This window comes from Boleophthalmus pectinirostris, unplaced genomic scaffold (assembly GCF_026225935.1).
Source record: "Boleophthalmus pectinirostris isolate CB_2022bp ecotype Guang Dong unplaced genomic scaffold, ASM2622593v1 HiC_scaffold_18, whole genome shotgun sequence".
NCBI classification, from domain to species: Eukaryota; Metazoa; Chordata; class Actinopteri; order Gobiiformes; family Gobiidae; genus Boleophthalmus; species Boleophthalmus pectinirostris.
Genome location: NW_026571133.1, coordinates 21,246,390 through 21,368,285, shown reverse-complemented (window position 1 = coordinate 21,368,285; position 121,896 = coordinate 21,246,390). Strand labels below are relative to the sequence as shown.

The 121,896-nt window shown below is 37.9% G+C and overlaps 12 protein-coding genes and 1 long non-coding RNA gene across 18 annotated transcripts; 6 read left to right on the top strand and 7 right to left on the bottom strand.

The window, feature by feature from the left end:
• The first annotated feature begins 10,559 nt into the window (after nucleotides 1–10,559).
• On the top strand, nucleotides 10,560–18,917 carry cpm (carboxypeptidase M). The gene is made up of 10 exons (XM_020926756.2): nucleotides 10,560–10,638; nucleotides 11,166–11,339; nucleotides 12,926–13,023; nucleotides 16,097–16,269; nucleotides 17,349–17,436; nucleotides 17,516–17,621; nucleotides 17,942–18,112; nucleotides 18,192–18,344; nucleotides 18,433–18,581; nucleotides 18,657–18,917. Exons 2-10 carry the CDS (start codon nucleotides 11,171–11,173, stop codon nucleotides 18,906–18,908), a joined length of 1,359 nt encoding a protein of 452 aa, XP_020782415.1. The 5' UTR covers nucleotides 10,560–10,638; nucleotides 11,166–11,170; the 3' UTR covers nucleotides 18,909–18,917.
• Nucleotides 18,918–21,843: 2,926 nt separating this feature from the next.
• Nucleotides 21,844–27,532, bottom strand: mdm2 (MDM2 proto-oncogene). The gene is given in 13 exon segments (XM_020926517.2): nucleotides 21,844–22,846; nucleotides 22,848–22,933; nucleotides 23,011–23,182; nucleotides 23,853–23,924; nucleotides 24,013–24,144; nucleotides 24,233–24,420; nucleotides 24,497–24,584; nucleotides 24,722–24,774; nucleotides 24,912–24,961; nucleotides 25,047–25,180; nucleotides 25,373–25,447; nucleotides 25,533–25,594; nucleotides 27,186–27,532. Coding segments are annotated over 12 exon segments (1,503 nt in total). The 5' UTR covers nucleotides 25,581–25,594; nucleotides 27,186–27,532; the 3' UTR covers nucleotides 21,844–22,441.
• A 1,144-nt stretch (nucleotides 27,533–28,676) lies between these two features.
• nup107 (nucleoporin 107) lies at nucleotides 28,677–34,389 on the bottom strand. Its single transcript, XM_055153247.1, has 27 exons — nucleotides 34,265–34,389; nucleotides 33,946–34,028; nucleotides 33,696–33,785; nucleotides 33,532–33,626; nucleotides 33,324–33,459; nucleotides 33,151–33,254; nucleotides 32,963–33,078; nucleotides 32,827–32,875; nucleotides 32,616–32,687; nucleotides 32,409–32,497; nucleotides 32,254–32,329; nucleotides 32,071–32,184; nucleotides 31,702–31,792; nucleotides 31,507–31,586; nucleotides 31,277–31,336; nucleotides 31,052–31,197; nucleotides 30,926–30,974; nucleotides 30,777–30,846; nucleotides 30,592–30,707; nucleotides 30,280–30,469; nucleotides 30,106–30,212; nucleotides 29,827–29,929; nucleotides 29,594–29,751; nucleotides 29,388–29,513; nucleotides 29,190–29,303; nucleotides 28,928–29,095; nucleotides 28,677–28,855 (listed from the first exon to the last, which is right to left on the bottom strand). Exons 1-27 carry the CDS (start codon nucleotides 34,270–34,272, stop codon nucleotides 28,748–28,750), a joined length of 2,718 nt encoding a protein of 905 aa, XP_055009222.1. The 5' UTR covers nucleotides 34,273–34,389; the 3' UTR covers nucleotides 28,677–28,747.
• A 29-nt stretch (nucleotides 34,390–34,418) lies between these two features.
• On the top strand, nucleotides 34,419–37,365 carry slc35e3 (solute carrier family 35 member E3). Its single transcript, XM_055153249.1, has 8 exons — nucleotides 34,419–34,828; nucleotides 35,109–35,555; nucleotides 35,641–35,751; nucleotides 35,819–35,878; nucleotides 36,598–36,696; nucleotides 36,774–36,856; nucleotides 36,937–37,021; nucleotides 37,130–37,365. Exons 2-8 carry the CDS (start codon nucleotides 35,154–35,156, stop codon nucleotides 37,229–37,231), a joined length of 942 nt encoding a protein of 313 aa, XP_055009224.1. The 5' UTR covers nucleotides 34,419–34,828; nucleotides 35,109–35,153; the 3' UTR covers nucleotides 37,232–37,365.
• Nucleotides 37,366–37,801: 436 nt separating this feature from the next.
• upf2 (UPF2 regulator of nonsense mediated mRNA decay) lies at nucleotides 37,802–48,700 on the top strand. Of its 5 annotated transcripts, none has more exons than XM_020926708.2 (21): nucleotides 37,802–37,866; nucleotides 38,427–38,777; nucleotides 38,900–39,679; nucleotides 39,754–39,914; nucleotides 40,012–40,203; nucleotides 40,275–40,421; nucleotides 40,823–40,926; nucleotides 41,000–41,085; nucleotides 41,157–41,265; nucleotides 41,369–41,482; nucleotides 41,561–41,677; nucleotides 41,788–42,177; nucleotides 42,247–42,522; nucleotides 42,700–42,883; nucleotides 43,887–44,035; nucleotides 44,215–44,319; nucleotides 44,431–44,529; nucleotides 44,596–44,769; nucleotides 46,841–46,982; nucleotides 47,243–47,363; nucleotides 47,923–48,700. In XM_020926708.2, exons 2-21 carry the CDS (start codon nucleotides 38,428–38,430, stop codon nucleotides 47,930–47,932), a joined length of 3,810 nt encoding a protein of 1,269 aa, XP_020782367.1. In that variant the 5' UTR covers nucleotides 37,802–37,866; nucleotide 38,427; the 3' UTR covers nucleotides 47,933–48,700. The 5 variants fall into 5 exon arrangements, with proteins under 5 accessions (XP_020782367.1, XP_020782369.1, XP_055009952.1 ...); XM_020926710.2 differs by having other exon boundaries at nucleotides 37,848–37,976; XM_055153977.1 differs by lacking the exon at nucleotides 37,802–37,866 and adding an exon at nucleotides 38,052–38,337 and having other exon boundaries at nucleotides 44,599–44,769.
• A 974-nt stretch (nucleotides 48,701–49,674) lies between these two features.
• On the bottom strand, nucleotides 49,675–54,893 carry LOC110161507 (proline and serine-rich protein 2). 2 transcript variants are annotated; one of them, XM_055153980.1, is made up of 5 exons: nucleotides 54,676–54,725; nucleotides 54,343–54,445; nucleotides 54,133–54,243; nucleotides 52,495–52,759; nucleotides 49,675–52,424 (listed from the first exon to the last, which is right to left on the bottom strand). In XM_055153980.1, the coding sequence occupies exons 4-5, from the start codon at nucleotides 52,601–52,603 to the stop codon at nucleotides 50,884–50,886; spliced, it is 1,650 nt and encodes a 549-aa protein (XP_055009955.1). In that variant the 5' UTR covers nucleotides 52,604–52,759; nucleotides 54,133–54,243; nucleotides 54,343–54,445; nucleotides 54,676–54,725; the 3' UTR covers nucleotides 49,675–50,883. The 2 variants fall into 2 exon arrangements, with proteins under 2 accessions (XP_055009955.1, XP_055009954.1); XM_055153979.1 differs by lacking the exon at nucleotides 54,133–54,243 and having other exon boundaries at nucleotides 54,676–54,893.
• A 159-nt stretch (nucleotides 54,894–55,052) lies between these two features.
• Nucleotides 55,053–64,214, top strand: rab3ip (RAB3A interacting protein (rabin3)). Its single transcript, XM_020926467.2, has 13 exons — nucleotides 55,053–55,568; nucleotides 57,666–57,762; nucleotides 57,968–58,084; nucleotides 58,169–58,335; nucleotides 58,405–58,561; nucleotides 58,909–59,004; nucleotides 59,323–59,400; nucleotides 59,499–59,702; nucleotides 59,786–59,914; nucleotides 63,113–63,225; nucleotides 63,550–63,649; nucleotides 63,751–63,820; nucleotides 64,009–64,214. The coding sequence occupies exons 3-13, from the start codon at nucleotides 57,995–57,997 to the stop codon at nucleotides 64,089–64,091; spliced, it is 1,287 nt and encodes a 428-aa protein (XP_020782126.1). The 5' UTR covers nucleotides 55,053–55,568; nucleotides 57,666–57,762; nucleotides 57,968–57,994; the 3' UTR covers nucleotides 64,092–64,214.
• Nucleotides 64,215–67,405: 3,191 nt separating this feature from the next.
• Nucleotides 67,406–70,477, bottom strand: tmem19 (transmembrane protein 19). Its single transcript, XM_020926550.2, has 8 exons — nucleotides 70,248–70,477; nucleotides 69,667–69,820; nucleotides 69,254–69,367; nucleotides 68,780–68,917; nucleotides 68,629–68,705; nucleotides 68,367–68,544; nucleotides 67,678–67,887; nucleotides 67,406–67,598 (listed from the first exon to the last, which is right to left on the bottom strand). The coding sequence occupies exons 2-8, from the start codon at nucleotides 69,794–69,796 to the stop codon at nucleotides 67,438–67,440; spliced, it is 1,008 nt and encodes a 335-aa protein (XP_020782209.1). The 5' UTR covers nucleotides 69,797–69,820; nucleotides 70,248–70,477; the 3' UTR covers nucleotides 67,406–67,437.
• Nucleotides 70,478–71,445: 968 nt separating this feature from the next.
• LOC129408941 (uncharacterized) lies at nucleotides 71,446–83,375 on the top strand. The gene is made up of 4 exons (XR_008632188.1): nucleotides 71,446–71,617; nucleotides 71,969–72,085; nucleotides 82,650–82,774; nucleotides 83,240–83,375. It is a non-coding gene; the product is annotated as an uncharacterized LOC129408941 (long non-coding RNA).
• On the top strand, nucleotides 75,568–77,759 carry kics2 (KICSTOR subunit 2). The gene is made up of 3 exons (XM_020926595.2): nucleotides 75,568–76,067; nucleotides 76,342–76,630; nucleotides 76,732–77,759. Exons 1-3 carry the CDS (start codon nucleotides 75,833–75,835, stop codon nucleotides 77,549–77,551), a joined length of 1,344 nt encoding a protein of 447 aa, XP_020782254.1. The 5' UTR covers nucleotides 75,568–75,832; the 3' UTR covers nucleotides 77,552–77,759.
• Nucleotides 79,306–98,363, bottom strand: LOC110161675 (SLIT-ROBO Rho GTPase-activating protein 1-like). Its single transcript, XM_055153785.1, is given in 24 exon segments — nucleotides 79,306–80,481; nucleotides 80,626–80,968; nucleotides 81,315–81,446; nucleotides 82,216–82,396; nucleotides 82,620–82,699; nucleotides 83,237–83,461; nucleotides 83,799–83,904; nucleotides 85,321–85,395; nucleotides 85,398–85,454; nucleotides 85,548–85,625; nucleotides 85,988–86,048; nucleotides 86,155–86,188; nucleotides 86,282–86,309; nucleotides 86,389–86,473; nucleotides 86,563–86,760; nucleotides 87,103–87,204; nucleotides 87,277–87,498; nucleotides 87,579–87,707; nucleotides 87,786–87,983; nucleotides 88,482–88,544; nucleotides 91,902–92,009; nucleotides 92,083–92,137; nucleotides 92,266–92,461; nucleotides 97,969–98,363. Coding segments are annotated over 24 exon segments (3,279 nt in total). The 5' UTR covers nucleotides 98,039–98,363; the 3' UTR covers nucleotides 79,306–80,028.
• Nucleotides 98,364–100,225: 1,862 nt separating this feature from the next.
• LOC110161506 (bile acid-CoA:amino acid N-acyltransferase-like) lies at nucleotides 100,226–108,489 on the bottom strand. Its single transcript, XM_020926252.2, has 11 exons — nucleotides 108,362–108,489; nucleotides 102,845–103,046; nucleotides 102,663–102,762; nucleotides 102,326–102,516; nucleotides 102,092–102,255; nucleotides 101,901–102,020; nucleotides 101,743–101,825; nucleotides 101,584–101,662; nucleotides 101,409–101,489; nucleotides 101,141–101,279; nucleotides 100,226–101,064 (listed from the first exon to the last, which is right to left on the bottom strand). Exons 2-11 carry the CDS (start codon nucleotides 103,035–103,037, stop codon nucleotides 100,940–100,942), a joined length of 1,275 nt encoding a protein of 424 aa, XP_020781911.1. The 5' UTR covers nucleotides 103,038–103,046; nucleotides 108,362–108,489; the 3' UTR covers nucleotides 100,226–100,939.
• A 6,845-nt stretch (nucleotides 108,490–115,334) lies between these two features.
• Nucleotides 115,335–117,274, bottom strand: LOC110161505 (arg8-vasotocin receptor-like). The gene is made up of 2 exons (XM_020926251.1): nucleotides 116,329–117,274; nucleotides 115,335–115,618 (listed from the first exon to the last, which is right to left on the bottom strand). The coding sequence occupies exons 1-2, from the start codon at nucleotides 117,272–117,274 to the stop codon at nucleotides 115,335–115,337; spliced, it is 1,230 nt and encodes a 409-aa protein (XP_020781910.1).
• Between the last annotated feature and the right edge of the window lie 4,622 nt (nucleotides 117,275–121,896).

Genomic DNA, 121,896 nt, shown 5'->3' with positions numbered 1-121,896 from the left:
ACAGGAGATACAATATACAGTAGATGTCAATAACTGTCTGTTTTGTGGTTCAGTTCAGATGACTTGGGCAAGCTTCAAAATACCTACAAAAAATCTAAAATCCACAAGAACCATATTACTTAAATTATTGACTAAAATTATTGCTTACTCATACTTAATTACATTGTATTAGCGCAGTTCAGCTTTTACCTACAAAAAAAAAAAAAACTGCAGCTACAAGAAGGGTCCATTTATAAACAATAAATAAGAAAAATCTGCCACTAGCCACTGTAAAATGCCACTATGAAGAGAAGCGGTTTCTCAGTTCAGTCATTTTGAACCATTTAGAATTAACAAAATGCAAATCTATGTTATAGTTTATAAAATGTAAACTGTAATCTGAAAGTAATTTCAATCCTAGCAACTGCAATTGTATCTTTTGTCTTGTCTCATGTAGTCACTGTGTCTGGAAATGTCTGAGTATTTCATCAAATACATGGTATAGGTGCCAATCAGATACTACTGACCAAGATCCCTTTATCCCTAATAAAATATATGGAGAGCCCGAAGACCTGTTGCAGTGTTCTTTAGGTGGATTGTCTTTATAGTGGTCATTAAAATTGGGCCAAAGACAGACCCTAAATTGATCATTTGAAAGCTGAGACTATGAGCTTACTAAGAGATGATAGTTCTAGTCTAGTGATTCACTGATCCAGAAGCACAGTGTAACGGTAATGTGGAGAGTTGAATATCCATGAGGAGCTCAAAGATGTGAACACATGTGGAATAGACAGGATTAACAATGAATAGAATAAGAATATAAAAGGAAATTGTGTTGGATAATGGGATCTGGGGTAATACAAAACCACATTTCAGATACATTCAAAGAATATTGTGGTAGTAGAAGTGTAGCGCCTCCCTGTGGTAGCTGATTGAGTCATGTCCTGCCCACCTCTTTGGTATTGGTAAAGATCTTTAGAACTTCAAAGCTTCCCATAATGGACTTAATTCACTCTTTCGTGTTTGTTTTAGTCTCTGATGAGGAGTGTCTCGCTCTAAATAAAAAAGCTAATGGATTATGGAAAGACTGATGGTTCTTCTCACTGCTCAGACCCAAATCTGTGAGTGAACAAACTGTCATTGATTTGGCCTTTCATATACATTTCTTTTATATATAAAAACCCTTGCCTACTTCTCTCCCCTCTTACAAGTTCCTCATTTTATTTATTGCTATTGCTATGCTGTGAATACCTATATATAAAAATATATATGTGAAAAACAAAACAGGCAAAGTATAGTAAAATACTATACATTGGTCCACATGTAAAATTATTATCATGCTGTGAAGTGTTCCACTGTATGGCTTTAAAATGATTTATTATGTATTTATTGAACTGCAGCTGTTTTTGTTGCAAAAATATCTTGTAAAACATGTATTCTTATTGTAAGTAATCGCATCTCCACAGATCTGACATGTAATTTGGCCTGGTAGTGTTACCTGCTTGTCTCCATGGAAAGAGGACATGTTTTATGACAATGGAAGCAATATCAAGCAGTGTCAACTCAATTGAGAAAAGCAGAATGATTGTCCTCTAGAAAAGTTACATAGCACACTTTTTAGAAACAGAAAAAAACAATTGCACAGTTGACGTACTTTTTACGTACTTTTTAACATTAAATACACGTCCTTAAACCTGAAAAAGCAGTGTGCATCTTGCCACAATGGTTTAAGTGTGAAAGATGATCTGAAACTACAGTGAAAATATGAGTGAAACCAACCAACGAGAAGGAGCCACCCCCCTGGCGGTATTCATTACCCTGACAGATCCGCTTTGTGATTGGCCATGACACTTTAATGTGAGAGAGGTCTAAATGGGTCAAAGCATCTGTTTGGTTAAAAGGGACAGATAGAAAAATGAAAGTACACTTGATGAATGAGGACAAATACACTGCACTTTGGTTTAATCGTCTGACAATAACAACATGGCTCCCTATTTACCACAGTTGAACTAAGAGTATATTTAATAATATTCAGTTGATGCATCTCCCCTCACCTGTGTCCCCACTGTGCCATGTTGGCTGTGAACAATCATGCTGATCGGTGCTAGGAAAAGAAACACTGGCTTATTGGTGCTGTTCGCATATTTTTTGCAAAGTTGTGTTTTTCCCCCAAACTGTGGAATTCCGGCAGGAGCCAATTATTTTCAATCACACATCATCACATACAAGCCACGGAGGCACATTCACACTACATATATTTTTGGGGGTTGATAAGGTGCAGTGGGTGACACAAACAACCTTGTGACTAAATATAGAGAAAAGAGTCAACTGCGTAACTAGATCAACTGTGTGTTATCTTGCAAGTGCAAGTGAAATCATAGTCAAGATGGTAAACAAAATAACTCATGCTAAAATTTAAAAAATCTGTATAATTATTAGAAATCTAAATTTGTGCTAAAAATGAATTTTGAATCATTCTCCAGTGATGTAGTTCGTAACTCCAAACCAGCAATCTCACAAACTCATATCCTCTCCTATCATTTATAAAGTATTTATTACACCATTATTCACAAAAGGAAAAATAACAAAAACAACAGAGGACAAAGTACAACATCAAAAGATAATACAAAACACATTCAGACATCTAAACACCTGCAGACAAAAACAAACAAAAATGGCCTGTTGGTAAAAATGTAGGGGCCCAGCACAAGAAGCCTTAGACGGGCCACCCTCTAATATAAATTAATAAAACCCTGGAGCCTGTGACAACAGACACCCCGCCCTAGTCCCACTGCTCACTCACTCTCGCTTTATGCCCGCCATTCAACATCCTCATCTTTTTCTCTTTATTCATCATCTTCTCCTTTTCAGTGCAAGAGTAGGTTTCTTGCACATATTAAAAATTAGCTGGACGCATGTCACAAGTATAATACTGATCACTCTGAGCACAGGTTACAAATAATAACCTTGTCTTTTTCCCACAAACGACTTTGTTTACAAGGTAACCAGCCCTGCATATTGAAAAAAGGGCAGACTGATAAAGCATGATTCATCTTATTACTGTTAATAGTGAGGTATCTACAACTGATACATAACTCCTGCTTCAGTAGGTAAATCTTCTTCACTCACATGTGTGCCTGTTTTTGTTTTGTTTCTTAGTGAGTGGCACAATTTATTTTTCACTTTCATGTTTCTCGAGGCAAATACTGGACGTGACAATACATAAACACAGACTGACCTTTATGTTGGCCTGAAGTTATTTAAACTTTAAATAATTGATTTTTTTGTTTTGTTTTTCACGGTCTGTGGATCCAAGCTTCTGCTATATATTTACTGTTTAAATATTAAAGTTAGTGCAAAGTTATTTAAAACCACATGACTGCATTCACACAAAGAAGAACTGCACAAAGAAGTAAGCAGTGGTCCGTTTTAAGCCACTTCAAAACAAGCTGTGATTTTGTACTTAATACGCCTAATAGTAAAGTGTCACACAATATAATTGTCAATATAATGTAAATGGATTTGTGTGCATCAGTGTTTAAAAGGTCCCCTAATTTTTAAATGTTTTCTATTGCACTTTTTCTGCCAGTCACTACTGAAAAAAAAAACAACCATCTTTTGCACTGATTTTCTTTATTTTTAAATTTATTGTGTTAATAATAGCTACACTTTAAACATGTAGAAATGGCTGAAGTGTATTTTTGTGGTCTTTTTCTGAATCCTGATCTAAATGTTCGCTGAAGCGGTTCATTGTGCCACCTCACCTCTGATGCATCTCCTCTGTGCAGGGAGTTGTGATTATCGGCCGCAATTACATCCCACAAAAAGGACGAAGAAGGGAGTGCGGACGCTATCAGCACCTAACTACTGATATGCTAATGTTATACACACACATACCACCACTCAGTGAAGAAAAGAAAGTTTACTCCAATTTGACAAACCCTTTAAATACTTAAACTTCTCATTAAAGACCGTACATTTTACTTATTTGTTCTCAACAGCAAAATTTTAACTGTCAAGTTTGGAAAGGTTAGCTCCAGATCATAAATTTGTATTTCAAAGACAGTCACTAATGTTTGAAAAAAAAAAATAAAGGAAGAAATTGTTATCTAATTTTATCATTAATTTTTTGGAACTCCACATTATTCATTGCACTGTCAAAATATATACATTTGAATTCATACTAACAAACATGCATTTATTGATATTTCTATGCAGTCACAGGATACAAGATGGTCATGTGTTTCACCCAAGGCCAGAATGACAATGTGATATGGTAGGAACTGCCAACCATCAGCTCAGTGAATAATTAAAAACAAAGATCAAATTTCTCATAAAAATAAAGTTTGCGTCCAAGATGAGTCATTTGTTACGTGTTACGGCTCTAGGGCTGCAGTTGTAATTTGTTTTGTGTGTTTTAAAATATTTTGCTGGCACGCCTTGATTCCTTCTGCTTGAGCCCTGACTCATGATTGGTGGGGCATATCTATGCACACCTCACCTGCAGCCACCACCCCCTATTTAAGAAGATTACCTGCACCTGATCGGGGTGTAGTTTGGTTCTGTTTTGTGTCTTCTTTAATTTGGTCACTTGATTCTGTTTGTGGGCTTATGTGGTTTTATTTGGGGAAATTGTGTGGTTTAGTTTTGTGTGTGTCCCTTAGTTTTACCACTCGTTTTGTGTAAGCCTGCGTGACCCCTTTTGTGGCACAAAACTGTAATTCTGTTGTTTTGTTTCTTAGTTAATATTCTGTATATATTTTAGTCTGTTTTGCTAATTTACCTTTACATTCCTGTTAATTAAACATTATTTAATTTATTCCATTTTACATCTTGGTTTTTTATTACTTCCCTGTCCCTAGCAGAGCTGGGTCGTAGCAATCATCTAAAACAGAATCACAAATCCAGTTCATTTAAGAAGAGGTTTTTTTTTTTTCATGCCCAGGGCTGCTCACCAAATTTTAACTACCATGATAGTTTAAAAACATGTTTATAAAAGCATGGTTGACAATATAAGGATTTCAGAGGTGTAAATAGTCAAGTACTCACTGCCCTCAGGAAGTCCTAAGTCATTATGTTAAAGTTGAGTCACAAGCCCCAAAGTGGTTTATTTTATTTTAGTGCTAAATAAATATGCATATATACAGTAAGTTACAGGCTATAGTACAGAAAAAATAAAATAATTTCAAGCTGTATAAACTTGAATTCTTATTGAATTTAAGCATATCAAGTCATGCACATTTGTCTAACAAGGGAGGGTGTGGCTAAGGAGATGAACACCCTCATACCAAGGTGTGCAGAATTATTAGGTAGCTTCTTTTCCTAACTCTAACCTAAGCAAAAAAGGGACAAAAAAGAGATTTAACTGACTCTGAAAAGTCAAAAATTTTTTAAAAAGTCTTTCAGAGTAATGCAACATTCTTGAAATTGCAAAAATATTGGGGCGTGATCACAGAATCATCAGATGTTTTATTGCAAATAGTCAACAGTATCTCAAGAAATATGTTGAGAAAAAAAGAAACACAAATTAACTCCAAGAGATTTGAGAAGGATCAAATATGAAGCTACCAGGAACCCATTATCATTATCCACTGTCATATTTCAGAACTGCGAACTACCTTCCCAAAAGTATAAGGTGTCCAGTGTCTGAGATATGACCAAGGTAAGGAGGACTGAAACCCAGCCACCACTGAACAAGAAACATAAGCCTGGGCCGAAGAAATACCTGACAGATTTTTCAAAGGTTTTATGGACTGATGAGATGAGGGTGACACTGGACGGATGAGATGGATGGGCCCATGGCTGGATCAGTAATGCGTACAGACCCCCACTTCGACTCCTGCAAAGTGGAGGTGGGGTACTGGTACAGGCTGAAATTATTAAAGATGAGTTTGTTGGACCTTTTCAGGTTGAATATGAACTCCAAATGAACTCCAAAACCTAGCCAGTGTTTAGAAGACACCTTCAAACAGAACAGGAAAAAAATGATCTTTCAAGAGAACCATGATTTCTACACAGGACATTGCTCCATTGCATGAATCGAAGTACTCCACTAGCCAGTAAAGGCCTTAAAGATTAAAAAAATTATCACATGCCCCCCTTCCTCACCTGACCTAAACCCTATGGAGAACTTGTGGTCCCTTCTTAAACGGGAGATTTATGGTGAAGGAAAACAGTCCACCTCTCTGAACAGTGTCTGGGAGGCTGTGATTGCTGCTGCACAAAAAGTTTATCGTCAACAGATCAAAAAACTGACAGACTCCATGAATGGCAGGCTTATGACCATTACTGAGAAGAAGGATGCTGTATTGGTCACTGATTTATAGTAGCCCAACCCCTTTTTTTAGCACATGTTCACTTTTTTTTTTATTTTATTTTTTTTCAGATTTTCTTCAAAAACTTCACTTGTACTTTCTTAAATATTCATGTTTGAGGTTTATAACATTTTGGATTGACCAAGATCACTGTAATTGTTCGATTATAAAATTAATCTTCATAAATACAACTTTCCTAATAATTATGCACACATTGTAGGGTCTTATGATATATTAAAGGTTAACAGCTGTACGTCTCCATCATTCAGTTGTTTATGTTGCATCATTTGTCCCTTTTTCACAAGAGCCATGAACCTCTGTCTAGATATATGCACACATCTGTTTTGTGATGCTGTGCTTGGCCCAAGGACACAAAAGCTAGCTGATGTACAGTAATGAAGACAAACACGTTTCCATGGAGACAAGATGAGTGTCATTCATGTGGTCCATAACGTGACACAGGACTGACAATGACATAAAAATAGAAGAACTGAGGAGCCAACAACAAAACAAAAGAAAAAGGTCTTAAAATACTGCCGCTTTTTAATAGTCCACAATTCAACTCATAGCTAAAGCTCCCAGCCGTCATCTGTATTGTGAATGCCTAAGCAGGTTTCGAGTAAATCAATCACCAAGTCCAGACACCACCTAATAAAGTATTTGCAAAATTGATTAAAGGTTTATTTGTGCGGTCAAATAATCCCATTGCTCAAGCAGAATTAGTGTGAAAGTCTGCCCTTAGGGAAGAGGCTTGGCTTACCCTTGTGTTTTTCAGCCTCTCTCTCTCTCTCTCTCTCTCTCTCTCTCTCTCTCTCTCTCTCTCTCTCTCTCTCTCTCTCTCTCTCTCTCTCTCTCTCTCTCTCTCTCTCTCTCTCTCTATATATATATATATATATATATAGTCTGTGGTTTGATATTTGTCTCCAATAATACATTGCTAGTGTTAATTAATAATTACTTCTAATATTGTGTTCTTCTGTTTTTTATATTTGTATATAAACTGTATACTGTGCAAATATTTGACCGTGGCAAAATAATACACCACTTTAACAATATTAGTGAACACCTGTTTATACTATATTTCATAGGATTCCATTGAACAATTGTAATCTCATCATTTATTTCAAACGACAAATGACATTTCAAATGTCATTTGTATTCATAAGCTTTCCTATCATTGGTCAGGTGACCTGGTCAGGTGACTACCTGGGCTTGTGTATAAAAGGTGTGAAACTGAATCCTTCATGTCTGAAGAAAGGCCTGACCCTGAAATGTCTCATTGTGGTTCAATAATAATAATAATAATAATAATAATAATAATAAAATGGGGCCTCCAAAGCACTGCAGTGTAGAATTTATTTATCTTTTCTACAATATTTGTCTTTAGACCCAGCATGCAGATGCAATTTTTATTGAATGTGCCAGTATTATTTCTTCGATTACAACATAACATTTACACATTTCAAGTTATATTAACTAATCACATCTTGTATTTCTTAGTCTTAGTCATATGTTTGCATATTTATAATAGAGACATACAGTGATCACAGTGGTGTTGTCAGATTAATGGGCACCAGATAACCATCTATCATTGCAATGACTGCTGATATAATTATTACACATCTCTAAGTGTCATTTTCCACTATGTTCTCATCTACTCTTGAGGAAGGCAATTTGCGCCAAGCAACTAGAAGAAAATCTGGGGAGTGATAAAAGGAAAAAAAGAAGCACCAGGGACTGTTTTACCATGAGGCAAATGTAAAAAACAGTCTAGGGCCCTCAGCAAGTGGGTCCTCCTTCTGAAGAAATGCTCGTCTGCTTTTATACATGAGTGAGCTAATAAGGTATGAAGGTATGACAAACACACATCCATATTTATTAAGTGCTTAATTATTTGTCATTCATCATCCAAGTTCAGTGACAAAGTGAAAAGTGAATATGGGAATATGTTTTTTAATCAATTTAAATTATCACACTTCTTTCACAAACAATGTATGCTTTGTGGACAGCAGTAAAGCAAAAACAGCAATCAGTATATTAAATGTGCCAGTCTATAGCTCTTACTTAAATCAGATTTTCAGTTTTAAGTAAAAAAAAAAAAAAACTTTTAAAAACCATTGGTTGATTATGAATTATCTAAGCATATACTTTGGTGGCAGTGATCTAAATCCAATATCATCTTTATTCCACTTAATAAAAATAAAATAACACATAGCTTTTTGGTGGCAGCACTAGACCTGCATGACTGCATCAAAATAAAATAGTTCTGAAGTTTGGAATATTCTTACAGAGATACAATTTTTGCCATACTGTGAAACATTTGATTCAAAGTAATTAAATTTCCATGATGAGAAGCTGGTAAAGGCCACTCCTCCCACCCACTGTAGTCAGGTTTGTACAGATGCGAGCACATTCAAAGTGAGAATTTATGTTTTTCAAGGATTTTGAGTGCAATAAATATGTCCATAATGAAAATAAATGAGTGTTTGGCTTAGTTACGCTTAGTTGGCTTTGAATAAAAATGTTTTTCTATAACATTCTTTTTTGCCTCGCCTGTTAAGAGTATTCATCCCTGCTGAAATATTCTACTACTTTATAAACATGTATTGCACTGTGTTAAGAGTGAAATCTGCTGCCTGCTTTCCTCCTCTGACGTACAAGCAGTGAATAAATTGTATATTCACTTTTGTAACTAAGTCAGGAGGTGGGACCTGACAATATTAATGGATCTTGTCTTTTATAATTCTCTTAGGCTATATTTCAGGCTGATTATGCAATCATTTCCTGTAGTGATAATTGATATTTTTTTCAGATTTTAGAGATGCCATTGTGAAACAGCTGAAATTCTTAATTCTTCTAAAATGAATTTAACACTTCACACACATTAAAACTAACTAAAAACTGAATGAAAGTGACTTGTATGATGGCTATAGAAATAATATTTTGTTTACTACCTCTAACTTTGCCAGGACTCCCTTAAACAGAGTTTTGTTTCTATTAAGTCAACTCAGCTGAACTTTCATTCTCTGGATTTAGACAAATTGCAGTAGGCTATTTCTCAACATCATTTAGTTACACAGTAATTCAGCATGTTTCACTAAATGAGCTTTTGTTTACCTAGAAAGAGAAGAGTCTATTGCAGATGCACCTGCCACTCAAGTGTCTTGCTTCATTAATTTCCCCTTTTCTAAAGCACAACTCTCATCTCACTGACCATGTCTGTTTAAATAAGCTGTCAATCACACAGCCAGCCCCTGAGCTACAATTACTCCCACATTTTTACATCAACATACAAGATGAGGGGAATTAAAAATACTTTGGAAGATGTGGATTCAGTTTGGTGCAAGCATCACAAACTGTCAGTAACATAAAGCGGAAAATTCAATTATTACAGCACAATTGAATGGGTCTGAATTAAACTTGTCTTTACTATCTATCTACTTAAGTTATTTGTTGAGGATCACTGGAACTTCTCAAGGAATATTAACACCCTAATTACTACATGGATTGATATAAATTTCACTGTGTGTTTATATGAGCCATTTGTCTCAATATGCCCTATAGGTTTGTATACATACAAAGAGTAAATGTTTCAGATATGATGACCCTATAATGACTTCTGCTTTAGTCCAGCAGATTAGCAATTTCAGAATTGAGAAAGCTCCTTTTTAAAGATTCAGTTCATAAAAAAGGCCACTAGATGGGGCCCAATTCAAATGAAAAAGTTTTAGGCCTAATTTAACTCTAAAATACCTTACACTAAATAGTACATGTTGAGAATTGGACAGTTTAACTTACACAGAAATCTTGGTCTAGCTCTATACACCCGCTAGCCTGATGCACATACAGAAGAGTTTTTGGAGTGCTGCCAAAATGCAAGACATCCATCAGTTTGCAATATTGGCGAGTGGACTCAATGTCTGTTACTCATGTACTACTAGGCCTTGGAATTTAGCCAACATAAAATACGTTTTGTGAATATGTGTTTTAATGGCATGATTATAGTATAGGATTTCATTATTTTGAAGACAATAATGATGAACTTATCCTAAATGATTATTTCGTTTAAACCTGTCCAACCCACTGGTAGGCCTTTAAATTAGGCTGAATCCGGAGTGCACTTTGGCGCTTTGTTCACATTAGGGCGCATGGAGACAGTGCACGGCACGTTCCTTGAGTCCCCGGTCATTAGCACCGCCCCGCATGCCTGAGCGAGCTGATCCTCGCCGGGTTAAAGTCGGGTTAAAGTCAGGTTAAAGCTCACATACACTCAGGTCGGCAGTGCGGTGTCTGTCCCGGGTCAGCCGGTGCTCGTCGGTGCAGATTGAGGCTCGGCAGCGGACAGGTACGTCCTCTGATCGTCATGCAAGTGAGGAGCTGCCACATTAGATGGTGCTGTTAGAAATCATTTGTATGGTATCCAACAAGATGTGATTTTGTAAATGTAACTTGGTTATGTATATTATTTATATATTTATATTGTTTATTTAGGCCTATAGCCTTATTATTTAGATTTACATTCAACTGTGCTATTAGTCATTATAAACTGGGCTACGTTGTTTTACACCAGTCTATTTACATGATAACGTGTAAAATAAGATACTTTTGTACTATGTACAACAAAGCCCATGTAAAGAAACTGACATAATAAAGTATAGCTCTTCATCCATCAACCATTTTGAGCGAAAAATCATAAATTAGTCCTTAGGGAGACAGACACAACGCAATTTGGACACCTAATAGTAATCATGAACTTTTTTTTTTTTTTCCATATGCCCGTTCTTCCACACTAGACAGGCCAAATGAAGGATTTTTATTTGTTAGATAAAGCATTAAATCAAGCTGTTTCTCTGATGTTGATATTTTAAACAGAAGTGATGATGATTCTCCTGCCTCTCCTCTTTATCGTCATCCTCTACCACACCCCTGTTTCTCTGCTGGAGTTTCGCTATCATAACAACCAGCAGATTAAAGAGTACCTGTATGAAGTCAACACAGCCAACCCCCACATCACACATCTGTACAGCATTGGCCAGTCCGTCAGAGGTAGTACTTTTGCTTAGTATTTGAATATGGGTCTGGCTTTCATGAACTTAGACTTTTAACTCAACAAAAACCCTGTATAATTTTTCAGAGAGTCTTATTTAGGCTCATCACAACTAATGATTAATGTTATCAGTTTCAGTTTAAATTTCATGAGAACACAAAACTCAGTAGGCCTTTATTTTTAAGTTTAGACTATCGTGTCCTTTGTGGCACAAAATCAAACCATTCAATATAATTCAACATCAGTAACATTATTTTTAGGGCCGGGCACGTTAACGCGTTAACTTTGCGTTAACTAATTAAGTCATTAACGCCGACAATTATTTTAACGCCGTTAACGCAGTTTTTATTATTTATTTATTTATTTTATTGTAAATGTCTGTTTCTCACTGGCTTTTATTTTGAAAAAAATCCACCGCGAGCGTTTCTTTAAGTTTGACGTCTTTTCTTTACACTTTTTTCTGACCACGTGAGATGCAACGTGCCCGAGCCTCCGCAAGCCGCGGAGTTCGGCCGCGGGCTCCGGCTCCGGCCGCGGACTCAGCCGCGGATTCAACCGCGGGCACCGGCTCTGAGCAGAGTTCAGTGTTGGAGTAACTGATTTACCCAGATACCACTGGAAGAAAAAATGTGATTGGTCCATTTCCTTTCCATTATATTAACCCTTTGTTTCCTAAGAAATATCAGTCCAAGTTTATAACACTGATCTAGAAATTATTACTAGTGTAGTGTTCATTACTCACAGCATAAAAAATATTCAATAAATATATTAGTAGTACAAACGTCCATTCAATATTTTTTCTTGAGCCTTCGCTGAATACCTTGAAGGCTCTGAGGATTCCCCTGTGAAAGAAATGCTGTTTGCACAACAAATGTATGGCTCTTTCATTTACATTTCCAATAAAAGAGCGCTATACTCTACTTTTTAATTCATTAATTGGTTTTGCGTATAACATGGGAACTCATGCGATTAATCACGATTAAATTTTTTAAATTTTTGCCCAGCCCTAATTATTTTCTTGATTGTATTTGATTCAGTGATTTTTTTCACAGACGTGCTCATAGGCCCTCCATAAGTACGGCTGACAAACCATCGGACCCAGTATCACATTTGACTGAAGTGTCAGGTGCTTATCACCATAGTAACACTGTCTCTGACAGTGTGATCATATAACGAGACTCTAGGCCAGGGTTAATTTAGTCTGGAACAACCTAATCCAACTAATCACTTATACATACAGACACACACTGCTAATCTGAGCTAATCTAGGGCACCAGATGGCCACTGTCCAAATTTGAATATATGTGAATGCGTCTTGTCGAGTCATTTTTCATGACTTACCTCATAGATTTTCATACCCCACCAAACAACCTGTTCACACCTCCCGTAGTTTACTCAACTGTTGTGTGTGCAAGCTCCAACATGTTTTTATCTATGTGCACCACTTTAATGCACATACTATCTGCAGTTTGTATAATAGTGAAAATGTCCCAGGAAACCACCACTTATTGAAACTGTAGTAAATAATATAGTATGACTTTCATATTTGTTCTGCTAATAAACAAATGTCTTATGTTTTCCTCAGGCCAAGAGTTGTGGGTGTTAGCATTGGGTGTCAGCCCTGGCCAGCACACCGTTGGAGTCCCAGAGTTCAAATATGTGGGGAACATACATGGCAACGAGGTGAGCAGACACACACACATACACACACCAATGCACCGGCCCCTCCCTGCTCACAGGAAGTGGGGCTAAAAGGGGACTAAAGAGATCAACAAAAGCCATTCAAACAGTCCACTCTATACATACTTTTGTGGTCAGAGAAAGACCCAGCCTGTTTGTGGGAGAAGGGCGACCATTAAAAATACACATGATAATGTGGTTTGATATAAGTAGTAGACTAAATAAAAATGAGTTTTAAACTCTGTATGCATTATACTGTTTGAGTTCGTCCCTAAACACAAATATTGTCTCTGTTAAAGGGGCACTAATTCTGTTCACCACTACAGTTAGTTGTAATGACTATAATTACAGATGTTTGTGACCATGCTGCAGTGATGTGAACCAAACACACAAGAGCCACTAATGCACATCTTTGCAGAGAACAAGGTATAGACTCCCCTGTTCCAACACAGCTTATTATATATTAAAAATGATGTTGCAAGTGTGTCTAAGAAAAAGTGAAAAAAAAAACCCACAAAAGTTGGGTGATCACTGTCTATGAAAGTCAGACGAAAATATCCTTAAATAGACACGTTATGGCTGGACACACACTAGTACACACAGAGTCAGTGGAGTGTGTCGTCACTCTGAGAAAACTCTCAGAGAAAAAGCTCCATTCACTTAGCCCCCCCTCCACACACACATACACACACACATACACACACACATACACACACACATGTTGGGTTTCTATACTTTTTTGGCACATTGTATTGACTTGCATTCATTTCCTGGAGACTTATCCTATCCTTAACCGCAGTTACTAGTTGCCTAATCTAAACCTTATCCTTCACCTTCACCTATTTTAATCCATATTATATCTTTTAACCACATTGTTGATCTAATATAGGATATATGCCATGGGGATTTTTTGTGCCCATAAGGGAGGCAAACCCAGTTGTTTGTACAGTTGTTTGTAATAATCAAGAATAATAATTCTTTGTTCAGCAGAGATTGTAGCCCTGAGAGAGTACAATCCAAATGTTTTTGGAGGGGGAGGAACCCTGGGCCTCCCTGGCCCTGCACAGAAAATCATGACAAAAAAGTATGCTATAAATACAGTACAGATAGAAAGAGATAATTTAGCATTTATGACCTCAAGATAAAATAGCTTTGTGCCCTTCTACTGTGTTTCTCACTGCATGAGTCACAACTCTTGGACTCTAATGATAAAACTGACAAAATTGACAAGAAACATATTACACTACATTTTAAGTAACACATTGCATATTAGATTTTCCAGTTAAAAAGACATTATGTGCTGCTCTACATATTTTACATAGTGAACATATGTGAGTTATACTTAATGAGAGAAATAACTGAACACATACTACAGTAAGATGTACCTTTTGTAACAGGTATAACAGGAATAGGTTGAATTTTTTGTGTGAAATAAGAAATGTACACAGACTCACCTACATGATCCTAACAAGACTCATCTTTTTGTAAAAAATGTGCTAATGTAATGGCTTCCAAATTTCAAGCCAGGACCACCAAAATTAAACACCTGGGAACCCCACAATCAAACGTCTATTGGCACTGGTAACTATTTTGAATGTAAACATGTAAAATCAGGTTTAATATGATGAGTTTTTTATTGTGTTCTTCATCCACATGATTTAACCCCTGGGCGGGTCCCAGGGCTAGTACTCAGAAATATACACGCAGGTTGTGGGTGTACCTATGTCATTCTGGTGAATACATATGTGACAGATCTTGTTTAGGAAGTTGGTTATTTCAGCTTCAGTTGACAGTTCCTGACATACTGTAAAGCTTGAATGTTTAGCTGCTCTTGTTTTTGTACTTGGCCAAACTGACTCTTAACACCATTTCTTTGTTTAACAGTATAATGCATATCAACTGTTTATAACATATATTAGTCCAAATGGAAAAGGAGTACAATAGAATTCATCAGTCAGTTGAGTTTGAACAAAGCTCTCCTGCATTACAAAAGAAAAGATACAAGAGGTTTAGATTTTAAAGAGCTGTATCCATTGATTCAGTTATATCCTTTATGTTCTGAAATAAAGAAGAGAAGGGTGTGCACTTTAGACCACAGCAGGATTCTGGAGGAGTGGAAAGAGGATAGAGGAACACACGGATGGCCAGAGGCAAAGCTAGTCCTGACGTGTGTGAGTAGTGCTCTTTGCACACGTACCTCTTCACCTTTCCCACCCTTCTCTTTTTCTCTGTCCTGAGTTTCCCATTCATGCACCAAGTGTCCGTACTCTCCCTCAACATGTCAGAAGAGCAACCAAAGGTCCATGTCCAGATTGTGTTTCCAGTCACAAAGCCTCGCAGCTTCACTTCCTCCCACACACTTTCCCCATGGAACAAGCAAACACACAGCAGCTGCTCATCAAGCTGCCATGTTGTGTTTGATTTATGATCTAGAAGAGGAAATGTGGATTTGAACATGATAGAAAAGTGTGTAATGGAGCCCTGATGATTATACTGTATTTTTTTAAGTTACATTCAAATAGGTAAGGCAAGGCAAGTTTATTTGTATAACACAATTCATACGCAAAGTAATTCAAAGTTCGTTCACATCACAATAGGAAATAAATATTAATATAGAAGAACATAGATAACCATTGTAAAAATTTTAAAAAGAGAAGAGTGCAGAATAAAATAATGTAATTCATAATCCCCTAAAACAAACTGTTTTGAGATTTGACCATTGTCAGGGAAGAGGCCTGTCTCACATAACAGGAAGACTGTTCCAGATTTTAACTGCATAAAACTGACTCCCCATGCTTTGTCCTGACTCTGGACACCAGCAGGAGGCCTGTCCCTGAGGTCCTCAGAGTGCGTGATGGATAATACGGCACTAACTTGTCAGAGATGTACTTTGGTACAAGGTCATGGAGAAACTTGTTTACAAGCAGAGCTGCCTTAAAGTCTATTCTCTGAGCAACAGTAGCCAGTGTAGAGATCTGAGCACAGGACCTTTGTGCTCATACTCCCTGGTTCTAGTCAGGACCTGAGCAGCAGTGTTCTAATGCAGCGAATAAAAAAGTTCAATATCTTTCTACAGGTTCTGGGCAGAGTGCTCCTGTTACATCTCATAGACGACTTGGTGGAGGGATATCGTAAAAATGAACCTTGGTCTTTGCAGTTACTGAACAGCACCCGAATCCACATCATGCCAACGATGAATCCAGATGGTTTTGACTCATCAGACACAGACTGCATGTACAGCCAGGGCAGGTACAGGCACACTGAACATTACAGCATAACACAGATGTTGCTCAGGGTGCTAAAAATATAAATGCTCAAAAACATGACATGAGCAAATGACTAAAACTTATACATAACACCACTATGGTTGACACATAAATCATTATTCTGCAATAATAATATATAACATGTTAACCATCAGGATTACCTTGTAAATCATATACTGGATGACTAACAAGTAACACACAGGAAAATATCTTCTTGGTTTGGTGTGTCACTCAGTGTGTCTCATGAACTGCATTTTTTTCATTCAGTTATACTCTATTTATTTTATTTATTGAATAGAGACAAATTAAGTAAATATTCCAGATTATAGCAAATGTACTAATTTCAATCCACCAATTTCCACAGGTAATACATAGTAGTTATTTATTTTACCATGCAGTTTTAGTGGTAGCCTACTTTTGATTTTGACTTTTTGCACAATCACTATTATACTATTAACGCCCAAAACATGTAGATTAACAGGAAAGCAGACTTCCACACATTGCTGATTCCTATCTGTCATACAGTTAAACACTGTAACTGAGCTAATTACACATTTGTTTTGACTTCATTTGTCTGGTCTGATTTTGGAAAAAACAGTAAACTACAGGCTCTGTACTTGCCAAATAAACTTGGTGGATATTATGTTCATGTTTATGTTTTTGTAGGTGCATACAAAGGGCTGCATTTGAGTTAAACTAGCACTACACAGGAAAAATAAACTGGGCGTTGATTTTTCACCTCCTCTCTGCAGCTTGTTGTAATACCAGACACTGAATATGATGTGCACTTCTTTAAGACACTGGCTCGTGGGAATTTATATATTTTTTATTATCTATTTTACTCTGCTGCTAATTTGCTAGATACTGTGGAAGATGGGGTACCTATGGACAATGGTTGCATAATCATAAGTCTAACAATTAATAGTTAAAATGATGATAAACTCTGAATATTTTTAAAATAATCTGATCTAATCTAAATGGTTTTGTTTGCTTGTTTGTTTGTTTGTTTGTTTGATTGTTTGTTTTGTAAATGGTTCACCATAGTAACAAAGAGTTTTTTAGGTTCAATCACAATGGAATTGACTTGAATAGGAACTTCCCTGATGCCTTCGCTGCTCAGGCGAGTGATGAAGACAAGAGAGAAGCAGAGGTTAGAAAACATCCTGAACTTTTGCCTTCTTCTTAAATTTGATAATTCCACATTAAGGCCTGATTTGACCCTTGTGTAGGTCCAAGCTGTGATAGGGTGGCTGCAGACTGAGACTTTTGTTCTCTCTGCGAATCTTCATGGAGGAGCTCTGGTGGCCAGTTATCCCTATGACAACAGTAATGGAGGTATACTTCACATGCCTACTGAAACCGCATGCAGAAGATACCTAATAACTGATATTCAAATATGAATACATGAATGGAAATCTGAAATCATTGTTATAAAAGACATAAATTATTTTATTTTTACAACTCAATCAGATAGTAAGATTGACAAGTCTAAAGGACATGTTGAGTTACAGAAATCAGATATTATGATTTTCTATTATTATTGTTTTTAATGCTGATGTTAGGACAGTTTGTAATAATGTAGTAATTCTGTAATGTTTATCACCATTTTCAGAGTCAGATTAGAATAAATTGCATTTTGTGTGTGTCCTTTTAAGGCAGTGAGTTAATAAACGGAGCAAGCGTCAGTCCTGATGATGATGTCTTTGTTCACCTTGCTAAGGTGTACTCCTACAACCATGCCTCAATGTACAAAGGGAATCGCTGTACGGAGAGTAGACCCTTCTTCAATGGTATCACTAATGGATACAAGTGGTATGCTCTTGCAGGTACATGAATTACTATAAAATAACTCAACTGAACAAAAAGTGTTGAATAAGATTTGATTCTTATTGTATATTGTTGCAGGTGGGATGCAGGATTATAATTATGTGTGGGCTCAGTGTTTAGAGGTAACTCTGGAAATATCCTGCTGCAAGTTTCCTCCTGTCAGTGAACTTCCTGCCATGTGGACAGACAACAGAAAAGCACTTCTTTCTTACATTCAGCAAGTCCATTTGGGTCAGTGAGAGTTTGAACATAATGGATGAATTTTTCTCTCACATTCTATCCTATTCATCACTTGTTCTCACTATTCTGAAACTTTCAGGGGTCAAAGGTCGTGTATTTGACAGCACTGGTGCACCAGTTCAAAATGCAGTCGTGGAAGTTGTTGGTCGCAGAAATATGTGTCCTTTTAAGACTAACCAACATGGGGAGTACTACAGGCTGCTCCTTCCTGGAAACTACACCTTTATGGTAGGTGCATTTGATCATACACTGACCCCCAGTGGCTATGGTTAATATTAACTATTGTCACTTTCTTGTGGTTAGGTGACTTACCCAGAGCATGAGGTGTTGACTGAAACATTGACAGTTCCGTATGGTCCAGATAACTACTCAGCGTTAAAACATGACTTCCTTTTAAAAAAAACTAAAACAACTCAACAACCTTCTTCTACAACAAGATACAATGTGACATGTAACACTGACCTAAATGCAGGTGCTGTCAGTGTGAGACTGCAGCGGACAGGCTTGGCTGTGGGAATATGCCTGGTCATGGTGACCTCATATATGGGCAAATGAAAACTGCTGATGAAGGAGCTGGGCACTCAGGCTTTAAGGTCACACTGCTGGGGTGTGTCCAACCAACATGAAACCCTCACAAAGACTTTTACACATGCATGGAGTTATACGAGGAATGAATGCTATAAATGTTCTTGTGTAACTTATGGTTTATTGTCAGTCTGAATAAACAAATTGTTCTTGAAATTTTGGCAAAAATTATGTATAGTCAAAGCAGCTTTATGTCTGTCGTGAGGGAGCACTGCTATATAATACCTCAGCGTACTAACTATGCCTAAACTAGAAGCCTTAAATCATTACAAATGTGTACAATTTTTAATGCTAACATGTTTGTATTTTTAAACTATATTTAAAGGCCATACTTTGAGACAAATATATGAAGTGCCCTAGAAATTATACTGTATATTTTGCTGTATGCATAGATTCAACATGTTTTTGCCAAATAAGGATATCAGCACTAAACTGCAATGCTAGTACTAGTTTACATGGTCTATGAGCATACATTTTACTCAGATGTATATATTTGACATCTTTTATTATATTTATTTACAGCTGCGTCATTAATACAATATTCTAATGTCCATGCACTGTCTGCTGTAGGCACCATTTAAAAACAACACAGTAGTCTTAAACATGTAATGCACTTCACAGAACAATAGTGCACAGAAGTGCATATGAAGTTGTCATTGTTTTGAATGTGACCACCTTAACTTGAATTTGAATTGTACTGCTCTGTATGCCAAACTGCAATAAAGATTTGCTTTGATTTTGTAATCTTCAGAACCAACCTTGCTTCATGCTGCTAGTCATAGATGTCATTCAAGTATGGTGTCTGGAATGCTTGTAAAAACAAAACAAACAAACAAAAATCTGTTAAATAATAAATGTACCACTGCTCAGTACACAAACTGATGAATTTGGATCTTTGATACAGTCAGGTTTCACAATATATTTAGCGTATAAGTGCTGGAACAATTGATTAGAATAATAAGGACTAAAATTGTTGTTTTGTTTTCATTGACAATATACCTTATTGGTAAATATTATTAATATTAAAAAGATCTGTCTCCATATTTCACCCTTTATTATAAAATGTACTAAAAAAAATTCTCTAGTCGGTTCATCTAAACAACAGCATTTAAACTGAACAAATCTCTCTGTCTCCAATGCCAATATCTACGTCATGAAGTCGATTTTTAAATTTTAATTCTAGAATCAGTCCGAGTTAACAAGTTACTTATGTTTTATTCATGACCATAACTTTAGTTTTGCTCAGGAGGAGTTCACTAATGCTATAATTCCCAAGTTTGATTCAAATCTGATAATGTTGACGCTTTATGGTAGGGGGCGCTATAGTGTTCACTTTTCATATACTTTATAGTGTATTACAATCAGGCCGTCATCAGGCATTAGTGATTAAAATCTTAGCACAATTGACTAAGCATGTCCGTGTAATCATTTTTAAACTTTTTGTGGGCGAAGTCTTTGCGCCTCTGCTGGTCAACGATGAAAAATACCCCATGTCCGTAATAAACTTTTTTTGCTTGTAATCATGCATAGAATTTATTTCCTGATTTTGCTAGTAATCCGATAATGTTGACTTTTCATGTTTATGCTAGGGGGCACTATAGAGTTCACTTTTATTAGATTTCATTACATTCACACCTGGATCACGCATTTGTGATTTGAATTTGAGCTCTCTAGCCTTGATAGATCCAAATTTGTTTTGGCAACAGCAAAGTTCTTCATAAGATGTCCCAGAGGGGAGGACAGATTTTTGGCTTGTTGCCATGGCAACACAGTGTTTGCTAGGGTGTGGGCTCCATTGTAAGTCATGGATATGTGTACCAAATTTTGTATGTCTACAACAAATATGCTACTTCATACAAATTGTCTAGGGGGCGCTATTCCACCCTTCTTTTTTTTTTTTTTTTAAATATATATATATATCAATCTATTCAGGGTCGGGGTGTCCACCCATGATGCAAGTTTGAGAGAAATTCACCAAAGTTTGTGCGATTTGGTGATTTTATCATTAAAGTGGAGAGTTTATGTCATCGCTATGGCAAAACTGCAAAAAAATATGGCATGGGTGTCGTTGACTTTTGTGATCAGGTTGGCAAAACTGAATTTTGGCTAAAATTTCTGAAAAATTGGAAAAACTAAATATTTTTCTCCCCATATTCAATTTTGTTTCAACCTGTAGGGGGCGACAATGCACCTTTTTTTTCATATGAGGGCTTTGGGCCAGGAGCAATTTTTAAAATTCTAAATTCACCTCATTGCTCAGAGACTGTACGACGTGTCAAAAATTTGGATACATTTTGATGCCCCACTCTTTGAGATAATGTGTACCAAATTTGAGCTTCTTCAGGTAAATGCCCTAGGAAGGGTGCATAAAAGTATTAATTCATCATTGCATTTATATAGCCAACACCCAAAGAGCTAGTTCATTGTTCACTCACTCCACACTCAGTGGTGGCTACTATTGTGGCTACAACTGCCCTTGGGCAGACTGACGAAAGCGAGGTTGCCAATCTGCACCATTGGCCCCTCTGACCACCACACTCATGCTCACACCCCTTTCTTACTGGGCAATGTAGGTGAAGTGTCATTCCTATGGACACAGAGTTTTTGCTGCTGGCACCCCACTGTGAGACCTGGTGTTCAATTTTATTGATTTTTGGAAATTGGAACTAGCCAGTGAGTGGGATGGTTAGGAGAAAAAGTTTCTGAAGTTTCTGATATGAGAACAATGTTCCGCTTTTTATATTAAACTATATATTTTCGGAAAGCACCCGCATTCCTACATCATGGCGAGGGTCCCAGGCAAATCACTTCCCATCAGTGCACTTACTGGCTACATATAAAAACTTCATTCTCTGTACTGGCGAACATGTACCAGCAGGAGTCAGTGTTGACTAAAATACAGAAATTATTCAATACACACTTTATTTCAGATAAAGAATCTGATATAAGGAGACTGTTCAAACTGACTGTTAAATATACTCAAACCTCTTAAATAACTTTAAATAAATAATAGGATATTGAGAATATTTAGCATAGTCACTTTACATCCGTAAAAGCACATTCTTACAGATTTCCTGGAAAGAATTGGCATATTTTGCATTTAATAAATAACATAATAATGTATACACCAGTGCAAACATATTTACGTACAGTCATATCCAATTGCAATTATATTATTCTAAAAAGTGTGAAAATTAAATTTTTTCCCTACATAATTTCTTTCCAGGAAACTGATAAATTAGTTTGCCAATGTTAGACATTTTTATATATTGTGATGTATACTTTTCAGAACTGATGCTAAATACACAGTTTGAAAAAAATATATATAATTTGTAATTGTCAATTTTAAAAAGAATACTATCTAAAGATATTGGTCTCAGTTGTTATTTGAACAACTATTTAAGAAAATGTGAAGATTTAAATGTCCCATTTTACAAATGCTAAAGCTGAGGTAAAAAACTAGGCTGGTTGCATTGGATTTAGTGCAAAATTATTTGTGGCCACTAGCTGAAGTAAGTCAGAATGACAGACTGGATAGGCATCCTGCACACTGGACACAGCTTGTTTCTCTTCTTCAGTTTTCTTGCACAAACATAACAGGACATGAGGTGTCCTGTTCGACCGTGGACTATACAGCCATTCTTCGGCCGTGACTGACAGATGAGACAGGGGTCCAGGCAGGAGTCTGGCAGCCTCCACTCTGCCGACACGTTGCGCTCCAGCTCAGGCACAGAAGTGACTCCAGAAGTCACTGGGGGTGAGCAGGGAAGAGTTTCTTGAGAGTCTGACGATGAAGGCTGAGAGTCGGTCCAAAGTTTCTCCTGTGAGAACGATGAAGAGGAGGGCAGTGAGGGGGATAGCTCCTGGGATGTTGGAGCAGAGCAGCTGGACTCTGGGACAGACAGTCGAGTCATCGAGAGACTGAGATGGTGGAGGGTTCTTTACCCTTTTACCATCAGGAACGTCAACCCCCTCATTTTCCTCATTATCAAAACCTTTAACATCAACAAGATCAGTAAACCATAAGAAGGGTGAAATAGTGATGTTCAATAAAACAAATATAAATCTTTACCTGGACTTTCTTTGGCCTCAGATTCTTTTGGCTTTGGAGGGAGCAGTTTGGGGCCAGAATCACATTTAACGGTCACTTCAGGCAGCCAGTGCTGCCGTAAGGTCCAGCAGCGCTGACAGTGCCTTGGGAGAGGTGGGTTCATCTCTTCACACTTTTCACATTTCCAGTAGTCCTACAAACAAACAAATGTTAAAAATGTAGGTAAACCACAACAACTAAAATGCACATGAGAAATTTCATCAGATACAGTGTTCAGCCTAAGCCTGACATAGCAGCCAATAATTATCATACCTAAGCACTCCCATATCTTTACATTTTAATATTTGTCATGTTATATATTTAGATCACCATGTTACCTTTTATTGTTTTTTGCAAATGCTATACTCACCAAAAACAACAAAAAATATTTAATAAATTTCAGTTAAATTTTTGATGCCCAGAGTCCCTCCTCCCTTTATTCCCCACACAGAAAGTCACTCCCCTTTCAGAGCACTATCACAACATAGCCAGCATTTCACTAATGAAACTACTGCACACTGCATCATGTTTGTGAAGTTGTATTGTATTCTTTTGTATCATGTTTTTGTTATTTATGGAAAACTGTTGTGCAAGAGCATGGGTGACGAAGCTGTGTGGGCTGAGCATTGCACAGAATTGCACTGCTAAATGTAAGGAGGGTTCAATTACAGAGATTGTTAGATTACGCAAACATGCATGGATATCATATAAAACATCTTTAGGCATGTTTTGATGAGGGAACAATGTTATAACAGCTCCATAAAGTTTTTTTTAACATAATAACCTCTCTTTAAAGTCAACATCATATTTCCCCAGGTACTTACAGCTTCACTGATTTCTGTGTCTTCATCAAAGGAGTCTTCTTCCTCAGCCTCAATGATTGTAACCTCGTAAACCTGAGCATTCACAATAAGGTGTTAAAAAGCTAGATGGCTTGAGTAATTACAATATCAAAGGACAGGCCACTATTATTGATAGTGATACCTGATCATCTCCGGATAGAGAAGCATCATCTTCATCATAGTCATCTGAATCAATGGATTCAACCTCAAATTCAACACTGAAGTTGTCACTGTCAGAATCTGATGCTGGAATTGTGACCTCTGATCTCTCTGACTAAAAATTTAACACATTTAAAGTGATCCTCAAACAAAACAATTTAATAATAAGTACATGTTTTGTATCAAATGTTAATAAAACTCACAGTGCTATGAGATTCTGATGAGCGGCTACTATGTCTGTCCCGTCCCCCTCCTAATCCACCAATCACACACCACGATAGGCTCTCATCAAACGTTAAAGAGTAGCTGTCAGATCTTCTCCTCTTTTTCCCCTCCTCCTCTTCCTCAGACTCGTCCTCCACATCTGCAGCCTCTGCGCTTTGAGAAGGACCTGTAGGTTCCCCACATGTATTCAGTTAATATGATTGTTACAGTCAAAAGGTTGTAATACTTGAAAAAACACAAACCTGGATCACCGCTCAGGAGTCTTCTCCTTCTTCTCCTCCTTCGCCGCCTGCTTCTGTCTAGAGACGATGTGCAACTTTCTGTCTCTCCCTAAAAGAAAAACACCAAGGTTAAAATTTAGTAAAAGTAACAAAAAAGTAAAAAATTACATATTACATAATAGTCACGATAAAATGCAATATAAATCGGTGAGACCAATCTGTCAGCGTTTGATATGCATGTCTTACCTCTGTGGTTTTGTTGGCCTCATTGCTGCTGTGCCCATCAGTTGATAATGAGTCTAAAAGCAAAAAAATGGGATTCAAACTATAGCAAAAAGGAGACTTATATTAATAATAAAAAGTAGAGAAAATAAATTGAAGATAATACTTAAAGTGTAAAACACTAAAATATTTAAGAGCAAGTTAACAATCATACCTTGACTCTTTACAGCAATCAGGTTCTTGGTGAGCATAGCAAACAAAGCACTGAAACAAATAAATTACAACAAAAATTAGCTCAAGTAGCCACAATTGAAAAAGCATTACATTTTTTTATTGATAATTATTGTACCGAGGTTCTTTGACTGAGAAACTTTCAACGCCCAGGACTCGCCCAAGTGCGTCCTGTGCACAGTGGACAATGTGCTGCTGCTTCTGGTCGTACAGCTTTTTCTGCATAATGTACTGTCCGAGATAAAACATCACCTGTTGAAAGGAAGAATACTGCACTAAGAAACTTGTTTTGACTGCATAAGTCTATTACACTGAGTTACTATATAGTACATTTTGTATATTGTTGCCAAGAAAAAAATCATGCTCTGGAAACTTAGGCCATAGGTCATAAAAATATAAAGACATCAGTGTCTTTTAATTTTGTTATGTATAAGAAAACCGTACCTCCTTCATGGTGAAAATGTCTTTAGTGGCACCAGCAAGTTGTAGTAATGACTGAAACTCTACCTTTGGTCTGACCTAAACACAGAATGATACATGTCAGTTAGGGATTTGCTTCTTCTTGTAAATCCAAAAAAATATGTCAGCAAGTATAAACTCTCACCAGTTTAGTGTCATCAGGGGTGTCTGAGCTGAAGTCCTTATCAGACATGGTTAAACAATTTTCTGTAGAACAAAGGTTTAGACACATTTTATTAATTATTATTATTACTATTTTATTTTTTACAGTGTGACCATAGTAACAATCAAGTCCTTATTATAGAAAAAAAAAGATTTCCATTCAAAGCAATGAAATGCTGCAATCATGTATACCTTAAAGAGACATTATATTGAAATATGTTGCATTAAAGTATACTGAATCTTTACTTCTTTCTCCAATGAACTGACAGTGGCATTTTACAACAACAAAAAAAAAAATCGACTGAGGCTGTCTTGATTACTTCATATTCACACACCTAGAACAAGCCAACATTTAAAAATAAAATGGATTCTTACCAGTGTTAACTCTACAAACAGCCCATCATGTGCAAGTAATGATAAAGTGCAGAGAGAAGAGAGGGCGCGCAGCATTGCAGCCTCTTATATTGAGCCTCAGACATGTCAGGACTAGACCAAGCGAGAGGACCTAGCCCAGTCTGACTGGGGCCTATCACCACTGAGTCAGCTGGGGTAGAAAACTATGTACACGTTACAACTGTACCAGCTGATTCAATCATTTGTTGACATGCCAAGACTAGTCTTTGGTGACTCATCAAATTATGCATAGAATAAAAATGCAAAATAATAATAATAATAATAACACTGCTTTGTGAGCTCTTCATAGGATAAAAGCAAATGTGAAAGAGGGAACCATAAACAAATGCTGATGATGTTACTGATGACTTATATTACCTGGTCCTTCATCACTTACACCACTGATACACCAAAACATAAATGAGTTTCAATTGGAACCGTGTACTGAGAGCACTGAATGTGATCAAAGGAATCATACATACATACATACATACATAATTATTATGATTATTATTGTTTTTCTTGTTTATTTTTTATTTATTAATTTTTTACTTATATAGCGCTTTTATAAACACTCAAAAGACACTCAAAGAATTCAAAATAAAATGTAAACAAAACAATTACCGTCACATGTCCAGTGACCCTTTAGTACAGCACAACCTTTGGGCATATTGACTTTGCTTTTGAACAGAAGCGTGAATGTCATAATGACTAGTTCAGAAACAGATGACACATACTGCCCTGTCAGCTGGTGAACACACACTTAACACTACACAAACACGGACAAAATATGCCCGGACTTGTTCCACTAGCCCCGCTCTTCGTGTACGGTCTGGAGTTTCACTACAAGCAGGTCTAGAGGCAGAAAACATGGATAGAGCAGCTCTTTAATCACGTAGCTAAATAAAATCTTAAGTATTTCGAATAATGAAACCATTTTTTTTTTCATAATTCAGATTTCAGAGTATTTTAATAGCACTTTGTAAAATAAGCGACATCGCAGTAGCGCCAAATATTTAAATTGCAAATTAAATAGCATGCATACGCACACACTGATACAAAACACATTTAATTACTGGGATAACGCTATTTAAAAGTGTAACAGACTGCATCGTGTATAATTTCGGAACTTCACAGCCTGGGACGAAAAACATTTCGACGAAGAGTATTAGCCTTAATCCGATCACTCGCAACATACCAGTACAGAAACTTTTTAGAGAAAGCTGTAAAAAATTATACTTACTAAGTGGAAATTTCAGGAGAAACGACAAAGATTTGGGGTGGCGGCTTCGTTTGAGGTCTATGTTTGGGGTTAACCTGGGTGAAAGCGGCTGGAAAACACGAGGTCTGCGGCCTACTGCACTTGCGAGAGCAGCTAACCCTAGCTAATGAGCTCGTAATACAAACATGTTAAGTCTGTTAAGGTATCGAGTAGTTTAGTCCATTTTGTAAATTAAATGTAACCACAGAAAGTTCGGTGCTTACATAGCTGGCTTAACTTGGTAATATCACAAATCACACCACAACAGTCATGTTAGCATCTAACGTTAGCAACGGACTGTTTACGTCTTCGCCCCTTCATGTTTTGAACAGCGCCCTCTCTGGCGGTGTGACAAACACACACTTTGACAGAATCATGAAGAAGGCCAGTAACCATTGTTAACCATTAACCATATTATAGTTCTATGAGAGTGCAGTTTCACAGTATTGAACATAATCATTATTGATTATTATATATTGCAGTCAACCCAGTATCATGACATTGCAAAGGTGACATTACATTATTTTAGGATGCCAGACTATTACAAAAGTACTATTATTTGTTGTGTAACAATAATGTAACATCATATACAAATTTGATAATGGGCATTATCACAAATACAAATTCCAAAATTGGACTTTAAGTACCTTTTCCAATGGAATAATTCATTTGAAAATAGTATCAGTAGTCCCAGACTTCTTTACCCCAGACACTTCATCCAGCGGTATCCCAAGGCTTTCTCAGGCCAGTTGAGAGACAGTCCCTCCAGCGTCCTGGGTCTTCCCCAGGGCCTCCTCCCGGTCGGACATGCCCAGAACAAATTCCGAGGAAGGCGCCCAAGAGGCATTCGGAACAGATGCCCGAGCCACCTCAGGTGGCTCCTCTCGACGTGGAGGAGCAGCGGCTCCGCTCCAAGCTCCTCACTGTATCTCTAAGGGAGCGCCCAGCCACCCTGCACAGGAAACTCATTTTGGCCGCTTGTATCTGCAATCTTGTCTTTTTGGGCATTACCCAAAGCTCATGACCATAGATGAGGGTAGGAACATAGATTGACCGGTAAATCAAGAGCTTTCCCTTTCAGCTCAGCTCCCTTTTCACCACAACAGCTCAATACAGCGACCGCATCACTGCAGACGCTGCACCGCCTGTCAATCTCACACTGTCCTTCTCTCACTCATGAACAAGACCTTGAGATACTTGAACTCTTCCACTTGAGGCAGGGCCTCTCCACCCATCCAGAGAGGGCAAGCCACCTTTATCTGGCTAAGAACCATGGTCTCAGACTTGGAAGAGCTGATCTTCATCCCAGCCAATTCACATTGCAGGTCCCGGTTCGATGGAGGAAGTGTGTGAGTCCCTGTTTAGACTGCTGCCCCCACGACCCGGCCCAGGATAAGAAGAAAATGGATGGATATTTGTAGTTCTATAGAGATGAAAATTCTGTTACCTCTTTGTCCAGTTTTAAATAATAGATTATTCTTGTGATGATGAAACATTTTATTTTTGTATATATACAAACATAAGAACAGCACAAAAAAGCAAGTTCAGGACTGCAATTCATAGCCAAGAGGATCAAATCCCCGGTCCAGCAATGACAGTGAGGACTCTCGCAGCTTTTGCAGGAACCGTCTTAACTCCTCTTTGGAGAAAACCTTGGGATAAACAAAATAGAGAAAATGTAATGAAATGGGAGCTTTAATGATCAAAAGTTATTCATTTCCTACCTGGTAAAGGCAATGCTGATCAGAGGAGATAATGTCAACTAGTCTTAGAGCCTCTTGATGCCTGGAGGAGTTCTGTAACACACTCAGCAACAGGAAACTCAAACGCGGAAGGCAGAGAGAACGCAGTGCCACCATCTGGTGGCTGCGCTCTGAATCCTGTTCTGCATCCTACAAACAAGTGACAAAGAATTGCATTTTGAAAACTGCACTGCAGAACAAATACAACATGCATGTAAAGTATGTTTATGTAAAAAAAAAAAACCTGTCGACAGTCGACCATCCATCCTCCATCAACAAATAACAGCACATTGTAGATTCTTTCTTTGACATCTTCAGTTAGAACATCTAGGCGACAGGACCAAGCATCATATGCAGCCTTTAGGAGAGAGTACATCACTATGAAGTCATGAATTTGCATGAATCCAATGCACAGCTGCTTTTGAGTAGACATTTTCACTACCTGATATTCTTTCTCCCTCATTTCATTTGCCACTTTCTCAGTGAATTTGGCCTCTGGGGCAGGTGCTGGCTTTTGGGGAGCAGAGCTACTGTGACTGAACCAGTCAGTAAATGCTTCATGAGCTTCCTGTTAAAAAGATCAACAAACAATACTTTCAAACAGTCAGTCATCTGTGACATTATTAGTCATGTTCATACAGAACTAACCAGGTAGGCTCTAATGCACAGGTGTTCTCTGATGGCATTCTCATCTTCAGCTGGCATTGTTGCATCACTGACTGCGGTCCACTGGCTGTAAATCTTTTTCATTGAATCCTCCGGCACTTTAGAGAACACTGCCTTGGCACCATCATGCTTCTGCAGAGCTAAGACACAAGATAACTCATAAGAAATGTCCAGTTGATTTAACTTTGAACCCAAAAGTCTAATCAGGCCCATACCCAGAAACTTCCTCATGATGGCATTGGATTGCTTTAGGGCCTCAGCTCGGTGTGCCGGATCAAACAGTAGCCAGTCAATGACATCAATCTTCTTTTGATCCTCCTGTTTAGAGCATCATATAATTTCACTGATGTTTATCTTAAGTTAATAAGTTAAAAGTGTTTGTATTGACAAGAATATTTCAAGAATATGGCAGGCATTTTTTTTTTATTAATTTTTAATTAATTTAATTAATCTTTTTGTAATTAATATGTATACAGCAATACTGATAGGCATACCTTTGTAGTTCCAGTCTCCAGTGTTTGGCTGTGATGAGTAAATTCAGTTTCATCTCTCTCTCTCACATTTTCAACCACAAGTTTAGTAATTGCAGTAATATCCAGGCCTAAAAAACAAACAAAATTATTTTTGTATCCTCTCACCTTCAAGTGGCTTACCAGAGTATATCTCACCTGCGTCAGTTCCAAGTTCAAGACAGCGAGGTCTAAGCTCTGGTTGGGTGATGGTTTCCAAAAATGAAGCATACTGCACTGTGGCAAGGTCAGATGGGAGTTGGCCAACATAGTTAGCCACAAGCTCTATTTGCTGATCGTGAATCAGCAGGGACACATAAGATGTCAGTACATTCACACACACCTCCTCCTAAGAAATATCAGGAAAATACTTTTGGTTAGAATGCAGAATTTGCCATATGGTTAAAATCACTGTGTTTACTAGTTGAAGCAGAGCATAGAAGTTTTAAATTAATTTGCTTTGAACTGTACCTTAAGTGCTAATCCAAGAGAGCGGAAAAACAAAATGACATGGGTCATAAAACGCAGTAGATGAGATGGTATGGGTTTGGCAGCATTCAGCCACTCAGAAAACTCATCCAAAAGACCTAAAGATAGATATTTTCACTTGTTAATTTTCACTGAGCATTAATTTATGAGAAAACTTTGAGACAAACCATCCAAATCTCCAAGGATGATAAACTTCTGAATAATGTGATAATGCTCTTTGGTCTCCTCCAAAACCCTCTGTTCAAAGAAACATGTGAACAGTTTTGGCAAGTGTTCAAATGTATTATATGTATTTAAGATTCAATCAAAAATGTACCTTGGACTCAGAGGCTTGAAGTTCCTCAAATACCTTTTCCATTGTCCAGCTGACAAATAGAGAGAACAGAATTAACTTTAATAAACTAATAACAATAGTACACTCAGTTTTATGGGCTATACATACTTTGCTTCAAGGTATTCACGTGGCAATGTCTCGACCTCCTGATGAGCCATGCCTGATGACATCAAGTCTTTTTCAACCAATGAGTCAACCATCACTCTGAAGTGTGCCCAAACATAATCTTCCCAAGACTCACACACTGCCAGGAGCTAAAATAAAGCATATTTTTAGCAAATGATTTTAAAATAAAACACAAATTCTTTTTATTCAACTTTAAAGATGTATTACCGGTTTCAAATTTCCACTTAGGCTAGCATAGATTGCTTTCTCATATCTGTTTATCTGCTCCTAAAATAATAAAATATAATGCATAAATTAATTGAACATAGTATAATGAGAAATATATTGCAAACAATAATAAGAAAAATATAATAATGTAACAGACCAATAAAAGGGAAATTTAATACAATAAAAAAATCTAAAGTACAACAGGTTGAATGAAATGCATATTACAATACCTCTTCAGCCATTCTCCAGCAACATGCCTTCCAGATACCCCTTTGGGGATTTCCTTCAACGGGCTGGAGTTCTAAATTAACTAAAATGTGTAGATAATGTTGTAACAATAGTGAATGGAAAAAACAACAGAACCATTGCTGTAGGTATGACAAAAATGTGCGCTTCACTTCAATGTCGTTTTAATATAGCAATACCTGAGGTGAGGTTTGGGTCATGGTAAAGCTTCCAGCCCTCTAGAGTTGCTGCACGCCAAGCCTGACCGCAGCGCTTACACAGCCTTTGAGCCTAACACACGAAAAAGTGGGAAATGCACCCATATCAGATTAAAGGTTACAAGAGTTCCATCATGACCATAATTTTGAATTCTGTATCTAAAAGTGTGATGAAGTGGGACTGTTGTCACAGCAATTGACAATTGTTTGACTGTGCAAACTCTATATATATATATATATATATATATATAACTCTAAAAATAACTTACTTGAATACCAATATCTCCCATTACCTCTTTTGTATAAAGTCTTAACACATTATATAGGATAAGTTACAAGTCGTCTTCATACCTCGTCAGTCATTCCTGCTCTAATGAGAGTGAACAAGTTCTTCAGCAGTCGAGCATCATCTTCTCTGTCCAGGTCAGCCAGAGGGCGTTGCTGACGAAAAGATGCGTCTGGATCCTGATAAAGTACACAAATAATTCAAATATGTGAACACATGATTATTTACTGACCAAAAACATTTCTTACCAGCTCAGTAACTAGAGGAACAGTCATTGTTGTGCCACTTTTTCTCCTCATCTTTAACGAATGGAGTGTGTTCTCCCTAGGATGTTCATACACAAGATTTTGGTGGTTTTAATGACATACCATGATATGTTTTTACAACAAAAAGATAAACTTACCAACAGACATTCTTTGCATAGTATTCAATATTGTCAGAAAAGTCTCCAATTTGATCTTTGGCAATGCTTTCTAACCAGTCAACCACAAGCTGCGAAAAAACAAAACACATTATAATGAACTGTGAAGAAGACATTTATGCAAAAATGTGATGTGATTTTACTTTAAAAAAAAATTTAAAAAGTAAGACCCCAGTCTCAACTCTTTACCTGACTTTGTCGTATTATGGCATCTCGCTGAAACAGCTGTTGAACCACAACTTTTTCACTCTCACTGGGAATCTAAAAAGAAATAACTAGACCTTACTAGAGAGCAAAGGCAACAAAAAGTATCATCTTTGACCATAAATGTCACCATGTGCAGCAAAAACAAAATAGTTTGAAAAGTGGGTGTCAAAAAAGTCTTGAATGAGTTTCTTACACCTATATCCATCATGACGTCATCTTCAAGAGCCAACTGGACCCGATCTCTGGTGAAATGAACAATAATGTGATGGTGGTGATTTAAATAAAATTAAAAAATTAATGATGATGATAGGATTCGGGGCTCAACATACTTGTATAGTGAGTTAATAAGCCTCCACGTACAATTTTCCTGTTGCAGCAGCCACCTTACACCTGCTGTTTTACTGTTCTGACCCGCTCGGAGGACCACAGACTGAAGCACATCTACCTGCAGCAGAAAAACATTAGAGGTGCAATACTGACAAAAAATACTTAAGTACAAGTACACAAAAACTACAACCTTGTCCTGACAGAGAGCTTGATAATCCTCCAACAAGTCAAATACTGCAGACAAAGAATGTTTCTGGAAGGAACTGAGGAAATCTGAAAATAAACTAGCTGCAGCTGAAAACAAACACACCGTATTATAAAAGCCACCAAAATCACACTCACTTGACAGAATAGTGCATTTACCGGTCTCTCCAGGGTCATCCTCCTTTAGTAGGGCAGAGCCAAGATTTGTAATGTCATCTGTGAAGAAACTAGTGTTTTCTAATCCAGACACAGGGGAGATGTACATGCTGTTGGTCCAATCACTGTCATCTAAATTCTAAGAATGCAACAGAGTAATATTTGAGTCTGAGTAATCATCTTTCTATTAATTGTATTGTCTTTGCCTTACCAAACTGCTCAGGGCACCTCTGGGAGTGTGTGCGTATCTGGGAGTACGACCTCCAGGAGCCAAAATGGAAGAAACATCTGGGACCCTAGGAGTTACTTCAAAAGAAAAATATCAATTAGTGATGATATTCACAACATATAGTATGGTATGGGTTTAAGACGTACCTGCCTGCCTATACAGAGAGGCTGGGGTATTCTTCAAAAGGGAACGAGCTGGGGTCACTGCTGAAGCAACAGGGCTTCCCGGGGATGGAACTAAACAGCCGCTTAGGAAAATTAAGCACAAGCACTACATAAAGAAAATAATGCATGAGGTTCCCACTTAATGAATATACAGTAGTATCTATATGGCACCATTAATGTCCATGTATAACCATAACACTTAAATGAGAGATGAAACATAATTTAAGGATACAGGCCACCTTTTTTCTTCTTCGGCGTGCAGCAACTGTCACTTCATCATCTCGGACCACTGGTGAAGGCAGCTCACTCTGACCCCTGAAAAACAACAGCACAAAACCCGAACCGCGTTAAATAACAAGAGCATCCTTATAACTGAAACAAGTTTAGCAGCGGTATTAGCATAGTTAGCCCAACCTAGCAAAAATCAAGTGCGTACTCTAACATGAAATAGGCTGATGTCCCACCATAATCATAACACATGTCACTAACAATTAGAGAAGTAATTGTACTTAAAACGAGAATTAAAATCTAGTTTGTTTGTTTGTTTTTACCAGTCCATTCTGTTAGTTCCCGCTTCACGAGGTTTTGTACACTGTCTTCTTCGTGTGGGTTTTATTGAACATTTTTTACGAGTTTATAGTGCAGCTGCGCCCTCCGGTGGACCGTATGTTAAACATTCATAAATAAATGTACAAACTAGATGCTGGTGGAGAGGGAAAAATTAATTAAATCAAAAATGGTTAAATTTTTTGCCATGCTTCACTTTATTGGCCTTAATTAGCTTGTATTTTTTGTTCAATTCCGTCTGTGTTTTATCGAGAGTATAATGACCAATGCAGAAGAGGGCACTGTTGCACAAAACACGCAAGTTAAGCGGCGTCAGCCTGAACACAGAGGAAACATATAGGGAGGTTTACTGAGGACTTGATGAGCCCCAGATCCCAAACTACGGAGCACACTCTCAGAGACCAAGTATTTTTAGGCATTTACAGCAAATTTCCACTCTCTTGGTTTTGTGACGCATATGTTGGGAAAATATACGAGTATAGTTCCAGGCAACCAATTTCTGCAATGGAAGAGGGAAAACTGGAAGAGTAAATCCATAAAGACCCCAGGTAGGAACAATCAAGTCCATTGAGTGGATGAAATGAAATAACCCCTTGTCGTGAGAAGTTGACACGTTTATGCAGACCACTATGGCAACTGCTTAAGTCACTGAGAAAACCGTTATTTTTCTTGATTCTTAAAACAAAATATAGCTTAACTTAATTTTTTTGTGACCCCATGATTGTAAGGATTTTTTTTTATGTCATAACTTCGCGGTGCTTACTGTTTTACTCACTAGTGTAAAATATGTAATAAAATAGTTTTAATGTTAATGTTTTTCATTTTTAGTATGAAGACACAACAGTTGAAGTGAACTTCATTGAAAACAGAACCATGGCTGAAGGAATTACACATTTCTCAGCCAACAAGCGACTTATTGCTGGCCTGTTAGTCAACTTGCTCTCTTCAATCTGCATAGTCTTCATCAACAAGTGGATATATGTTCATTATGGATTTCCTAACATGACTTTGACCTTGGTTCATTTTGTGATCACTTGGCTGGGACTTTACATGTGTCAGAAAATGGACATTTTCTCTCCAAAGAGCCTTCCAATTCGCAGGATAGTGTGGCTAGCTTTAAGCTTTTGTGGCTTTGTGGCCTTCACCAATCTTTCCCTGCAGAACAACTCAATCGGAACATATCAATTGGCTAAGGCTATGACTACACCTGTAATCATCCTCATTCAGACGGCCTATTACAAGAAAACCTTCTCCACAAAGATTAAATTGACCTTGGTTTGTTCAAACTGAATATGCCATGACTGTTTTTCAGTACAAATAACAATACAAACAAACAATATTTAACCCTTTTGTTTACTAGGTGCCTATAACATTGGGTGTAATACTAAATTCTTACTATGATGTGAGGTTCAATTTGCTCGGGACTGTGTTTGCTTCTCTGGGTGTTCTGGTGACCTCACTGTACCAAGTGGTAAGCAAATCATGCTATGATTCATGATGATTTAAAATGACCATAACATGCATATTTTCTCTTCTAGTGGGTGGGAGCTAAACAACATGAGCTCCAGGTGAACTCCATGCAGCTTTTATACTACCAGGTAAAAGAACATGAGAGACAGATTTAAAAGTGCATACGTGTGACTTCAAAATACCCCATTGAGCATAAATTCACTTCTGGCAGTTGAATTTGTGGATGTCAATTTTATATTTTGTATGCTTTGTATGATATGTATGTCTTTGTTTATATTTATATATAAGCTATTGTTATTTTGCATAAAAACACATACTTTGCAGCTGACGTAATCAACTTTCTCTGGGGGTGTGATTCTAACTGCAGGTACAACACAGTCTGAATCTTTTACTTAAATTAGATTTTAATCTGGGCTTTATTTTAATGCAGTCTGACCATAAAGAACAGATTTTTTTTTAAACTACAACAGGTAAGCTGATTTGTGCTGTTAAACAAATCTCGCACACATAAAATTATAGTTACAAGGAAGCTACCATTGGCCAACAGTTTTTTCAGTTAGTCTATCTTACCTTTTGTTGAAAATAAACAGGACCATGAAGACTTATTGATTACACACTCCTGAAAATGTGCTGTTTAAATCCATTGTGTATTTTTTTGGGCAGTGTTTGCTAATGTGTGCATTATATCACCATGGTAAGTAAAAATACACACCCAGAGTTATGTCAATAAGTAGTATCAGTAATAATATGATATATTTATTAACAAAAGGAATGGTGTAATTTGTTATTAATAATATTTTGTTATTAATATATATTTACCATTTTTGTTGCATTCATAATGTTTTAGGCACCGCTGTCATCAGCCTTTTTGATCTGCATTATTCCATTGTTTGAGCCAGTTACTGGTGAAGGGGGAATATTTGGACCCTGGTCACTGCCTGCATTGGTAATATTTCACTGTTTACTTTGGATACATACATACATACATGTGTGTATAATTGCTGTTGCGTTTATCTTGACTAGGCAACTGTACTTCTCTCTGGTGTGGTGGCATTCCTGGTCAACCTTTCCATCTACTGGATCATTGGAAACACCTCAGCTGTCACGTATCCTTTTTGTTAATTCAAGAAACCACTTTTTGTTTGATTTATCCTTCTGTAGCTATAATTCTCAACATAGCTTTAAGTTACAATATGTTTGGTCATTTTAAATTTTGCATTACTTTGGTTGGAGGTTACGTGCTTTTTCAAGACCCACTGTCAGTCAACCAGGTCAGTACTACATCAGTCAATTTATATATATATATATATATATATATAATATATTTTTTTTAATAATTATTATTTTTTAACTGCTGTCTCTCATTGTGTTCTTATCAGGCACTTGGAATCCTTTGCACTCTGGCTGGTATTCTCTCCTACACACATATTAAGCTCACCGAACAAGAAGAAGGGAAAAGTCGCTTGGCTCAGCGGCCTTAGCGTGAAACTCAAAAATGGACTGACAATTAAAATGGACTTCTGCCTAATGCACTCAGAGAATTTAGTTCTGTACAGTTTTAACATTAGTTACCTTGCAGCCTGTTTAAAGCTAAAATAAAATGTTCTTGATTTGGTCAGTGCTTTGGTTTATTAGGTTGAGATTTAAATATGATGAAATATGTGACTCTAGAGTCTGAGAAACATCTGAAAGATACTAGGTTTGATTAAAATGGTTATAGATGTTAAAGTGTTATTCAGCTTTAAGTTCAATTTGTCTGCCAGCTAGGTTCTGGCAACTTTATTTCAGTTCATTTTTCAGTGTTTACTGTAATGAGATTATTGGTTATTTTATTTGTTTTTACCACATGGTTTCCAGTGCCAGGCTAGCTTTAGATAATTTTAGTTCGTTTAAATTAACACACATTATAAAGTTGTGCCTTCTCAATGTTTTAACATGCTATTAATAAAAATAATATGCTTAAATAAATAAATATATCTAATGTAAGATTATGTATATGAGTATTTTCCACCTCACGTCGAAATTTGGGTTGTGGAACAAAATTTTAGACAGGCATTTTTAGAGTCGTTTTTAGGGTCCTGGTTTTCAACTAAGGATGTTAAATTACGGAAAAAAGGTAAAGTGCTTTTCTCAGTGCCTGTTTATTTTGACATTGCAAGAGCATTAGCAAATTCATCCAGGGTGTAAAGCTGTATGGTTCTATTCGAGGACATAACGAGGATTTAGGTAGTATTTTCGGGCTGTCAAAACGTGTGTTTACATTATGGTTTGCTTACGGAAGTAGCCTAGCGGTTATTCCCACAGGCTTGCTATCGAAGCTAAGGCTAATGCTAAACGTGTTGTAAATTGTTCGTTTTTCTTCAGTGTTCTAAATTTTTAGTCTTGCTTAACATATCTACCAGTACCAGTAATGTCCCTATTTGTACTGTATTTTATTTTTTATTCGGATTGGATGCAAACATACTGTTAAACATTCATTTAACGTGAAGCTAACGTGCATTTGCGTTGGAACGTTAAATTAGCTGCCATATAATAATGGTTTTAGTATTTTATATTCTTTCTCTCTAGTACGAATATTTCTCAAAAGGTATATGATCTAAAATGCGTTTTAAACGTTAGCGTTAATATATCTTCTAAGTTTTTATTCACGGTGATGTTTATTGCTTAATCTTACAGCATGCCTGCTGAAGGTAAGCGCGTAGTGAACATGGATGAGAAAGAGTTTTCCTACAATAACAAGGATAGAGAAGGAGAGAGAAGAGGTGCACCTCGAGAGAAAACAAAGGAAGACACTAAAATGAGTGCTAAAAAGGACAGTGGCAAAGAGGAGAAACGAAAACGCATTGAAGAGGAGAAGAAGAAGAAGGAGGAAAAAGAGCGTAAGAAAAAGGAGGAGGAGAAACAAAAAGCTGAAGAGGAGTTGAAGAAGAGAGAGGAGGAAGAAAAGAGACAGCAAGAGGAGCACAAGAAGAAGCTCCAGGAGGAGGAAAGCAAACGACAGCGTGAGGAGGAGGCAGCCCTTGTGAAGTGAGTCTCTTCTACACATTTATTCTAATATATTGTACTGTTATGGTCTATAATGTAATGTAATTCATATTTCTGACTCAGTTATAACAACTACACTTAATTATGTGTATTGATTCCTGAAGGGAGAAGGAAGAGTGTCACCAACTACACCAGGAAGCCTGGGAGCGACATCAGAGCAGGAAGGAGTTGCGCAGCAAAAATCAAAGTGCCCAAGATGGTCGTCCTGAAGAAGCCTTTTTCAGTCGGCTGGATTCTAGTCTCAAAAAGAATACAGCTTTTGTCAAAAAACTGCGGACACTTACTGAACAGCAACGTGACTCACTCTCCAATGACTTTGCCTCTCTCAACCTTAGCAAATATATTGGAGAGGCTGTGAGCTCTGTTGTAGAGGCAAAACTTAAGATTTCAGATGTGGGCTGTGCTGTTCATCTATGCTCACTGTTTCACCAGCGGTATGCAGAGTTTGCACCATTATTGTTGCAGTCTTGGAAAAAGCACTTTGAGGCTAGAAAAGAGGATAAGACACCTAATGTCAGTAAGCTGCGCACAGACCTGCGCTTTATTGCAGAGCTCACCATTGTTGGACTCTTTACTGACAAGGAAGGCCTTTTGCTCATTTATGAACAACTGAAAAACATCATAAACACTGACCGGGAGACTCACACTCATGTGTCAGTTATCATAAGCTTCTGCAAACATTGTGGAGATGACGTAGCAGGTCTAGTACCACGAAAAGTTAAACTGGCTGCAGAGAAATATAGTTTAGTATTTCCTCCAAGTGAGATAATCAGCTCAGAAAAACAGCAGCCTTTTCAAAACCTTTTGCGGGAATACTTTACATCACTTGCCAAACACCTGAAGAAGGACCACAGGGAACTACAGAACATTGAGAGACAGAACCGGTCAGTTTATATCTACCAAAAATAGTCATCTATATGTACCATGTATAACTAAATATGACCTGTTTCCCTTTCAGACGAATTTTGCATTCTAAAGGAGAACTGAGTGAGGACCGACACAAACAGTATGAGGAATTTGCAACTTCTTACCAAAAGCTTTTGGCCAATACTCAATCTTTAGCTGATCTGCTTGATGAAAATATGCCAGAGTTACCCCAAGACAAGACAGTGCAAGAGGGTAAAACCATAAACTTCCCAGTAGATACTAATTAATTGCTAATTACTTAAGAAAATAATTGGTCTGTTTGTTGAACTTCACATTGTGTTTTTTATAGAGCATGGCCCTGGGATTGACATTTTTACTCCTGGAAAGCCTGGAGAGTATGACCTTGAAGGGGGAATATGGGAGGATGAAGATGCCCGAAACTTTTATGAAAACTTGGTGGACCTGAAGGCATTTGTCCCAGCCATCCTTTTCAAAGACAACGAGAAGGCAAACCAGGGAAAAGACAAGGATGATGCCAGGGGTACTCTTTGTTATGTTGCCACTGCTTTTATAGACAGCGTTGCCTTGTATCTTATGCTATCTGGTTTATAGATGGCAGAGAGCTAAAGGATGCCACCACTGCAGAAGAGCTGGAACTAGAATTGGAGGCTTTGGACATCGCAGATGAACCTCTCGAACTGGAAGGGCCCGAAGAGACAGAAAATGAAGAATTGGCCAAAAAGCTAATGGATGACCAAGGTAAAGTTACTGTTATGGGGCCAGTCGTAGAATTGGCAGCACGTTCACTGGAATCATATGGCATGGGTGTGTGTTTTCATGACAAAGCATACATCTGCAAATGAGCTTGTTTTGGTCTGGTTCGGTGCATGACACAGCGCTGTATAGGAGAAACTATACACTAATCACTAAACATGGTTAAAAAATTAGGTGTATGTTCTGTATTATGCATTAAAACAAATCATGCACTAACCTTATTACACAACTGATGCCTCAGTATTTTATTAATATTGACCCTCTGTGAAGAAAAACAAAAGGCAAAGAAATACACATAATAGTCAGGGTTAGAGAAGCTGCATGAATCAGTAAGAAAGATGGTTTGTGATGTAAATTATTTAAATTCTCATTGTATTCAACTTTAGAACAAGAAGACGAGGAGGCAAACACTGGCTCACACTTGAAGCTCATTGTAGATGCATTTATCCAACAGCTTCCCAACTGTGTGAATAGAGACCTCATTGATAAGGTGAGGATCATTGTGAGGCTGTTTTTGCCTTGATTCTTACCTTATCATACATTTGTAAAACTTTTGTTTTTAGGCTGCCATGGACTTCTGCATGAACATGAACACCAAAGCTAACAGGAGGAAATTGGTGCGAGCTTTATTTACAGTCCCTCGGCAAAGGTATTCAGTATACTTTATAAAGTTTTTACCTGAGTTAGACACAACCAAGACCTCCTATCAAATCATTTCAGGCTTGATTTACTACCATTTTACGCTCGCTTGGTGGCCACTCTTCATCCTTGTATGTCAGATGTGGCTGAAGACCTTTGTTCCATGCTAAAGGGCGACTTCAGGTTTCATGTAAGAATTTTGAATATGATACAATTATTTTACATAAGATTCTTCAGAACATAAAACTATATTACTATGTGTAATTCAATCGTAAATGTCAATTTTTTTTTAGATTCGTAAGAAGGACCAGATAAATATCGAAACTAAAAACAAAACTGTCAGATTCATTGGGGAACTGGCCAAGTTCAAGATGTTTTCAAAAACAGATACACTTCAGTGTCTTAAGGTGGGTATCCCATAAGTATAGTCTTAATGAAGGGGGCAAATATATATACTACTGCCTGCACTTAATGTTTGCAAATAGATGTTGCTTTCAGATTTCACTCATCATCACATTGAAATGGCATGCACACTGTTGGAGACCTGCGGGCGGTTCCTCTTTAGGTCACCTGACTCTCACCTGCGCACTAGTGTCCTTTTGGTTCGTATTTTTAATTATTATGAACAGTATTAACCAAAAAAGTACATTCAACAGAAATTACAGCTTTAATGATCATTACGATGTTAATATTATTTAACTTTTAACTTTAGGAACAAATGATGCGCAAGAAGCAAGCTCAGCACTTGGATGCTCGTTACGTAACAATGGTGGAAAATGCTTACTACTACTGTAACCCTCCTCCAATTGAGAAAGCAGTGAAAAAAAAGAGGCCTCCACTGCAGGAATACATCCGCAAGCTACTGTACAAGGATTTGTCAAAGGTGACCACTGAGAAAGTTTTAAGGCAGATGCGAAAGCTGCCCTGGCAGGACCCTGAGATCAAGAGCTACCTGATCTGCTGCATGGTGAACATTTGGAATGTCAAATACAACAGTATCCACTGTGTGGCCAATCTGCTGGCAGGACTTGTGGCTTACCAAGAAGATGTGGGTATCCATGTGGTGGATGGAGTCCTGGAGGACATTCGACTGGGAATGGAGGTAAAGGAGCAGATCAATCACAGTTACTTTACTGTTGTTTCACACTGAGAAAATTACCTCTTATTGCAGGTTAATCAACCAAAGTTCAATCAGCGTCGCATTAGCAGTGCCAAGTTTCTTGGTGAACTCTATAACTATCGCATGGTGGAGTCAGCTGTAATTTTCCGTACCCTGTTCTCCTTCATATGCTTCGGAGTAAATCAAGATGGTACATCCAGTCCGTTGGACCCTCCAGACCACCTGTTCCGCATCCGCCTTGTTTGCACGTTGCTTGACACCTGTGGTCAATACTTTGATCGAGGCTCCAGCAAAAAGAAATTAGACTGTTTCCTCATATATTTTCAGGTAAGATACTTTTTTGCATGCATTACCCTGTCTCAAATGCTTATTATGCAGTAATATAAAATGTGTATTCAGTTACATTATAATCCCACTAGGGGGTGCCAGAGTCAATATAATTTTACTACTCTTCCAGTCTGACTGGAAACAATTGAGTGATCTAATGTGTATCTTTTATTGCAGAGGTACATTTGGTGGAAGAAGAGTCTGGACATTTGGAACAAAGATCACCCATTTCCCATTGACATTGATTACATGATTACTGATACTCTAGAACTGCTTCGGCCCAAAATGACCCTCTGTAGCTCCCTGGAAGAGGCCAGCAAACAGGTTGTTGATCTGGAAAGGGAGGTGCTTGTCAAACTAGGTAAGGCCATGCCAGTCAACTTTATCCGGTTAATAATGATGGAATGTGAAATGGAACAGTGTTTTTTGTGTAGTCTTGATTGTTCCTGCATAGCAGCATTCCTGTATGTGTATGTGTAGCATTACGCCTCTGTCTACAGCTGTCAGACAGGTTTACCTTTCGCACATTCCTCACATCTAGACTCATAACTGCCTAAATCAAAGAAATCTAATTATTCCATTCACAGCTTATTCAGTACACAAAGTTTCGGCCTTCGGCAATTAAAGATCATGAGAACTTTTTAGATTTTGTTATACAACTTGCTCATGTTTCTTTTATGTAAGTGTAAAAGTAGTTCTTGCACTGGTTTATGCAATTTGTTGCATAAAAAGATACAAGGAGCAGTTTATAGAAGTACTAAAAGAAATTACGTAGAAGAGTAATATGCATTTCCATCTGAGACAAGATTACCTGCAAAGAAACATTTAAGCAACTGCTCTTCCATTTAATCTATCAGTCCATGTCTGTTTATTTGGCCCTAGTTCAAGCTCTTGTCTCAGTGTGAAATGAGCACATTTCTGCTCTACCCTTGTATGTTTTAAAAATATTAGCTACATTTCTTTGATTCACAGTGATAGTCAGCACGGCTAACCCTAAGGTTAAAAGTGCCTTTTATAATCATACTTCTTTGATTCAAATTCAGGCATTTCTTAGCTACCACACATCTTTACACTGCCTTTCCAATTAAAATTGTCTTGTTATCGTCATCATTTGGCAATCAAGCTATAATTATCCCTAATAATGTTCAGTGTTCATAATTCTAATCTCCTCTAGTTGTGTTTACGTAATAACTTTGTGGGGCCACTTCTAAGAAAATGACCACATGCATTTAAAAAAGGCATTCACTGCTTGCTGTACTGGTTTCTCTCTGCGAGTCTTACCCTCTGTGTTCATATATTTTATTTTTTATTAAAGTATAAGTTTTATAGTTATTTAGTTTGACTCTGTCTGTGTTTTTTGTAAGGTATGGCCATGGAGAGGGATGGTCGCTCTAGCGCCATGAGTGAAGCCGATGCTCTTGATGAAGAAGATGATGATGACGATGAAGAGGGAGGCGCTGAGACAGAGGAGCAGTCTGGCAATGAAAGTGAAATGAATGAGCAGGAAGATGATGTGAGTTTTGTTGGCATGAATACTGCTTAAGTTATCTTTTTCGATAAATTTCAATTAGCCTCTAGTTATGGCTTTGCCCTCTTTACAAATTTTGCTTAGCCCCAGTTGTTTTAAGAGTAGAACAAATTATATAAGACATGACTGAACACCTAATTTAATTTTTATTTTTCTGAATATAGGAAGGGTCTGACAATGACGATGAGGAACATGAAGAGGATGATGAGGAGAATACAGACTACCAGACAGATTCCAACAAAGAAACTGAGACTGATGAAGAGAACAATGTAATGGGAATATTTGTTATTTATTGTTTAATTTCAATTATGATTGTCTGCATTAAATTAATTTTCATTCATTTCCATTCTGATTGGTCAAACGCAATTGGCTGTTTGTAGGAGGTGACCATCCGTGGTGGAGGACTAAAACATGTGGCGTGTGCTGAAGATGAGGACTTCATACAGGCTCTGGATAAGATGATGCTGGAGAACCTTCAAGTATGATCCTAGATGTGATCAATCTAAAAAATGTTAAACACACAAAACATTTCTCTTTTATTGCAGCAGCGTAGTGGTGAGGCAGTGAAGGTGCACCAGTTGGATGTGGCCATTCCTCTCCAGTTGAAGAGCCAGTTAAAAAAAGGTGGTGCCGGGCCGCCATGCATCGGAGAGGGAGCCAGTGACATATCTGACACCATGCAGTTTGTCATGCTCACGCGCAAAGGCAATAAGCAGCAGGTAATGTTTTGTATTATTAAGTTTGACATGTTATTCTTTAAAGATCTTAAAAATTGTTATTTGTATATTTGCAGAATTATTGTTTTAAAGCAGAACTTTCATGCCAGATCAACTTTAGAGGTTTTAACCATGTTATAGTTGTGTCACCTCACAATTTACTCTCCCAAAGTTGTATTTGGAGTGAGTCGTGCATGTTTGAGCAACCATTAATCGCTTATTTTCAAGACACCATATTGTCAGTTACCCTAATTTTCACCGTCACCAGGATACCCTGCTTTCTACTTCATTTTTGTTCTTCATTTTATTTATTTTTTTGGTGATATGTGTAGGATTCAATAGCATTCCGTCATTTTTGTACAAATGAAAAAAATCTGCTACATGCTAGCGTGACATGCCAATATGTTTTGTGATGATGTTTACGCCTATGTCGGCTCCCACTGGGCACCAGTTTTCCAATATGGAAGTCAGCAGACTTGCTTCCTTTATTAAGTTGTTTAAATGAACATTGTGATTTAAAAAGTGCAAATTATAAGAGAATGATACATGGGTGTCATAGATTATAACTATATAGCAGACACAAGCACAATATGTCTACTTTAAGGCTAACCTTAATAACTATCAAAGGACTACAGATGCCAAATTGCCATTTTGGCTAATATGGCAGATTTACAGAATATGTAACTAAATACATTAATAAAAAGGATGGCAGAGGCAGTCTGATTTGCAATATGTTTATTAGTGGTCACGCCAAGCGTGTTTCGACTACTTATGAGTCTTCATCGGGGCTGATAGAATGAGCAGCAGGTATGACCCAATTTATAGGGGTCATGTGACCAAATGATCAAACACATAATTATTTAAAACAAAACATCCATATACATATAGATGATGAATCCAAGTATATTGGCAACATACCACTCTAACACAACAGATAAGAACCACTGTTCAGTATAGGTTGAAGTATTGTCAACGGTACATATTTCCCATAGGTTACACAGCACACTTCATCAAAAATGTTTTAAGTTAACAGTATCACAAGAAGAAAGCGCCAGAAATTTTGTAAGAAGTGTTTTATCAAAAATACTCTTGTATTTGATGATCAATTGTTAAAAGAGGGCTTCTTGTCCCCTCTTAACAATTGGCCACAACATGAGGCATAATATATTGAGACAGAGTAATAAACAAGAAGGCATGGATATATGTCAAAGCTTTATAGTTCAAATTGTTTATAGAAGTATTTTTGATAAAACACTTCTCACAAACCTTCTGGTGCTTTCTGCTTGTGATACTGTTAACTTAAAACATTTTTGATGAAGTGTGCTATGTAACCTAAGGAAAATATGTACTGCTGACAATACTCCAACCTATACTGAACAGTGGTTCTTATCTGTTGTGTTAGAGTGGTATGTTGCCAATATACTTGGATTCATCATCTACATGTATATGGATGTTGTGTTTTTAATAATCATGTGTCACCCCTCTGCCATCCTCTTTTATCTCTATATTTAAAAAAAAACTATTGGGTATAAGGTATGGTAATATCTTGGTGCATGTACATAGTATCACTTGATAAGATATTAACTGCATATGTGTTATGCGTACATTATGGAGTGTAATTGCTTGTTTTATGCCACTATACAGATCCTTTTTATAGGTTGTTTGAGGCTATAGCTAATTGGATTAGGATGGTATATCGTGTGGCCATTGTAGTTCCTCAAATACACAAGTTTGTGTGTATTTCCATATATGTGTTGAGGCACTTTTGGGCTGGACTTTGTGAACTGAAGGCTGAGCCTGGCTAATGTGTCTTTGGGCGTGTCCAACTTTCTGGCTCTGCTTTGAGGTTTGATGTAATGTAGAGTTGTCTGTTTAAAGGACAGCCATCAAATGCACTGGGGCAAACACAGAAACTTGTGACCGCTGACCAGTTTGGTTTGTTTTTATGCAAGATCCATGAAAATTGCATTTTACAATACATTACCACTGTTTTCATATTCCCATTAGGACAAAAGGACAATCGGTTCAAAATAAATATGCAAGTCTACAAAGTTATGTTTCTCCATTTTAATAGTACAAGATACTGAATGTACCCCTGTCATCACACCTCGCGGCCAACCACTTCAACCAGCAGCAAGCAGAGCAAGAGGAACGCATGAGAATGAAGAAACTCACCTTGGACATTAATGAAAGACAGGAGCAGGAGGACTACCAGGGTAATCCATGTTTTATCATAACACTTTCCACAGCTACATTCTAAAGGAACCCACAGAGATGTCATAGCCAAATAACAAGGAAAATCTGAAGAAAACTTCAGCTGATCATTATTTTGAGACCCATATTGCACAAGCGTTACAACATCAGGCTGCATTGTTGCATTGTTTCATTGGTATACCTGTGTTATTTACAGACAACTGGGGAACTTCTCAAAACATTTTATTATATTTGTGAAATATTTCTGCTTGTATTGTCACAGAAATGATGCAGTCCTTGGCTCAGCGTCCAGCACAGGCAAACACCAACAGAGAGCGCAGGCCTCGCTATCAGCACCCAAAAGGGGCTCCCAATGCAGACCTCATCTTCAAAACGGGTGGAAGGTGAGACCCCAGCCCTGACAGATGATGACAGATGACCCTTACAGTCTGTCTATGATGTACATGAGGGAGTATTTCATTGTGCACTGTCATCTGACATCCTCTCTTTGAACAGAATCAAATTTTCAAGGAAGGAAATGCAAGAGAGGCGAGAAATGCAGGCAAAACAACACAAAAAGTCAAGCAGCAGAGAAAATATACTTTTTTGGACTAGGCCAGGGCAGCTCAGTGTGACGTTTCAGTAGCCTTTAGCATGCCTTGCTCAAAGATGTATATTGTGCAAGCTTCCAGGGAGGAAGGACAGTTGTGAAGTTTACAAATGAATCAAATTAAAATGAATGATGCAATGAATTATCCTTTGTATCCTTTCTTGTTCCAATCTGATAGCAAGGTGTTCACTCAGTTATATTCTTCAGGTGTAGCCCATTGTGCAGTAGATTTATTGTTGTATTAATATTGTTTTTGTCAGTAGACCTTTTTATAATTTCTTTTCTTTTCTACGTAAGAATGAAAGATTTTGTATATCTTAAGACTACAGTAAATGCTTTGCTCTGTCCTTCAGGAGACGTTGACCTAGGTCTGGGTCCAGGATGATTGAAAAAGTGGGTAGAAGAAAGAACAGGTAAAAAAGCAAGATCGGAAATAACCGGTCTGAGCAGGAAAAAGTCTTCTGGGCTTCCACTGAATCAGGATAAGACCTAAACACTTTGGAGCCTGAGGTGGAGGACCAAACCAGGACTGCCGGTCTGGGGTCCAGAGGTCGGACACAGGTGACAGGTGTCTTTTCTTTTTTGTCTGTTAGCAAAGTGGAGAGTAGCACAACAGCATATAGATGCAAAACTGTCCAGAACAGAGCTGTGTAATATTGAACAGCTAACGGCAAGCTGGACAAGACCCCTGTCTACCTTCCATGCAAATGCTGAAATGTCTCATTTTTGGGAATAGTGAATAAGACTGCCATTGAGGCAATAAAGTATTGGGCTTGAGAAGTCAGCACGAGTTTTAAATATAAATCCAAAGTTGATGTGTTTTGGAAAGAGAGGAATAATTAACCTGGTTGTCAGATAACAAGCTGGAGAGAAGCGGGAAGCAAACACTATTGGAGTCATCTGTATTTTGTGGCACTTCTTTACATACGCATTGTATAAACGTAACAGAGATCTACGTAATATCTTAAATGTCAAAATCAAGACATGATTGGAAAAGTATAATGTGACTTTTTGTTAATACTTTTGGTGTATGGTGATAACAGTCGAGTTTTGTTATGGATATGAACCATATTTGTCACACTATACTGTTAGTGCCATATAACACAAATCAATAAATTAAACTACACATCAGTAACTGCTTTATTTCTGATAAGAAATTCAAACCATTGTTTTATTTTGAACAGCAGAGTGTTAAAGTCATATGCTTTTTAGGGTATTTAGTAATGAATTATAACATGCATGTTATAAACTGTATCATTAGTTATATTTCTTTCAGTGCAAACTGCAACATGTAAACCGTTGATCAAAAACAGCAATAATGGAAACCAATCCATGGAATTCCTCTTCATAATCATAGTTGTAGAGGTGAGACTCATAGTCAATGGCTCTCACCTTGTGACATTTTGAACCCTACATATATGAACCAGATACAGAATTCTTTCAATAGCCTCAAGTAAAAGAAGAGCTGTGAGCAGATGGGGGTAGGTGAAAACTGACATTTCTGAGCATTCAAGCCTCAAAAGCAGCCTAATGCAGGATTACTCAAACATGTTTAAAGTAATCTAGATGCAACTCTCAGTAAGATAATGATGAGGGGACTTCGTAAAACTTCATATTAATTAATTTTACATAATTGTCCCTTTTAACATCTGTGCATTGGTATTTTTTAACTAAATACAAATTGCTATTATGTATTGTTACAGCTGATGTTAGATTGCTGAGTGAATCAAGAGGTCCGACATGTTATACTTAATAATTACAATATAATAATAGTATAATAGTTATAATAATTGGCTGCATGGACCTTTGTGGATCAGATTGAAGTTATAGGCAGTAGTATACTCATGTCCCACAGTGGTTGTTTTATTTTAAATGCGTGGGGGGAAAAAATGAATAATTTTTGGAAACACTTTGACAAATATTGATCCAAATAAAAATAATGCTGTCTAGTATGACATTTTAGTCAGAGTCATTCATTATGTCAAGTGAGAACTATATTTTATGTTTGTCTCATGGTTTTACAACCAGCTGTTGTGTGGTAATCATTAAACACACTTCATTCATTACATTCCAGAGTTATTTCAAAGGAAATAATTACAAAAGTGTGGTATTGTTCGATTTAATATTTAACAAAAATCATCAATACATATTACATCAAGTGGATTTGTATAGTAAATATTATAGGTAATTAATATAGTACAAACTAATAGAAAATAAACTACAGCAATCTCCCTTTGTCCCAGTCCCAGCACTTGTGACGTCACACACGACTTTGATTAAGATTTAGTATATGTAAGTATTGGTATGTAGGCTCACCTGGATACTTCAAAATGCCTGTAGATAAACTACAGAAAACCAGAGTCTGTAAACAAAACTGTTTAAGCTATTCACACAGCTGAGCACAAAAGCACTGCCCCAAATCTGTGCGAAATTTACTTCAAAATAACTGTAGGTAACTACAGAAGCCGGAGTCATGATACACAGTAAACATTCACTCATTAAAACATAGATTCAACTAAAAATTCAATGACAAAACCACTAGAACAACTAGAATACAAGTATTGCAGCAGAAATGCACCAAAGTATTTCTAGATACTGTGGTTTTAGTGCTTCTGTTTTGTACAATGCCCATCCCAAACGAGCAGCTTTAAAGTATTCCCTCTGCATAGTAAAAAAAACCCAAAAAACTAGCCATTCCACAGTCTGTGGTTTGTCCATGTGTAAAAATATCCTGCTTCAACTTCAATTCATATCTACAAATCCAACAAAAATATGCCTTACACAATGTACATTTTACAGAATTACATTTTATACTGTTAAAAAATTAAATTACAAAGCTTTGGCTCCTTGTAGAAAGTGCACTTAATATCATTTTGTCACAGTGAGACAAAATACCCTTTTCACCAATACCCAAAATGGTAAAGAGTGTCTTGGCACATATATGGAGATATTTTTATAGCCACCTTTCTCTTATATTTGTTCATATTGTTCACTTTAAGTATCTTGATTAAACATTTTGAATACTCTACCAAAAATCCATTAACATAAATATTATTTTAAAAATACACATGCATGATGAGACTTGGGGCAACAGCAGCATTTTTGATATGTACAAATACACTGTCTGCTGTAGGATGACAATGTGTTAAGTGTGCAGTTCTAACTTGGTATCAGTGTGTCAGAACAAGCTGTGCAAGTCCATCTGATTATTCTCCATTCCTCTGTAAAGAAGGTCTCTTTCCTGACACACCTCACACATTTTTGCTTTGCACCAGAGAGTCTGGTTTGGCAGGTGTAGACAATAAACAAATTAATCATTCTTTTAAAAGCCCAAGTTTCCTCAATGCTTCTTTCCTTGATTCCTCTGACGTCCCCTTACCTGAAAACTGCACTGTGATTCCCTGTGGTCTGAACATTGAGCCAGTACGTCGCTTGTGATCAGGGGACAGAGCCCGCTGTGGGGACTTGGGCGCTGCGGTCTGCCCATGGTAGGAGTGCCGCGGAGGTCTGGGTGCTGGAGCCGGAGCTGGTGGTTTGACAGTCCTGGAGGAACCTTCCGATGGCCGACTAGCACTGACTGAGGCGTTGATGATTCGTGTTTTTCCTCCGTAGCTGTTTGCTTCTGTGGGAGCATTTTCAGAGTGTTGTGTTTGACTCTTGTCTATGTGTGAGCTAAGAATATCAGGGAGATCCCTTCTTGAAGCAGGAATGGGAGTCATAACTTTTGATTTTCCTCCATAAGAGTTGAACTCAGGTGGGGTTGCCAGAACAGGTGATAGAATTCTAGGTTCAGGACTTACAGGAGAGGGTGGCAGTTCACTCTTAAAGGATGCAGAAGAATTCACCACAATAGATTTTCCTCCATAGTTGTTAAATTCAGCTGAAGTTTCCACCGGTGGAGGAGGAGAAGGAAAGTAGTCGTTTTGAGTGTAGGCTGGTTGGGGGGTGTATTTGGTTTCAAGACGTTTGTGGGAATCTGGTGAAGGGGCATCTGGTTTTCTGTAGCTCAAAAGTGGTGATCTAGGACTGGTTTCTGGGAGCTTGATGTTTGTGGATTCCACTGCGGGTCTAATACGGCCCTGTGGTCTACTGCTTGGTGGTGTATTTTGTACCTGGACTGTAGGTAGTGGTACTACATTTGGAGCAGTGCTAATCTCGGAAGGTTTGCTACTGGCAAGAACATGTGGTGCTTTACCAGGCTCTTGAAGTGTGCTGATTCTCTCCATATTTGTAGTGCTTGCTCCTCCACCAGCAAGAGGCTCTAGAGAGGTGCTAGGAAGTGATGATACGCCACCTGACGAGGCCCGGTTCCGTGTCAGTCCTAATTTTGACAATGCCTCCATGCGAGATTTTTCAGGAGTAGGATCTCTGAATGACACACTACGAGTTGGGGTGTTTCTTGTGGCCTGATCTTGTTCTGAATCTTCTTGGAGTAAAGGGTGTGAAGTCCCAGAGAGGTTTGCTAGCATTTGTGCCCTTCTCTCCTCAATGTTAATGTTGGCCAGTGAAGGGTTCTGCTGTTCTCTGTTCCCAAGAACAACACTGATGTTAGCAGGATAGCGTACAGGCTTGGTGGAGGTGGGAGGGCCTTGTTTATTGGAGCTGACTGACTTTTCAAACTCAGAGCTTCGCTGTCTAAGGAGAGATGACGCACTCAGCACCGTGCTGCCTCCAGGATGGGTTTCTGCAATCTTTTGAGCAATCAGAGCAGGAGTTGGGATGCTGCCAGGGGGGTGGTACACTGGGTGACTGTCTGGAAGTGAAGGGTTATAGTCTGTCAAGGACAAAGGATCTGGGTCGCTGCGAGGTTTCACCTCAAAGTGGCTCTCAGGGGGTGGAATCAGACTTTGGAAATCTGAAAGAAAAATAACAATCAAAACAAACATTTTATTGAAGGGTTACACTGAATCTGACAAATACGCTACCTGGACTATTCGGGGTGAAGGCTGTGTCTTTGGTCTGTACTAGGTCTGGTTTTGGACGAACCAAGTCTATAATATCCTGCTCTTTTGGGTTGGCTTGACGATGAGACATAGGGTTGGAAGCACCATCTACTGCTGAATTGTTGAAGGCTTGAATTTGGGGCCTCAGCTCATCTTCCTCCAGACTCTGCTCCAGAGAATCGATGGTCTTCTCAAAGAAGTAGAGGATTTCCTGTTCTTCTTGGCTCAAGAACTTCAGCTCATCATTCTGTACACAACAGGCATCACACAAGTTTATTATTCCATACAAATGTTAATATTCTGTAATCCGTAATGTAATAATGTCACAGTGTTTATGACAATGTACAAATTGGCCATTCAAATATTCTACCAATGTGAAGTATGTTTGGTGTCAATATTTCATGGATATCAGGCTGTGTTCTGGCCTTTTTAGGATCCAGAAAAAAGTTTCAATCTCATCATGGGCATTTTTTAATAGAACAAAATAGACAATTATTACTTTGTCGAAATGGATTTTCATATGGGATGCAAGTTATATATGTTTCTACTTGGTGTACTTTAGGTAGGTATTTTCCTAGTAAAAATCTTCCTATCCCATACAGGGCCCAAGTGTACTGCATGAACACTGACCTGTTTGTTCCTGCATCCCAGCCCTCACAGGTTCATTCCTACCCTATTTATAGCCCAAACAGCCTTCTCTTCTATTAGAAGATGACTCCTCCCACTCCTCTCCTCATCTTTACTTCACCTCCTCGGCTACCTGTCCAGCCTCAAACAGAGCAACCACTGAGAATTCACACAATGGGCTATCCTGTAACTGCATGCAGGCTCATTTTGAGACCCAGTTCTTAGGCTGTAAGATTTAGGTTTGCATTGGCATTAGTAACACGCGAGGAGACAATGAATGTAATACTATGTATATTTAAGAAACTTTTTTGTTTGACTGTACAAAGCTGCTTATTTAAGTTATTTCAGGGTGATGGCCATCCTTTAGTGGTTTAAATGTTTTTTGTTTAGAGCTGATGATGTTGCTTTATAATAAGTTTGCTGCATGTTTTGGTTTTACACTGAGACACAAAGATACCTGCAACAATACCCAACTGAAACTAATGTGAGATAGACAGCAATATGCAGGTTTCAGGAGGTGAATGATGCCTATTGTGCAGAAACAGCTCCGGACCTAAAAGACTGCAGCTCGACCGGTTTGTCTCTGTTGTGTTGATAATAAATGTCATCCCCAAGGCACTCGCAAGGATCCAGTTTTAAAGTAAGTGTCATTTGCTGATGGTCATAATGACTGAGCATATTGTGTAAACACATCAGCGAGCATCTTTCATAATTGACAGTAGATACAATAGGGAAAAACATTGCATCTTTTTCCTTTTTAAATGTAATCCACAATTTTACAGTATATGCCTGCTGTGCTTCGATAAAACAACTGTTAAGAATCTCTAACATATATTTTACTATAATGTAAAAATATGAGTGAGTTTTGTCACATGGTCATATAGGACAAACAAAACAAAATTAAAATGGATGAATTATGTAGAAAGTCGATTAATCCACTTTAATTTGGTAGACAAGCCTTAATATTTGAATTAATGCTTGAGAAATAGTTACCTGATATACCCCATATCCTTTCAAGAGTTGTGAAACTTTTTTGCTCAATGTAGGCCTACTTTGTACTGTGCCATCATCAAATATTACATCTTATATGATGTTAATGTCAATCTGTAAATGTATTAATAAATATCATTAATATAATGTATTCAGCTCATAGTAGACAAAGATAAAGAGGAAAACGTAAAACAAACTAAATTCCATACTCACTCCGGGGTTGTGACCTGTTGCCTCATTTGTCCCAAACTGTAGTCTGGTACTGGACTTCATGCGGACATCCATGACCAATGGTTAGATGACAGCTATCATATTTCTGAAGAATAAAGAGTGTCGTCCAGCATAGTGAATATTTCAGTTAAGGGGAAAGGCATAAAACAGGCAGCATGCATGTAGCTGAAGGACACATGCTAATTAAACATGTAACTACTAGCCTTAAATTATATTTAGCCAATTATTTACTTTTGCTACTAGTCTATTGAGTCTTAGGCATCATAAGTATATTTATCCTTATTAATATCCCCATTATATTAAAGTATCACTTACCAAAAGCTCTACCCGTCTGACATTTTAAAAGTATGACCAAGACTGATGAGTTGTAAAAATAAAATTAAAATTGAAAAAATCCGGAGAAACAAAGACGACAGGTTTGAGCGCATTGAGGAGAGCGACACGTTGAGCGTTTATTAAAACCTCGACTCCAGCCCGCCCACTGCCGTCAAGAGGGCGTGTGTCTGCAGTCCGCTTGTGGTTTCACTCAGGCGTCCGGCTGTCATGTAAAAGTGACACATTCACAAAATATCCTGCACACCCATTATAGTTTCAACTAATGTTAGGCTCATCTATTCAATTATGCCCTGCCATAGAAGGAAGGCCCTGGGTTTGTGGGTTTGTTGTGACGACATAGGCCCTACCCTAGTATTTTGTCGCCACCAAAAGGCCATTGCGTAAATGGCAATCTCGAGGGCCTACTCTAATTGGTCTTCACAAAATGCCAGTGATGCGTCTTTTCTTGTCTTAGTTTCATGATCCTTTCATAATCAGCTCAGCTTAGTGTTTTCAACATTATATTTCTTAATCAAGAGAAAAGTCTATACGCAGGCTGTATTTTAAACGTATATTAGAAGTGTTGCTTCTTCAAATTTCAGATTTTAGCTTGCATTCATAAAAAATAAACGTGATTGTTAATCAACAAAAAAAATTTAAGACAAAAATAAATCCTTTAATGACCCCACTATTGTATTTCCTAAGTGTTATCCACATGGGGGCGATAGTTTACATTCAGGCGATACAGCGCATATTACGCTGCTGAATGTTTCGAGTTGTTCCCAAACGCATCTTCTGTCAGTCGCACTTCAGCTTTTTTCTCTTTATCATCACGCGGCACGCTGCTTTTTAATGTGTTCGTGCATTTTGGTCGATGTTCACGCTGGTAGCAGGTGAGTAGCCTACGCATGTCGTGTGTCATCAGCGTTATGGTCTATAAACATTTATTTTCTTTAGAAGTCAGTTAGCATGCTAGCTACACAAGCTAGCAAGTCAAAAGCTAATTGTTAATACGTTAACTACAGACGAGCGCACCATTGGTCCCTTTTTTAACAGTTGCTGTGTTAATATTTTACAGAACATTATAAAGTTTATTGTAACAAACTTGCACAATTATAGCATTTTAGACTGCTTCATTGTCTCCGATTGAAAACGTGAATTCATCCAGTCTACTCCTCCACACTTCACTTTTCAACTACGACCCACTCGTTTATTTCGGTGTCACTTAACAGGCAAAAATATTCTGCAGACGATGTCACTCATTGTAAGCGTAGCTCCAAACGCAGTCAACATAGATGGCTCTTTGCAGGGGAATCTAATGACACTGCGAAGACACGGCATCCCTGCATCTTTAATGTGCAGTGTCAAGTATCAGGCAGCTGCTGGTGTTATGACATCCTCTCCTCCGTGAAACAACCCCACTCTAATTGTCCCTAATCTGATGCTAAACATTCATAAAGAACGCGCCAGGTTGGTAGATGAATTTCTGCCTTTGTTTAAATTTGACAGCCTAATGAACGAGGTAATTATGTTGCAATAGTTATTTGTCTGGTGTTTCTGTGTGCAATTTAGGTAACTTTATAATTAATAATAATGTAATTATAAAGATTCAGTGCTATGAAGTTTAATGAACAATGCAGTAGGTGAGTGCAATGTGCATCTTTTGGATATTTGTTGCTCAATCAGCTAGTTTTAACCTCTGAAAACTAAACTTATTCCACATTTATTGTTTTTTCCTCCACTAGTATTCAGCAGAAAAAGGGGTGTTCTGCAGTAGTATATTGTCAGTTATAATAACTGTTATTTTATTTTAACTATATATTTTATGACACATGTGCTACGAAGACTGTTTATTTAAATGCTTTTCAATTTCATTTATTCAAATCTGAAACCATTCTAAGTACCACCTGATAAGTGCTTGTGTTCCTCCACCACTGTGTCACTGGATTAGCCAGCATTAGTGTAGCATCTTAACTTTTAAACAACAAACACAGGAGCACCCACAGACTGACAGAGTAATAGGAGCTTTACCCAGCATCCCTCATAGTGTCAGGTTACGAGTGAAAGCTTTCAGCCATGGTCTCTATGGTGATGAGCAGCAGAGGGTATCTGGGATTGGCTGGAGCTGTGGGCTTGTTTCACATGTTTTAACAGGCAGGTGAGGAGCTGTCATCTAGTTCTTGAATGTTGTCATTCCCTCGACCAAAAAATGTCATGTGGTTTAACAATTGAACCATAGCACATCACTGGAGCAATAAAAATTGTTGTATTCAACAATGGGATAGTACAATTAAGCATGCAATTGCCACCTTTAGTTTTTTTTTTATTCCCAGAGGGCTGCAATGATTATTTTGCCAATCCATTGATCAATATTTGCCAAGTTAGTCGATCAGTCTTTAAAAGGCCTGTAATTATGAAACTGACGTGGTGCCACTATAGAAAAGCTTGTACACCAAATTTTTTTATTTATTTTTTACAGCATGTAGTATGTTTACTCAAGATAACATTTATTTGATTACTAAAATATTTGCAGATTTTTTTTTCAATAATAATATTTTTTACTGGAGTAGTTGCTTCAGTCATAAGTGACAGCAAATGCCTAAAAGCAGTTTTTGTTTACACTTTGCTACACCCACTTGGACACACAGTGAAACTTTGCAAGGCCTGGCTGAACAAGTATGCTATTAAACCAAACCTTCCCTTGAGGAGGCAGTCAAAACAAAGACTGCTTAACTACAACAATAAGATGCCAAAGGTTAGAATTATTTATAGAAAACTAATCTATATGAATGGTTCTTTATAAAAACAGATCAGTGAGCCTGATGATCCATGTCAGTCTGCTCTGTTTTATCTGTAAATTAAATATCTACATTTGCCACGTTTAAAACCAGAACCCTAACAAAATTTTCAGTCAGGCTTAAATAAAATAAATAAAATATTTTTAGCCCAGTTTTGAATTGCTATGTATTTTGTTCACTCTTGTTTTTCAGTTTTGTTGAGGGCGTGCATTCATACATGAGCTGTTTTGTCACTTGCTGCCTGATGCTGGTATAGATACTCCAAACCTGTTTGTCTTTCAGCACTATGGTGAGCAAACAACTAGTACATATATATATATATATATATATATATTATTTTTTTTTTTTTTTAGTTATATAATTTGAAATTTCCTTCTCCAGAGTTGTATGTATGGCAACACATGTATGGCATGTGCATTTTGTCTCTAATGATAAAATGCAGTAAACTTTTTCTATACCTGTTACCTAGTCTGAAAATTACACTATGATTGCAGAGTGTATGATGTCTAAGAGTTGCTGCCATGGCCTGCAGCAGCAGTCAGAGCAGTGCAGAACCTTTGGAGGGGTTTCATGAAGTGAATCTGGCTTCACCCACCACCCCTGATCTTCAGGTAACCTACACTGTAAACAAATGTTCTATTTATAGGATTATTTCCTATTAAGTGTTGTGAAATGATTGTGTAATTGTTGTGTAGAATCAAGCTGAGCAGCGTCCTCCTGTTAGGCACAGCACTCCTCCAACCTCTCTTTATCGCACCCATTCGCTTGGAGCGCCCCCTTCTGGTCTCCCTACCTCCCTGCGAGCAGATCAGCTCCCCACACAGCCCGTTTACTCATCACCAAGACATAGCCACAATGGAAGGTAAAGAGCTTCTAAAACTAACCTTATAAAAGTGTATATAATCCTTTAAATACATTGTCTGTGCTGCAGTGTTCCAGGCCTGGAGGCGGACTCTGCAGATGGAGAGGATGGTGAGGAGTGTAGTGCTTTGAGTGACAGTCTCGCTCGGCTACACAGCCCCTCTGTAATGGAAGTCAGAGAGAAAGGCTATGAGAGGTTAAAGGAGGAACTAGCAAAGGCCCAAAGGGTAGGCCACACTTGTACATGGTCTTTGGCCATGACTTATTCTGACAGTTACTTTGTTAGTGAATGTGGATCATCAAAATGGCACAAAATGAGCTCTTTGAATTTGAATTATTCAGGCTGATTGTGGTACTTCAACTGTTTTTGTTTTTAATTTGTTAATTGTTTGTGCTGAGACATATATTTTTTTGTTTATTTTTCAGTTTAATTTGTTGCCATGCATGATGTATTCATTTGCTGGATGTTTTTTGTTATGTTTTGTTTGTGCGTGTGTGTGTGTGTGTGTGTGTGTGTATGTGTATGTGTATGTGTATGTGTATGTGTATGTGTATGTGTATGTGTGTATGAAAGGAGCTGCTGTTGAAGGATGAGGAGTGTGAGAGGTTGTCTAAAGTCAGAGACCAGCTTGGCCAGGAGCTGGAGGAGCTCACCGCCAGCCTTTTCCAGGTTGGTCTGACACTCACTTGTGCCTGTCTCACTGCTGCTCCCAATAAGCTGCTTTAAAATCAAACTTTATTTTTCTTTTGCTCATAAACACACTGTAAGTGGCTACCTGTATGCGGAATATGGATTGCAACATTATAGTTCTGTTTTGTAAATCTGGAAATGGGATTGTGTGGGTGCTTTTGCTGTATTTTTGTACATAGATAGTTGCTGTTTTTTCTCTGGGTATCTCTAAACATAAATATAAGCTAATGGAGAGGTAGAAAATATCCTCATATTATATAATTGGAAAATGTCCCTTACTTGCTGTATGCTTGCTAGGAGGCCCACAAGATGGTCAGAGAAGCAAACGTTAAACAGGCTAATGCCGAGAAACAATTGAAAGAAGCTTTGGGCAAGGTAACATTGTATATATTTGTTTTAAAATAAATTGTGATATCCAGTGACTGAAATAATGGGTATCTCTTGTACTAATTTCCATCTCTTTGGCTGGGTAGATTGATGTCCTCCAGGCTGAGGTGCAAGCATTGAAGACCCTGGTCCTCTCCTCTCCAACCTCCCCAGTGGGCGAACTCCCCTCCAGCGGGGGAAAGACTCCTTTTAGGAAGGGTCACAGCAGGAACAAGAGCACTTCCTCTGCCATTCTAGGCACACAACCGGACCCATCAGCAACACAACCAATAGTCCGAGAGTGTAGAGAGGTTGGTTAGCTGTATTAGAAGATGGCAAGACTGGCAAGATGTTTTTTTACTTACTTTTTTGTTTTTCTGTGTCAAATGTGTAGGTGGACAGTCAGTTGTTCAATGAATTCAAACTATGGAAGGAAGAGCCAACGCTGGACCGAAACTGCATCTTTTTGGAGAGAATTTATCGTGAGGACATCTACCCATGTCTCTCTTTCAACAAGAGCGAGGTATGTCATATCCCTTGTTCCAATGAATTACCAATAACATAATAATAGCCTGGTTAAATGACAAACAAATACACAATCATACCCACAAGGTCTACATGTTATTTCAGTTTGTAAGCCCTCTAACCAGATTTTGTTAGAACTGATAAGCAGTTCTTGATGTCGAAATGTATCAGCTGCATAATGTCTGCATATATTTGTAAACTAATGAGTGTTTTATTGTCCTGTAATTAGGAAGTCCCACTGTATTCATCCATGTACCTGATTTTTACTTTCTTGAAAAACAGTCCTAGTTCATTTTTGCCGTGGTCCATATATATTTTGCACTTACCTTATTCATTCCAAGCATTTAAATTTTTCACCGTGATGGATTTACAACTTTCAGAGATCAGAGTGGAGTTTTGGCTCTCATGATAAAGCTAATAACTTGCATGCTCACACTTCCTGATTATAGACAATAAAACACTTACACTCACCAGTCATAAATATATGCATACAGCATGCAGCTGACACATTTTGACATCAAGAACTGCTTATCAGTCACAGTCGATATATTGTATCAGTTAATGTGACAATACAGTATCGATATCGTGAGCTGCTGTATTGATATATCACCAAGAATATGTTTTTGTAAATTAATTTTGTAATTTGCTACAGTTTGCTTGTTTAGAGGAAGAAGCTCTTTTATGCAACACATTTGACATATTCACTGTTTTGATGAGTAAATTGGGTGCATTTCATATTCACTTTGCACAAGATGTGGTGCAACAGACTTTTAGTATCACAGCCATGATTTAGCCATTATTTTTTATTGAACCACATCGTATCAAATCGAAAGCTCACTGTATCAATATGTATCGTATCGGCAACTTCTTAATGATACCTAGCCCTAGTCGCAGCTGGTGGTATAATTTGGTACAATACCTGTATAATAACAAATGCCAGAGACAAACAATCAAGACAGTAATTTTGGTCACTATTGGCTGAACTATATATTGCATTCAAATAATTTGTCTTGTATTTCATCAGTCTCCTATCCTACACTTGCACTGTGTTTGGTTATCACAATCCGAACACAACGCACAGCCAAATGCAATATTAACACAGCACAACCTGATCCGTTGCTCATAACCAGCCCCAACAATGTCAGCAAAACATAACAAACTCTTGGAGCTGCTATAACTACAATAAGAGGCTATGGTTACAACACAAACACATGGTATCAGCGCCGCTGCAGCAATGTACACGGCAGAACACCGGAGTAGCTACCCCACACCTACGAGCTCATGTACCCAAAACTGTGAGGCTTTGTCCTCAAATTTACCTAAAACTAACAAAAACATTCATCTTGTCTTCTCCAGAGGACTGAAGCAGAGTGTATCCTCTATCTGCTGTCCTGTTAGCTCTGTCTCCAAAAGTGTATTATTGTCCCATATGAAGAGATGAAATTGGACCAAGTCTCGGTCCACTCAGGTGCACCAGCTGGTCGCAAAACTAGCCTTAATCCTTCTTCTCGCTTAAATCTGAAAGTTACACCAGTCCGTATTACAACTAGGGCACCAGGTACAGGTAAACTCTCTGTATGCTACACCCAGGTGTAACTTCCCTGCCTAGAAATGAGCGGGTGGTGACTGATAGAGCAGCAAGCGGTGAACGGCAAGTGCTGTGGGCCCAGCGGCGGGGCTGTGGGGTCCCTCCCCCGCACTCTCCTAGCAAGTGTTTCTGTATCCACTACTCTGATGAGCGGGGCTGTAGTGTCTCTCTTGCGCTCTCACCTGTGCAGGGTTAGGCGAAAATAACTAGCCGCCACAAGCCAGTATGAAAAATAGAAGCCGTAGGATATACACTGCACCCAGATGCATTTCATCTTAATGCTTTTCTGTTCAGATGGAACTTTCTGCCAAGCAAGAAGACACATCATTCTCCCTCAGATGCACTTTGAATTGAAGTTGAACTCACCAAAACTCTGTTGTGTAGCACATAGCACTGTTGTTATCCATTAGCCTAACATGCTGCCAGTGGAGGAAAGTTGGGGCTAGGCAGGAGAGCGTGACCGCACTGAATCACAAATGGTCAGGTGTGTCATAAACGTTTATGAAGACCAATCCCTTGATTTGATTGATTGCATTTATATTGCGCCTTTCAAGATACGCAAAGCGCTTCACAGTTCATTATTCAGTCACTCCACACTCAGTGGTGGTAAGCTACTATTGTAGCTACAACTGCCCTGGGGCAGACTGACTGAAGCGAGGCCCCTCCGACCACCACCATCAGTCATGCATACACCACTTTCATACTAGGCAATGTGGGCGAAGTGTCTTGCCTAAGGACACAACGACAGTTTTTTGCCACTGGCGCCCCACTGTGGCACCTGGAATTCCTAGCGGTCTCCCATCCAAGTACTACCCAGGCCCAGCCTGCTTAGCTTCTGAGATCTGATGGGATCAGGCTTTGACATGCTGGTATTTGACTGTGCTCCAAGCTACGACATACGTCAGGGCTGAAATGTAAAGTTGTTGAGCGTATTTAATAATATGGGCAAAGTCATGTTTAATAACCTACATAGTGATGTCATGAAAATGCATGAGTGCCTGCATGCACTAAAGTTGCTATCGACATGCACAGAATAAACGGCTGCACAGTTGTGTTTTTCTCAAGCCAAAGAGGATGATGTTCTCTCTTTCTTGCCAAATATAAAACAGCTACACTATATTACCACTGTAGTGACTGAAATCACACAATGACTGCTGCAAATTATGGCAAGTATCCTTACAAAAGTAATCAGCAGAAGCCAGATTTTGATGTCCAATTTTCTCAAAACTTCATGCTCTCTTGTAGAACTTCATTCAGTCTGCTCCAACACAGTGAACTCAAAGGGTAAACACATGAATCAAATAAAGTGGTATACCACATTTAGCATTATAAAAATGTCTATGCAGATACACACTCAATTTTAAACTAATTATGTAGCCTTAGGGAGTGCGGCGCAGTTGCGCCCTCTATTGGCTAGCCATCACTGCAGCTTATATCTGTACTCGGACAAATCTTGCATCAAATATATGAAAAAAATAGGGTACAAGACCTTTTAAGGTGCAATTTGAAAGTGGACAGTGATGAATATTCTCTTTAGATTTGTATAGCATGGAGCTCGTTATGCCAAATGGGAAACCAGGTAAATATTCTGCTGTTTGTCTCTGACAGTTGGGTGCAGCCATCCTGGAAGCTGTGGAGCAGAACACTCTCAGTGTGGAGCCAGTGGGTTTCCAGCCCTTACCTGTGGTTAAAGCTTCAGCAGTGGAGTGTGGTGGACCAAAGTAAGACTCATGCACACACACGTACATGCAGGCTTTCACACTTCAACATCTATCCGTCTTCCTGCACTCTTCCTCTCTAGTGGGCGATTGGCTGAGCTCATCACGTAAGTCTGTCATCAACCCCATTTTAAGTCTTTCCTCAGCTGTTCCCAACCTCCTTAGGCCATCTGTTCTTATGACTAGGTTCTAATCATGAGACATCCCAACTAAAACCTTAATCTATCCTGACTTTGCTTCTTCCTTGATTTTAGCCCCCTGCCTGTAGCTTTAAAATTAGTCAGGAGCTAAAACATACCCTGTGCAATGTTTTGTTTGTCTTTATAGAAAATGCGCCTTGAGTGGTCAGACCAAAACCTGTAAGCACAGAATCAAATTTGGAGATTCATCCAACTACTACTATGTATCTCCCTACTGTAGATACAGAGTGAGTATCTCAGCTATATATCACTATTTTTTTTAAACAAAATACAGTAAACCTCTGAAATCTTTTAGTTGTTTAACACATTTGTTTGTCTTTTCCTGTAGATCACAGTGGTGTGCAACTTCTTCACTTATGTGCGATATATTCACCAAGGGCTGGTCAAGCAGCAGGATGGTAAGACATAACATAGTAGTAGTAACAAGTAGTTTTTATTGTAAACTTTTTAACTTATTGTTTTTAGGATTAACACTACATGTCAGTTATTGCTATGGTTATTTTTCAACATATTTCTTTTAATAGCTGTTAAATTTGATTTATAAAAATGTAACAAACAAAATTACAGTATAATATTTGTTTTGCAGCTGAGCAGATGTTTTGGGAGGTGATGCAGCTTCGCAGAGAAATGTCTCAAGCCAAGCTTGGATACTTCAAAGATGAACTGTGAACTGACAAAGCACTACAAAGAGAAATCTCTACAATTATCACAGACTCTTACCAGATGTCCTTCCTCTTTGCAAAAAACAAACAAATCAAAAACAATACAAAAGTTTGTGTTGATCTCACAAAAGCCCCACAGTCTTGGACCTTTTTATTTAAAATGAGTGAGCAAACCCAAGTGAATAAAAATGTTTAAAGGAGCAACCAAGTAAATGATTATAAAAAAAAAAAGTATCAAAAGTACTTTAAATTCTTTCCTAAGATAATGTCTTGCTGCAGAAAAGTTAATGAATTTTATTGGTGGTAAAAGGCCACCACACACTACAGGAGAATTTGCCCGATTTTAGCTGCGATTTGCTTTTACCAGAGTTCGGGGAGGCATGACCCGACTTTGTGTCTTTGTATGTGATTTTGAAGCCGCTGTGGTCCTCGTGTGTGTTAGTGTGACTCTGGGCTGCTCTGTTAGATCGTAAGGCAACGTTACGGTAATTGCCAATAAAACAGGGCATCAAGGGCGACGGAATGACGGACACAGAGGTGCAAGATACAAGCTCAGAAAATGGCTAAAATAATAAGCAACTTTAGTATTCTCCGCTCCTAAAGTTGTAACGTTAAACTGCAGCATTTTTATTTATATTCATAGAATTTGTCCTCTGCAAATAGTAACACCCAGCTCACAAAACAGCGCTAATCCAGTTTGAGGCATTCTTTGAAAAAGGTGAGTAATAGAGAGTAGTTCCTCATGGGTGCCTGTTTAAATCCACACAGCGGTGGAAACGAGGTGAAGCTGCAGATGAGCGATACATAGTGTGTACTTTATCGCCAGCCTTCTGTGCATTACAAATCTTGTATCTGAAGTATTGCACTACATTTCACAAATAATAATACAGTTTTGACTCACATCTAGACTAAAAGTGCAGTGCTCAGCTCTTTTGAGTCTTAAGAGTCTCAAATTAAGTCATTTTGCTCTAGATTGGAAACGGCTGACGCGAATGTGCTCACAGCTTTAGCCTGTGGTCTGCAGACATATCTCCCTGCAGTCTTTGGGAGATTTAAAATGTCATAAGAGTCTTCTCGGGTTTGTAGTGTGCACTTTTTGTTGCATGTTAAAAAATCTTTAGACCGAATAATCCTGTAGTGTGTGGTGGCCTTTTAGAGAAAAATGTATTTTAAGTCCTCATACGGACTCCACAATCAACATTTCAAATGATTAGCTTTAAACACACATTTTGCTTTATTTAATGCATATGTTGGGTGCAAAATGTAAAATAATATTTTTTTAGGGAGCTGAATAGAAATGCATTCTTCAAACAATTGGTGGCAGGTGAGAATATTAATCATTTATTTATTTGTTATTTATGCTGGGATAAAGGCATGCATTGAATGCTACCATGAACTGACGTATGATGTTTATAAATGGCCTCATTGCCACTGGCACGGTTCGCTCCCGTGGAGCGTTTCCATTACAATCGGCCCAGGCCGCTTTGGGCAGGTCTAGCACGACACAACCAATAGCGGCCACAAGCCGCTGGACAGCTGTCGAAAGACCAGAGCTAAACTAAGGGGGCATCAACACTGATCGATGCTCTAAAATAAAGTCAAATCAAATGCGCATTCAAAACGAACCAGAGCGCACCGCTGGTCCTCACGTGGAGTCACGCGCTTAAATTTAATTTTTGTTTTCCCGCAAAGTCGCCACGGAGCACATGCTCTTGGTTTGATAACCTTACCGTTTTACTACCAACTTTATGCGCTTTCGTTGGGCTGCATCTTCACGCGCATACGCTCCACATTGGAAATGTACACCACATTTGGGAATTACGTCTTTCCCAAGGAAGATGAAGTTGGCAGAGCTTGTTCCATGTTATCTGTTTGGCATCAACTTTACGCGGACACAGCAGACTTTGACTGGATATGTTTTTGTTTTGTTTTGTTTTATGATGTGCAACACTTTCTGGAGACTGGACGTGTTTTCAGGCGCATATAAGTTTCAAACTGCACGCTGTTTCTTCAATTCTTCTGTTTTACCGGTATGTGAGCGCTACAGGCATGTCCAAACTATGGCCCGGGGGCCAAATGCGGCCCTCAGACAAGTTTTTCTTGGCCTTCAGACTTCCAGGTGAATTGGCCCAAATTACATTGCATCAATTGAAAAATTATTTTTTACTGCAAGTTTTTTTGAAAATCTACCTTGATAAAGCTAATATTTCATATTTAGTGTGTGGTTTTAAGGATCTTAGCATGAATAAAGACTGATGCCTCATTCTAACGTGTTAAACACACACACATCTCAATTATTCCCTGTACTGAGCATCATTCTACAGCCCTCAATTGGCCCTCTGCTTCGTCTGTGTTTAGATATGTGGCCCTTGATGAAAAAAGTTTGGACACCCCTGATGGCGTAGACACGATGGATTCTACGCCATTGTTAAATTACAGTTACATTATGGTTCGCACTATTGGCGTGCTGCTGGTCATCCAGTGACTGCGCTGGGGCGTGACTAGCCTTGCCTTCTGTGAGCCTGTCTCAGGTCCCAACCATTCTGGTCCACTCTGGACGGTAGAGGGCGTTACGGATTGCTTTATGCAGTGGAAACACTCAGGGTCCGTGCCGTTCCATCCCGCACAGGTGTCTGGAAACGAGGCTAATTTGTGAATGAATAGTTGCCACAGAAACTGGTCTGCAATATACAGATGCTGTCATGTACACCAAGTTTGTAAGACTGCTTTGTGTAAATAATCTGAGCATTCCCCATCTGACTCCCTTTTATTCAATATCAAACTTCCTGATTTGGTTTAGTGCCTTTTCTCTCTGACACAGAAATAAAATAAAAACTTTTTAAGTTTAAGTATGAAGATTAACTTGTCAGTGTGGCTATTGTCAGACAGTTAATCCAGATATCTAATTCCAACACAATTGACAAATACTGCAAGGTGGAAAATGTTTGTAGAACACTGTAATAAACACTTGTTTTTGAAGTCATTATTGAAAAAAGTACAAACGTTCATTATGTGGCATACTATACGCTCTTCTTTGCCTTCCTAAATCCAATCTTGGCTTTAAAACTGCATTACATATGCTCTCAGGCAATATCTGATTATTTAAAGGTACTCCTCACAAAGTAGAAAAAGTCCTACACATTATAAAACTTTTAAATAAGACACATATGATATAATTGGCACAGGCTGAATTTAGAGGGATTCAATTGGGTCAGCTCACAAAAATTCAACAGCAAAGATTACTTAAACATGAACAAAGTATACAAAACCATCTGGTTTTGATGTTTTTTACAGGATAGTAATGGACCATTCAGAATGTGCTTGTGAATGCTGTATTAGTTGTCTTTATTTTTCTATCGTGGCCAAGCACCCCAGGCTAATCCAGGCAAGATGAGCGCAATAAGAACTGAGGAAAACAAGTTCACTGCGTTGTTGTCTAGAATCGGTTTCCCACAAATCCTCTGTGTTGTGGTGGACTCATAACTTACAACTTTTCCGATGCTTGAGTCAAAACCTGTGGTAAAATAGCAGTAAAAATACCATTATTAAATCCTTAGTAGAGCGAGTCAGCAGAACATTGAAGTGACTCCTACCAGAATACTGCATGTTAGCTCCAAGAAAAGAGTCAAGCATGGAACCCAGCAGTCCTGCTACACCTCCGTAAACAATGATAGGCCACTGAGGGTCGGCCAGGTGAAGATCACCAACAAAAAGAAGCTGCGTGACAAAATATGCAGCGCCTACTACCAGTCCACCAGAGAAACTGGCAACCAGTCCGATAGGGGTAACTCCTCCATTAGTGCCTTTGAAATACAAAGAATATTGTTTAAACTTTAAAAGTAAAGGATATATTAAGCACATTTTCATGAGGTTTGGCACAATTTCTTATGATAATAATTGAATATAACATGTTAATTGTTGGTACATTGTTGGTTATAATGGCAGCTAAAAAAAAATAAAAAATACAGTTGCTCTAGTATAGGGTTTATTATACAGTCCTCAGACATGGCACTGTCTATGAAGGTTTTCAAGAAGAATCCCTCTAAATTTACTTTCCGGTACATATTAGTCTCGGGACTACTCCTCTGTAAAAGCACTCTTTCACAGAGGCTGAAAGGATTCAACTGTCAGTAGTTCATTCTTGGAAAAAAAAAGTTGTCTTGTTTGCTTCAGTCTGCGTAAAAATTGCAATTTGTTATATTAAAGGGTGATTACCAACACATTTAATACTGACCACTTTACCATATAGGAGAGACTGTCTGCTGCTTAATTGGGAACATACCTGTTGGGACCTCCTCCCAGGTTGTGATGAGCCGTGGCTTGGATTTACTCAGGACTGGACCAACCTCAGATGCCCAAGTGTCCCCAGTGCTGCAGGCCAAAGCCCCCAGTAAAGACAGACACATCCAAGAGGCAGAGTATTGCTTTCCAAAGTCTATAGGGATCTCACCTGGACCAACCTAAACCAAAACAAAAGTATGTAAAAAATACACAAATACAAATACACAAGATTTTTCAGGTGAACAGCAGACATTTAGGTTTACCTCTATCATATAAAGAAGAGCCAGCTCTGTGGGTACACCACCATTACAGAAAACCTGAACCCAGTTTCTCTGGCCACCTGTAGTTAATAACACATCAATTTACATTATGTTTTTGGTCAAAAGTGGGGTTATTACAAAACACTGTCCACACCTTCTTTATACTCTGCATCAATTTTCTTCTTCTCTGCTCCCCCCCAGCGAGTCAGTTTAGATGATGTAATAAAAAAAGCCAAAAGAGCGGAGAAGAAGCTGTAGTTCGCCATTGTCAGGACAAAGCCCACGAAGAGAGCTAAAATCAACAAGGTATATTTTACCAGACAAAAAATATGATGGAGTTAATCTTTTCATAAATGTCCATGAATGCAGTTTGTGCATTTGGTAACCCAAAAATAAATTCTTTGAGTTTGTATGAATTATTTATGATGAATTCAAATTCTTTCACATGCTTTTCCCACTAAAGCCCTGTGTTTTGTAGTAAAGGGGAACATTGCAATTAGATTTAGTTTTTTGCTATGGCGTAAACATTGTGGTCCACATGGTTTTTTAATCTATTAAAATGCTGAAGAAGTAAAATCTAAAATCTTTAATGACACAATTGCAATTACACATTTTGACACATACATACCTCCCAGGGCTCCCGACCCATCAAGGCTACGCCTCTTCACTGCTCTAATGGTCAGCACAAGTGGAACTAAAATAGAGAACAACCATCTCCATGGAGAGACAGGCTGCAGAGTACCTGTGACAGAGCAAACACAGTAAGATGCAGTATGACACAGTTTTTTTTACACATGTGGTTCATGTGATTCTGTAGACATTTTAAATGTCTACAAGGCTGAGGGCTGCAGTTTGTAATTTAACTTTTACTTTAGAAATGAAATCTACAGCTGCTCTAAAAGGTCTGAGAATGTAGGACAGAAATCAAAAGGAACACATGACTCAGATTCACACAAAAAAACAATTGAGTATTTTAAGAGGGTTACTATGGTTCATACCAACCATCCGTTTGTGGTGCTGAAACAGCTGATCTGAGCTTACCATAGTAAGTGCTGATAGTGAGGGAGAGGACCCAGAAGAAAAGAGACAGTGCCAGAGTGGAACACAACACAATCATATCAGTCATCATTTTGATGTACTCTTTCAACAGCAGCTCCTTATCTGTTTCCATGTTAACAAATAGGACACAGGACTCCTGGAAACAAACAGAGACCGTTTGTGATACACAGAGGCCTTTCAAACATTTTAAAGTTCAAAAGTGACGTGTTTAAATACAACAAAGTATTTGTTGGGGATAAGGGTTTTTTTAAACATTTCACAGACACACGTATTATGAATACGAATGCTTTCAGAAAATTCTGCAACGAGATCCCTCAGATTTAATTCACAGTGCCCGTGGGTTTGATCTTGGCTTATAAAGAGCACTCCCGGGTAGGCATGATCCTTTTGACCCGACCTTAAAATTAATTCTGTATAATTAACTAATGTAAAGTATGTCAAGAGTCTAGAGGCTTGGGCGACAGTCCGAGTGAGAGTCTCACTTCTGCCTCCTGCCTCATTTGCAAAGACAAAGTTTATTTCATGATCTTGTACTAGTTGTATAAAGAGACGGGCGGACTCACCAGTGCCCTCCGGAGCCATGATTAACTATATGCGTCTCGACGAGCTTTGCCGATTTAATCACATTAACTCGATGATTCGTAAGTGATATCGTTATGAATTGATCCAATAAAGGCCAATGTTAGTTCCAAATACTTTTCCCAAATTGATTTCTTCGATTTTCCATCGCAGACGCCTGATGGAACTCTACACATGCAGCGAAGGGAAAGGCGGTGTCATTTGTTGACGGACCAACTTCCGTAAACACCACATGATCACATGACCATCACCCATAGTGTGGATCTATTAAAATAAGACCCAAGATAAACCCAAAATAGAAATGTGCACTGTGTACATCAGGTCACATGTGGACTTTATAGTTGTAGTTAAATTGGTTTTCTAATCCGTATCCTAAATTGTATTAAAAGCTCTAGAGTTTGAGACTTCGTGTCACATGTAAAACACACAATGCAAGACCACTTGTCTGATTACATGGAACTGGTTTGTGGGGGAGCCAAAAAAAAAAAAAAAAAAAAAATGGAAATGTTTGTTCTCTGTGTACCATAACGGGAAATATGCAATTCTTTAGTTACACTGTTTACAGGCTACTGGTCTGACTAAATCTGACTCAAACAAAGCAGACTGATACACTCACTAGTCCATCTAAAAAATAATAATAATAATTTTGTTATATCATGAAAAGGTTATTTTTTTTCTCTCTCTCATCTCAGAAAGTCAGACCTATATATTATATACAATCATGACACATAATTAAATATTTCAAGAGTATTTCTTGAATTTTGATGATTGTGGCTAATAGATTAGAATAAAATAGAATGAAAACCCAAAATTTGGTGTCTCAGTAAAATTTTATATTACATAAGATCAATAAAAAAAATTACATTTTGAACAGAGATGTCAGATTCTGAAAAGTATGTTCATTTCTGTGCACTCAGCATTCCTTTGGCATGAATTACTGCATCAGTGCACTGTGGCATGGAGGCAATCACCCTGTGGCACTGCTCAGGTGTGGTGGAAGTCCAGGTTGCTTTGATAGCGGTATTCAGGTCATCTGTATTGTTGGTTCTGTTGTATCTCATCTTCCTCTTGACAATACCCCAGAGATTCTCTATGGGGTTCAGGTCAGGTGAGTTTGCAGGCCAATCAAGCAGAGTAACACCATAGTTACTGAGCCACTGTTGGTAAATTTTGCAGTGTGGGCAGGTGCCAAGTCCTGCTGGAAAATGAAATCAGCATCTCCATAAAGCATGTCAGCAAGAGCAAGCATGAAGTGCTTGCAAATGCGGCTGTGTTGACTGTGGACTTCAGAAAACACATCGGATCAACACCAGTATGGCAGCCCAGAGCATCACTGACTGTGGAAACTTCACAAGTAAGCAACGTGTATTCTGTACCTCTCCACTCTTCTTCCAGACTCTGAAACCTTTATTTCCAAATGACATGCAAAATGTCATTTGTCAAATGTCAAAACTTTCATCTGAAAACAAGATTTTGGACAACTGGACAACAGTCCAGTTTTCCACTCCTTATGAAGCTCCCACAAATTCTTGAGTGGATTTTGCTTGACAATCCTCTCAAGGCTGTGGCCACCCCTTTTGCTGGTGCACCTTTTCCTACCACATTTTTTTCTTCCATTCAAGTTTCTCTATGCTTGAATACAGCAATCTGTGAACCACCAGCCTCTTTAGCAATGACCTTTTGTGGTTTACCCTCCTTGTGAAAGGTGTCAGTCACTGTCTTCTGGAGTCCACTCTGCAGCCTTTCCCATGATTGTGTATCCCACCGAGAGACCAGGCTCAGGAAACCTTTGCAGGCATTTTCACTTAATAATCTGATTAAGGTATGACACAGTCACTTTCTGATCTTCTTCTTTTTTACACTAGTCTAATTTTCTGAGACACTGAATTTTTGGTTTTTGTTATCGGTAAGCCATAATCATCAAAATATCAAGACATAAAGGCTTGAAAGCTGCACTCCATGTGTCATTAATCTATATAATATATGGGTTGACTTTCTGAAATGAAAGGGACTATAGGTGACTATATATGTGACATGCAGTTTAAGACAACTAAGGGAAGCATCTTGTCATGTGTATTTCCATATGTAAGGCAAACAAAGGTTTGTCAACACACATTTTCTACTTTAAATCTGATTTAATTTAAATAATCAGTGGAAATCATTTCTAAACATTTTTCATTTTCAATCGATGGTGACTTTTGTGTTGTTTCATAACTGAGAATCTGGCTGGTAAAATAAATATACAAATCATGGGTCAAAATGTAATTTGGTATACTTAAATATTTAAAGCTTAATTAATTACAGAAAAAGGTACCTAAATTTACAGTTCCTATTATATCACCATAAGCAATAATATTAGCCCAAGCGGCCTACCAGTGTTTCAAAAAAGTTTCTATCACAATAAACGCAATAGAAATTATGCTAAAATGTTTATAAAAAATAAACTGTAATTGTGATATTTTGTTTTGTTTATTGCAGTTTATTTCCTCACACTAACAATGGATGTTTTTCAAGATACTTTTGAGCAATAAATAGCACCTGTAGTTGAATAAATGAAAGACAAATTAGTTTAAAACCACACTGTAAAGACTTTCAACCAAAGCATTAACATCTCCATGGAGACAAACAGGCTACGGACCCCTTCCAGAAAAGTTATACAGTGCACTTTTAACTTGAAAGAAAGAGTAATGACTCCAAAAATCTGCTTTCAGTGTCCATGTAACCAGTCATTGTTTTATATGTAGTTATTCTTCAAATAGATCAACCAAAAGTTGAATTTTGATTGATTTGTGGATATCTGAGACATAATGAAATATTTATTATGTTATTTCATGTTTATTTATTAGAATAATCAAAAATCTTTTGGCACATAAAAAATAAATAAGTAGGTGAAGAAAATACATGTGACAAAGTGGGCCTTTGTCCCATTTTAAACTCACATTTGTTTCATTTCACACATTTTGTTAATTTCTCAATATCCTATCAATACAGTTAGACATATAATTCTGGGGTCTTTTGTTCAATTACCACAACACATTGTTAATTTAAATATTCTTTATTTGTTAATTCATTTCAGTTACATCCATATTCACTACACTTACCTACTTACCTGTTACTCCACATGGTCTGGAGACAAGGGGGCATGCCCTAGGACGGCCATATTTACAGTCTCTGAGGGGAGGTTTTGGGCCAGACCATGTGGAGTGGAGAATTGGTTTCAGTTCTTTTTTGTTTTATTGTTTCGTGTATTTGGGTTAATAATTTTAGTGTTTAACTGATGTTGAATACTTTGATCTAAGAAACTTAGGCCCATGTAAATGGAAAAGGCTAGCTTCAGAGTTTTTTCTGTTTAAGGGAATGATTCTTACCTGCGAGAGGGCCTACCTGCTGGAGAGTGTATATAAGCAGCCTGTTTTATTTCATTGGGGGAAGAGACTTTTTTGCAGTTAGGTGTACGGTGTTGGTGTGATTTAATTAAAGTTACATATGTTCTGTTTATTTGTTTGCACATTTCACATTACATTACCGGAAGTCTATTTGAATTAATTGTCTGGTCTAAGACACTTAGACCAGACCAGTCTGCCTCCTACTTCGACCACGTCAGGCCAGCTTCCCCGCAGTATCCTTCTGATATTCAATACTTTGTCATGTAGATATGAAATTTGTATGACTTTTTGATTTTAATAACAGATATAACAGAAGTAGAGCACCTGTGATTGGGGACAGTTTCTTATAATTGGGTATTATTGTAGTAGGGGCTTAGTTATGTAAATCAAGCCAGCAAAAATGAGTAAAACGCATGTTAATATAAAAATACATGAACATATTGTTGGAGACTCTTTCAGAAGTAATAATAAACTTGATACTCCAATTTTCTTTTTATTATGTATTACTATTTCTTATCTTTCTTATCTCACCTTGATTTACAGTTTGCACTGTATTACCAATGGCTGAGATGCTGCCAGGTTGTCTCCACTGTGAGATCAAAAATGTTCTACCAACAGTCTCATATCTTTATAATTTGTTAAGATAATATTTAGGTTAGGTAGTTAGGTAGTTGTATGTTGTAATATAATTTCTTGTTTATTTTTTCTGTTTTACATTTAAAATGTTTGAATCAATAATACAAATCATTTAAGACACAAACAACACATTGACAATATATATATATAAAAAAGCTATATTTCAATTTGAGAAGTGTACAAGAAAACTGATACAATTTTGCAATGAATGACTGCGTAAAATAAGCACCTTTAATTGTCTTGAAGGCACAATATCTCTTTTACAATAACCCATTAAGAAAGAATCTATTCAGGGTTGTTACATTAATGGACCTAATAAACAACAACATTAACAAACAATAATTAAAATGCTTACCTACTGGGTTACAAAGAAGATACATGGAGGATGAGGAGGAAAACCTTCTGTGCTTCTTTTGAGGCACTTGCGCAGTTTTTAAGAAGAAAGATCCACCCCCGTGAAGTGTGAGAGGGAAAATACATTATGGGTTCATAAGGAGGGTGTAACATATTCAAGTGTATAACACAAATAACCTATTCAATGGACTTGTAATTTGCCATGGTCAAACGTATAGGGGAAATAGCCTAGAACGATGTTCTTAAACTTTTCACACCAAGTACTATCTAAAAAAAATATTTACTTGAACTATAGGGTCAGATGCAAGGCATCTGGTAGGTCAAGGGACGCAGGGCTCAGAACTAGGACTGTCCCTATAGGTTACTAGTCAGACCTGTGTAATATAGCCCATTAGTGGTCTGAACAATTATGCAAATATGACTCAGGCACAGTTCACACTTCTTATAGTTCAACTGGCCTAGCTAACAAACAGAAACTGTAAACAAATTGCTCCGGTGCGGGTTAGTTTCAGTCTAGTTAGCTCCTTCCTTCAGACAGATAAAGCAGTGTCCAGTGGCAATGCGACCAGAACTGAAGAAACTACTTGGATGAGCTGCGTAACGTCTTAAAAGAAATAAAATTAAATAAAAAATTAAAAAATTATGCATTAATAATCAAGTCAGTTACATGGGGGCAAAATGTTTCACTATAAATTAAGTCAAACATTTGAATTGTCCTTTTAAAAAAAAAATAAAATAAATCAAACTGACTATTAGGATTAATTCAAATATTTTGCATCGTGTTTGTTTGTTTGTTTTGTTTTTGTTTGTTTGTTTCAATGTCACAACTGTAGGTTAACCTGACTAGTATGAGTCATGGGTAGGGGTAATATTACAAATGTATAATTATATTGTCCTCTTTCGTAGAAGAAAAACGAATATTGTTCCTCTAGAGTTTCCGTAATGTTTACATCCAGTATGGCGTTTCATTAATGTCAGGTCGGTATCGCTAGTAAGGATCGGTTAAGATATGTTTTCCTTAATCGTATGAAAGTAAGCAAATTAGCATAATACTTCATTGTTTCCTTAGTAAATTAAAGTGCGAGCGCTGCACACTTGTATATATTATATATTATTAAATGACGTAACAGCGAAAGCTAGCTAAAGTTAGCTTACTGTGTGTTGCAACCAACTGTAGTATATAATCTGAATACATGAGTGACATGGAGGAGCAACGGCCCGTTCCCCGGGAGAGAGCCATCCTAGAGAGCTATTTCACACAGCTCGGTATTTTTTCTTTTGATCGAGCCAAAGACTATGTGGAGAGGGAGAAGGACATCAGCAGCAGGAGTGCAGGAGCAATGTGGGCCGCTCTGCTCGCTGCTCTGGCCCATCTGGCCGCCGCAGAAAAAGCCTACCACAACATGACTTTTTTGGGACAAAAAATAGGTATGTTGTGCGGGATTATGTTCACTTTTCATTGAACACGAAATATATTTTGTATTTTATAACTGCCTTTTATCATTTGCAGAGTTAATGTATTAATGTAGTTTAGCTTTTTCAGCAGCAGGTGGGGCTAGTAGGCAAAAACATGTATGTACATATATATATATATATATATATATATATATATATATATATATATATATATATATATATATATATATATATATATATTATTTATTTTTTTTTAATGGCTGCAGTGGTGTGATTTTATCTACAGGTGGACAGTCATTCTTCAGTCGGAAAGATTCAATAAGAACAATCTACACTGCTTTGCACAATGAGTTGCGCAAAGTTGTCACTATGGGTCGGCACGCTCAGTCAAGCTCTACCTCATTCCTGGAGGATCTACTGTCTCATCTTTCAGAACAGCTGTGCTACTTCACACAGGCTCGTGTAGAGATGGCAGATTTGTATGAAAAGATGCTTTCATTGGGTGCTCAGAAGAATATCAACTTAGAAGAACTGATCACTACATTGGAGACAGTCCTACACAAATACAGCTCTAAGTATGCATCTTTATTCAACATACTTTAGGTGTATGAAGAACCTTTAAATCAGATTATTTGTCTTCACATAAAATGTGTATGTTTGCCTTGTCTTTCCTCAGATTTCACCATCCCATAGTTGGTCGCCTCGAGGAAGGTTTCCAGACTGAACTTGATGTGGTAACCCAGTTACTTCGTTGCCAGGCCCAGATATCAGAGTGGCACTTTTTGCCATCTCTGCTTAGCCTGCATGGTGCCCATTCAAAACTTAACACCTGGGGTCAGCTTTTCCAGAAACAAAAAGAAACCCGTAAGAATCTTTTTGGGGGTCAATCTCAGAAGGCTGTACAGCCCCCTCATTTGTACATGTGGCTCCAGCGCTTCTATGCAGCTCTCCTTGCCAAATTCAGTTTTTATTTTCATGAAGCTCTGAGCCGTCAAACTACTCCAGCGGACATGAAAACACTGACTGCCCGCACTACACCAGACTATCATGGAAAGATTTCCTCTTTCATTCGCAAACATGATGCCAGCAATGTGTCTCTGGTCTTTGATAACCGAGGCTCAGAGAGCTTCCAGGGGCATGGTTATCATCACCCACAGTCCTACAGAGAAGCACCTAAAGGTGTGGAGCAGTTTCCTGCAGTAGTGTCACTGCCATCAGGCGAGCGCCCTTTGACCCACTGGCCAAACGTTATCATGATGATGGGAGATAGAGCTGGAGAGCTTAATACTCTGGAAAAGGTAGTACATTTTTATGACGATAAAGTTCAAAGTACCTACTATCTAACACGGCCTGAGCCTCACTTCACTCTGGTGGTCATCTTTGATGGCCGGAAGTCAGAGAAAGATCTCTATATCACAGCCTTTTTGCAGGAGATCTCAGGTTCTCTAAGGAACTCCAAACCTTTTAGCACACTAAAACCTGGTTCAAAAGGCTGATCTAACCAGAAATCCTAGTGAAAACTGGTATGTGAAAAATTTATTCTTAAATGTTTTCTTTTTAATTTTATGTTACCAAAAATATAGTTTGATAGATCATTTATATTGTTTTATTTGCTGTTTTAAATTAATTGTTCACTTTTATGTTAATCCCTTAAATATTCTACAGTATAAAATAAACATCCTCAGTAATGGTGTATACATTAAACTTTGTTTTCTTTCAGAGAATATTAAAAAATATTTAGATTGAAATCTAAAATGGTGTAAATAGCAACATTTTTTATATGGTAAGGCTGATTAAGTGTGGAAAAAATACCATAACCTCTATAATAAAAGTCTAATTAATCTTTAATTGATCTTGTACATGTGCTCAAAATGTCCTCTGAAGAAAGAAAAGTAAAATGTGCAATGTACAGCAACAGCATAATTAATTGTACCAGCATTAATTTTAATGGCAAATGTTATACTAAATCAGTGCTATATATCAGTGGTTCCCAACCTTTTTTGTCTGGGGTAATCACTAAACATTTTTTTACACTTTTGAGTACCCCTAAATCAAATAATCTGTTAACTGTACTTGTATATTGTCAGTTGCTACAGTAGTCTATTATTAGTAGTGTTATTTTGGATGGTTTATTGCACTGAGAAACACAGAAAAACTTCACAAGGATCTCTACATGCTTATCTCCTTGGAAATGTCCTTCTGGCTTTAATATTCCACCATGCCCCTGGTTGGGAAACATTGCTAAATATCGTCAACAAACGTTCTATTACGTTAAGACTTGAATGCTAATAATTTGATGTTTATTTATATTATAAATACAACACAATGATACAATTCATTTGGCTATATGAGCTTACGTGTAGGAAGCTCAGGTGTCAAATACAGCAACATTAAAAGACAAAATGTTTTCTTTATCATCAAACACATTCAAAGGAATATCTCTTCAAGTTAAAATGCACCAACATGTTATGATGCTACATGCCAAGTACACAATCCTATACATCAAAGTGCAATGTCACAATGGATTAATGAATTTATTCAGAATCTACGCAACACTTGATTATTATTTAGGAGGACTGCTGCTCTTTGTTCAGGACATGCGTGAGTGGATTCACAACTCTCCCAAAAAATGACAATGATTAAAAAAGGCACTTTCACATATGCATCCACTTACATTCGCTTCCTATCACAGCAGGTCATGTTATGCTTTTGGCACACACATCTGTTACCAGCTCAGTTTGAGGCCACAATCACTGTGCTGTTCAAGTTTTTAGGGGCATTTCTCATACAGAGCCCCACCCTGTTAGCTTACTGTGAATTTAAGGTGGTCTAGTGAATTTAGTGTAACAAGCAGGAATTCTCTCTCTCTCTCTCTCACACACACACACGCACACGCGCACACGCACACACCACACACACACACACACACCATGTGCACAGAGAAAGTAGCATGCTTTTTCAGTTTGCTCTACTCTACCATCTTGCACTTGTGTTTTGGTACTCAAGGCAGGCATGATCTATTGTCTATAACTATTCTAGTACTTTGAACTTACAAGGGAGACAATCAAGGGCAGGCAAGCAGAATACGCACTCATTCACTCACATTTTAAATAAATAAATAACAAAAAATTACACCCAATCCAGAAAATAAATTTACTCCAAGAAGGCGGTTAAAAGCAAGTTGTCTCAACAACTCACTGAACATTCAGTAGATGGCTGAACAGTCATTAATACTTGAAACATTCATTAAGTAGCTGAACATTAGTTAAATAATGTGTCTTCAGTCACTGACAACCTCAAGAGGCATTTTATGGTTTTGAGGTGAAAGTGAACTTAGCAGCTGAACAAAGTTGAAAAGACATAAATCAACCAATAAATTTAAATACTATATTACATACAGTATTTGTTTTATTATTATTTATACTGTGTATTTTGTGGATTTAACCACACTTAAAACATTTGCAGCAGTTAACCTAAAAATGGAGCCAACCTAAGGCTAAAGAGATCTTTCATAATTCTCAAAGCAGACTTTTGAGCCAGTTAAGGTTTTTCATCATGACAGCACAGTCCACATTTACATCACTGAAACTACATGTCACTTGAGTAAAATACACTCCATCTCTCCATTTTCTCATTAAATGATAATGTTTTAGTCTATGCTCACTCCTGTATCTCTTCATCAGTTGTTTTATCTAACCCTTAAAATTTCAAAACATGGAGAAAGAAAACTCCTACACACCAAGAGAGTATACACCTACCTGACGACACAGAAATATCATGGCATATCATATCATACATATCATAGATCATGTCAAATATTATATTTTCGAACTACAGTAGAACCCTTGAAGTCTTTCCTTTTATACCCTCATTATGTGGATTATTAACATTTCACAGTACCCTGATCTCCTCTTCTGGCCCTGTTTTGGCCCGGGTTGGCCTGATTTTGGCCTATTCAATGGCCTTGTTTGGCTCACATGGTGCAGGACTTGTCAACTGGTGGGGGCAGAGGTGGTGTGCTGCTTTTAGGTGGAACCACAGGTTTGGGCCTCACAGCAGGAGGTCTCAGAGGGACCCCCATGCGGGCAGCTGCCACTGGCTTGAATGTGCTCAGAGCATCAGGGGATGGATTGGTGGCTCTGGGAGGTCCAGGTGGAGGCCCAGGAAGTGGACTCATGGGGCTCATTGGACTGAGTGGGCTTGGGGTTCCGGGTGTTCCTGGAGTGCCAGGGGTGCCTGGTGTTCCAGGGGTCCCTGGGGTGCTGGGGGTGCTGTGGGGGCTGGGTGACTCTGATGAGCAGGCAGTGAGTGGCCCATTCTTCACTTGCTCCAGCGTGTCCAGGACAACATCAGGAGCAGGTCTGCAGCTCTGGCGGTCCAGCTGCCTCAGCTCTCCCAGAGCCACGCTAACTGTGTCCTCAATGTCCTGTGAAGGAGGAATTTCCAGGAAAAAATATCACCATTGTGGCTAAATGTAAAATATATATATATTTTTATTAGTTATCGTTATATATTGATAAAAGATAGATAAAAGATATTGATACACCTTGCTGGTCTGGGTGTGTGTTACCTGTGCCAAGGTGTCATGGTCCAGTGTCCTGGTGCGATGAGAGTCACTGAAGCTATGCTGTCCACTGGTTGAGCGGCGGATGGGTGTGTCCTCAGGCCTCCTCAGTGAATCGTGCCGGCTTACTGTCATTGTAACCGCTGCTGCTGAGCGGCGTCGGTGCTCAGGGCTATCAAGGGGCGGAGTTAGGCCCTGCCCTCTTCCCAGTAGCAGATCTCTGGGGCTGAAGTGCCCTGTTACTGGTGGAGAGCTGCGCTCCATCACTCCTCCATTGCCATGGTGGTAGTTGTCATTAGAACGGCCCAGAGGGCGCCGAAATAAACCCTCTGTGCGCTTCCTCCGATGGCTGTCCAAAACACGACAATAACTTAAGAAGTGGATTGTGTTTTTACTTACGTCATGATGGTATAAATGTGGTAAAACAGTTTGAACAATGAATTGGTTACAATATTAACTTTATATATCACTACATTGTTTAGAATTTTTTTTGCAGTGGTTGATCTATTGGCAATATCAGTAGAACTGTTAAAAGAGAAGAAGTTTTAGATGCTGCAAGTAAATCACATGAGGCAAATCTGTGATGAACAATTTCACAGATATTTTTAGGGGTGACAGAAGAAGGAGAGAAACATGTTTAACACTTACCTAAGCTAAAATGATTGTGATAATGGAAAATGTCTTACATGACAGACCTGTTATAGGTCTCTGGAGGCCTTATGTCTGTGGGTGAGCTCACTTCACTTCTGGATCTCTTGTCCTCTGTGCTGCTACTCCCGCCGTCACTGTCTGCTTTCTGACTAAGAGTATCTGACATAGAATCACCCCTAAAGAAAACAGCACAGACCAATCATAACATCTGTTTTGGCAACATTAGGTGCAGTCAACCAATACAACAAATCTCTGGTCCACAATCAACAAGGTGAGCTATGTTGCCCCCAAAATCCACATTCAAACTTTAAAATCTTTCAGTCCCTATTTATACAATAAAACACACAAAACATAATGTCAAATTCTATTAAAATATATAAGTTCTCCTTTTTCAGGAAAAAAAAAGTATCTATCTTGCATTTATTCAAATGGCTCTGTGCACAATGGCTCCCAGCTAGTGCTGATCACTTACAGTGTTAAGGAAGCCTCTTCTGCTCCTATTCTATCTTTACAACGTCACGCTAAAATAAATGAATATTAAAAAATTAGACAGTACACAATCAGCTATGGGCGGATATCGCTGACAATGTTTAATGCACTTATGCAATTATGTGACTACTTCACCGGAGGTGACAACAGTTAATAAAGCCTTTCTCAATAGCAATGCCAATTTTGTAGTATTTTCAATATGAAAATAACACCATAAACTGAACAAATCTACATTTTTGTTATTATTTATGTTTTAATATATTTAGCTAAGATCTCAATGGGGACAAGCAGGTGACCAATCATCCACTAGAAAAGTTAGTGCACCTTTAATCATTAATCCTTCCCATTGGCCTAAACTGCCAACGTTAATTATATAAACTTCATTCATTACCTCACTGTTTTACAAATTGAAGTTTTCTGAACTAAAAAGATGCCATTGTGCTCTGATGCCCTCACCTGTCTTTCACCATTATGTACTGATGTGGCACCAAGCCATGGTTGCCGTTGTGACGCCCCTCCCACCAATCATGTGATGCTCGCTGGAAAAGCTGAAGCGATGCTCCCTTTTTGAATGAAAGCTCCCGACCCGAGCGACCCACATAGTCAAACCTGGCAACTGCCTCCACACTTTCACCCTCTGAAAAGGAACAAACCAGAAGCCAAACATAATCAGTGAATCAAAACGCTCCCAATTACAACACTGCATGCATTGCTATTGATTCCAATGAAAGGGAGGGTACAAGAGAAGGGGGTCTCCATGGTGGCTGTTGCTGTGGTAACCACTCTAGCAAGACACAGACATGGGAGTGTGAGGGAGGAGCCTGCTGAGCCAGTGTGTGAAGGTCAGGTGTCATGCTTACCCTCATCACTCGTTTGTGTCTCTGTTCCAGCATCGGGCTCAGTTTCCTCCAGAGCGCCAGGCTCGCTGAAGGGGCTCTCGCTGTATAAACCAGAGGGATAACTGAAATTCAACATGGAGACAAAGGGAGGAGGCACATACACGAATATTGAGCTGGTAGTCTTTTGGCCTGCGTATTTCTTAATTTTACCATATTATTTAATCAATATAGTATTTAAGTATCTAGCCAGACTCTGCATTGCCTTTAAGCACCTCCTGCTTTACAAAAATGTGTATTTTGTAAATTAATTAATATGGCTCCAAGTGCATTAATGTAAGTGAATGTATGTCTCTTTGTCATTTGTTTTGTTTGGTCATTGTCATTGTCTGATTCATCCATTCACAGGGTGAATGTATGAATTTAGGAAAAAACTAAAATTTTTTGAAGGAATATTCATATTATTTATTTGACAACACTAATGATCATAACACTACTACATAACTACCACCAACACCACCATCACTACCACCACTACCACTACCACTACAATAATAATAATAATGATAATAATAATAAATATTAATATCTTGTGATATATAAATTAATGTATGTTCTGTATTGCTTTTTTTTTTTCTCACCAGTACTGATCTCCAGTCATACACTTCTCATAGACTGGACCCAGCAGCTCCTTGGTGTCGGGGAAAATGTTGTCATGGTGCAGAATGACCGTTTTGATGACCTCATTCACATGCGCCTGACACGCCACCTGGTCCAGTGCATCTGGTGTGGGCAAGAGAGTGGGTCCAAACACAATGGCCAGATTCCCTGCATCCATCATGTTCTCATCACTGTATTGGGAAAGGCTGTAGGGGAAGCAAACAAAAATATTGACAAAAATGCAATAATTAAATCATCAAACTGTTAAATAAGTTGTAAAGAAACAGACAAAGATCAGCTATGTCAATAAATGTGATATATTGAGTAACTGCAACTGAAACTCACAGCTGTTTTCCATCATGTTCGCACCCCCCGCCTAACCAGTCTGCCCATTCTATATTTATTTCAGAGCTTGTCAAAGCATTATTTTGTCAACTATATGTTTCAGAAGTATAAATGAATCATAGCTTTTCATTGGTCACTCATTTTAGTACTGCATTACAAACATAAAAAAATACATTATTGATTGAGAATTGTTCTCACTGGTTGAGGAAGGCAAAGAGGTAGCGCATCACCACCAATGTTGGCCTTTGGACACCCATCAGGATTTTACGGATGCATTGGGCTCTTTCATATAGGTTCTCCATACCTGTAGGGCAATGACATTTCCAAGATTATCATATATATGAATAACTTAGATCTCTATGTCAATCCACACTATATTTTAAAGCTTAAAAGGTGTTAATCAACAAATGAGAAAGGCAAGATTCAGTTATTAAAAACAAACAAAGAAAAACAAAGAAAAAAGTAATACGAAGTCATATAAAAGCCTGAGCACAGTTGTCCCCATTTTACCCATTATTATAGCTTCTGTGTCCATCTAAAAATAACCATCTGTTGCCAATTAGCTCTATATCTTTGTTAAAGGGAAGATCCATTTCAGAAAGACAATACATTAATAAAACTAACCAAAACAAAGAATTGATGATAGTAAGTTTTGCTGCAGAAGCATCAGTGACAGTGGTGTCTGGCAGCCACTCACGGGAGGTTACACAGAGAGTCTCTACCCTCGGGTCTGGACAAGTGATAAGGTCACTGTCACACTCAGCAGTTTCCATATTTATCATATCAGCGATAAAAATATATACCCATGTGCTTTATAAAACACAGAGCAAGTGGTGCAGCGATTTGTACCACATTCCCTTTACAGTTTTAGTGTTGAGTGGATTGAATAATTAAAACGCATTCAGCGGTCTTCAAATTGTGTAGTGACAGCAAAGCCTTAAGTAGAAGGTAGAAGGTTATTTCAGCATAAATTTATTGAAATGTGAAACAACATGAATTGTCTAACTTTGTCATATTTTGCTTTAGTCGGATATGAATGCTGCGTTCATATGGTACAGAGGAACACTCTCACAAGTAGGAAAAACAACTAGGGAACTCCTGCCCGTCTTCGACACTTGATGTTACCAGCTTTGTGCATGAGTGAAAATCAGCTCACTTGTCAATTTATCACACACATTAGAGCTTTTTGACTAAAAGTTATAACATTTAGGGGTTAACTGTCAGTTATCCATATCATAAGCAACAGATCTGCACAAGAAAGACCCAACACTGTAATTAATTACCAATGTGATGTTAAATACTCAAAGTAAACAAATAGCCTAACGTGTAGAAGGCTAGCTGCAACAACAGATCTAACTGCTTAGCTCTTTTTAACACTGTTAATGAGCAGATTGAGTGTTTTTTTAACATCAAAATCTTGACTTTCTGAAAAACACATGAATGCAAACAAATCGGACCGAACATCTAATTTCAGAATCCCAAGGACCACATGAATGCAGCAGAATACTCATATGAAAGCATCAACACCTCAGACTCAAAATCAATCAAAACATTTTAACATACTACTGAATATATTTTAAAATTGAGTTGACATTAAATGAATATATAGTAATTTGGTAGCCCAATGCTTCTGTGATTGTACTGTGATGTAACTGTATGATATGACACAGTGGCTTTAAAACAAATGTAATTAAATGTGGTTAGAGTTAACATCACTTACGGACACAGGAAATGAGGTCGTTGAACCGGTCCTTGGGGAACAATGGATTGTCTAGACCCCTGAAGTAGAGTTTTACACACCAGCCACTGAATTGATGTCGTGGTTGCTCTCTTCGTCAATCAGTGGATCATTACCTGCACGACAGAAGGACAACGTTAATCCTGTCTTCACCTGTCTGCAGTTGTAGTCCATGTGACCTCTCTATGACCTTTCACCTGATCGCTTACCTCTCTCAAAAGAGTTCTTGATGTCATTGACCTCCACTTGTGATCCTGACACCCGGAAAATACCCTGATGCTGAAGACCTTTCGAGAACAGCATTTAAATGTTTTTTATACACATATAAATATTTTAAATTATGTTAAATGTTGACAAAAAAGGGAAAATGGTGGAAAGTAGGCTTTGTATTATTATTTATTTAGGGAAATCAATTCAATTCAATATTCATCCTAGCTAATAATTATAGTAGCCTAATTATTGATAAATAGGCTTGAATTACACACACACTGGAAAAAAATGATTTACATCAGTGATTTGCAAAGGTTTCTATCGGCATATATTACTGAAATGAAAATAAAACAACAGAAATTAAATTAAATTAAAAAAGTAAGAATCTTTTTTCATAGTCTATCAGTGCTTGAACATTTAATCTCAGTTTTTCTCTTACCGTGTAAATTAATGTAGCGAATACAACTCTCCACTAGCAAAGGTATGGCTTTGGTTGAATCCTAAAATATACAGGGACAAACTTTACTGGCAATGAGTGCATTGGTTTAAACACATTATTCAACAGCATCAATCACATGTAAAAACACTATGTAAAAGTGGCTCTACCTGGTGCTTGCTATGGGAGTTTTTTCGCCCACGGCTAAAGAACAAGAAGATGAGGACTGTAAGTAGTAAGTGCTGCTTTGTAATATTATGTTAACATATTTCTTATGATATTGTTCCACACACTTACCTGGTAGTTAATAGTTCCGCTTTATATCCTGTTAAGGGTGGTCGCAAGATTTATATTTAGATCAGAGGCAATGAACCTGACTGTAAAGGTATGCCCACACATCTTACCTTCTGCTAAGGCTTTCTTCAGTATGTCATGTTTGGCCTGAAGTTTAGAAATAAGATTACTTCCTTCCAAGTATTCCCGAAATTTCTGAAATTACAATAATAAAAAAAATTTCTCACAGAAGATGTGCATTTTCTTAGTAGTATCAGTAACAGTAGTAACAGTATCTCACTAACATTGAAATAAAACAGCTCAGTCTCGTGCTGGTTGGCTCGCCTTTTGGCCAGACTGGGTTTGTTCAAGTATCCGTCAGAGACACTGGACTTGACAGATTCAGAGGAGGGGCTGTGGGTGAAGCTCTGAGACACATCATAGTCATCTAGCACTGTCATGTCTTGTAATGTCGTCAGAGTAGCACCCCATGTCTTCTTAACCTAACACAGCAATGCAAAAATGTGAAATTACTTTTACAGATTTTTTGTTCATTACCCACCAGCTTGAATAAGGACGCTATAGCATGTTTATTCAGGCCAGCTAGTGTTAGTGTGCCTGTAAACTTATGTGTGTATGTAGGTTGTAGTTGCTGAGTTATGCACAAACATCCACTACATCAGCAGTTTCGGTGATAGATGACGGCCTTGTCTATGAAGACTGCTGCTCCATAACATTAATCACAATTACGGCAACTACCATTTATTATGTGTGAGATTGTGATCTGTAATAATTATCCAAAGTCAAGACAACAATACATATATTGACCAAAATAATTGACTGACCTCCTCATTTTCAATTTTTAGCGATGCCAAACGTGTCTGAAGCTGTGTGAGGCGAAGGGTGAGCTCAGACTGAACTTGTGGCTGTGAGGCAATCTGAGTCACCTAACCAACATAAAAAACACACAAATTAAACGATGTACAGAAGCATAAGAGAATGCAGCAGACTGCACTTACTGCGTCCCCCATATGAGCCTGGAAACTGAAGCGCTGTGGGGGGCAGAAGGCAGTGGGGTACAGGCCCAGCAGGCGCTGACGATCGCGGGCAGGGTCTAACCCCTCGACAGCCCCCTCCAGCACCTCCAGACCAGCTCTCCTGGAGGCTTCAAGGCTAAGTTCAGCTGATAGGTAGGTCCTTAGAGCACGGCTCAGACTGGAGTGGTACCCTAGGTCACAGCACTGAAGTACAAATGAATATTAAGCAAAACACAACTAAAATCTTCCAGCCATGTTAATGTTAAAAAAGTGATTGTACTTACGTCTATGATATCAGGCAGATCATGTATGTAGTATTTGAACACAGAGGCATTAGTGGCTTCTAGAGTGAGTAGATACTCATTTCTAGCTTTAAGAGCTTTTAATTTATTTTCAGAATACTTTGCCTTCCTCTAATGAAAAGGAAAAAAAAAGAAAATTATTAATGGAGTAAAATCAAAGCTTAACTTTTTTCTTCCAGGCTTACATACCTTTTCTCTCATCTTTTCCATCTTACGAGCAGCATTACGTCTTTGATGTCGCTCTTCTATTCGTAAGCCAAAGACAGGCTCCACGTTTCCAGTAGTGACAGACACACCCTTCACGCGACCCTCCTGACGCTCCGCCTCTCGCAACTTGGTTTCAGCATTTATTGTCTCCGCATGATACATATGATATGTTTTCATTACCTAAAAGTAGAAGTGAAAGTAGGTAATAATAATCATTTTCAATATATATCTAGACTCCAAGAACGACACCTCTAATGATAAGTAAAGCAGTTTCTTATGAAACAGCACCTTTAACCTCATAAAATGCATGCTTGTCTATGGATCTGTTACTGCTTTGCTTGGAAAGTTACCCATATAGCTTTAAAGTCTATTCTACATTTATTCAATTACATTTATTTATTAAATTAATTGTTTTCCAAACAAATACTTTGAAAAAGATCCATTCTTAATGACTGTGGGTCCTATTTCCATAAATCTGACATAGAAATGCAACATTATTTTCTCCATTGAGACTGCTAAGTTTATTGCTATACTGTGGAGTATTCCAGGCAAAGCTATATCTCCATGGAGACAAGGTGGCAGACACCCTACCGGAAAAGCTATAAAGTGCACCTTTAATTTGAATGACAGTTATACTTCTTTTGTGGTAAATAGTCTAGTGCAATTATTTTTACTTACTGTATAAAGTTCATTCAGAAGCTTCATAAGATCTTCCTGAAGCTGGAAAAGTATTTCCTTACTCTAATAAGGCAGAGAAGAACATAGGGGAAACATTCATCAGATTTAACAGTAACACATAACAGGTAAATAAAAGCATTTTACCATACAGCAACATCACAAATGAAACAAGCAGAGCTTGACTTCAGAGCAGAGTTTTTGCCTCATGCATTAAACAGACTCATTTGACGAAAGAGTTATGTGGCAGCATGGGGCAGCATTAATATTACATTATGCCAAATGACTGTGGAATCCCAGAACGAATGGATCCTGTTCCCATAGTGAGGCTGTCTCCATGGTCACAGGACCTGTAGAACCATCATCCAGTCTTGTTATCTATCCTTTACCAAGGACTGGCAAAACGTAAAGGAATGAGAGCTGAGGTTAGGCTTTGTTGGAGGGACCATCAGTTTATTGTTTGTGGCGGTTGCTGCACTTTAGTTTTCATGAATAAAAGAGAAATGGGAAGAGCAATTAGCAATGAAGACTGAACTTAACTTGGGCGGCTGAGGGCAGCTGTTTGTTCAAATTAAAAGGAACGCCCAGAGAGTAAAACTGACTATACTTTTTTAAACTTTACATTCAATTTACATTTCACTGGTACAGCACTAAAAGGGATTTTAAAACACACAATAACAAATCTACATAAATAACATTTGAACAAGCTGTCTTTCTTTGACTTTTCTTAATATGGATGTAATGTTGAAAAAAAAAAGAAGAAGAAGAAGAAGAAAAGAGAGAAGAGAAGAAAGAGCACTGGATTGTAAAACATATTGATAGTGTGTTAGTGACATAGTGACATTTTGTGTTCAGGTTGATACTTTTGTGTTGTTGTTCTTTTACTGATTTTGTTGTTTAGTTGTTTTAACTGTTGTTTCTGTTCTTTTAACTTTTGTTGTTGTTGTTGTTCTTTTAACTGTTGTTGTTGTTCTTTTAACTGTTGTTGTTGTTGTTCTTTTAACTGTTTTGTTGTTGTTCTTTTAACTGTTGTTGTTGTTTCTTTTTAACTGTTGTTGTTGTTGTTCTTTTAACTGTTGTTGTCGTTGTTGCTGCTGTTCTTTTAACTGTTGTTGTTGTTGTTCTTTTAACTGTTGTTGTTGTTCTTTTAACTGTTGTTGTTGTTGTTGTTGTTCTTTTAACTGTTGTTGTTGTTCTTTTAACTGTTGTTGTTGTTCTTTTAACTGTTGTTGTTGTTCTTTTAACTGTTGTTGTTGTTCTTTTAACTGTTGTTGTTCTTTTAACTGTTGTTGTTCTTCTTCTTCTTTTAACTGTTGTTGTTGTTCTTTTTCTTTTAACTGTTGATGTTCTTCTTTTAACTGTTGATGTTCTTCTTTTAACTGTTGATATTCTTTTAACTGTTGATGTTCTTTTAACTGTTGTTGTTGTTCTTCTTCTTTTAACTGTTGTTGTTGTTGCTCTTTTAAATGTTGTTGTTGTTCTTTTAACTGTTGTTGTTCTTTTTTTAACTGTTGTTATTGTTGCTCTTCTTTTAACTGTTGTTGTTCTTTTAACTGTTGTTGTTGTTCTTTTAACTGTTGTTCTTTTAACTGTTGATGTTCTTTTAACTGTTGATGTTCTTTTAACTGTTGATGTTGTTGCTCTTTTAACTGTTGTTCTTTTAACTGTTGTTGTTCTTTTTTTTAACTGTTGTTGTTCTTCTTCTTCTTTTAACTGTTGTTGTTGTTGTTCTTTTAACTGTTGTTGTTGTTTTAACTGTTGTTGTTCTTTTTTTAACTGTTGCTGTTCTTTTAACTGTTGTTGTTGTTATTCTTTTAACTGTTGTTGTTGTTGTTCTTTTAACTGTTGTTGTTCTTTTAACCGTTATTGTTGTTGTTCTTTTAACTGTTGTTGTTGTTGTTGTTGATGCTTGGTTACCATGGCAACAATTTGACGTGAAGCTTCTGTTGTCAGTGAATTGGTCACTTAGGAGTCTAGCTCTGCTGAATTAAGACTGCTGTTGTTTTGCGCTTGTTTTGGTGTGGGTTATGGCCTAGAGTAGCCCAAGAACAACTTTGACATGTTTCCTCACATCAGAACGCTACAATACTCTGCAGCTGATGTCACCAACATTCCCTGGGGGTGTAACGCTAACTGTATGCACTGCTCTATCTGAGGTTAGGTTTTTGGTTGTTAGATTTTAACCTGAGATTTAATTTAACACAATATGATCAGAAAGAACAGATGGAACTACAACAGCTGAGATGATTTCTGCTAATACAAGTCGCTCTAATAACATTACAGCTAGCTAGCATTAGCCAACAGTTTTTAACTTTTTGTTCAACATCAAACACTTAAACACAACCATGAATTGTCATATTGATCACAGGCACTTCAAAATTTTTGTTTAAATGCATTTTCCATGTTTTCTTGAAATCTTAAAATGTATTTGCCTGTTTTTGGTAATGTGTGCATTGAGTCACCATGGAAACTGCTGAACATTATGCCACAGACATGGTGCAGAATACCCCATGAGTGATGTCACTGCAAAGTATCAATAAGAGAGATTCCCTCCTTACTGAACTGAATTCCATCAATGCAAGTCAGGTGTAAATTTCTATTTAGGGTTAGAATTATGGAACTATATCTGTATGTGTCAAATCTGCTGTTGTGATTTTGTCTCTGGACCATCTGCAATCAACCCAGCATACTTACACCCTAGTTCAGCTGCCAGTCTTCACCGGTTTGTCAGCAGTAACCCGTCACTGGCTAGTTTTTTCAACCTTAGCTCTATTTAGAGTTTTTTGGTATCCTTTTTACTGTCCCTACAAGTCCATTCTACCTGCTCCTCTGAAACTCCGACTCAGCTCCCCTGTCACCCAGTTATCAACTTGCCTGCATGCCTGGAACTTTGGCCCCCCAGTTACCTACCTGCTACCAGTGAAATTCTCCCAACATCTGCACCTGTAAAACTACATTTGTAAAGGCTTCTACTTGTATTTGTGTTCTGCTCTTGGGTCCACTAACCACATTGTAACATCTGCTGGCCATGTCCAACCAGGAAGAATGAAATATAAACTTCACCATCACCAACAAACCAATATTAGACAGATTTTAATATCTTTTTCAAAATTCGATTGCCACACCATTGGCCACTTTCCACTGCATGTTTAGCACTTGCACTCACAAATATACTCCTCAATATCTCATTATCCACTAACAAAAATAATACAATCAATGTGGGTGTGAGCTTCTTGGTCAAGGACAAAATATGCACCAGATAAAGGCGTATGACGCAGTGATGATTTGTTGAGTACAATCATGTCATATATACTACTTGGTGATTACACTGTGTTAGTTTTGTAAGTTACAAAAATGTCAAAAATAACCAGTAAAAATGCGTCACATCTGACTTGGGTGTGTTTTGGTGTAAATCTGTCTCACCCTCTTAAGCAGCCGTGCGGAGTCTTCACTAATGTGTGTAAGGCGGGAGATGACATTATTCAGGTAGAGGTCACTCAAAGTTGCATGGTCCTTGCTTTCTCTCCTCACCTGGGTCAAAAACATTAAAGTTATAACTAATTTGTATATTTCATTAATTATGCAAAATTTTAAAATGACCAACCTGGTTTAGCAGCAGGTACCAACAGTTAACTGGAGAGAGAAGGTTCTGATCTTTTCTGGAAAAAAAGTAAAAGTGTAAATGTAATATATTGTATGCATTTCCTAAATACATTTGAAGCTAGAATCATATAATATAATACATTAATACCAGTTCTGTAGCAAATAGACTCATGTAAAGACATACTTGTATTGTTGATGATCTTTCGTGCTGCGTGTTTTGGCCATAAACCTCTCCGCAAGTTTCTCGAGGTTTCTGGAGTACTCTGTTTCAATCTCAGATTTCTTTCTAAAGAAGTCTTGCAGATCTTGAAGCAGCTGGACCCGCATCTCTGTCTGCTGCTCCAGACAGCGCTGCTGCTCCACCAACTGGGTCCGCACATCTGGAGAGAAACACAGCATAACCACAAAATTAAGGTTTGATGTTTGCGCCTATCGGAGTTTAATCGAAATTAAAGAAGACATATTGTGCTTTTTCCGGTATTTAGTATGAAACATTAACATAGGTAATTTTACAAACCTTATGTTTTACATCGCCGTTTGTACATCGTAAACAGGAACACACGTCTAAGGTCATTTTCACACGTTACCCGCGTAAAAGCTGACGCGTGCAATGGAGTCAGGGCCTAAAGAGCATTCGCCGACGCCAACGCAAAAAGCACGCTCCAAGAGCACAAGAAATCTCAGAGCGGCTCCTCTCGCACTCGCGAGTGCGACTTGAACGCGGACGACTTCAGGCCGACGTAGTTTTACAGTGTTTGAAATAGGACAAAAAGCGCTCGGATCAAATGTAGCTTTGATCCTGCTGTTTAACATGTTCGTCTAACGACGACATTTGGATCAAATGGGTGTACCACCATCATGGTGTATTTACCCCCAGGAGAAAGAAAATAACACCGTGTATGGGGAAAGCAAGCGTGTGTGCGTGTTTAAAGGGCTCTGTACACTTGAAGCGCGTTGTCTAGAAATAAGTTTGGCGATCAGTTGATGCCTCTGCGTGCTTGGAGTCAATGATGCGCAGCGTATGTGAGCAAGGCCGATCCGGAAGTAAAGTAACCAGAATTAAATCTAGTGCGCACTGGGGTCGATTCAGAGATAGCACTAACGTGAGAAAACCATCTAAAATATTATAATATTAAAAACAGTATTGACTTTATTTCAAAACTGCATAACTGATAAGCCACATTTCTTACCATGGCCATGTGACTTTTTTGAACCCTACATGTATGACTCTGTGTATAAGTCAGAGGTTTAAAAAAAAAAATTTAAAAATCGCAAAACAGTGCAGAGTAGAGGGCAAACAGATGGGGTAGAAGAATACATTAATTTTCTGCAGTCAAGCACTCAAAGCAATGCAAAACAATGTTCAATTGCTGATTACTCAAATTCACCTAAATCTACAAATACAACTTTTGAGTATTCTAATGCAAGGCAATACAAAATGCATAAAAGCAAATTCATAAAACATTTAATAGTATGGCACGTTAAAGCTTTTGTTTGTTGAGTTTGTTTTGTTTTATATGTTGAGCATATAAAAGCCAAGACAGAATAAATGTATTTTCTATATCTGGCCGTTTATACATGGTCTGAACAGTGCAAGCAAATTATAAATTGCATTTAGTTAATTTATAACCTATTGTGATGCTTCAGACTATTTGTAGATATAAATGCAAATGCAAGTGTAACAATTATTTGGAACAAAGCGTAACAGCAAACTTACAGAGTTGCTATGGAAACTATCCGTTTTACAAAAGATGAGACTGCTCAATGTACAGATGACCTTTAGCACACCCCAAAAGATACCCACAGAGGATATGCTAGATCAGTCAGACAGGCACTTTGACTTGGAAAATGTAAATCGTAATATTTTTGCAAATGAGAGACCAGGAGGTAGCCAATGAGTCAGCATGTGAAGCAAGATAGTATCAGAATCCATGGACATAAACCAGAAGAGACATCATTCATAGTGGCACTGGAATGAGAGGCCATCACAGTTTTCCATGCAGAGGCATTACGGCTAACGGTGTGAATACAACAGGTTCATATAGTGTGTATGAATGCATCAGATGTAAGCCAGTCTTCACCTTCCTCGTCACATGGTTCACACACAGTGTGTGGTTGCCTTGACAACAGGTAGTGAAGTGGAGAGGGTCCTCCCGAGACCGCTGTGTGTCTGTCTGCTTCGTGTTTGTGTGGGAGAGTGCAGCCGGGACGTGATTGTGGATTCTGTAGCCACTGCCGCAGATAGATTGAGCTTAGAACCTGCAAAGCTACCAAGGCATTTAGCCTAGTATTATTACCATAGAAAAAAAATGAACTGCCTCAGGTTTAGCATAGGTGTGGGTTGCATGTGGTCAGAGGCAGTGGTTCAAGGTGACTCTTGTATAAAAAAAAATTAAATGGATAGAGAGATTAAAAGGAAACCAGCAGGAAGACTGGGACAAGCTCAGAAAGACATTTATAAAAATGTTGAAGCAAATCTATTCAAGTTGGTTCTTGTGTACTGCCCTACTCTTTGTATTACATGATGTATAGCTTATTATTGGAATTAGTGTGCATAATCAAATTGATTTGAACTTTATAATCAACATGAATCATGATGGTACTTTCAACAAAGTATAATTGGGAGGCTCACGATATAAAATTTTTGTGTTACAGCAGTGAAAGTGTGTTTACTTTTATTTAGATCATCTCATCATTGCTTTAATATGTGATCAGCTTTCTAAATTGGAGAACAGATTTTATCAGTGTATTTTCCCATCTTAGATCACAGTTTATTGAAAGTGAAAGTGCGTTGACTGCTTCTGCTGTACCTTGTGATGTTGCTTCTTAGAAACCTCTTAGTACATGCTACTGCCCCCCAATGAATAGATTTAGCCCTTTAGATCACAGTTGTAGTACAATGTGGCAAAACACTGACACAGAGGAAAGAGGGCAACAATTCAGCAAACACAATGGATCTGCCCCACGTAAAATCATACTGATTAAATCCAGCCTACAAACCTAGAGCTGATTCTGTTAATTTTAGGAGCTATGGATCTGCTTGCCAAACACAATATAAGAGTAAAGAAGTGAGGAAAAAAACACATGATGTGTTGATGCTGGATAAGCAGTAAAATGTATCAATTTATGTGCAAATTTCTTTGCCCAAAGTGAATTCATAAAGAAAGTCTATACTTGTTCATTCACAAAAAAAGAGTTCATATTAATTCAATTAAAAGGCATGGGTCACCATGTAAATGTAAATATGCCAAAATGTTAAAGGAGGCGAGTTATGCAAATTTTGCTTTTAAACTTGTTATAGTGGCGTTCCCTCATCATTATTGTACTCAAAGTTGTATTTTGATTGATACATTCATTTGAGACATTGAGACAGGTAGTGTTCTAAAATGTCACATATTCACTTAAAAAAAATATGAAGAGATGTTTTTTAGCAATATTTTGGTTTACACTGAACAAAATGTAAAATGATGATCCTATACTTTCACACCTGAAAAAAGCATGTCTTCTTTAATGTTAACACATTTTTTATGATTACAAACATCATTTGATTTGATCAAATAATTAATAAGACAAGAATGACAGTACTATGCTACAATTACAAGAACTGTCACTGAAAAAATAAAAAAAATGACCAAATGAGCATGACAGCTGAAAAGTACTGAAATACTGAAAAGTACTGTAAAGTCAATCACTGTAATTTGATTTGAAAAACAACAATTGTTGAATGAGCAAAGACCAAAGCCCACATTTATCCATTAGGGTTATATGTCTAAAATTAGGGCACGCAACACATCAAGGTGGTTGTTGCCGTGGAAACCAGTTCCAAGGACATGGGGTCAGCGTATCGCTGGTTCATCATTAAGTACACATTGTTCAAGGCCTTTGGTTTTGGTGTTAACAATGTCATTGTGTCTGTGGGACTTTGCCCTTCTGTCTGTCTGGCATGTGTTGTGTTGCAGGTGAGCACAGTGATGTTTCTAACTGTGCTCAGTGTTCATGAAGGCAAAAACAAGCTGCAGCAGCCGCATGAAGTCACACTTCATGTGTGTGTCTGTCTCACCTCTCTGCTGCAGGGCTTTTTATCTCTTTTCATTTGCATTTCTCATTAAAATGACTGTAGCGTCATTCTGAAAATGGACATGCCACATGCTGTCGGGGTGGATGTGATTATCTCTGAACAAGACGCGAGATGCAGAAAAACATTAATAAGCCACAAATATGTATTGTCAGCAGTGTTCAGTCCGTACCTTTTTGCAAAGCTCACCTCAGTGAGTAGACCCCACCTCCTCCTGTGTATACATTATACACCACCTCCAGCATCAACCAATCAGGGAACACCGATGGAGGCAGACTTTGAAAGCACATAGTTACAACACGGATCTATATGTTTAGCTCCATGAAAAGGTGGCAGGATACAGTGAATCATTCTACTGGAGATGAGATGTCTAAATGGGACGGTACGGAGTTGTACATGGTCAATGTAATCATTACAATGCAGGGCATCCCTCCGTGTGTGTTGGCTAGCAATGGCCTGATGCCAGAGCAGAGGCCACATGCACACACAGCAACACGTAAGAGCACAATTGAAAGCACGACCCTGTCCTTCCACAATGACTGTAACCGTCTCTGTTGCATTGCAATAGATTTAAGTCTCTGTCCATTCATTGTGAGCTACATGTGTGAGACTACCACAGTGACAGCAAGAGCACAGCAGGCAACAGCAGAGGAAGAAGGATGGAACAAGAACTGTGCACAAAAGAGACTATGGCTTCATGAATTACTTTAGTATTAGTAGTAGGTAAGATTGGTAGTTATTTGTAGTAGTAGTAACAGTGGTTAGTCAAAAATCACTAGCCCTACGATACATAAGATGTTCAAGAGGTTTTAGGTCTAAAGGAAGCACATGGTGTGAGTTTTATGATATCAAAGGCATCAAGATGACAACTGTGTGGGTGCTGATCACAAATAAATATGAAAATGAAATAAGAAAAAAAAAAGATACCTGAATGAGACATTGTCCAGAAAAATACATAAATAAAATTTCTCCTAGAGCAAATGTTTTAGTCAATGTACATGAAAAAATGTTTGACCCTTTCTGTCATAGTGTTCTGGCATTGCAGACTACAAATGAGTGTAATAGTGAAAGTCGGACATTTTGAATTGCATGAGCCCTGTGGCGGTTAATGAGGAGATGATGCACCTAATTATGGCATGTACAGTTAGAATTCAAAAGATAAGGATGCAGATGAGACTTAGATGGCGGCATTGTTCTAGAGGTATTTTTAAAAAAAAAGGTTATCTACCTTGCCTGCCCATCTCCACCCCTTTTATTATGAGACACATGAAGGCATTAAAAAGGAGGAGGATCAAGAGAGGGGTGGGATGTCCCAAAGTTACGGGCCACTATTTTGAGACTTAAGACCAACATATCCTGAGTGTCCATTAAGCTTTAAGCATAAAGACACATTGCTGCAGCAACAGCCCTGGAGGAATACCAATAGACTGTAAGCTGCTGCTCCCACGAGACCTACAGATGATGTTCACTGTATTTTATAAAACAAACAGACATTGGCAAAAAAGCCCCGTGGATACTTCTATGTCTCCACACCTAACCCTTCCTCTTCACCCCCTCCTCCTCCCTCAGGCGCCATGCAGCACTCAGGTTGAACCCAGAAATCCTGACGTCTCCACTTGAGGTGTCAGCATCCATACACACCCTGCACTGGGCTCATTTCAGTGTGATTTAGGGAGCACGCAGACAGGTGCTTTTAAGATTTTTCGTGTCTTCCATATGATGAGGGAAGGTGTGACTGAGATCCCTCCCAGATGGCTGTAAATGGTCCAAAACAGGATGATATTAAAAGATGGCATTAATTAGAAGCCTTACCTTTCACTTGGCTCTCGTATTCCGCAAGGATTTCTTTGTCCTTTTTGCTTTTGTTTAAGTTTGACATCATGCCACGGTCAAGCTGGTTGATGGCCAAAACCAGCAAGAATAAAAATGACCAATTCCTGTTTAGCCTCCGTTCACGCTGCCCGTGGCTTTCCCCGCAACATACAACATGCTAGTTAGATCCATCCAGTGCCGCAACCACACAGCTAGTGGTCCTGCACCTCCACGCCGCGAGTAGAAGGGGAGGAGAAGAGGGGCGCACGCGTAAATCACACACCCTCAATGAGAAATCACCCCCTCGTGACGGGCTCAGCAACAAGAAGGATTCCGACAAGCCACGTTTCTACATATTAAAGGGAATGTGAGAAAACGGCATAAGCACCATGTCAGTCCACACTCGCGAGCACACGTGGAGATTGGAACAGGGCTCACGCCCACTAATTTGCAGTTGACCACATGCATTGCATTTTGATGTTATCCTCACCCCGCAGTAACCTTTCATACACAGTTACAACCCATAGATTGAAAACCACATGTATAGAGATAAATAAAAGGTCCGTTAAAGACTGATAGGAATATGGTGGATGCACAATAGGCGCGTTCATAGGGACCAGTAAATCCTGCTGACACAGGCCATCATCTTCAGGCCATCTGCTTTTGGGTTTTTAACGTTTTTGACATTTGTGGTGTTACGATTCTCATGAAAGGTTTGTACTCCACCAGTCCCACCACTTCAATATTCGATTACGACACTAACACTTTTTTAGTTAACATAATTAGATTTTATCTACAAAATTAAGATAACACCCACATTTTAGATCAGCAGCATGCACATACCTCGAGTTGGAAGCAGTCTGGTTTCAGATGCAGACTGCTGTCTCCCTCTAGTGTGCGACGACGGCATGCAGAGTTTGGAGGGGATTTAGCGTCTTGCATTTCATCATTCATCGTAATTTTTTCAGTTCATTTATTTGAGCAACATGAAATATTATGATATTTTGCAGTAGTAGTACAATTATGCACACAAATTTGTAGGAAAAAGTGTAAACTTGTTTTTAATGTTTTATGAATTTGTTATTCTATTTAGAGCTGTGGAAAACATCAATCAATCATGGCCTGAGGTAACGGGGAATTACCTGCAGCGGTGATTCTGGGAGAGCTGAGGTTATTGGAAAGGTTTTTTGATCTGTTTCTTAACTGAATTCATTTCAGAAATTGCCATTTGATAAAAGACTGCCCTCTGGGTCAGTAAGATGCACGAGAGACCGGGGCATGTTGTCACACTGACAAAGTTGTCACACTGCGTTTTTTTTCTAAAAACAAAAAGTTCAATTGCAAAAGAGAAATAGCAGATTGTGTGTTTTGGGGTTGTACTTCTGTCCTGAATTTGAACTCATTTGATCTTTGTTTCCTTGAGTTATCTTCTTAAAAGCATTTATCATTTTCATTTTTCATATTTTTTTAACATGCAATATTTTGTTGTAACTTTCAAAAAAAAATGATGTAATGTAATAAATACATATTTAAATATTTTGTAACAAGTATATCTTTCTTGTAATGATCAATGAAACCTGTCAGATGAAGGTACCTTTAGCCACAGCCTAGAAAAGTGCACCTGGGGGGTAGGGGGCAAGTTGTCCAATATTTAAAAACCCTTTAAAAAAAAAAAAGAAAAGAAAAGAAAAAAGAAACATGACCAAAATCAATGGATATAGTTTATAGTTTTATAAACCATAACGTGGCCTGGGACTAGGCTTTTCACCGGAGCTCGCAGTTCTCTCCAAGGCTGGGCCGCTCTCCACACTCATTGGGCTAGTAATAAGAGGTAAGCAGAGACCTCAAACATCTGCGCACTGGTCAGTTTAAAGGAACTGTATGTAGGCTGTGCTCTTGCTGTTTTAAAAAGCATAATCACAATTGAACCTAGGTTGCCAGAGCCTTAACCTACAGATAGAGGACACACACAAGTTTTTGTCATTCTCAGTATATGGCTCACGTGAAATCTCAGAACTTCCAGAATTCAATCAGGGGCTGCACAAGTGCTGATTAAATTAATCACAGGTTGAACAACTCATTTTATTAAAACACAATTAAATATAATTATCATAACTAAGATGATTTTGATATTGGTAATTTAATGTACACAGAAATTCTTATTTTACAAAAACACCTTCATTTTGTTGAAATAAGTCTTGGACAAACCTGTGCCTAACTTTGAGATGTAATTCTCCTTAGCATGATGTCAAGGTTAAAATGCTTAAGAGGTTAAAATGTTCTTTCTATATTTACCAAAATATTAATCATATGAAGTTTAAGGCTGGTTTATATTCCAGCATCAGGCCCCGCTGAGCTGACCATAAACCAGCCTTAGCATATAGGCCTGTATACCAATTGTTGAGACCCCTATGCACCACGATGTTAATATCATTCCAGGTTTTGGTAGAATAATAAAACAAACAAATAATTTGATTATAAATACATTATACACAGTGGTGTAGTGGGGATTTTTTAAGTGGGGGTACACGATTCGTGACTGAACCAGGTGGACTAAACCAGGACTGAAACAGGACTAAACCAGGTCTAAATCTGGACTACTCTTGGAGAGAAGAGAGAGAGAACCCTGAGTCGGCAAAGCAGAGTGTCTGCAAAGTGCAATTGGGCAACGGCTGTGTTTTTTAGTTCTGGTCCCCTCATGTTGCAGGTCACTATAGGATAGTACAGATATCATGAGTCTATGTAGGTTGTTTTCACTATTGCCAGTAGCTCTGGTTTGACATTTAAGTTGTAGGCTTTTATATTTGTTATTTTTTTAATATTTCATGTCAGGAGAAGTGGGTGGACGGCACACCCCCGCCTACCACGCCCACTACACCCTTGATTATAAATTTTTTAAAATATTAGCAGATACAAATTAGCAAAACATGTTTTCAATTTCAAATGTTGCAAATATTGTACTTTTGCTTCTTTACAGTTTAGCCTTGAGACTAGAGCTTGAGAACAGATGGTGTTGTAGATAATCCAAGATCTTCTTCCATGAGTCTTCCTGTGCATCTGAATGAGGTTTTGTGTGCCCTCCCCACACTACCATGACTACAAAACATAATTATTATGTGTATGATTAAGGTCAAGATAAAATATACAATAAGTAATATAGCCAGAAACCCACCTGTTTGTGTTTTGGTTTCCCTGAATGCTGTCACTCTGAAATGAGGGGAATAGGGAACTTCAATTAGATGACCAGCTCCAGGATAATTTATTCTGGACAGTAAGTGGCCTTTCCCTGCAGCACACATAATTCGTTCAATCTAAGGCAGAAAAAGAACAAAATAGTCTCATATAGTACTCTTTCTCTGTGAAATGAGAACAGAACATCATGCAAGATCAGATCGACTTACTGTCAGACCAAGGTTTACTTGTAATTAGTAAAAACTCACATCATCTGCAACCTCCACTGCAGGAAGATTCTGATCATCCTCACCACACACCAGCAACATTGGACAATTTATTTTTCCCACCTACAAAAATATTTTTTAAATTAATCACAATATATTGACATAGGTCTATTAAAACCCCTCCAAACCAGTAAAAGAGTAAAAAATACCTTCTTACATCAATTTTATTAGTATCACTGCTCAGATCATACATATGCCTCCATATTTGGTTATTATCTTCTTCTAGACGTAACTTACTGCAATAATATATTGAGGATTAAGAAGAAACATTGCTCACAAGTTTTACTTTTAGTCATTTATAATTTTGATAGCAAACCTTTTCCTTAGAGTGAGGATTTCACCAATGGACTTCCCATGGGAATAGAAATTGTGTCCATTGATACATACACAGCAGCAAGGCTTTTTGAATGTAAACAGTGAAACAATTAAATAAGACAAAAATAAGCAAAATGAATAGTGAACCAAATAATTTACCTTAATAGCATTGCTCTCAGATGCCAAATGGAGGGCCATAGTTGCACCAAAGGATAGCCCAACTATCCCGATTTTGTCAGGTATCACACGAGGATGGTCCTTCACTATATTAAATGCTGTCTGTAATGGAGAGGGCTATAAGAGAGGAACTAAAATGTGAAACTGCATTGTAATACACGGCCTAAAATCACCTCAAAATAGTTCATCTCCAGCTCAGCAGTCTCTAACTCTCCAGAGGTCAAGTACTTCAAGGCAAAAGCTGCATAACCATTTGAAGCCAGTATGGCAGCACGATACTCTATCAGGCCACCTCCACCACCCCACAGATCCAGGAGTCCAGGGCAGGGACCAAGGCCTAAGAATAACAATAATTATGACAAAAGATATGGCTCTTAACACATTTTAAAGATGGTCCTCTGATATACCTGGTGGTAAAAACAGAGTCCCTCTCACTGTGTTTTGTTTGATGCTGATTCTCTGAACTCCTGGAGCCATGTACCACCGCTCTGTCAACACTGAGGCCAATGGTGTCTGGTCTCTAAATCCCTCAGCTAAATGCCCACTATATACTGAAATGGTATACAGCAGAGGACTAGAGACATCCATCTTCCTTAATCTGTAAAAATAAACACAACCACAAAAACACACAAAGTGGCAAGAAATAATTTATTAAAAAAACAGATAATAATTGTCCAGGTCTGTCTAGGTCCTAGTTTTTCATCATTCTGAAACCCATAGACAGAGTAGGGAGAAGGTGTTTACCTGAGGCCTTTGCGGCTTCCTGGAATTGGACGTAAACTCCACAACAAACCCATGGGCTCTCTCCCCATGTATGTCCCCCCTAGACTCAGCTGCTCTGAAACTGGTTCAGATATTGAATGAAGCAACAGCAAGCAACAGTTGACACTTTGAACATAAGTTGACAGTTTCTGCCGTAAACTTACCACACACTGTTCCATTGTAGTTACTGACGTAATGACCAAATGCCTCCCAGTAGTCATTGTCTTCTGATAGGTGGAGAGAGTGAAGAGTGAATGGAAGTCCGGCAGGAAGGTTTTCTACTCGCACCTTGAACTTCTCATCAACAAGAGCTCGAGTTGGTGCCACAGAGAGAAGTGGAGTTGTCAAGGATGCCATAGTGTTAGTCTGTTTTTGTGGAGAAAAGTACGTTTCAGAAGATATAATATATAAGTAATAGTTTTAGATTACATCACAAGATTTAATAGGTGCACAGAAAAGGTATTTTGTTTATATGCTGATTTTAAGATGTGGTTGGGCTAACAAGATAATGGATCTAATCAGTAGGCTAGAGCTTCAGTAACATTGGATCCTACTGTGCAAAGGGCTTTACAGTTTGTTTTTTCATTCGCTCACATTGAAGTGGGGTTGGGCAGTAATATTATGGTATCCTGAGGTATCAAAAAACGGTATCAGTTTCATTACCGTCATTAAAAAATCTGCAGCGCATAAGGACCTAATATAATATTAGAATTTATTGATACCTACATTTGTTTGCTCAGCACAAATTAATTTTTTTGTGTGAAATCCAATGTTTTTGCAAGGTCGATCACATTTCCAATTAAATGCGACTTGTATGTGAACTCCAGTGTGAACATTAAACGGCCCGAAAGTGTCCCACATGCGCAATGAAGGACACGATGATGTCATCTGCAGGGAGCGTGCTCTGTGTTTACGGAAGTTGTCCAAACATGGACGCGAGCATTGAGCACCTGGTGATTTTAATGTTTCTCTTGTACCGGAGCCAGAACATGAACAACTTACTTGTTTTAAGGACGAGATTGAGAAGGAGAAGGACGAGGTTTTTGGCCGTGGTGTTTTGTGGGGCAGCGGCAGCAACGTCCGTTGAAAGGAACGTGTGGATGCGGAGATGTAGCCAAGAGTGGTGAGTGGCGATGTGCTTCGCTTCAGTGACACGGAGTTCATTAACAATTTTCGCCTACTTCAGCGCAGAATAGTGACATTTGTGGCTTGTTGATAACGTGTAGGTCGGATGAATGCGCTTTGACCGTTCAGACTGAAGTCGCGTGTAAAAAGATCGGATATGTAGCGGTTTCAGGACCACATATCCAAGTGGCCTGGGTCGCATTTGAAAAAATCTGATCTGTATCGTTCAGACTGTCATTAAAAGATCAGATACAGGTCACATAGGGGCCAAAAAAATCGGATTTGGGTGACTTCAGGCTGCATTCTGAACGCGGCCATATAATGTTTTTTTGTTTTTGTTTTTTTTTTCATTAGAGATATTAAGTGTCCATTTAGCTATTTACCCGAGTGTAAGCACATCCATATGTCACACATTATATACATATACATATATATACATACACACCTACACATACATATATACATACATACATACTCTGTATTCATTTACCTTATGTTCATAACAATACTCCTTATTTGTTTATATACGTGTGTGGACGCATGCATGCACGCACCCACCCACATATGCACATACATGCGTGTTTAATAATAATGTTTGTTTTAACTGCGTGTGGAGATGACGTTCGATTAGTTTCGTTCCGCTGTCACGTGATGCTCATACGGAGACCAAGACAAGATGCCAAGTCCGGCCGCGAGCAAGTTGGTCTGCCCCAAAAATACAAGTACTTCTACAATTTGCAGCATTTTGGATTCAGGCGCACATTTGTTTACGTGTTACAGAAATGAAACTTAAAACTACATGGCTCATTCTAAGGTAGGTGACCCCAAACCAAGTTAATAGTACTACACACCTTTTGGTTGTCAAGATTAATCCTTTGTGGGACTTGCAGTATATTTTACCCTTGAAAATCAATTTTTTTCAATAACACCTAAAGCAGGTATTAGGAAAAAAATCCTACAAATCCAATAAAGGGTTAATTCTCAAATCCAAAAGGTGTGCTTGATATTTGAGGACTAGGACTACCATAATAATTTGTTTGGATATTTTGGGTTGCTTTATCTGGAAGATATTTGTAGCTGCCGTCAGTGGCAGCTGTCATATATTTAAGTTAATGTTTTATAATAAATTATATTCATATTGAGATATATAGTAGAATATTTTAAAAAGCAATACATAGCGTAAATAAGTTAATTTTTTCTATAAATTTATGTTAATTCATTTCATTTTATTTTGGTTAATTTGCTTCACTTCCAATTGCATATTGTTTCAAGGGGAAGTTTTTACAGCTGCACAGCCTTAATTGAAAGACACACGAGGAGCTGCGCTCTGTCCTCGGAGAGAAAAAGGACATTTTATTTTGAGTTAAAAGGTTTCAAAGTACAAGACTTTTTTCCCTTTGAGTGGATGTGGCCAATGAGGTACATTTGTGTTATTATTATTGTGTAATTACTTCTGTTTTGTATCCGAGGGTTAATTTTAAGTTTCTTTTTATCTTTCTATAGTTCTGACGGCATGCGTCGACATTAAGGTTAATTTACATGTGAAGATATGTGAAAGACTGGAGTCGAATAAATGCTTGTTAAAACCAAAAGAACGTGTTTAAACTCGAGGGGAATAACAATATTGAAAAAAGTTGTATAAAATATATGTGCACAATCCCCCTTTTTTTCTGTTTGCATTTGTTTGAAGTGTTTTTCACAACTGCATTTAAGCATTTCAGTTCAGTCATTCACTATAAATTTATTGACAGTTCCTAACCAGCTTACCCACAGAACAATAATAACATCCATGAGCGTGCATTGCGGTCTTCCAGCAGCTTGATAAAACGAGCGGGGCACACCCACTGGAAACTCCCACTGTTGTTGTTGAGACTAGGGATGGGCATGATTAGTCGATTAATCAATAATTGATCATTAAGAATTTCATCCATTACGTTAATTTTAATCAACAAACCGAATGTAGGTTGCTGTGCTTAGCGTTACCAAACAGGGGTCCGTACATGTAGCTGTCTGCACTCAGAAGGAGCGAGACACAAACAGTCGGTCAGTCTGCAACGCAAATGCGTATTTAACGATGACTTGTACATCCACGCTTTCCGTTGCGTTCGGGACAAGTGTGAATCCATGTGCACAGTGAACAAAGCAGCACATATGTTTCGGTGTCCAGTGGGAAAAAGTTTTGCCAGGTGAGACTCGCGCAATGTCAATGACGAGGACCCACCTCCCACCCCCCGTACGGTGTCCTTGTTTTGACAAACGCAAATATGGTCACACTAACCTGTATTCCACTGAATCATGTCTTTTAATCCAACAGAAGTTGACCGCATCAGCGACACAAGAGCTGTATTTTTATCTTTGCTTAGTTTATGCAAATTAGCGATGCGGTTTTAAGTTTCGTTTCTGTGAGAGTTGCGCAAAACTGAATTAAACACATTATAATGTCAAACGGGCTGATGTGGCTCTAGAGTCGTTACAGTTTATATGTCGTAAAGTTGAATTTATTTATGCAGATTAGTAGTGCAGATAGTAATAATAATTATGATCATTTTAAAATAAAAATGTTGATGATTAATCGATAATCGATCGTTCATTTTTCTGATGATCGATTAAGAAAATTTCACCGAATGCCCATTCCTAGTTGAGTCCAACGTCCAATGTGAAACCAACTTTACTGCTGTGCGAATTGGATCCAATTACCAGGATCCTCGGCCTCTGAACTACTTCCAACAGATCTACGTCATTAGAGCTCCGCCGAGCATTTGGCGCATTTTCTGAAGCTTTTTATAAATCTGGCAAATCTTTTGCGCAATTTGCAACACTATTCACACAAGACACAAAACAATTCAGAACCTTTGAAAAATTTAACTTTATGTACAAAGTATAACAGGGAGGGAGTCAGGGGCTTAGTATCAGTATCACATTGTTTCTGATGGTTTGAGAGTGAGCCACATGCTGTAAATATGTATAAAATCATAATTTAAGGAACAAAAAAGCAAAATTTTCAGATCTGTGCTTTTTAGCAGTAGGTATTTAAATTGTCTGATTTGGATCTCCACGAATAAAAACTTGTTTCAAACTGGTTTTCATTAAAGAAGTCTTTCACATTGTGTTTCTAGAGCTCCTGCATTTGTCAAGGGGGAAAAAAATCCCACAATGGGCTACTCCAAAAGGTGTACATGGTACTAGAATTAGGACTATTATAATAACTTGGAGTGGAATTGCTAGATCACCTGCCTTAAAAGCTATTGAAATATCACAAATCTTTTATGGAAAAGAAAAATCCTAAAAACCTAAACCTAAAAACAAATGGTTAATTCTCAAATCCAAAGGGTGTGCATGATACTCGAGGACTAGGACTATGGAGTAAGAAAGCTGTCAAAAATATTTGTGCGCATAAAATAGAAATCCGTGCGTATTTGGGAAATCCGTGCATATTTGGCTGTAGTTGCGCATAAAATAAATATTTGTAAACTCTCAAATGAGTCCAGTCGTACATAAAATATATTGTGTATTTTATCCATCAGAATACGAATTGAAAAATTACGACGTCATGAATTACAATAACGAAATGAAAATTTACAATTACGCTTTCATCAGTACGAATACGAATTCACAGACGGAACTTTACTGTCAAAAATACGTCATCACTTCACAGACATTATTCATCGAGCAGAAGAAACATCGATCAAGATCAAGACTGCGCATGCTCAAGTTTGTAGCAGAGGGTAAAAACAGAGTAATAGCACAAGAAGCTACAACAGCGACCAACAAGTGGGTTAATTAAAATCTATTGTAAAAATGTTTTCACAACTACGTTTGATCCTTTCAAATGAACATTTTTTAAAAGAGCCATTTACTACAAGGGTAATTTAGTGATGGTCCCTAACCAGTGTACTTAGCGGTGCTTCGGAATACAGCTCCCAGCAGCGACCACGAGAGTAAACGGAGGCGACTATCCAGCGTCTAACGTAAAACCAACTTCACCGCGGTCCAATTCTCTGGATTGACCCAGAACACTGGGTAGACTAGGCCTGATTCAGCCGGTTTCACTTCGTGGAAAGTCGCTGGGGAGAAGTTAAATTGAGCGGAGGCACTAGGTGGCGCCAGCCTGGCTAGGCTAAACCGGGGAAAGGCGAGAAAACGTTTGTCATAATCATGGATCCATTACAATAACATAATAATAATAGACTGTATAACGTGCCATATGAAATGACCCAACTATAACCAGAGTTTGGGTTAAGAAAAAACGACCCAACTCAAAAAAAAAAAAAAAAAAAAAGTAAAATTTTTTTTACGGAGTAAATTTTTATTTTTTTTTTTTTTTAAATGTACAACAGTATCATGTTGCTTAGAGAATTACATCTAGGCCTATCAATTTATGTCTATGCCGCATGATCACAAGTGCTTGCACCCCCTCTGAGATGAGACACTACTAGTATAAACGCGAAAATGTGCGAAAGGCTGAATTACACGTTAAAATTCGTGTGTTTCAATCATAAACTGCATGGTGGCAATAGGCTATACGCTTAATCAAACACGGAAAAGCTAATAGTTACCTTATAAGTTGAATGCTCTTCCCAACAAGATCGTTACAGTTGAGCTCATGAGCTACCTTAACTTTCCCAACTGGATCTATCTTTCAGGAGAGAACCGCTGCAAGCCTTAACACGTGATTGGTTATAGCCTACTTAAAGACCCACTCACGGCATGGAGGGGAGACCGGGGCATGTTGTCACACTGCATTTTTCTTATTTTCTTATTCTTATTTTTTATTTATATTTTTCAAAAACAAAAAGTCCAATTGCAAAAGTAAAAAAGCAGATTTGTGCGTGTGTGAGATTTGCACCTCTGTTCTGAATTTGAACGATTTTGATCTTTGTTTGCCTGAGATATCTCCTTAAAAGCATTTTTCATAGACACAAGTCATTTTTTTAACATGCAATATTTTATTATACCTTTCCAAGATTTTGAATAAATGTAGTAAATGCATGTTTAAATATTTAAGTACAACTTGAAATGATCATTGAAACTGATCAGATGAAGGTACCAGAAAAATGCACCTGGTGGTTATGGGGCAAGTTGTCATAATTAAACCCCCTGTAAAAACAAAACATCACCAAAATTAGTGGATAATGTTCACATTTTAATATGGAAAATTGCACAAAAATGAGTAGGAAGAAGTGTAAACTTATGATGTTTTATGAATTTGTTATTCTATTTAGAATGGAAAACATCAATCAGTCATGGTCTAAGGTAGCGCTGGGGATAAATGACACTACTCTGAATTACCTGCGGCAGTGATTGTGGAATAGCTGAGGTCACACTGTTGTCAAATTGACTCATTATGACCTCTAAAACAGTTTACCGTATTTGATCAGAATGACTCTGTAGAATGGCCCTTTTGCCTAAAGGTTTGGACTTTAGATTAGCCCATCCATGTGATATACAGTCCTCATAAAAATATAATAAATTTTAGTTTAACTCTGAATGTGTACAAGATAGAGATTGAAGGAAAAATATTTCTGTTATATTCGGTTTTTGAGTCAGAGATAGGAATGAAAAAAGTGTGACAACATGCCTCGGTGTCCCCTATAAATCCACTCTGTTCTTTCTAATGTTTAGCTATTTGACAAAAGACATCAGGTGTTTCTCAATTCCCATGATCCTTCCCTCAAAGATCACTTTATAGCACTCTTCCAGAGTCAGCTCCTTCGAAGCAGAGTCAAGTGTCCTGCTCAGAGCACCTGGACGCATGTGGATCAGGATCCGGAGGGAAGCGACAGTTTAAAGAGTTTAATAAACATCAGTTCTGAAAAGTATTCAGAAGTGTGTTTATGTGTCAGCAGTTTTAAAACATGTGAAAAATTAAGAGAATCATGTGTTATCAAGTGATTTAGGCTTAGGGTTAGTGTTAAACAAATGCACAGCCTGAAACATCATTGGATGCACATTTATCCCCAATCCTGTTCTTAAAAAGATTTTGCTCATTTTGCTGCAGTTGTCCTGATTTGTGTAATGACTTTTATTTTGATAAGATACATGTTAATGCTTAAATAAAGTTCATAAAATAATAAAGCCACACAGAGGAGTCAAGCAAGGAGGACGTGAGGGCTTTGGGGGAATTGTAACCCCAAGAAATCTGATGACAAGGATCTGTCCAAAGTGATTCAGAAGCCGAGGATACTGACAATCAGTTAATACCCATCAACTTGATTCTTGTGATGGAGTAGGCTAGATGAAGATAATCAAAATGGTAATCACGGGGAACACAGGAAGCATGTTTAACATATGCATAACAAAATATTGAATTTTACAAAAGGTCTGACTTCTTATTGTGTGTAGCTAGAACTTTGAACCTGAAGCCCCTTCACCCACTGTAAAGTGCAGCTAGGAGAATCAGACATTGGACTCACACAAAGGTGCATTTACATGCCATAGGTTAGACAGGAGATAAGTAGCCTTCCTATAGCCCTTTAGCTTAGCTGATCCTACATGAGTTTGCATGAGCACCATGATGAGCACCTATGTATGGGAGATCAGGGCATGTTGTCACACTTCTTCCATTCCTATCTCTGTCTCAGAAACTAAACACAACAGAAATGTAGCATGCATATCAAATAAGAGAGCAACATCTCAGCCTTTTTTGGTCTTTTCATTCTATCTTTCTGCCTTGTACACACCCAGAGTTCAAACACAAGGTTGGACGGCTGTGACAACATGCACTCATCTTTATCAATAATTTTAAACACTAAAATTAATTATATTTTTTATAAGGATTGTATTTTCTGTCTTAGGGATACACAATAATTGTTTACACAAAAAAATACATTTAAGTAAGTGAATGCATGCAGTGATCAAAAAGCCATTTTAACTAAACACTGTAAACTGTTTTAGAGCTCACTCTGTAGGTTCAGTGTGACTACAAAAATCCCCTTATTAACATGTGAACATTCTCCTTTTTTTTTTTTCTTTTTTTTTTTTATCTAGGGGACATCTTACTGTGATTGTAACAACTTGCCCTGTACTCCCCAGGTCCACTCCTCTGGGCTGTGGCTAAAGTTACCTTCATCTGATTGGTTTCACTGATCATTACAAGAAAGTTATACTTGTTATTAAACATTTAAGTATTCATTATTATTATTATTTTATTCAAAACTAAACATTACATATTAAAAATTTGCAACTATGGAAATGCTTTTAAGGAGGCATCTCAGGCACGCAAAGATAAAATTATTTCAAATTCAGGACAGAAGGCACTCAAATCTGCCATTTAACTTTTGTGATTGAACTTTTTGATTTTGATAAAACAAAAACAAATAAACAACAAACAAAACATGAGACATGTAACAACATGCCCCTGTCTCCCCTATTGTATCCACAAGGGGTCAGTGTTGTTGTAAATAATTGTCTTAACGTTATCAGGCTGCCAAATATCTTTGATACTGTTTAAGTATATATTGTACATTTTGAGAAAATGTGCAAATTTAAAATATGTCAGTAATAGGCCCTTGGTGAATTACTGCATAACATATTCTCTTGACTGAGGACACAGTTCCCTGGCGCCCACACAGGATGCTGCTAAATGTAGAGCACATTATACAGATATTTTTCCACTGGACATGTCCTACTGCCTAATTAAAAAATTTGATTTATAAATCTTTGTTAAGAAATTGATGAGTCAAATAATGATTTAAACCTGACATAGTCATGTTGATGTTAAATAATAGCCTATCATATCAAAAAGTTATTTTTATTCAGAAACACATGTAATTTTAGCCCATTTAAAGTTATCTGTGTTTGTAGCATATAGTAGCTGTTTATCTGCTTTGTGAATTTTCTTAGAAACTGTAGCTATGATGTTATAGGCCTACTCAATGCTGCTGTCAACACTGGACCACCTGTAATGCTTCAACATGCAGTTATGACACTTTACATTTGTTTGTTAAATATTTTAACAGTCTAGCTACATTTGCATTTTATGTTTCACTTGTCAGTCTTCTCACAATCTCCAAATGTAAGAACAGTGTCCACCACAAGTGAGCTGAGCTATTACGTTATCTGAACTTAGCCCTATAGCATATAGCATGTTTTTGTTCTTTTTCCTCAGCTCCACAGATATGTTTTGTGTGTTTTAATGATTAGTGAAAAAATATACCAAAATATAATACAATTACTGGAATGTGAGTTCAAGCTTAATGTAAAACTGAAATAACTACTAGTAATGTCTTAGACATTCTTGAAGAGTGAACGCACATCACAGTGCATTCTAAAACTGAATAAGTCTTCATTGTCTAATCCTTACTTGAAGAACCCCAACAATTTATTACATTTATCTGAGGGTGGCAGCGATGTAAGCTCATTGTAAAGCATTACAGTGGCTCTAGAGGTACAAAATAATTATATTTCAATGAATTCCATTGGCTTCAGTTGAAATGCTGTTACACTTGACTGCATAAATCTGACTGGAGAGACCATAGAGGCCAAGACTCATGCATTGTCATTTACTTACATTTTGTTACACAAATTTAACTTCATTCTTAAAGTTTGTTTTCCCTGGGGCCCGTTGTGGGAGATAGGGGAAAATACTTCCTGAATGTACAAACACATGGCACATGTACAGAGGAAGTATTTGGTGTACATTTACGTGTATTTCAGGGGTTTGTGCTGTAAGAAAATTTCACGAATGTACATGTTACAGTTACTGACTGCACACATCCTTAGTAATTTCCTTATTGATCTGGTAACAATGTTTTCTGTGCAATTTTCCCTGCCAATTTGGTAAATGTGTAGTATCCAAATCACCACTTAACTCACACTATGTCTCCTGATAGGTCATACTTATTCTAGACAAAAGTATTAAAGAGTATATATTGTGTCTATGGGGGCCCCACTAACCGATTAGTTAATAGGTCAAAGCATGAAACAAATGCATCTCAGATGAGGGTGTGAGAGTTGTTTAAGGAGAATGTAAATAAAGTAAAACTATTGTGTGTGATATAGAAAGATACCAGCCACTTAAAACGTTTTGCACAGGATGGGACCCACCCAAAGTCTCTAATGATGAAAGCTGCACTCTTTTAAAGACATTAGCCTCGTTATTTTAGTGCCACATTCATTTTCCCTTCCTGTCTCTAACAATTTACTTCCCATGCAGATTTTTGTCCTGTAGTCTATGTATTGGAAGAAAAAAAGGTATGAATTTGTATATGAGTTAAATAATTTTTCCACTTTAACATGATGAGAGAGGTAGCTCAGATTTAGAATAACTCTCAGGCAAGGCTATCAGTGTGAAATTGCTGTTCATATACCACATACAAAGCTTGAAAAACAGGTGTCTTCTTACCTGAATAGTACCTATATTGTCACTCTCTGAAGCCACTATTACTTAGTGAAACATAAGGGAATTGTAGGGAAGCATGGTTGTTGACTCCCACTTCTCAAAGGTGTGTTGAATGCAAGCCATGATGGTCAGACAGAAAATATCTGCATAAGACTTAGTAGCTAAATAGGACTTTTATTTTAGACATTGCATAAAATTACTGTTCGATTGCACTTACACATTGAATATTTTGCATAAAATGTATTCAGGATTGGCAATGGCACACTGTACACAGTTAATACACTGTGTCATGTCATTAGTCTGTATTAGACAAAGAAGTTAGTTTACTTAGCTGACTTGCTTTCAGGGATCTGACAACTAGGAGTTTGTTTGTTTTTTTCGTTCTTGCATTGGCTATGTATAAAACTATAATAATACCAGAGGGCATCAATTTCCAGAAGCTTTAATAAAGAAATGACAAAACATATGTGCTAGGTTTGAGTGTTCAAGACGTTTAATTCAGGTCACAAGAAATGTGTTGATCTATAGGGTTAGAAGCATAGTGGTGCTTATGAAACCAGTTACCAAGCTCAAAACAGAAAGTGAATTCATCTTTTATTGGCTGCTCCTGATTCAATAATATGCATCCATTCCATCTACTGCTCTCTCATCTTCTCCTGAGCTCACAAACAACTGGTTTGAGACGAGATGCATTTCATAATAATCCTCAGTTTGCTGCCATAGTTTGATCATGTGTCACACAGCTTCAGTGGTGAAATGTCAAGGCCCTCACACCTTTCTGCTGCAGTCATTACAATAAGAGAAGAGTTCCAACCTACTTTATTTTCAAGTGTTGCTAACACCCATGTGACCCATATACAACAAACTATTTTATAACACTCTCCTCATAATTGTTAATTTAGTGTAGCAAAGTCACAGCAGTAAAACCATGACAAACACCAAGAGAAGGGCCATCGACATAGCACTGTTTCATATTGTGTGATCAATTGATTAGTCACATTATAAACAAACCAGCACAGCCATGATGACCAGCATTACTACCACCATTAATACACCTTTAATTCGAACAATCCCTATTTCTGTTCAGTTGTGTTAAGTGAGGGCAGAGGTCAGGAGGAGTGTGTGTTGGAGCTGAAATATAAAAAAAAAACATAAAACATAAAAATAGTAAAATGCACAACATACAGAAGTTGGGGAGGTATGTGTTGTCACTCATCTAGGGCATAGCTGCATTGCTTTTGACAGGATTCAGAATATACAAAATAAAACAAGAAGCACTTTATATATTTGTTTTCTTTTGCTGATTTTTATCCAACATTTCATATCTGGGGATGTAAATGATGGATTTTTTTTTACTTTGTGGCTTTGAAACAACACAATATTGTACAGCACCATTAAACTAACAGTAACTTTACAGCGTAAAAAATTACTTTTAACGACATTAAAACATGTCAGAAACTAAAAGACTGGACACAAAGCTATCGCTCAGTACAAACTATATTATGTACCATTAAATTAGTACCTACATCATGTATCATTTAGATCTTTACAATAATTACAATATTCCTTACATAACAGACACACATGAACACATGAAGTTGCATTGTATTTGTCTGCAAGTGCCAACACATTTGCATTAAACTGGGATACATTTTATGAAAAGTGTAACAGTTTAATGTCAAACCACAAAAAAATTGGTCCATGCAACATCAATAGCAAAATTTGCTTGAAAACTATGGCATTGAGAGTTCCAGTGTTATTATTTACAAATAAAAAAAAAAAATAGCAAACCAAGACACCATCTTGTGTACTGCTATTCTTCTTTTGAAATATCATTTTTTTTAAATGTTAAGTTTCCCTTTATGCAAGCCTAGTCTTGGCTTACTCAGCTAGTTTAATGAGGGTTTTCATGTCTTAGTTATTATGAGCAACATTTGTTGTTGCTAATTATAGTTTGTTTTAATGTTAATGCTGGCAAAACATACAAATGACTATTGAGTGTGTATGTATGAACTTACATACACATATTTTGACAGAATTAAACCATTGAATCTCTGCACCTGGTAATAATACGTAACTCTGGTGTAGTAAACCCTTGCTTTAGAGTAAAATAAACACACTTATGCCTGGATCATCACCTCTCCAGTACAGTGCACGCTGTTGGTGCATCAGACACAAGCTATTTGTAATCATGTGACTGTTGGAGCAGGAATAGCAGTTTTGGGAGCGGTGTCTGTGTCTTTGAAAGGCTCAGAGAGACGTGGAGTTTGGAGGCGGGACAACAGAGTGGTTCTCCGGATGCTGCTGTCGGAGTCCAAGTGACTGAACTTGGTGCTGAGTTTAGCACAGCAGGGCAGGCTCCTGGCAAAGTCAGACAAGAGATGACCGCTGAAGATCATGTAGATCCAAGGGTTACAGCAGCTGTTAAGACTGGCCAGAAGAGCAGATAGTGTCACAGCTGTATTCTCTGAATCTGGAAATAAAGAGAAAGACCATATGAGCCCAATCATCTAGAGAAAAGAGAGTCTTTACTTAATATGTCTTAAAATTAATTATGTTATTTATATATTTAGCCCAAAGTTATTTGGGAAAAATGTAAAAATTGTCAAAAGGGATGAGGATTCAAATTTGGCAGTAAACTCACACTCAGGGAGGTATGGTTTGGTTAAATGTCATGGAAGCTGTGATGAAAATCTGAGTAACTGCCACTGCTGCTGCATGCACGTTTCAACCCAGCAATCCCTCCGATTCCCCATGTTCAGTTATTTATTTATTTTTAATGTCATCTTTCAGACAGTACTTGGAAAGAAACCATCTGTCTATTTAAGCAATTATCTAAACAGTTCCTTTGCTTCAGGCTTTACAGCCACTTTCTGGCTTGGTGAATTAACATCTACATTAAAATTCAGTTAGTAGGCCAATCCAATTAGACCTTAGGACATATATATATATATATATATATATATATATATATATATATATATATATATATATATATATATATATATATATATATATATATATATATATATATATTATATTTATATATTTTTATTATTATTATTATTATTATTTTTTTTTTTTATCTGAAAAGACATGTGCACGGATTTTAAATATTTAATCCATTATGCCATGAAAATCAACAGCTTCTCTCCTTTCTTAGTCTATAAGTAAATTGCTAACCTGCCCAGGAAAAACTCTTGTCCCATACAGACCACATCTGCACGGTGAAGAATGGCGCCCAGCAAACCACATAGGCCACCACAATTACAAAGGTCATCTTAACTGTGCGTAATTTGGCACGGGAGATGGTGCTGACGCTGCTGACAGAGTTCCTTCCCAGGATTCCGTTTTTTGTGGCTTCCACCACTGCCCCAACACTTTTCCGACGTGTCTTGTGCTTGAAGTTTTTCCAGATTGTATAACAGATTAAACCATAGCAGAGGACAAGGACTGATACGGGCACCACAAATATGCCAGCTGTGATCCAGGTGATGTAAGCGCGCCCGCCCCACGGCTCAATAAAGTGTGCCCAACAGTCATATACGGCTGACCCGGGGCGCACCTCGCTCAGGGAGAAGATGAAGTACTGCGGTGAGCTCAGCACCAGGCTGCACGCCCATGTGGCTCCGATCATGGCATAGGCGCGCTGTGTGGGCTGCTGGACAGTCTGCAGCGGGTGGCAAATGGCAATGTAGCGGTCCACGGTCATCATGACCATCATGTATGTGCTCGCAAACATGCCCATTACCTGCAGGTGCTTAACAATGCGGCACAGAAAGTCGGGTCCATAAAAGCGAAAGGTGATCTCCCAGCAAAGTTGCGGCAGCACCTGGAAGAAAGCCACCACCAGGTCCGCGAGGCTTAGGTGGCGCATGAACAGGTGCATGCGAGACAGTTTGCGTCTGCTGCGACTCATGGCCAACAGAACGCTCACGTTCCCCACCACAGCGGCGATGAACGCAAGACTAAGAACTGTTATCTCAATTTTGGCCACCTCTTCGTTTCGCCCAAACGGGTCACTGTCGTTTCTCTTGCTGGTCATATTTCTTGCATTCTCAGTGGTTTCCAAGTCCTCTGTGCTGTTGACTTTCGAGGTGTTGGAAAAGATGTCCAGTGAGTAAAGCATTGTGGTGCGCAAAGGTGTGCGTAACGGTGGCGCGCTCAGAGGTTGCTGTGGATTTTACTCCAAACTGTTTAAGAGCAGGTCACTCGGGATGGACCAGTCCATCAGTGAGGACAGAAGAGTCCGCTCTTGTCTACGCACATCATCAGTGAACCGTCTTTTAAAGACTGGTCTGTGCGCAGAGACCACCCCCGACTTACGCGCCCCGCTCATAAGCAAACCAAAGCGCACTTTCCTCAGTCCTCCCACAGAGTGGTACATAGATTTCAGCCTCGCAGAGGAATCCCTGCTATGTGTCCAATCCGAATAAACATTGCATTTGAAGGAACATGATCTTTAATAGGTTTATTTGATTACCTATTGGAATTAAGTTTAACACATGCTATAGTAAGTATTTTTATTCTCAGTGGTAATAATGAAATTAGAATAATTCTGTTTTATACATGGTGCTATACATGAAAAATTTATTGAAAGTTCTGCAGTGTAAAGAGACTCAAATGTAAGCCAAAAACTAAGGCACTCAAAATGATTTTTATAACCAAAATGATAAAACCTGAAATATTGCCTAATTCTCCAGGGTCTCCAACCTGTAGTTTGTGAGCTACTAGTAGCTCCCTTCCCTCTTTCTTTTCTCCTCCTACTTGTTCTTTGTCTTATGAGACTAATCTCAATTATTCTAGTACATCTGAAGTTGAACTAATTGGATTTACAACTGAGAAAATCAGAAATGTCCCATTAACGCATATTATCTGATATTCTATATTTTCTAAAAGCATTTCCAACAATGGAAATGTACTTGGCTGTGTACTAGATCCTGACTGTGTGTGAGATTTAACTCTACAATGTTTTCAAGCAGTTTGAAGAACATAGTAAAAACACTTGCAGGCACTCATGCAAATGGCATGGACTCCTCAAATAAACTACCACTGAAGATTCAGTAACACATTTTTTTTTCCCTGTAATGAACACATGTTGTTTTTGTGACCTCTATCTCTCTTAGTAAAACCACCCACAGCTGTTTTTTGTGTTTTTTTTGTTTTGTTTTTGTTTTCACATTTTCAGCTTTAAACATTGTTCTTAAACTGAAAGTGGGCTTCAGAATGTTTCTGAATTTAAATAAATCTTTTTTTTTATTTATTTTTTTTATCTTACCTTATCTAGCTGGAATTGTTCAAATTTATTAATAAATCACAGAATTATTATTAAATTGCACTTCTCTGAGTAGCTTTCAGGCACCACTTTTCCTGTTACTTCAGTATATTTCACAGATGAGCAAAAGTTTATGTTCTTCTTGACTTTCTTGCACCACTTCATCAGATATGATTTTTATATATATTTATCAGCAAATAATAAATCTAACGTTACATCCAGAAAGTTACGTCATACAATTACTCAAACAATTTTTAGTAGTAGGTTCCCCAAAATATTTATTTTACTTTTTACTTGAGTAATTTCTTGGACCAATACTTCATACTTCTATTTGAGAAGTATTATTGATATATATGATATTATGAAGTAACAGTACTTGTAACTTTTGGCAACTCCACCAACTTCTCATAAATGGCAGCTTAACTATACAAAGAAATCACTTCTTCAGAGCGGCATTAGGAAATTCCTGCCCACCTAAGTAAAAATAACTTTACCTGACTTTACACCATCCTCTCTGTAGATGAACTCCATCTCATAAGCATCTTTAAGCCTTTCCCCACTTACTGCCTTACAAGGTCATCACCCTGTATCTTAATGCCCTATCTATATGCACGGTGCAAAGACTGTGTTTAAAGTGGTTATGTATGTAGTGGTTATGTAGGTGCATGCTCTACTCTTTAGCTAAGGCAAAATTAGGCCTCACACAATGTGCTGCTGCTTAAACAATAGCTGGTAATACTTTGGGCTGCCATGGGTCCTTGATTTATAACTATGCCATTAAAAAAGCAGTCTCACACTTATTATATTAAAACATAAGACTGGCCTGCTTCAGCTGCTGATAAGATTACTGAAGCACATGGGAAAGGACACAAGCTGGATAACCAGGTACTAACTCAAATCAATAGGAAATGCTGTTTCATTGAAAAGTTTTGGTCCAGCTTCCCCTCTATGCCATTGTCTCAGAAATACTGCCATACCACAGACACAGAGTCAGGGTTGACAGATGGGTCAACAAAACAGTAAGGCAGACCAATGTTTGTATTTCTAAATGAATTCCTTTTATCTCTTTTCATAGCTGTAACCATGGCAATGGTGCTCCTCAAACATGTTTATTCTGATAACAAAGTGTCTTCAGATATTTTGTGACTGGGGATGTGTGCCTTTGAACATAATGCAATTGTGATTAAATTGCCATCACACTATTAGCTACGAGTATAACTTTCAAATACCTCTTTTGAATCATCATTTTGATGTCACAAATGTTACTACTGTAGTTTTAGTATTGTAGATGTTTTCAAATATTACATAAGCAGATCAATGTTTGAGTATTTTCTTTACAACATAGCATAGCATGACGTTTTGCTCCCTCAATACATCCTCTTTTAATACAATCATTCAATGCCACATTAACACTGGAATACAACTGATAGCTACAATTTGCTTGTACTTATCTCTAAAATGCTTCAGACCTTGTTTATAATGAATGGTGAATGACTGGTGGTGAACAAAGTTGGTTTAAGGACTACAAAATCAAATTTTCATAGATCAGAAAATAACAATCTCAAACAAGCCTCTGTTTTAGTTTTTAGGTCTTAGCAATATCTACAGCAATAACTAATCGCAAGGAGGGGCACAAAACACTGTTTATTTAGAGGGTGGGTGTTCAAATTAGTCCGGTGGCTTGGTGGCTTTTTTAAAGATTAATATCTACAACAACCTGCTTTTATGCTGTTTTGCTGAAATCTGTTGGTGTATATGTAGTCCTGCTTTATTTGCTTAGTTCAGATTGTTGATAGAAAAAAAATATATATATTTTCAGTAATGTTTCTGGAAGGGGAAGGATTTGACTGTTGTTTATATTATATATATATATATATATATATATATATATATATATATATATATATATATATATATACACACACACACACATATATATATATTTATTTATTATTATTTTTTTTTCTTTATTTTTTTTTTTTTTTTTTTGTGATTTAAGGCCTTTGTGGTAGCATGAACTAACTTACTGTCAGAGTCCTGGTCTTCCATTGCTTCACTTATATACTTTACCCTGGCACAGGTTTACTACTTGAAGGTTATTTCCTATATGATGATGCCAGGCTACATGTATCCACACTAGAATTTGAAACTTACCCTTCAAAACTAAAGATGCTAACTTTAAGAGGTAAATGTAGTGGAAACTGTTTAAGTCTTACTTTAGTACAAAAAGCTCTGTGACTCCCAAATGAAGGTGTGTGAATAGGCGGAAACAGCAGCCATCAGCTCAGACTAATGCTGCATGGAAAAGGTTTCATTCATTACTCACGTATTGTCTCAGCTGTAGTATAAGCCCCTGTTGGATGGGCTATGCATGGTTTGTTAGGGTAGCGCATTTGTTTCAGAAAAACATGACACAACAATTGGACGATCACACTTCAACTCACTGAGCCAAAGAAAGCGTGCCAGAGAACAGGATTTATATTTAGGTCCTCTGTGCCTCAGGTATTGTTTTCTCCACAGTATAGTTCATTGTAGTTAAATAGTGTTGGGGAAATGAGACTAAAGACTATTCACATGTTTGACCTCATTCATTATTGTGATGTTTGCCTGTGTGAAAACCCTGGTCCATACAAATTACACACTCAAGGTTGTAGTCATTAAAACAAAGGTCAGTTTTCTTCATCAAGTGCTTCTAAACCAAAGGATATAAATGGAATTTCACTAGCCTAATTTTTCAGAAGAAAGCAAAATTAGAAAGCACAATGTAAGCCCTTACAAAAGTCATCAAACTCTTAAACTCACATGCTGAAACTGTAATTACCCTATAAAGAATGTAAGCGTGAATAGATGTGACTGCACTGTTTAGGATTATTCCCCTTAAGGCTCATTTGGCAAAGATTACTGAATAAAGGAAAAGGCAACTCCAACTGTCCATGGGTTTCAGAATTATGAAAAAATAGCACATTTAACAAAGCAAGGATTTTAGAAGTTTCACTATACCTTTCTGGAGGAGGATCCACGTAGCCTAAAATGTTCCGCAAATAATGCCAATATCACTAATGTCAAATTTATTTACAAAGCACCTTTAAAACAACCTCAGGTGACCAAAGAGCTGGACAGATATCACAATAAGGCATTGAACTAATCTATCTCCATAGTGACAAACTGATAACGCCACGAGAGGTTTAGTAATAGAAGCATTAACGAAATACATGCTATGGATAAGTCTAGTGCCAAACTGTAGAGTATTTAAATCAAAGCAAGGGCCTCTCTATGGAGTGAAGTAGATAAAAAATAAATAAATATGTGACACTGACAGTTAGGGTTTATGCTAACCGTTCACAGCCGCCATAGTGATTTGACCTTCGGCTTTGTCTAATATCGTGACACTCTGCTTGTCTGTTAGTAGCCAGTGGTCCATTTTAAATAAAATCTACTCTTCTGATTGGTTGATATATGGCTTCAGATATCAGATA

Coding starts and splice junctions, on each gene's coding strand:
- cpm (XM_020926756.2), top strand. CDS start 11,171: ATGATGATTCTCCTGCCTCTCCTCTTTATCGTCATCCTCTACCACACC. Junction 17,437..17,515: donor AAGACAAGAGAGAAGCAGAG/GTTAGAAAACAT, acceptor ACCCTTGTGTAG/GTCCAAGCTGTGATAGGGTG. Junction 17,622..17,941: donor CTATGACAACAGTAATGGAG/GTATACTTCACA, acceptor TGTCCTTTTAAG/GCAGTGAGTTAATAAACGGA.
- nup107 (XM_055153247.1), bottom strand. Junction 32,498..32,615: donor CCATAATACGACAAAGTCAG/GTAAAGAGTTGA, acceptor GTTTTTTCGCAG/CTTGTGGTTGACTGGTTAGA. Junction 30,975..31,051: donor CGTGAATACCTTGAAGCAAA/GTATGTATAGCC, acceptor TCTATTTGTCAG/CTGGACAATGGAAAAGGTAT.
- slc35e3 (XM_055153249.1), top strand. CDS start 35,154: ATGGCTGAAGGAATTACACATTTCTCAGCCAACAAGCGACTTATTGCT. Junction 35,752..35,818: donor TGACCTCACTGTACCAAGTG/GTAAGCAAATCA, acceptor TTTCTCTTCTAG/TGGGTGGGAGCTAAACAACA. Junction 36,697..36,773: donor CCTGGTCACTGCCTGCATTG/GTAATATTTCAC, acceptor TATCTTGACTAG/GCAACTGTACTTCTCTCTGG.
- upf2 (XM_020926708.2), top strand. CDS start 38,428: ATGCCTGCTGAAGGTAAGCGCGTAGTGAACATGGATGAGAAAGAGTTT. Junction 40,422..40,822: donor AAAGCTAATGGATGACCAAG/GTAAAGTTACTG, acceptor ATTCAACTTTAG/AACAAGAAGACGAGGAGGCA. Junction 41,266..41,368: donor AGGGCGACTTCAGGTTTCAT/GTAAGAATTTTG, acceptor ATTTTTTTTTAG/ATTCGTAAGAAGGACCAGAT.
- LOC110161507 (XM_055153979.1), bottom strand. CDS start 54,414: ATGGATGTCCGCATGAAGTCCAGTACCAGACTACAGTTTGGGACAAAT. Junction 52,760..54,342: donor CAACAGGTCACAACCCCGGA/GTGAGTATGGAA, acceptor TGTTGTGTACAG/AATGATGAGCTGAAGTTCTT. Junction 52,425..52,494: donor CTTCACCCCGAATAGTCCAG/GTAGCGTATTTG, acceptor TTTTTCTTTCAG/ATTTCCAAAGTCTGATTCCA.
- rab3ip (XM_020926467.2), top strand. CDS start 57,995: ATGGCCTGCAGCAGCAGTCAGAGCAGTGCAGAACCTTTGGAGGGGTTT. Junction 58,562..58,908: donor AACTAGCAAAGGCCCAAAGG/GTAGGCCACACT, acceptor TGTGTATGAAAG/GAGCTGCTGTTGAAGGATGA. Junction 63,650..63,750: donor CTCCCTACTGTAGATACAGA/GTGAGTATCTCA, acceptor CTTTTCCTGTAG/ATCACAGTGGTGTGCAACTT.
- tmem19 (XM_020926550.2), bottom strand. CDS start 69,796: ATGGAAACAGATAAGGAGCTGCTGTTGAAAGAGTACATCAAAATGATG. Junction 68,918..69,253: donor TGGGTCGGGAGCCCTGGGAG/GTATGTATGTGT, acceptor TGTTGATTTTAG/CTCTCTTCGTGGGCTTTGTC. Junction 67,599..67,677: donor AGCTAACATGCAGTATTCTG/GTAGGAGTCACT, acceptor ATTTTACCACAG/GTTTTGACTCAAGCATCGGA.
- kics2 (XM_020926595.2), top strand. CDS start 75,833: ATGAGTGACATGGAGGAGCAACGGCCCGTTCCCCGGGAGAGAGCCATC. Junction 76,068..76,341: donor TTTTTTGGGACAAAAAATAG/GTATGTTGTGCG, acceptor TTTTATCTACAG/GTGGACAGTCATTCTTCAGT. Junction 76,631..76,731: donor CTACACAAATACAGCTCTAA/GTATGCATCTTT, acceptor GTCTTTCCTCAG/ATTTCACCATCCCATAGTTG.
- LOC110161506 (XM_020926252.2), bottom strand. CDS start 103,037: ATGGCATCCTTGACAACTCCACTTCTCTCTGTGGCACCAACTCGAGCT. Junction 102,517..102,662: donor GGAAGCCGCAAAGGCCTCAG/GTAAACACCTTC, acceptor TTATTTTTACAG/ATTAAGGAAGATGGATGTCT. Junction 101,065..101,140: donor GGAAACCAAAACACAAACAG/GTGGGTTTCTGG, acceptor TATGTTTTGTAG/TCATGGTAGTGTGGGGAGGG.
- LOC110161505 (XM_020926251.1), bottom strand. CDS start 117,274: ATGCTTTACTCACTGGACATCTTTTCCAACACCTCGAAAGTCAACAGC. Junction 115,619..116,328: donor CAAGAGTTTTTCCTGGGCAG/GTTAGCAATTTA, acceptor CTTTATTTCCAG/ATTCAGAGAATACAGCTGTG.